General features: G+C 38.3%; 1 long non-coding RNA gene across 6 annotated transcripts; it reads right to left on the bottom strand.

Annotated features, from left to right (window-relative positions):
• Window positions 1–53,003: 53,003 nt before the first annotated feature.
• On the bottom strand, window positions 53,004–99,073 carry LOC108349079 (uncharacterized). Of its 6 annotated transcripts, none has more exons than XR_010060864.1 (4): window positions 98,745–98,933; window positions 70,997–71,060; window positions 64,719–65,043; window positions 53,004–54,098 (listed from the first exon to the last, which is right to left on the bottom strand). It is a non-coding gene; the product is annotated as an uncharacterized LOC108349079 (long non-coding RNA). The 6 variants fall into 6 exon arrangements; XR_010060862.1 differs by lacking the exon at window positions 53,004–54,098 and adding an exon at window positions 75,137–75,323 and having other exon boundaries at window positions 64,690–65,043; window positions 98,710–98,933; XR_010060861.1 differs by lacking the exon at window positions 53,004–54,098 and adding an exon at window positions 75,137–75,323 and having other exon boundaries at window positions 64,690–65,043.
• Between the last annotated feature and the right edge of the window lie 45,106 nt (window positions 99,074–144,179).

Raw genomic sequence — 144,179 nt, 5'->3', positions numbered from 1 at the left:
TGATATAGATTCAGGTCGAGGTTGCTGGGTGAGCATTTACTTGAGCAGTCCAAAGAGACACAAAGAGGACTGTCTATTCCACTTCACCTCTGAATTGGGAAGCAGGATTAAGTGGTCCTCATACTCAATAACTACTCTCAACATTCTGTCACTCTCCTTCAGAGGCTCTATGGCTCGTGAAGAGTATTCTGAATATGATTTGGTTTTAAGCTGGTTCTGAGCAAAATGCTGGCCCTGAGTCAAAGTCCATAACAACGTGGTTAACTCCTCGTTTAACATGTGGAGAACTGGTGGTGAGATGTGAACGGAGAAACAGGTAGACCTCTAACAGCAGAAGCAGAGCTTTTAAATGTTTGTTTTGTATGTAATAGTGGACATTCTAGTGCTCAATTCAGAAAGACTCTATGGTAATAAGGTGGTACTCAGCAATGAAACCCTAACTAAAGTGGAGAAGCTATCCTTGACTTGAGCTTTCATATCTTCCTTCCTTTGTGTTGATTGAGATCTGCCCAAAGGTCACTCGAGGGCTTTTTGAGCATTTGGCACATGAGTCATACTACTAGACACACAGGAAAAGGAAATGAGAATGGGGGTTGTGATATTTTCTAGGGTCATTACTGAGAGTTACTCCAGGAAAGTTGGTGTCTCTTGGCATTCCTTGAGCTATTAGCCAAAGAAACAAGTCTTACAGAGCAGTATAAGAAGAATCCCCAATTATGAAATAGGTCTCATGACAATATGGCAAAATAAACTAAAAGTCACTAGTCAAAATCAATTAGAGCTTTGACCATGGGATGGAGAAGGAAAACCACAGGCTTAGATTCAGGAGTAGCTTCATGATTGTTCCAAGCGGTCTCTGTTCCCTCCTTGCTTCTAGTCTTACCCATAATTTACCTCTCATTCTGCCTCTGTCTATATTGCTCTCTCTTTCTATCTCTGTCTCTCTCTGTCTCTGTGTCTCTTTCTCTGTCTGTCTGTCTGTCTGTCTGTCTCTATCTATCTATCTATCTATCTATCTATCTATCTATCTATCATCAATCTCTCCGATGTGTGTGTGTGTGTATGTTTCTTCCACTTTTATTTCTTTTTTTTATTGTACACAATTTGTCTACGTTGTGTGTTGGTGGAGGAGCATTTTGCCAAGGACTCAGAGGCTTCATGTCACAACAACGGCTTGAGCCAGGATGAAACATTCATCATCTGCATAACTTAAAACAAACGTTCCATAAGTGCTTTAGTTTATTTCAATAAGATAAACAAATATGCTTTTGTAAAATTCTATTAAATATGTTTTTGACAACTTTATGATTTATGAAAGACACTCTTAATTTCTCTCTCCTAGTATGCTTCCACCCCTGTCAACCTGCCTTCTCTTCTCTTCTTTCCTGTGTCTCATTTCCCTATGCTTTTCATTTTGTTTCATTTCCCACTGAGTTTAACCAGGGCTGTCTGTGTGGTCAAGGTTTTGAACAACCTACTGGAGCCTGTTGGATTAATCAGTGGACTCACAACTGAAAACAATGTCTTTCCCTCTAGAATCCATCAGTTGTCAATAGTTCAGCAGGGAAGATTAGGTCCCCATGAGCCCCTCCCTGAACTCTACTAATGCTGATCAAGCCCACTCTTGTGCTGGAAGTCATAGTTGGGAGATCATGTTTAAAACAGCTGAGTCATGCTCAAATGACAGCATGCAGCAGACTTTCTCTCCATCCTATAGTTCTTACAGCCTTTCCAGACCATCCTTGGTGACATATAAATGTCCATTTTGGGACTGAGCATTTAACTGCTTTGTATTGTGCATGGAAGTTATATCAATGGATTGATATCAATGTTATATCAATGATTGATAGGCCAGTTCTGGGCTATCAGACTTACCTATTCTTCAAGATTGCTTCTCCTATGCCAAGATCACTGACCTTTTCTTTTCCAATGTGGAAAAAAACTATTTTTGCAAGATTCTAACAGACTTAGAATCACACTGTTGTTCCATCTCAGAACAACACACGTAAGGCACAGGAAACCTAATCAGAAAGGTGGAGAGCACTTGTAACACACAGAGTGACATATAGATGTGAACAGCTGACCCTGAAAGGTGGGTTCATCATTCTCTTCAGACAACTCCCTCATCTTTCCCTTTCCTCTCTTTCAATAGGCAAAGTGTTTTCTAGCTGGTCAATTTCTTTCTTTCTTTCTTCCTTTTTATATAAAACAAGAGTGGATTTTGGCACTTGTGTCTGACAAGCACCAGTTGTCTTATTTGTTGAAATGCTGGTCCCACTTGTGTATGGAAGTGTTCTCTATAATTACAAAGAGCTTTTCTTACTGAAGCATGCCTGGAATATGCTTATGCCATTTAGACCTGGGGTGCATCTAACACATGGGAGCATCTTCTGGCATCTGCTACACTCAGTATTGAGTGAGATATTTTTTCAATCTGCCCTGATGAGATTTTTACCTTGTTCCCTGTGTCCTATGCCTGACACTGATCTCATTCCTTTTGCAGAGGTATTCATGTCCTTCTGTAAATGATTCCAAATTATAGCTGTTGGTTTTCCGACTCCATATTATCTATATCCCTCTCTTCTCAGATAATTATTGTGAATGAATGGTAGCTCACTCGATGTCACTGTCATTGAAAGAAGGCAATAGAACATCCAGCAACAGTTCTCCAATGTTGGATACATTGCACATCTGGAAATTCACTCTTTAGTATTAACCAGAGGGAACTTAACTTCTTTAACACAGAATCCTCTTGGTACAATAAGTTATAACTATCAAAAGTATTCAGATTTTTTTCAGCAGGCTTTCACCACAGGACTGTAACTCTGGGCTATAGTGGGGTTAAAGGCTTTTTCTGGTACTGAGTATTAAGGGACTCCCTGGGCTAAGCATTTAAAGGTATAATTTGACTTGAATTTGGGTCCTCATTTAACAGCATAATTGTTTAAGCCAAGAGAACATGTTAGGATTATTCTTCTAGCATTGTAGAATACATAGCAGGATATGAAAAATTCTCACATCACTGTAGCCCATGGTGACCAGCGACATATATAACCTTTGGATATAAAGCTACACCTTAAGAGGCTTTAAGTAGGTTGGGGATTTAGCTCAGTGGTAGAGCGCTTGCATAGCAAGCGCAAGGCCCTGGGTTCGGTCCCCAGCTCCGAAAAAAAAGAAAAAAAAGGAGGCTTTAAGTAAATGGAACACTATGGAAATAACTATTGATCAGTTAATTTTATAGTGGTAAATATATTACAAATAAAACCACACAATCCCATTTTCCTAAACATATTATTTTGACTCAGTTTGTAAATGTAGCACGTGAAATCATTTACAAAAATCATCCCATTTGTTCTTCTCGGTTGCTAGAACAAGCAAATACTTGATATAATAACTTGAATAGACCCATTTCCCAAAATGCCATAGTTCTGTGTGTTTCTCAAATACTTTGATGATTTTTGCTAAATAATTGTTGTAGCAAAGTATCACAAATCTTCCCTTTTGTTTAGGTAAATCTGGATTGTAGATGTATAATTTTAAAACTGAGATACTCATTCATATCTGAAGTGTTTCCCTGACTGCCTACAGTGAGACTATATATTCAAAATTGTCTAGCCTTCAAAATTCACATAGAACTTATAGGTAAGCACAGTATGCTAGAGAGAAAGAGAGAAGTGGGGGGGAGAGAGAGAGACACACACACAGAGAGAGAGAGAGAGAGAGAGAGAGAGAGAGAGAGAGAGAGAGTTACTTTTTGATTTTTGATGTGGTCAGGGAGCACCAGAAAGGATCATAAACATAAAGACAGGAATGATGATCCACTCCCAGACACTGGAAAAATACCTGATAATCTCCTATAAACTGAAAGAAACTACACAGTGTTAATATCTCTCTCCACCTGTCTGTCTGTCTATCTATCTATCTATCTATCTATCTATCTATCTATCTATCTATCTATTACCTACCTAAATAACTACCTATTTATACTTTTTATTTTTCTCTCTTGTCTATATAATTATTTATCTATGCATCTATCAATTTACACTCTATCCATCTATCTGTTGCTCAGTCTCCCAGCCTCCCCAACTCAGAGAATATACTTTTTATTTTAATCTAAAAATATCGCTTACAGTTCATTACAATATCCAGACAGAAGTAAAACAGGAGGCACTAAGCATTTCGTAGGTTTGTACTCATAACTTTCTTATAGGTGTTTTATTTTACATCCATTAAGAGCTTTAAAGGGGATATTTAACCAGAGGCCTCTCAAGGCAATTTACCTTTAGTTACCTTTCAAGGCTATTCAATAAATACTCTAAATGCTTTGCAGAGACATACCATACCTGATTGCCATATAACTATTTCCTCTCACCAAACAGACACTTCCAAACAGCCCACATTTTTCCATAGTGCAATGATATATTTAAGGTCCTGTCAAGCTGAAACATTTATCCTAACAAAGTTTTTTCTTTCATTTCATTCTATGTCAACGAAATTACTTAATAAAAAACAAGAAAATTTTAGCATTCTACTCAATGTACAACTATAGTTTCAATTTAGAGTATTATGTTTTCTTTAGACTCTGATCATTCTTTCCTGTCATTTGAAAATATATAAACATCCCAGTTCCAGAAGATTTCTTGAACCCACTATATTTAGCCATTACTGAAGTCCACCATTGACTAGGGGCAACTCCTTGTGATTCATGAAGTGATTGATTCCGAACAAGGACTATTAGAGTTTCTTGCCACAAGGCGAAAAGAATGGAGCCTCTGGATGCTACTGCTCCCCTCACGAGAATCCCTATTTCATTAAAGAATCTATCATCATCTTTCAACCCATTCTTCAACTTTCAGGGAATCTCCAACATTAAAACTTGATAATTTGGAGGCTTAGCTCAATAGGTAGGAACACTTGCTGTAGAAGAATGTGTATCTAAGTTTGGATACTCAGAATCCACGTGAAATGCAGATGTAGGTGCACATAGGCATAATCATAGCCCTGAGTGAGAGAATGGAGGATCTCTGGAGCTTTCCTGCCACCAGATTATCCCCAACAAAACATGAGACCTTTAGGTTCAGTGTCTCAAAGAAAAATAAAATACAGAATAATATAATGACAATCTGATGTTTTCTTCTGGTCTTCTCATGTGCAAATACAGTATATATATTCACACACATCCATAAACATATGCACATGCCCAAAACTGCACACACACATACACACACACACACACACACACACACACACACACACACACACACACACACACACAAAGGCAAATTCATATTGGTATTTGATATTACAAATACTGGTCCTCCCTTCCACTATCCCAGCCTATGTTCTGACACATTATCAGTCAGCTTTTCCTGATTACATGGCTTACACGTCACTGTACATTAGTGCACAGGACAAACATATGTAGTAATGCAGAATTCCATGAAACTGCCCATTGTCAACATTAACAGCAGACCTGTGCCATTGATGCATCTTGTCCAATGAATGCCCATTCTCACACATGCACAGAACCTATCCTGAGCTCTACACAACTGTGCACACTTCAGCTGGGATGCAGGAGTCAAAGACAAAAACGTAAATGACTGACAAAAAGACATCAACATGTTAGATACTAGTCGCTTTGATTTTTCTAAAGGGCAGGCTCTATTAAAGACTGTCCACAGCTGGACCTAACACAAAGGGTTGTTATGAAGGCTTTTAAAAGGATAAATCTTATGAAATAACAAGCTTCAACATCAAATAAGGTATTCTATGTGGGGCACGTTCCACGGCTTCACTGCTGAAAGAAAAACAAGCTAAGGAAGGAAACAAAAATGTATTAAAAGGAAAAACAAACCAAAGATAAGCCCCTATTATTTTTATGGCACCATTTCCTACAAATTTAGAATGCTACTTTGCAAACTTTAATGTTTACACAAATCAGTTGGACATTTATCATACATCTGGGGAAAGCCAGAGACTTGGGAGAATGCATATTGTTGGCTTAAGAACTGACCACGGGAAGTAAATTTTATAGAAGTATGAAGGTCTGAAATAGTACATTAATTTTTTCAATTAATTATGGCAATACCTCTCTGCTCTGAGGCCTTGGCTGGTTCAATGAACTCAGTGACATTCTTTCTTATAAGCCTAGATGAGCAATACTGAAAAGTGATGCCTTGGGCCATATACTGTGGTAGATTCTCAAATATATTACGCTCTTTTCATGAGAGGTTGTTAAAGTACAAAATCTCCCTGACCAAGCTCTCTGGTTGATCGAATCATTTACAATGACTTATGCCTTAAGGTGAATGGCTGACGAGGTAAGGGAGCACATACGGGATTTATACAGGCCATAAGCCATCAGAGGTGCTAGCGATAAATACAAGAAAAGGAATCGTACTGCACTGCTACAAAATAGCCATTTCAGCACCTTGAACTTTCTGTTCTTTGAAGAACTGCCCCCAACAAAACATTGCCTATTGGTACATAAAGGGAAACAATGCTATAACTAATTTTGACTTAAAAAATTCCTTACAAAAATTTTCCAAGGATTTCCAGATGGCCAAATGATTCGTTGGGATTCTGCGGATTTCTCTATTTAAAGGTGATAACAGCCTTTTATCAAGAACCATGCTGAACAGCAACTGTTAGGTGAATTTGAAGTGTTCAAATGACTGTTGACCAATGCTTCACAAATTATAGTTCTATACTACTCAGAGCACTCTGTGTCATGTCAGGTGTACTTTATTTTTCAGAGATTCGTTAGCAAACCAAAAAACAGAAATAATGATACCAGTGTAGAACTGGAAATTAATGCCCAATGTAAACAGAGTATTTTGATACAGCCAATTGCAGAGACTATGCAGAAAATCAGAAGGGTTTGTGTTTCCATAAGACAAACACTTTTAAAATTGCATACAAATTAGATGCTATGACAGTTGTGCAATGTGTAACATTTTTATTCAGTAAGGACTAACGGATATATAATTCTAGTTCAAGAAGAATATAACTAAATGGAATGAAGAATGTCATAAGATGGTGATGCAACACATTTCTTTTAGTTTGCTATCTGTTGTGATAAACATCATGACCAAAAGTCAATTGAAGTTGAAATGGTTTATTTGGCATACAGGTTCATCATATAAGGACACTGAAATAGAGGCTCTAGAAGAAACCTGGAGGCAGGAACTGAAGCAGAGAATGTAGAACACTGCTTATTGGCTGGTTTTATCTAGCTCGCTCAGATAGTTTTATCATATACTTAGGTTCACTTGCTTAGGGTTCTCACATTCGACAGTGAGGTAGGCTCTCCTACATCAATCAACATTTGAGGAAACTCCCCACAGTCATTCCTACAGGCTGGTCTGCTGAAGACAATTCCTCAACTGAGATTCCTTCCTCCCAGATGACTCTAGGTTGTATCGAGTTGACAAAAAATAATGGGATCACATTATTCATGTGTTTGTAGTGATTTTGTTATAAATAAAAAGGCTGAATTGTCAATTATATAAATATATGGTTTATAGAATTCAATATCAAATACAGTATTTGATAATGATAATAAATGACAGTGTTACCCCATGGCAAGTTTATCCATCTCCTGTTTACTGTGTCTTCTTTGTATCATTTTATTTCATATGCTTGCTACATTCAACATGACCAGAGTAGCAACAGGCCATAGGATATTTACTTCATGTAGCCCAATAGTGTTTTATGACTCATTTCACAAAAATATATCCTCATTATTAAATGATGCATGATAATAAATCTACTATGCTGACTATTGTCTCTTATTATCTTAGGAATCGCTTTGTAATTATAGAAGTTTTACTTTGCACAATTATTGAAAACATTTTGAAATGAGACATCTGAATAGATAGAAACTGAACTTCAAATGAGAAGTAATTTGGTAGGAAAAAGAAGAAAGAAAAATGGGAAAAGCTAGTAATGAACAAAGACAGATGGCAGATCCAGATCTTCAAATGTAGTTCTACTTAAATTCTGCTAGACAAACTTTGATGAGTCTTTTCATGTTCAGTGAATAAAATAAATCCCATGAGTTAGTAACTAAGTGCAATATCTTAATATGCTTCTCCACATTAACTAAGAAACCCAAATATACTGTGTATCAATGGGTCTTCACTGCCCTTCCCAATGGGTCTATACTGCCAACTTTTCTTTGATAGGACCTAGGAAATTTATATAATTGATATTGACATCATGCAAATTGCAGGAACATACAGGCCAATGAAACATTGCCATGGAAAATTTAAAAGTGTTTTTAACCAAGAACCAAAATTGGACGAGCATTTAATGTTGGTATTGTTTAACCTACTTGAAGTCTAAACCTCTCAAGACCCATAGAACACAAAATGAAGGCGATAACAGCAGTTTTCTGGTTAGCACAACTAAGATTTAGAATTTTCCCCTCAGAATCAGTAGGTAGTAAGTACATAAAAAAATAAAAGCAAGAAAGCATGTACACATCAATATCAAATAGTCTACATACCTGACTGTATACATATACCCTTATTTTAAAGAAGGAAGTTTGCTTAGATCAGTCAGCTGACTCAACTGATAATTTCTCAAAATATACTAACATACAAACACATACACATGCACATGTACATATATGCAAGTGCATGTGCATATGTGAGCACACACATACACACACCAGAATACATACTCTACAAATAAATGTAAGAATGAGTTCATAATCCCACTTAACATGATGTAAGTATTCCATAAAGAACCAGAACTCACAGGTCTCTTTTCAAAAATTGTAGCAAAATGCTTGAATAATCTTTATTCTTCTCTTCAATATCTCATAAACGAAGTCCAGCCTGCTATCCAAAATGAACACCATTTGGATATTACAAATAAAGCTAACATATTATACATTACACAAGGAATGAAAGTAAGGTATCCAATCTATCTTTGTACACACACGAACATTTCTAACAAAATGAGGGAGATATTTATAAGATGCTACTTTAACTATATGGCTACCGTTCATAGTTGGAATTTATAACTTCCTCAGCTATACAGACTGTATTCCCTTTGCATCCATAACTTTACACTCATTGTGGAGTGACACAGGCACAGTCATTGTCTCAGAAAACTTCTACCTCTTTACTATTTTACTGTCAATGGTCCGTGAAAATATAGAACAAAAATAGCAATCTAACATTGTAAGGTCTTTTTTTCATCCATTGAAATCCTAAAGAGTTCTCTGTAGGTCATCCTGTGAGTGGATGTGAGAGAGAACAGGGAGAAGGTTAAATGTGAATAATTTTGCCATATTAAAAATGTAAAGTGTCAACTCATTCCTTGACTTTTTAATCCATTTCCCAGCACAGCTTTTTTTCTTTCTTTCTGAGTTAATCTTCTTTGCTTCAGAGTTAATAACCATGTCCATTTAGCATCAAATCTCCAAGAACACATTATATGGGTCATCTTTGTATGCTTTGAAGAACTCAACCTTCCTGAACTGTGAGTCAATTTTGATTTCTCAATATCTATGCAAAACAGTTGCTAAATACTAATAATGTAGAAAATGAAACATGCTCAATCATTTGGAATTCTTTATGAGAGAGAGAATGAATGGAAATTTAAATCTATACAACTATTTCAGTCTCATATATCTGATCCCCTTATAATTAACAAAACTATTTTCCAGCTAAGAGAATAATCATTAGTAGCATATAATTTAATAATGCAAAGATAGTGTTTCCAAATACACTTTCTTGACCTTTAAGTAAAACAATTCACTCTAGACATAGTGAGTGTGTGGAAACAAAGGGCAATGGTATAAGGGATCTGTAGTTCCTTGTTTAGGGCACAGAACACATTGTCAGAATTTTCTAAAAATACAAATAAACACATAAAATCAGTGATTTGCTATGTGCCTGAAGTTGTGTCACAGGATGAAAAGCACCAAAATACCATGGTATACTGAGTTGATGTCACTCTATTAAGGAGAGGGTGTATAACTTATCCCTTCCTACTGAGGTTTTCTTATGAGGAAACCAAGAATTCCTGCAGCAGGGCCATCAAACTTATCTTTTGGAGTTACTCCCTCTCTGGCACAGTTCAGAGTAGTTACCGTCTCTCATTTCTGACTCATCAAGGGGCCATCCTGACCTTTTCTATTATTGTCACTGTATCAACTTTCATTATATGCATTAAATTATTGTATAGTAGAAGATGTTTTATTAATGAGTGTGCAAATTATTATGGAAAAAAAGTCCCGCTTGATAATGCCATCATAGTAAATTGAGGGGAAAAATTATCTCAGACTCTAAGGCTAACATAAGTAAAAAGGCAGTGTTTCATGTCTCCTTGTCAGAGAGTACCCTCAGCTGTAATTACCATCATGGCTGGTAATCACCAGAAATTGACACTGGGAACATGGTGGTTTAACAAAGCTCTCACCCATTGCTGTGACATTGACCTTTGGAATGCATGTTCTCTTTGCAGATGGACTTGAGCTCTCTTCTTGTAAAGACTGCTGGCTTTGCTTTGCTTTGCTTTGCTTTGCTTCAGTTGAAGTCATCGGTGTTGCATTCGTTATTACAGCTTCAATGCTTCAGATGATGAAAATTGAATATCATTTTAATATTCTAACAAGTAAAATGGAAACTCTATAATTTAAAAGCCTAGATGAAGACAAATACATGATGTGGTAAGTTTTTTAGCTAAAAGATTCTGCTCAAGGCAAAATTCAAATCTTAAATAAAAATGCCATTCAGCATTCAAATGGCTGTTAGTTGAAAAGAGAAAAATACTGGTGAAAATCATGTTATTTCATATAAACATATGTACATATTATACATATTAGAGACAGATACCTAATATTTATTAGATATTATTTTACCCTATATCCACTATCTTAATCTTAGAATGTTAAAGAAAAAGATCACATAACCATTTTCCCCTTTGTTTTGATATTCAAAGAAAAGCCTATACTTTAAATTTCTATACAGTGATAATTGAATACTTTATATTAATATAAAGGCAAGAAGTGGACTTAAAAAATGGAACACGGAGATTTAAATTAGTATTTTCTTTATAATGATCAAACCAATGTTGAAAATGCTTATCCACTCATACAGTCAAAGCCATCACCTGCAATTATGTCCTTTTTCCATTGTAAGCCAAGCACCAAACACAAAAAGACTAAAATGAGAATACAAATAATATTTAAATTTCTAAATGTAATAGTACATTGACCTGACCCTTTGGCTAGTTGTTCTCTACTGTTTTAAAATAGGGTCACAGTAATGAAAAGACTTTGATTTTAAAATTAGCCAGACTTTGCACTTGCCAACTATTTAAATGTTGATGTTATTTTTAAAAATAACTCTCTCTGAAATTCTATGCTGAATAAAAATATTAGCATTAGCAAATAACACACAAGAGATATATAATTGAAACCAAATAGGCTCAATTATGTCTTCTTATTGAACCCCAAGCCTTAAATTCTCTTCAAATAATATAGCCCAGGAGTAAGCATGAAGTAATGCTGGAAGTCTGTCAGATTGTAATCAGCTTAAGGTAATTGTCAACTCAGTAACAAACAAAGCTGATGTCCATGGGACACGAAAAGCCTAAGAGAGATGAGGATAACAAAGACATGCAGGAAAATGAGAAGATCTTCTAAAGTGACTGCTGGTACCAAAAACCACGAATAGCTTCATGCATGATTAAAGCAGAGTGTCTGTGAACAGGAATGGCCAACTCGGGAGTTGCTGGACAATTAAAGCCGAGGAGCAGAACTATTGACTCTTGGTTCTGCCCTGAGGACAGAACCAATATTCCTGAAAGCAGCTTCAAAAGAGAAAATCCTGCCACTACATATGAATAATTTGGACAAAATGGAAGAAAACAAAGTGGAGGAAAGAGAGGAGATAGGAAGGAGAAGGATGAGAGAGGTTCTCAGGTTGCTTAATATTAACAAACGTAAGGATCACTGCTAGACTTACATCAGCTTCATGGCCTGCTCAATCAGATGTTTTCTCCCCTTTTTATTCTTTTATTTCTCGTCCTCCTCCTCATCCTCCTCCTTCTTCCCCTTTCTCCCTCCCTCTCTCCCTCTTTTCCTCCCTCTCTTTCTAGTTCTAGTCCCTCATCTAGGACTATGACAATCCAGTTTTACATTAATATTTACAAACAAGAGAAAAAAACTTTAAGTGCAGAGAAAATACATCCCGTTTAGGGACTGGATAAATCTTGTTGCTGTATAGGTAGTGGGACATGTTATTTGATAAGCAGAAATATAACCATTTAACTAAGTTTACTTAAATGATGAACCAAAACAACAACAAAAAAAAAAACAGAGCAAAAAAAGACAAAAAACCACATACACACACAAAGATATTGGGATCATATTTCGCAAATTCCACTTTTCTGTGTATCAAGAAAAGGCATAACTCACCAATAGCAAAAGAATCACTATATTTGTTTTATTTTTGAGCAACATGGGAACATTAATTGGGGAAGAATCCAAGAGACATATCAGAGACATAATTCTTTGGTGTTTTATGGTACATAGACATGTGAAACTTTTAGGTTATACACTGAAAATTTGTATACTTCACAGTGCATATGCTAACATAAATGAAAATGTTACAGGATTTAGTTTGTTAGGAAAAAAAGAATCGTGAGCCCGAATGTCAAGAGCATTCACTGGTTACTGTTAAGTACATTTGTCTTCTGACTGACATGACTTCTAGTGTAGTCAAAACATTTTCAAGACAGTATGTGTTCTATGGCTTTTATAATGCCTTCTATAGACAAAGAATAGCTCTTTACACAACTTTACTTTAATGACTTGATCCAGTTAGGTAAAATTAGTTATTGGAAAGATTTATACAGTAAATTAACATATAGCACACTTGATGTGTTAGTATACCTCAGAGTGTAAAACATAGGTAAATGGAGGTTTTGTTTGTTTGTGTTTGCATCTGAACGCTCTTCCAGATTTTGCAAGCTTTATTCCTGTTCTAAAAGTGAGATGCAGTCAGTCACTGATTGGTTGGGAAAGTTCAACTGTCAGGAACAAAATCTGTATTTGTCGATTTAAAAATGATTATTCAGCAGAGGAATGGATACAGAAAATGTGGTACATCTACACAATGGAATATTACTCAGCTATCAAAAACAACGACTTTATGAAATTCGTAGGCAAATGGTTGGAACTGGAAAATATCATCCTGAGTGAGCTAACCCAATCACAGAAAGACATACATGGTATGCACTCATTGATAAGTGGCTATTAGCCCAAATGCTTGAATTACCCTAGATGCCTAGAACAAATGAAACTCAAGACCGATGATCAAAATGTGAATGCTTCACTCCTTCTTTAAAAGGGGAACAAGAATACCCTTGGCAGGGAAGAGAGAGGCAAAGATTAAAACAGAGACTGAAGGAACACCCATTCAGAGCCTGCCCCACATGTGGCCCATACATATACAGCCACCCAATTAGACAAGATGGATGAAGCAAAGAAGTGCAGACCGACAGGAGCCGGATGTAGATCGCTCCTGAGAGACACAGCCAGAATACAGCAAATACAGAGGCGAATGCCAGCAGAAAACCACTGAACTGAGAATAGGTCCCCCGTTGAAGGAATCAGAAAAAACTGGAAGAGCTTGAAGGGGCTCGAGACCCCTTATGAACAACAATGCCAAGCAACCAGAGCTTCCAGGGACTAAGCCACTACCTAAAGACTATACATGGACTGACCCTGGACTCTGACCTCATAGGTAGCAATGAATATCCTAGTAAGAGCACCAGTGGAAGGGGAAGCCCTGGGTCCTGCTAAGACTGAACCCCCAGTGAACTAGACTGGGGGGGGAGGGCGGCAATGGGGGGAGGGTTGGGAGGGGAACACCCATAAGGAAGGGGAGGGGGGGAGGAGGATGTTTGCCCGGAAACCGGGAAAGGGAATAACACTCGAAATGTATATAAGAAATACTCAAGTTAATAAAAAAAATGATTATTCAGTGGCCGTACTCTGAACATTACAGAAAAGCTAATGTCACTTTCTGTGAAGAAGAATGATTCTATTACAGTTAAGTAAGCAATATAATGCAACGCGTATTGATAAACCATCGTCTGTGTGAGAATGTATGCAGTACTTCATTTATGGCACGCAATCAATAATCTTCAGTTTTGGAAATGCTTACACTACAAGAGATTAAAATAGCTGCTGGTTTGTTATGCTGGCTTGTTTGTTTGTTTGTTTGTTTGCTGCAGAATAGACATCTCAGCGGACACACCTACCGTAGGCAAGGGTGTGTGAACTGTAGAAGTAATAAAGACATAAACTATATCAGACAAGACATTACACCCAGAAAATCCCAACAATGCTGCTGCCTCAATAAGATTTGAGCAGTGACAGCATCAGTTGACACCCCAATAGGAATGAGGGAAATCCCACAAGTCCCTGCTCCTAGATGAAGAGCTACAGGCAATTAATGACTGCTAAGAAATGGAGATGAATCTTCCCCAGAGATGAGTCTGCTAATTGCTTCTCCAATACTAAGTGGTCAGTGTTAAGCACACATGCATGTGTGCAATACTAAATGGACTCAGTGGACCACATATGTGCATGTGGGTGTATGTGTGTATGTGTGGGTACGTGTACGTGTATGTGCATGTATATGTGTCTGTACATGTACATGTTTGTGTGTGTGTGTGTGTGTGTGTGTGTGTGTAACAGTAATAATTAAAGAAGAGAGGGTTTAGAAATCCATGTCCACAGTCTCCACGTGATGTTCTATAAAATCTGAGCACTGTCATGTACCACAATGATTTGGAATTAGTAGGCACCTTCAGAGAAAACAGATAATCAAATTCCCTTTGCTAATAGTAACATAAAACAGTAAGTGCCAGATATAGTTTCTCCCGTAATTTTGAGTTTTAAGAGGTCATTAGGTGAAATTTCCTAAACAGAAAAACCAATTAATGTAATGTAGAATTCTTAAAGTCACTTGTTTTTTAGCAATATATTTCTCCCTACTCCTCTTTAAGTCAATGAACTCTATTTAATCTGATGTCATAAAGGGATATAAGTGCTAGATTCTCCTGTAACACCTTATTTTCAAATTAATGCTAGCACTAAGAAGTCCTGTTTAATAACAATTTGATCCATGGCATAGCAAGTACCCGTGGCTGACACCACTAACAGTTCAGATGTCCCATGTTCCTGTGAATTTATGTTTACTAAACGGGTGCACATAAATTGCCATTTTATTTCAACACAATATGCGATAATTCAGTAATGTATAAAAAAATAACAAATAGATAAATGAAAATTACTCAGGATGATTCAACAAATAATAATTGGAGAAGTTCAACAGGAAAAGTAGATCTTTTTAGAGCAAATAAACGAAGTGCTCTCTTGCATCCCTCAAAGTTTATTCAACTCTCCTTACTGGTTCTGTAAAGTTAAGTCACACAGACAAATGATAAAGGAAACATGCCTCCCACACTGTGCACCTTTGAGCTTTTTCCTCAGTTTCTCCGTGTCTCTACAATTTGTTTACGCTTGGCCAGCGTGAATGAGATGCAAAATCCTGGTCCCACTTTTTTTGTTTTACAAATTCATTCTAGCGTGGATGTTTATTGAAATGCAAAGCAAAAGTACATATGTTAAAGGTCACAGGAGAACTGGAGGAATAATTTTTCAAAAAAGACTCAGTGTTCTATTGCTCTAGATGGTCCTCCAAGATATCAAAGCAAGGGCTTCATTCACACTTCACTACTTCTACCTCATATAATTATTTTGTTGTTACTTCATAGTTGTAATTTTGCTAATGTTTAAATCATAATGTAAATGTCTGTACTTTCACATGGTATTATGTACTTTCACATGGTATTAAGTGATGCCTGTGAAAAGGTCATTCACCCTCAAAGGGGTCACGACTCATAGGCTGAAAACCTCTGCTCCATGCAGTCTTTATTTACCCTTCAGTTTTAACTATTCGATATTGCTTGCTGATCCTTTAACAAATGGATAGAATCATTTAAGGAGACTCATGAACAGGGCTGGTGGTCTGTTGCTATAGCATTTCAAAAGGGTGTTCTAAATCCCTTCTACTCTCTTGCAAATCCCCTATTCCCTAAATTCATCTGACAAGGTAAAGCATTCAAAAGTCACCTCTCTATTGTGTAAAGTATATTCCTATAAAGTACTAGGCTTGACAGAAACTGCATGGCAACTTAAGGGTCTTACATAAAATATGGGGTTCAAAAAAGCAATAAAATGACAATGAATAGAATTTTAAAATAGTTATGAAACTTTCTAGAATACTTCTATTTCCAAACAAAATTAAATTTTCTATTAAAATCTGCTTCGTCTAGTAAGTCTTGCTGTTTTTTAATCTTGTCCATCATGAAATGATGCAGAGTTTTCTGCTGAGACAATATTTTTTCTGAATGTTTTATGCTATGCAGACTCAGTGCCAGCTCCAGAATTTCTGTATGAAAAGAGTTTATGAGTAGCTATGTAGATGAAAAATGGGAGCTCAACTCAAAGCAGGACTTACTATAGAAAGAACATATTTCCAAGTTTAGTTGGGAATAAATGGATATTGGAAGATCAAAGTTTACCAGCAACCTCCAAGTAATTTCTGTGACATCACTGTAATAAATGTCATGCCTATTTATGTAGTTTACAAACAAACTTGGATATATATATATATACATATATATATATATATATGTGTGTGTGTATTATACTGTTTGCATATATATATTATATATAATTGTATAGTACTATGTTTATAACACTTTGTTATATTGTGATTATTTGCCAATTCTGTCATAAGTATTATTTAAACATTTTTCTGTGACCTGACTTGGACTTCTCTGGCTCTAAGCAGACCTCCTCACCAATAACACTCTATCAATATTTGCATTACTCTATTTATACTTGCTAGTGAGACTTTCATCCTCATCAGCCTCATATCCAGCCACCTATATTGAGGGCTTTCCATATGCTCCCTCTCCAGAGTATCACAGCAACAGCGAATATCTAACCCAGAGTGTCGCTGCTACATAATGTCTCTACCCTCCACATGCACAGATTCACATGTTGAAGCCCCAAATCCTAATGTAATGATACGAAGAGTTGGTACCTTGAGATGATTAAGTTTAAGTGAGGTCATGAATCTATAACTCCCAAGAATACACTAGTATTCCCATAAAAAAGAGGCCACAGAAGATATAGTGAGAGGATTCCTGTCTTAAAGAACATTGCCTCCACTAGAAACGGAATCTTCTGGCACCCTGATCATGGAGTCCTTAAATGTATAAAATTGAGAAATACGTACCTAATATGTAAGTTGGTTTTTTACAATATTTTGTTGCATTATTATGAAGTAAGACATTCTTAGTATACTTTTGTTTGTATTTTTCCCCTTAGGGGAGTCTCTGAGCCCCCTCTAGCTATTCTGAGCCTAAATCAAAGACTGTGAGTCATCTGAGCTTGAAAGCTGAGGAAATTTCACACAAGTGATAGCATTCTGGTTCCAGTCTGGAGCAGGCAAAACTCAGCTCTGGGGTTCACACTCTGTCTGAGATGGAGGTGCTACTAAGCCTGCGATGTGCTTAAGAACCAGCCCATATTCTAAGTCCATATTCTAAGAATATTGAACTGAGAATGGGGCCCCCACTGAAGGAATTAAAGAAAGGATTGAAAGAGTTGAAGCGGTTTGCAACCTCGTAAGAATAAAAATACCAACCAACCAGAGCTCCCAGGGACTAAACCACCATCCAAAGGCTACACATGGATAGACCCATGGCTCCAACTACATATGTAGTAGAGGATGGCCTTGTTGAGTGCCAGAGGGAGGAGAAGTCCTTGGTCCTGCCAAAGCTGGATCCCCACCCCCACCCCCAGTGTAGGGGAATGTCAGAGCAGTAAGGCAGGAAGGAATGGGTGTTTGGGTGGGGGAAAGGGGATAACATTTGAAATGTAAACTAAAAAATATCCAATAAAAACATTTAAAAAACCCAATAAAAAGAATACAATGTTATTCTTAATCACATTTTCTGAGCACTCATAAGAGTTATGTACTGTTCTAATTCCTTTGATCATCTTAACAACCCACTGTTTATTCCATTACAGTTCATGTTTCACAAATGAAAATAATGACCAACTGGATAAAAAAGAGATTCTTCAATGCAATAAAGCTGTATTATATTTCCTTCTATGGTTTTAATCTGTACCAGAGTGATAACTGTATCGTGAACACGTGCCATTTTCTGCCAAGAATTTACATTGCCATGGGACTCCTCTGCCTCCTTATGTTTGTCAACTTTCTGTTCATGCAGTGAAGACCTAAAGTAACTAGGTCCATAAAGACAACTGTCAACTTGGTTTACAGTTTGAGACATTCATGATCCAAGTAGCATAGTGTAGGTATGGACTATAGAAGAGAGTACATGTCTCAGCAAAATGTCTTCAAGTTCAGCAGGAGCAGAGAGGTAAAAAGGGCTGTCTAGGATCCTTAAACAGACTTTTGTGATCTACTTCCAATGACTTAAGGACGTCCTTCTAGGCAATCCTCCTATAGGGCCACACAGTAACATTCAGTAGTGTTACTCTTGGAACCAAACCCCTTCATAAGGACTTTGGGGGACACTCACGCAAACCATAGCAACACCTATAACAAGTACTTGGAAACTCCCTTCAGGACATTGCTCCTTGCCCTAGTAATGCCTTATCCCTTAACTCTCAAAACAAATGTTAGTTCTCTATCCCCAGGAGATGACTTTCAAGATTAGTCTAAGCACTTCTATAAATACTCCTATTCATATTATACTACCCAAAATAAGCACTTCTCATATTATGCTATGATCATTTATTTATAAGGCTGCATGCACTTTGAGGTCAGAAGCCATATTGCTTGATGTGTTTATGACTAAGTAGTCTCCTTCGAAATATCAAACTTCATCACAGGGTCTGGTACTATAATGTGGTCATAGAGTGACTATTTTAAAGATGTGACCTACTAGTTAAATGAACACCATCTGTGACCGTCTGTTCAGAAGTGAATGCAACAGTGTCCTATTCGATATAACTAAAAGTCGAGATAGCAACTCCAATCTTTTATAATGACAAGGAGGCATTGATATAAGCATGTATTTCCATATGTAGAGAGAGATGGATCTAAATGCCACCAGGTTTTATTGGTGTCATATAATGTGGAAAACAAAACATTAAAAGCTCTTACCGTATTTTCTTTATTTGTAAATGTTCTTAGAAAACCAGAAGGGCCTTTCTTTCTAAGCTATGACCTTGTATGCTCATTCTCATTGGAGAAGCTACCAGCCATGACCATAAGCGGCTGTGGAATATTTTATGAGCATTTCTATAGGCTCGGGAGTTTCTGTGTTGTTTATATTTGGTTACTCACTTTAATACCGTTTATATTTTCTCCAGTGTTTTTTTCCTACAATTGGGTCTCAGAACCTTCACGTTCACATCTGTGTTGTCTGCTGGGTTCCCTGTTTCTCTCCATCTTGTGTCACACAGAGCTATTCCTTTCATGTTTGCTGCAATGTGATTGTGTTCCCATAAAGTAAAGGTCAGAAACAGGCATTTTTTTTCTTCTTCTAGCCAACATGGCTGCTCTGCCTGATTATAATTCTTCACAGTATTATGGCCTGATTAGCTTATAAATACAGTTCCTTCCAGTCTTGTGCCTAATTGAATTAGAATCTGGAGGGAGGATCAACTTCACAAGCTCCTGATTTTAAAATATGCAGATGGCCTTTATGAAAAGACACTCTGCTCCCCGCTAAAGTTAATACACAGTAGGCATGCTTGGTCTGTTTTGGAATTAAGCTCCAACATCGGTGTATCTGCTGGGAAGAGGCTAAAATCCTGTTAAGAAAATAGTCTTAAACTCAACTGGAAAAACAAAAACAAAAACAGAATAATACTGTATAAATAGCCCTCACTCATTGACTCAAACATTCATTCAATAAACATGATTGACCATTTCTTCTGTCTAGAATTCTAGTCTGTAAGATGGCCAACAAAACTAGGCCTTTTCCCAACTTCTTCATAGTTGAGCTAAAGTGTCTGTCAGCAAAACTATTAACTATGATGTGTGTTGTGATCCTCGAGAAAGAGAATTCTGAGCATAGCATATTTTATAACATAAAACTCATTCAATTCCTGTCGGCCTGCAACCTCATAGGTAGCAATGAATAGCCTAGTAAGAGCACCAGTGGAAGGGGAAGCCCTGGGTCCTGCCAAGACTGAACCCCCAGTGAACGGGATTGTTGGGGGGAGGGCAGTAATGGGGGGAGGATGGGGAGAGGAACACCCATATAGAAGGGGAGGGGAAGGGGCTAGGGGGATGTTGGCCAGGAAACCAGAAAAGGGAATAACAATCGAAATGTAAATAAGAAATACTCAAGTTAATAAAGATAAAAAAAAAGAAAAGAAAAAAAGAAAATTGCTCCTGCAATTCTGAGGGAAAATGTGGCAATAAATTATCTATACACTGAAAAAAAACTCATTCGAATTTTTTTAAGGAAAGAAAGGTTTCAGAGATGGAGGAAGAAGCTGAGGGGACATGTCGCCATTTGAACTTGGGAGGACAGCCCCTTTGGCTAATGATAATGGTGTGGAAACACCTTATCTACTGCAAATCCTGCCAAAGCTGTAGTTAGGGTTTGCTGCAAAACCACGGGAATCATCTGAGAATCCTTGAAAGAAACTTCAACATTAAGATGATTGCCATCTATCTCCTCTCAGCCTTCCAACAACCTTTGCGACCTTTAAGCACAAATAGTATTTCTTAGTGGCCTCTGAGACTATGAGCTTCAGACCTAATCAAAGTTCATCTGCATCTCTTTCTTGCTAATTTCCTCCTAACCTCTAGCCATTCTCTTTGATTTTGTAGTCGTTCCTTAAAAGGGACAAATAAAGTATAATTTCACTAGGGGGGCCCATAATAATGTGCTAGTGAAATTCTCCATAAGTGTCCATTAGTAAGATATTTGAAAACTTTTCTGGTAGACAAATGATCATATGGGGTGAACATGCTGGTTGACTGACTAGGTCCCTCTGAGGAAGAAAAGACTTGTTCTCCCAGATGCTAGAATTTTGAAAGTTCATTGTAAATTATCAAACTTCTTTGAGGACTTCTTTAGTAGAAGAAGAGCGCCTCACTCCCTTATGCCTCCTTACAGGATATGTTCACTTGTATGTTCAACATCGCTGTGCAAACATAAAACCCACTCCTCATTTCTCCTAAAGAGAGAGGTCTATCCTAACAAACCACAGCTTCCTATATGGTCAGGTAATACAATTATAAGGATTAGCTGAATCTCAACTTTCCCCTAATTCTTTCTCTTCTTTTTGCAACCCAATAAAAATCCCTAATAAAAAGTAGTTGATCTCTTTCAAAACACAATTATAAACCACAAATTGACTTATCAAAAATATGCCTTTTGTGCTGAAACATTTTTATGAATAAACAGTATAGAAATTACATTATTCAGTATAGAAATAGTCATGTATAGGACTCAGCATTTCAGGTAATCATTAGTGATGGCATTAAAAAATAAGAGTGTATAAGTTAGGTTTATTTGGAGTCCTGAACATGGGGGATGGGAGAAGAGTATCTAAGTCCAGTTTCTCAACAGAAACAGAAGTGATAGAATGAATAAATGTATTAAAAGGAGATTTGTTAGACTGCTTTACAGGATGTGGATCTGAGTAGTCACCAATGGCTATCTCACAAGGAGAGTTTAAGAATCCAGTCATTGCTAAGTCTGTAAGGCTGGATGTCGCAGCAATCCTAGGCCTGATTCTAAAGACCTGGAGGATTCCTGGAGAGCTTCTAGTCTTCAGTGTATTTTGGGACCCTGACAAGTTGATTCTAATATCAGTAGAGGAATTCCAAAGCATCAGATAGATGACCTTACCAGCAAGAGTGAAAGCAAGCAGACAAAGAGCAGAACTTCCTACGCCAAGGTCCTCTCATCTGGGTTGCCACCAGGTAATGCCACACAGACTGTGGATAGATCTTCCTTCTCCAAATTATCTGATCAAAGAAAAACCATCACAAAAGTGTCCTTTGCCCCCTGCACCTCCCAAAAAAGCCCTCCCAAAAATGCATCCTAGATACAGTTGACAACCAAGATTAGCTATCACAAAGGGTTTTAAGAAGCATTGTTTGGAAATATTTATGATAATCATAAATCTTAAGAGATACAAAAGTGTCTCAACATACATAAGTCTTGAATATTCTTCATCAGAAGACTGAAATACAAAATGTATATCATCACCTCAATATGTTGAAAGCATTTGATAAATTTCAACATGCTTCTATGATTAAAAACAAATAGCAAATAAAAGGATTATTTCTCTGCACAAAAGGCATACACATCAAATCTGCTTGATGCCATTTTCAAAAGTGAACATGGGAAGTTTTTCTTCAACATTTAGAAACAAGGCATCAGGAAGCTCTCTCTTAACAATATTCAAGACTGTATCAGAAGTGCTAGCCAGTACAATTAACCAAGAGAAAGAAAAGTCATACAAATCTTCATTTCCCCTATGTTTTCAGATAGCATAACTTTATACCTTTAAGTACAAAATTAAAGAAACTATTTCACTCATAAGAGCTCCAAAAATAAAATAATCTGTTCAGCCATTATGAAAAAAATGCCAAGACTCCTCACAAAGCTAAAATTAGCAGTTCTATTCTCTACAGGCCATACTACTATGTACTTCATACCTAAAAGGTAAAAATGAGGTTGATAATAGTTAGAGATCCTACATTGCCCTGTTCACTGAAGCACTGTACACTATAGCCAAGATAAAGAATTGGTCTAAACACTTACTAGTATAAAACAGAACAAGTGACCAAACACAAAACAAAACCTATTTCTCATCAAAGGATAGATGCCCTACCACTTGGGATGGCATGAAGGGCACTGGAGGCTATCATGTTAAGTGAAAGAAGTAAAGCCCAGAAAATATAACTATCCATGATCTCATTTATTGCTATAAGTTATATATGTTTTATTCACAGAAGTAGAAAGGATGGACAGAGGAGGGAGTTGAAAAACTACTGATCAAGGAACACAAAATTTCATTTAATTTAATTTCAAAATTTCATGGTGTAAATATGCATAATTCATCTCATCTATCATTTGATGATGACAACTAAAACCATTGTACTTTGAAAATCACTGATGACACACCATAAGTTATCACAGAGCAGGTAAGCATGCAAAGTAATTAGCATGCTAATTAGCTGAACCAAACAATTCCACAGTGCATTCAGATTCTGATACATCATGTTTTATACCCTAAGTTTGTATATACTTTTTCAGTAAAAACTAAAACACATTCTAAATTGGAGTTCTCATGGCCTTCTGAAGCAACTTTGCAAGGTGCATATAGTCACAGAGACTGAACCAGCAAGCACGGGGCCTGCATGGGTCTACACCAGGTCCTCGGCTTGTATAACTATTAGCTTAATATTATTATAGGACTCCTGGCTATGAGAATAAGTGGATCTCTGACTCTATTGCCTGCTCCTAGAGCTCTTTTTCTCCTATTGGGTTACAACGTCCAACTTCTGTATGAAATTTTTGCTTCATTAAATTATATTTTATTTTGACTATTAAAAATGCCTATTCTTTCTAAATGAGGAATAAAAAGGGAGTGGATCTAGAGGAGAAAAAATGGTTGAGGGAGAAACAGAGGGAGGGGAAACTACAGTTAAGGTAAGAAAAGGAACTATTTTTAATAGAAAAGGAAATTAAAACATATTAAATTCAAAAAACAAGACTCATGTTTAAAGTAATTTAAGGACATATTGAAGAGTTGAGATATATCTGTTCACATCAGTCACTTTAACATAGCATAGGTTTGAATACACATGTCATTGGAGACAGAGTGGATTTTAATCCATTCTCCATATTGCATCCAACCAAGTTCGTCCCGAGGTACAGCTCTTCAGGTGTAAAGAATATACATATACATTTCAGCAGACATAAAGACTTATCAGTACTAACAACAAAATGAAACCAAGGAGGTCTGAACTCAATAACTTTTTCTCCTTATGATGGGAATCAAAAGTACTCTGTTTGTGAGTTACATCCTTGGCTTCTTGATATTTACAGTAAAATCAGACCAACCAAAACTTTAAATTAAAAATCAGAATAACTGCATTTTAAATGTAAAAAAATAAAAGTGGCAACAAAGAAATTCAACTTAAGAAAACAAAAAGTTGATACTTTGAAAATTCCAAAGGAGACATTGGAAGAAGCAAGCTCTTACCTGAAGGGGAGCTGGTTTTAAACACTGACAATGACTTATGAATTGTATATGCCTTATATTTCATATAGGGGTGCAAAACTTTATACATGAAGCAAAAGAAAATCTTTATTAAATGCAATAAAATATCATACAAACAAATACAAAACAAGATCATTTTTTCCTGTGCTAAAATCTATATAATGTAAAGCTGTACTCCTAAAATAAACACACAGAATGGTGTTATGTTTCATTAAACCATGTATTCCAGAGTTATATGGTTAGCTATAATTTCATTGAAAAGTAGCAGTTTAATAGTGGTACATTGTAAGACCATTCTGGAGGTAAAAAAAATAACACTGTAAGATAGAGGAAATTTAATTAAAGCAACGATTAGATGTGACTCTCAGCATTAACTCTGTGCCATAAGGCAGTTGTGGAGTCCTAAGGTTGGAAGTACCAGGAGAAAGACAAACAGGTTGGCCCACTCCAGTTAACAGAGAAGTGCTTTGATTGGCCAAAGCTTGTCTGTAGCTGCTGGAAGGCCACAGGTCATTTACCAAGACAGGAGTAGAGATTTCTGTACTCAAATGTGGAGGACAGAAATATTATTTCCTCACTGGGACCAAACTGAGTTCTAGTCTGTCCTTGTAGAAGTTATGTATATTACTTCTTATATGCCTTCAAGGACAGATACTTGACCCCAAGAACTACCTACTTTTTGAAACTGACTTCTGCCCGCCACCACCACAACCACTCTCAGCTACTAAAGAATTCACATGATCAGATTAACCCCCCACTCCCCCACTCCTGACAACTTTCAAGACCACTGGACATAAATCTTCTTAGTCTCTTCTGTTCTATAAGACAGCATAAAAACAGGTTAATAGCAATAAAGGCGAGAATCACCATAGGTCCAGCCAACCAGCATTTTTCAGTTTTTTCAATGTAGAAGATTGGATCTTGGATTCTATATGTACTGGACAGGTGGTCTAGCATCCCACATCCAGAAATGCATCTCAATTAAATCTTCTGGAAAGGTATTTTGGCATACAGGCATTGGTCACAGTGATGGGTTTTATAGAAACCATTTCTTTCAATTCTATCGTATACTTCGTTCAAGTGTATTGTGTACTTCGACCATGTTCACATTGTCAATCCTCTGCTTTCTTCGTCCTTTCCCTTCTCACTGCCTGTTCATTCCCTTCAATCCCAAGCCACCCCTCTGCTCTCATGTTCTGTGCACAAATCATTTTTCTTTGTATTTGCATACAATCTAGGATCCATTTTAAATTAAGTTCTGATTAGACAACACTTGCAACAAGAACACTTTGACCAAGGACTCTTCAGTGTTAGTAGTTTGGTGAATAAATTTTTGTTTGTTACTTTCCTTGCTGGTATAGGCCTAGATAAGCTGATGAAGGGGCACTTAATAGGTGTGTTTATTGGTCTAATTTCTCTAGAATGCTTCGTTGGTGTATACTAGTTCCCAACATTAGTATATAATCTTCAGTGAGTAACAGTCCTACTAGCATTACTTTCTAGCATGCACTCTTAATCCCAGGATCAGATCCCAGGAATTACAGATAGCCTGGTCAGTATTACATGTGGCCTTTCAAACTTGTAAAATGTAAAGGTGCTAATTATCCCCCAGGATGTCATGTTACTCAATCATTAGACTCACAAGTACAAAAAGTACCACCAAGTTCATAAATTCCTTTACAAACCAAGAATTACAGTTCATAGGTTGGAGCCAATTAAGAGTAATTTAAGATGCACTTTTTACAATTAATATTTCTCAGGGAAGAAAACAGCAATTGATTCTCCAAAACCAAATGGTCAGCATTGAAAACATATATTCAAGTAACATTGTACGGACTGAGCTGGCTATATCTACATACATATATGAATGTAAGAACAATTAATAAAAATAATAGGCCATGAATTTGAAAGAGAGTAAGAAAGCATATTTGGGAAGTTTTAGAAGGAATACAGGTAGTAGAGAAAAGATGTAATTCTATTATAATATCAAAACCAAAAGAAAAATAGTAATATATCTAGGAATAAACAAAACAAAGGATGGGAAATATTTTTCTGATGAAAACTGTGAATCTCTGTGGAGCAGCAGGCAGTGGAAGGTACCCTGATTCCTGGTCAAGATAGGTGAAATCCCCAGGAGACCCTAAAAGGGATGGCAGGTACATTCCCAGTCTCCCAGGATGTCATGGCCTCCCATAGCTGCACCTCACAAAGACCTTGTAGAGCGGTTTGAGACAGAGCAGTCTTGTAGGGCAATGCCTCAAGCCCTTGCTTCACAGGTGAGGACATGACCACAGGCCACATAGGCTCAAGACAGATCAGTCTTGGAAACAAGACCACGCCCCTAAATATGTAGATGAGGTCCTCTCAAGCTCTCAGGCCAAACCAATTGGAATTACCTGATGTCAGACACCAACCCATCCAAAAAACGTATTTAAGTGTCGTGTTCAGAATTAAAGGTGTGTAGGAATTATTCCATCATCTGAGAGCTTCAGTATTAAGAGCCGTGACACCGCTGCTTGGAGAAGAGATCTGTTCTTCCTAAAATTGCCACCAGAAGCTCTCCTGCACCCCTCACGCGGCTAGTCAGTCTCTTGCTGGCTCAGCCCTACCTGAGCAACGGAAGTGATAGGCAGCAGCAGAAAGGAGAAAGGCTGGCAGCTGGGGGTGGCAAAATCTGTCCCCATCCCAACCGCGTTCTCTCCCCCTCACCCGAACCTATGTACCTAGCCGAGCAAGTGATCACTGTGAAGAGTACCAGGTGCCAGAGCCCTACGAATCTCTGAAGAAAGAGCTTGAGGTAGACACTAGAAGGTGGAAGGGCCACCTGTGCTCCCAGATTAATTGAATCAATATTGACATCATGAGACCCTGAAAGTATAAGAAGAACACTGAGAACAGCAGTGGCGAGCTCTCAGCATTACATTTCAGCAACCAAACAAAAGGAAACAAGAAGGAACACATCATGACTTTCCCTGTGTCAAGTATGGATGCTACCTAAAAAGAGCGACACACAGCATTCATCAGCATAGTCCTCACCATCTTTGTTCCCTTGAGATCACAGCTCTGCCAGCCACGGAGGAACGATTCCTTTCACTGACAGTTGTAGCCCTGGGGAGGGGCAGTCAGAACTCTTAGTAGCACATATCCGAAATAGAACCTAACAAATACTTAAAATGGAGAGCTATTTATTTAGCTGGGACATTTGGAGGGGGATGGCATATTTTGTGCTAAAATCCAAACACATTGATTTGGATCTCCATGATCAGTTACCTTATTGGTTCCTTCAGTGAATACCTTACTTGGGGTAAAGCTCTCCAGGAGTTCTGTCCTATCTGACATCTGTCCCCTCACATTTTCAGCAAAAATCTAACTTCCTGAGGTTCCAGGTGGCTGTTGCTGAAGAAATTAGTCCTCAGCCAAGCCTTCTCTATCTTATACTATGCAGCTCTAACATCCTAGGTCACTCACTAGACCAAGAGCATGGTCTATCTATTGTCTGCTTTAATGTGTCGTTCATGCCTTATGCTGCACAAGTCAGTGTTAATCCCCCTGCAGCTAGCATGCTTAGAGGTGACCAATGAACATTGATCTGATGTACAATCGAGATAGGGGATATAAAGTTTCAAAGGTATTTCTTATGTTCACATAAAGATCGGAGCATAAGCAATTCTTGCCCTGTGAGCACACAGTACATAGTCAGAAATACGATTATAATATCCTTTAAAAGAGCACAAGCAGATTAGCAAAAACTTGCCACAAAATAAAGTACAATTTATTGACTGTCCATTACATGCTTTATGTGTTGTCTTTTAATATATTTTATTTATGGGGAGTTCCACGCAGGTAAGCAATGCAGTTTGGTTATACTCACTCCATTTTTATAACTCCTCTCAGATGTCACCAGGTCCCCATCCCAACATAATGTCCTCTTATTATTTTTATGTACATTGAATCTAATTAGGGCTGCTTATATGTTCATCGGTGAGGTTCATCCGCTGAAGAACAGCCAATTTCCAGGGGAGAACAACTCTAAATCACCTGACATTCCCACCATTCACAGCTATTTGTTGCCAAGGGAACCTAATCTAAGGGTATAGTTTGCTGTGGTCCCCTTGTTCCGAGTTAGGATATTGACTGGTTTGATAATGTCCAGGTGCTGTTCAGGCAGCCATATGCACTGGGTTAGTTACATGTTAATTTTCTGCCAAAAGTATCATAAATTTTCTTTATTAATCCTATTTAATATGTGAAATTATGTCTTATGCTTAGCAAGATTCATGTATTGAGTATTGTCAAGAGCTACTCAACAGCTCAGCCGTGTTTTACATTCAGGTCAATCTAAACATAAAAGCCGCTCTGACCCACTGTACATTTCACTCTGCTTTTCTCGAGATATTGCATAGAATAGGGCACCAGCAAGCGACAAGTCCCCCGGATGCTGAGCTCCCTCTGTGGTAGCTGGTGACTGTTCTGCTAGCCTGTCCACCTCAGCAGCCAGCATGCTACCAACCTAAAGCCCTGATCTCTTGTTGTAGTTACAGACATGTGTATTGCAAATTCCTGATGAACTATTTGTAAAATAAATAAGAGATTGAAAGACAGAGAAAGACAGGAGAGAGACAGTCAGAGACAGGTAGAGACAAAGACAAAGAGAGACTAGACAGAGATGGAAATAAACAAAGATAGACAGAGACACAGTCAGACAGAGAAACAGACAGACAGACAGGCAGGCAGAGACTACTTTCGTTCTGCTGGAATAATACTGACATTTAAAATATGCAAGGTTTTGCTGCAACACCATATCTCAAAGATTCTCCACCTAAGGATGGCAGGTTGAGAGAAAGTAAGAATTTTTTGCTGCAGAGGTATTTTGAGTCTGATCAATTACTTTCGATGTTCTTAGACTCTAACTACCAGAAATATCATTTAACCAAACTTTCCTCTGAGTGATTGCATTTTTTCCAGTCTGAGATTAAACCTGTCAGAGATCCTAGAACTGCAACAGATATCCTAATGAAAGAATTCTTAGCATTGTTTTATATTTGCAGTACATGTGGCTGATATTTGGAGGAGGGCCTAGAAACCCTACAATTATAATCAAGTTTATAAATTCTCTTCTCACTTAATTATAAATCCTGATTACATTTTCCCTGCCAGACTCCTGCCTAACGTTCCCATTTTATAATGAGTTCCATAAAAGCTATCCAGTGAACATGATTTCATGCAATGTTTCCCCAGGTGCCAATGTACTCTGGTTTGAGAAGATTACTCTGAGTCCATGCATCTGGAATTAAATTTCCTGAATCCTGTCCTTCTCTGGAGTGCTACACGAAGCCTACAAACCAGGTCGCACAGGTAGAAAAGGAATCAGAGTAGGTAATAACAAGGATGAATGACCATCCCCATTTCACAATACTTGCAAAGCTTAAATGATTCTCATAAACCTACGCAGAGTATGTATGGCAGAATCCAGACCTGGGTAATAAAGGCAAAAAGATCTAGAGCCACACAATTAACCTCCTGCCAGGATAACTTCATTAGAATTAGAAATGAATGTAGATAACCTACTGGACATGACAAGTATTGTATATAATGGGGGAATTTCCGTCATTTTATAAGGATCTCTCATCGAAGTGAGAAAGTCAGATAGCAACATTAAATTCTAATAATAAATTCTGTTAGTGTTCTGTGAAAATACATATAAAGAGCAGGTGAAGTATCATGTTTTTAACACTCAAATTAAAGGGAAACATAATTATGTACATATATCATTTTATACTTTATTTTAAAGCCTTATTTTTCAAATGTCTTTCTCAAGTAACCACTTCATTCAGTTTAGATTTCTATGAGTCCATTTCACAGTCTATCAAGAATAATGGGCAAGGAAGATAATCACCGGATATAAAATTATGAACTTCTGGCGGCACTTTTACAGAGTGGTGATTATTCTTCATTATAAACCTGGTTGGATTTGGAATGGCCTAGGAGACACACTTCTGTGTTTGAGACCGTTTCCAGAGAGGTTTAACTGAGAATCAAGAGCCATATTTGACGTGAGCAGCACCATGCCATATATTGGAGTCCCAGACTAAATAAAGGGGTACAATAATATCCAGCTGAGCAGCTGCATTCTCCTCTCTACTCCATGTGGAAAGATGTGACCACCTGTCTCACACTCCGACCACCTTTTTTCTACCATGCATTTAAACAGGACTTCCTCTCGTAAGTTGCTTTTGTAAAGTATTTCCGTACAGCAATGAGACAAACAAGGGACACATACAGAATATTTCTCTTTAGCAATTTTGTGTCGGTACAAATAAGGGGTTTAATTGCATTCCACAAAAGATGAAAATATGACAAGTTATTTTCACACATTAACGAGGAACCTCAGAAAGGAGGATAAACCAGAGCAAATGGAAATTGGAAATGAGCTATTCTTGTCTCGGGGCAAGTCAGCTGATTTTAATAATTAACAGACAGAGGTGAAGTGCATCTTGGAAACCATTTTCTAAAGTAATTACAAGTCTCCAATCTTACTTGTTTTTCTTTCCGCAGGCATACTAACCTTCTGTTGCTTGAGACACCAAGACTGGTATTCTCTGCTGCACCTATTCTAAACAGGGAGGAGTCTCGAATAGAGAAAAGATAAGTCACTTTATGAAGAAATTTTGAAAACAATGATGATTTAATATTTTATAGTTAATTAATTAATTTTCATCAAAACACAACCCCCTCCAGATTCCCCCTCTCTGAGGCCCTTCTCCATCCCCTTTTCCTCTGAGAAGGTGAGGCCCTGCCTGGGTATCCCCCACACCCTCACACTACTACAATTCTCTGCCAGATTCAACACATCCTCTCCCACTGAGGCAACCCTGTTGGGGAACTGATTCGGCAGTCAGGCTACAGCTTCAAGAGCAGCCACTAGCACAGTTGTTGGAGGAACCACATGGAGACGGAGCTGGACATCTGCTGCGTATGGCCAAGACCTCATTCCAGCCTATCTGCGATCGTTAGTTGGTCTCTCAGTTTATGACTTCTCCTAGAGGTCCAATTCAGTTGACTCTCTTGGTCATCCTGTAGAGTCTCTATCCTCTTTTTCTTCTTTTTGTTCTTAATGAAAAATGGGATGGCAACCCCATCCCTCCATTTGATGACCTTTCTACTGGAGGTGGGCTCTACAAGTTCCCTCTTTCCATTGGAGGGCATTTCAATCAATCATTTCAAACAATCCCTTTGAGTCTTGAAAGTCTCTCACCTGCTGGTTCTCTGGTACATTCTAGAGGGTCTTCCCCCTCAGCTTCCTCCAGCTTTTTCCTAATTCAACCACAGGGGTCAGCATCTTCTCTTCATTGATTGTGTGTATGTATCTGCATCTCACTCTTATAGCTGCTTGTTGGGCCTTTTGAAGGGCAGTCATGATAGGCCCCTTTGTGTGAGTGTTCATAATCTCAGTAATGGTGTCTGGTCTTGGGGCCTCCCCTTGAGCTGGGTCCCACTTTGGGCCTGTCGCTAGACTTTCTTTTCCTCAGGCTCTTCTCCATTTCCATCCCTCCATTTCTTTCAGATAGGAAGAATTATGGGTCAGAGTTTTGACTATGGGATAGCAACCCCATCCCTCACTTGATGCCATGTCTTTCTGTTGGAAATGGGCTCAAAAAGTTTCCTCTCCCCACTGGAGGGCATTTCATCCATTGTGTAAGTGAGCCAAATTTTCTGTATCCATTCTTCTTCAGTTGAGGGACAGCTTGGTTGTTTCTGGCTATTATGAATAAACCTGCTATGAATAGAATCGAATATGTGTCGTTGTGGTATGGTGGAGGAATTTAATATTTTATATGAAACTTTGTTTTTTTAAATTTATGTTACGTTTGCTTTATAGGGGTATAGCAGTGAATATGCGCTGATGGTGGTAAAAATTCAAATTAAGTGATATTCTTAGATATGAAATTATAAACCCAATTCTGAGAAATGCTTCCAATAGAACAGTCAAATTAACAGAAGCTTCATCTAAAAATATATACTGCCATTTTTGGCTTCAAGGAGGCCTGTGTTATCATCCAAGTTCATGCATATGAAACATTAACAAATATATAACTTTCTGCAAGTACCAGCTTATAGTTTACATGTTTTTAAGAAGAATGAAGAGTTGAATTGGTTACAATATAAAATGGGGCGAAACCAATTTTTGTGCATCCTGATGTTTATTGTTAATTCATTGTTAGAAGACTTCATTGTAATCTGTACCACTAGGTATGTGGTGGATTGAAACCAAGGACTAAAATTGCCTTATATCTTCTCCATTGGTTCTGGTAAAAGAAAAAACGATAACACATTGTCAATCTTTATGCTGCTACCTTCATTGACTGTGGGATAGCAACCCCATAACTCACTTGATGCCCTGTTTTTCTGCTGGAGGTGGGCTCAACAAGTTCTCTCTCTGCACTGTAGGGCATTTCATCTAGGTTCCCACGCTTTGAGTCTCACTTCTCAGGTCTCCGTTACATTATGGAGGGTCCTTCCAACCTCCTTCCTCCTGATGTTGCCTATTTCCATTCTTTCTGCTAGCCCTCAGGACTTCAGTCTTTTGCCCCATCCATTACCAGATTTTATTGCCTTCTCACCCTACTCTTATCCCCTTTCCCTCTCCTGTCCCTCTCTGCCTCATCCTTTGTGGTTGCTTTCTTTTCTGTCCCAAGATGAACTGAGGCATACTCTCTTGGGGCCTTCAGCTTTTTGAACATTTTGGGTTCTGTGGACTGCATCTTGGGTAGTCTGTACTATTTTTTTTGGCTAATATCCACTTATTAGTGAGAATATACCATGCATGCCCTTTTGGGTCTGAGTTACCTCCCTCGAGATGATATTTTCTAGTTCCATTCATTTGCCAGGAAAACTCAGGATGTCCTTGTTCTTAATAGCTGAGTAGTATTCCATTGTGTCTATGAACCATATTTTCTGTATCCATTCTTCTGTGGTGGGACATCTGGGTTGTTTCCAGATTCTGGCTGTCACAAATAAGGCTGCTATGAACTCAGTGGAACATGTACCCCTATGGCATGGTAGGGCATCTTTTGGGTATATTCTCAAGAGTGGTATTTCTGAGTCTTTTCCTAATTTTATGAGGAACCTCCAGACTGATTTCCAGAGTGGTTGTACCAGTTTGCAGTCCTGCCAGCAGTGAAGGAGTGTTTCTCCCTCTCCACATCTTTGCCCACATATGTTGTCACCTGGGGTTTTGATCTTAGCTGTTCTGACTGGTATAAGGTGGAATCTCAGGTTCATTTCTATTTGCATTTCTCTGAGCACTAAGGACTTTGAACACTTCTTTAGGTGCTTCTCAACCATTCGAGATTCCTCTGTTGTGAATTCTTGGTTTAGTATTTTACCCCAATTTTTTGATTGGGTTGTTTTTTGTGTGTTTTTTTTGTGGGTTTTTTGAGGTTGTTAGCTTCTTGGGTTGTTTATTTATTTTGGATATTAGCCCTCTATAAAATGTGTGGTTAGTGAAGACTTTTTTCCCAATCTGTAGGTTGACAATTTGTCTTATTGACTTTGCACTTTGCCTTATAGAAGCTTTCCAGTTTCATGAGATCCCAATTGTCAATTCTTGATCTTAGAGCATGATCCAAGATTTTTATCTAAAATTGAAATTAACTCATTCTGTTGATTTTTGTTTTCCTAGATTTTGAAAACTATTAAAAAGTCCAAATAAATACTTCATTGTCAATCATAGGAGACATTGCCACATCCATGATTTACATAGGATCTTGCTTGCACTGTAAAACATAAATGTCTTTTTTCCTTCACAATGTAAAAATTAAGGTGATTTGTCCTTGAGTGTTGTCTGGAGTCAATTCCAAGTGTCATATTTGTTTCTTTTGTGATTTGTTCCAGCACAACTTTGTATTTTTCTGTTTTCTTACTTGTCAATATTGACATTAAGGCATAACTTGTAAGTTCTGTAATATAATGTTACCCATAGCATGCTTAACACCATGCTAACAAATAATAATAGCTTTATCAAGGGACTTGAAGATTGGAAATGGCTCAGTGCATTAAAGGCCTTTCTTCCATTTCAACTCAGTACTTGAGAAAGTCATATGGTTGCCCTGTAAATGGGAGAAGAAAGATGCTTAGTGAACAGGAAGGACCACTGTTAAAAAGATGTTGACAGGGACTCAAGCATAACACCCACCATCACAGCTCTTCCAAAAGGCATATGTTAAGTTTCCAATGCCAATTTTACTTCACAATATAGCAGTTGCCAATCTATCTCGCCAGCCAGGCTTGAGATAAGAAGAGAAATTGAACATAGGTCTTCAGGAATTTAATTACATTTTCTTTCAACCAGCTGCAGTTAGTCTTGTCAGCCATGTTGGTGTGGAGTAATTGCCTGATATCTTGTCTGTCCTCACAATATTATTTTTTTCATAATGAATGCTTCAGAAATATGTTGTTCCCTTCAGTACAAATGTTCCTCGTTTAATGTTATAAAGGTACCACTGAAAAGGTGTGGGTGAATCAGATTTTTATAAATTGAATCTCATTCCTATTAACTTTATCTTACCTTCTGTTTCCCAGTAGCTCTGTACAATTTATCTTTAAATTAGTCTCAGTTTTCCAACGAAGAGTGACATGTCAAGGGGTATTTCCCAATAGACTGGAGGAAGAACAGACCTTCCATCACCAGGGTGTGTGCTGTTTCCTCATGTTGATGTGTTATCAGAGTTCATCCACAGGAAAGATTTTCTTTTAAAAGAAAAATAAAAGGTAAAATGAAATAAAAGAGAAGAACAGTGGAGACATGGCTTATGGAACGAAGGGATTTACCTCCATTTACTTATTTGAGTAAAAGTGGTTTTGCTGTAAAGTAGGCTACCAACTATAGGAGAGCCTCTCATTAGACATATGGTCTACTCAATAAAATAACAATCCCATTTTATTGAATCTATTAAAAAATTCACAGTGCAATAAAGAAGTTTTTAAAAGATGTCCTAAAGGAAATTCCAGCACAGTATGTGATGGTCAGGTGTGTGGTTCTGGGTTAATTATGGTTAGCAACCCTAAAAGAAAACACAAATATTGCTACAACTGAAAAATACATTTTTCATTTCTCTCTTGGTTTGTTCCTTCAGAATGCTATGCTACAGCCTGATGGCCTGGAGAAGAGACATTGCAGCATGAAAGTGTCTTCTTTATGTGTTGTTCTGCATGGTTTCTTCTTGTAGCCCCTTTATTTCAGTGTTTTTCTCACTGAAGTGTAGGAATCGCTGGCTCATACACTGTCAGAGTAGAGAGCTACCTCAACTTTCTGCTACTGTTCTTTTGCCTGTTTTAAGCCAGAAAAGATAAAATATCTGAGGAATAGGATGACTGTATTGGGGAAGGAACATAAATGACTTCATGAGAATAGTAAAAGCTAAGACAACACTGGATTCACCCAGAAATTATGGCAAGAAAAGATTTGTTATGGTGGCCACAGTGCTGTCCAGTGCTGTGCATATCTACCTTTATGCGTCACAGTCCTCTGTGTGGGTAAACATCCATTGACCGATGCATTATTTTGCCATGGAACAAATTGGCATTTATATCTGTTAAAAGTTATAAATCTGTTTGAAAAAGTAATGCTCTGTCCACATCAACACAGTTCTAGAAGTTGGTGTAGGTATCAATAGAGAGTTTAAAACATTAAGAAATTAGGAAAGACCAGAAATTAATTGACCAAAAGGTAAATTGCTTATTTAAGAACAGACAATGGAAAATAAATTAGAAAAGTAAATACAAGAAGTATAGTGGATTTTTAATGGATTTTTATTTACATTTCAAATGTTTTCCCCTTTCCCGTCTATAAACCCAGTATCCTATCCTCCATCCCCTCCTTCTATGAGGGTGTTTCCCCTTCCCAACCATCCACCCCTTCCTGCCTCTATGCGCTAATATTCCACTACACTGGTGGTCCACCCTTGGCAGGAAGAAGGGCTTCTCTTCTCATTGGTGCCCAGCAATGCCATTCTCTGCTACTTATGCAGCTGGAGCCATGGGTCTAACAATGTGTACATTTCAGGAAGCAGTTTAGTCCCTGGGAGCTCTGGTTGGTTGGTATTGTTGTTCTTATGGAATTGCAAACCCCTTCAGCTCCTTCAGTCCTTTCTCTAACAACTCCAATGTGAACCCCATTCTCTGTTCAATGGTTGGCTGCTAGCATTCGCCTCTGTTATTTTCATGCGCTGGCAGAGCCTCTCAGGAGGCAGCTTTATCAGGCTCCTATCAGCATGCACTTCTTGGCATCAGCAATATTGTCACAGTTTGGTGGCTGTATGCATATGTGCTATATGTCCAGGTGGGAAAGGCACTGAATGGTCATTCCTTCAGACTCTACTCCAAACTTTGTCTCCATATCTCCTCCTTTGAATATTTTTGTTCCCCCATTGAAGAAGATTGAAACATTTACACTTCGGTTGTCCTTCTACTGGAGATTCATGTGGTCTGTGGATTGTATCTTGGGTAATTCGAGATTTGGGGCTTAAATTCACTTATCAGTGACTGCATACCATGTGTGTTTTTGTGACTGGGCTACCTTACCCAGGATGGTATTTTGTAGTTCCATCCATTTGCCTATGAATTTCATGAAGTCATTGTTTTTGATAGTTAAGCAGTACCCCATTGTGTAAATATACCACATTTTCTGTATTCATTCCTCTGTTGAAGGCATCTGGGTACTTTCAAGCTTCTAGCTATTATAAGGCTGCTATGAACATAGTGGAATATGTCCTTGTTATCTGTTGGAACATCTCTTGGGTATATGACAAGAAGTGGTATAGCTGGATCCTCAAGTGGCATTATGACCATTTTTCTGAGGAACCTCCATACTGATTTCCAGAGTGGCTGTGCCAGTTTGCAATCCTACTAACAATGGAAGAGTGTTCCTCTTTCTCCACATCCTTGCCAGCATCTGTTGTCACCTGAGTTTTTGATCATAGCCACTCTGACTGGTGTGAGGTGGAATTTCAGGATTGTTTTGATTTGCATTTCTCTGATGACTAAGGATGTTGAATATTGCTTTAGGTACTTCTCAGTCATTTGGTATTCCTCAGCTGAGAATTCTCTGTTTAGCCATGTACCCCATTTTTAATAGGGTTATTCTACTCCCTGGAGTCTAACTTCTTAAGTTCTTTGTATATATAAACATTAGCCATCTGTCAGATGTAGAATTGGTAAAGATTTTTTCCCAATCTGTTGGTTGCTGTTTTGTCCTAATGACAGTGTCCTTTGCCTTCCAGAAGCTTTGCAATTTTATGAGGTCTCATTTGTTGATTCTTGATAACAGAGCATAAGCCATTGGTGTTTTGTTCAGGAAATTTTCCCTAGTACCCATGTGATCAAGACTCATCTCCACATTTTCTTCTATTAGTGTATCTGCTTTTATGTGGAGGTCCTTGATCTACTTGGACTTGAGCTTTTTACATGGTGATAAGAATGGATCAATTTGCACTCTTCCCATGCTGATCTCCAGTTGGGCCAGCACCATTTCTTAAAAATGCTACCTTTTTTTCCCACTACATGGTTTTAGCTCCTTTGTCAAAGATCAAAAGACCATAGGTGTGTGGGTTCATTTCTGAGACTTTAATTCTATTCCACTCATTTACCTGCCTGTCCCTGTACCAATACCATATAGTTTTTTATCACTATTGCTCTGCAATACAGCTGGAGGACAGGAATGGTGATTCCCCCAGAATTTCTTGTTGTTGAGGATAGTTTTTGCTATCCTGGGTGTTTTGTTATTCCAAATGAATTTGTAAACTGCTCTTTCTATCCCTATGAAGAATTGAATTGCAATTTTGATGGGGATTGCATTGAATCTGTAGATTGCTTTGGGCCAAATGGTCATTCTTATATTAATCCTGCCAATCAAAGAACATGGAAGATCTTCCCATCTTCTGAGATCATCTTCAATTTCTTTCTTAAGATATTTGAAGTTCTTGTCATACAGACCTTTCACTTGCTTGGTTAAGAGTCACACTAAGGTATTTTATGTTATTTGTGACTACTGTGAAAGGACGTCATTTCCCTAATTTTTTTCTCAGCCTGTTTATCCTTTGAGTAGAGGAAGGTTACTGATTTGTTTCAGTTAATTTTGTATCAAGCCACTTTGCTGAAGTTGTTTATCAGGCTTAGTAGTTTTCTGGTAGAAATTATGGGGTCACATAAGTATATTACCATAACATCTGTAAATAGTGATATTTTGACTTCTTCCTTTCCAATTTGTTTCCCTTGACCTCCATTTGTTGTATGATTGCTCTAGCTAGGAATTGAGTACTATATGGAATAAGTAGGAACAATATGGAATGCCCTGTCTAGTCACTGATATTAGTGGGATTGCTTCAAGTATCCCTCGCTTAGTTTGATGCTGGCTATTGGTTTGCTGTACATAAATTTTATTATGTTTAGATATGGACCTTGAGTTCCAGATCTTTCCAAGACTTTTAACATGAAGGGGTGTAGAATTTGTCTAATGTATCTCATCATCTAATGGGATAATCATATGGTTTTTTTTCCTTAATTTTGTTTATATAGAGGATTACATTGATGGATTTTCATATATTGAAGCATCACTGCATCCCAGGGATGAAGCGTACTTGATCATGATGGATGATTATATGATGTGTTCTTGGATTTGCTTTGAGGGAATTTTATTGATTATTTTTGCATCAATATTCCTAAGGGACCTTGGTCTGAAGTTCTTTTTCTTTGTTTGGTCTATGTGTGGTTTAGGTATAAGCGTAATTGTGTCTTTATATAAAGAACTGGTTCGAGTTCCTTCTGTTTCTATTTTGTGGAATATTTTGGGCAGTATTGGAATTAGTCTTTTATGAAGATCTGATAGAATTCCATACTAAATCCATCTGGTCCTGGGCATTTTTGGTTAAGAGACTTTTAGTAACTGCTTCTATTACTTTAGGAGTTGTGGGACTGTTCAGATGGTTTTTGATTTAACTTAAGTACCAGATATGTGTCTAGAAAACTGTCTCTTTCATCCAGACTTTCCAATTTTGTTGCATTTGTCATAGGATCTGATAGTATTTTGAATTTCCTCAGATTCTGCTGTTGTTCCCTTTTCATTTCTGATTTTGTTAATTTGGATGCTCTCCCTCTGTGCCCTCTGGTTAGTCTGGCTAAGGGTTTATCTATCTTGACTTTATCAAGAACCAGCTCCTGGTTTTGTTGATTCTCTGTATAGTTCTTTTTGTTTCTACTTGGTTGATTTCAACTCTGCATTTGGTTATTTCCTGCCATCTACTCCTCTTGGGTGTATTCGGTTCTTTTTGTTCTAGAGCTTTTATGTTTAGCTGCTAATGTATGTTCTCGCCAGTTTCTATTTGGAGACACTCAGAACTATGAGTTTTCCTCTTACCACTGCTTTCATTGTGTCCCATAAGTTTCAGTATGTTTTGCCTTCATTTTCATTAAATTCTAAAAAGTCTTTAATTTCTTTCTTATTTCTTCCTTGACCAAGTTATCATTGAGTAGAGTGTTGTTCAACTTCCATGTATATATGGGCTTTCTGTCATTTTTGTTGTTATTGAAAATCAGCCTTAATCTGTGGTGATCTGATAGGATTCATGGGATTATTTCAGTCTTCTTGTATCTATTGAGGCCTGTTTTATTACAGATTAAATGTTCAACTCTGGTGAAGGTACCATGACGTGCTGAGAAGAAGGTGTAGTTCCTTTGTTTTAGGATGAAATGTTCTACAGATATCTGTTAAATCAATTTAGTTCACAACTTCTGTTAGTTTCTCTATGTCTCTGTTTAGTTTCTGTTTCCATGATCTGTCCATTGCTGAGAGTGGGATGTTGCAGTCTCCTAGTATTATTGAGTAAGGTACAATGTGTGCTTTGAGCTTTAGTTAGGTTTCTTTTCTGAATATAGATGCCCTTGTATTTGGAGCAGAGATATTCAGGAAAGAGAGTTCATCTTGGTGGATTTTTCTTTGATGAACATAAAGTGTCCTTCCTTATCTTTTTTGATAACTTTGGTTGAACGTCGATTATATTCCATATTTGAATTTCTACTCTAGTTTGTTTCTTGGAACCATTTGCTTAGAAATTTGTTTTCCAGCCTTTTATTCTGAGGTAGTGTCTGTCTTTGTCACTGAGGTATGTTTCCTCTATGCAGCCAAATGCTGGGTCCTCTTTATGTATCCACGCAGTGAGTCTATATCTTTTTATTGGGGGAATTGAGTCCATTGATATTAAGAGGATATTGAGGAATAGTGATTGTTGTTTCTGATTATTTTTGTTGTTAGACGTGGAATTATATTGGAGTGGTTCTCTTCTTTTGGTTTTGTTGAAAGAAGATTACTTTCTTATTTTTCCTAGGGTGTAGTTTCCCTGGTTGTGTTGGAATTTTCCATCTATTATCTTCTGTAGGGCTGGATTTGGGGAAAGACATTGTGTAAATTTGGTTTTATCATGGAATATCTTGGTTTCTCCATCTATGTTAATTGAGAGTTTTGATGGATATAGTAGCCTGGGCTGGCATTTGTGTTCTTAGTGTCTGTATGACATCTGCCCAGCATCTTCTGACTTTCAGAGTCTTTGGTGAGAAGTCTGGCGTAATTCTGGTGTAATTCTGCCTTTAAATGTTACTTGACCTTTTTCCCTTATTGCTTTTAATATTCTTTCTTTGTTTTGTGAATTTGGTGTTTTGACTATTATGTGACGGGTGGAATTTGTTTTCTGGTCCAAGCTATTTGGAGTTCTGTAGGCTTCTTTTATGTTATGGGCACCTCTTTCTTTAGTTTTGGGAAGTTTTCTTCTATAATTTTGTTGAAGACATTCCCTTAAGTTGGGAATCTTCATTCTCTTCTATACTTATTATTCTTAGGTTTGATCTTCTCATTGTGTCCTGGATTTCCTTTTATTTTTTGGGTAAGGAGTTTTATGAGTTTACATTTTCTTTGATGGTTGTGTCAATGTTTTTTATGGTATCTTCTGCCCCTGAGATTTTGTCTTCTATCTCTTGTATTCTGTTGGTGATGCTTGTGTCTATGACTCCTGATCTCTTTTCTAGTATTTCTTTCTCCAGGGTTGTCTCCCTTTGTGTTTCCTTTATCATTTCTATTTCCATTTTTAGATCCTGGATGATTTTGTTTAATTCCTTCACCTGTTAGGTTGTGTTTTCCTGTAATTCTTTAAGGGATTCATGTGGTTCCTCTTTAAGATCTTATACTTGTTTACCGGTGTTGTCCTGTATTTCTTTAAGGGAGTTATTTTTGTCCTGCTTAAAGTCCTCTATCATCATCATGAGATGTAACTTTCAATCGAAATCTTGCTTTTCTGGTGTGTTGGGATATTCAGTATTTGCTTTGGTGAGAGAACTGGGCTCTGATGATGTCAAATAGTCTTGGTTTCTTTTGCTTAGGTTCCTGCACTTCCCTCCTGCCATCAGGTTGTCTCTGGTGTTAGCTGGTCTAGCTCTCTGTGACAGTGGTTGACCTTCCTGTAGTCCTGTGTGTCAGCACTCCTGAAGACAGGCTTTCTCCCAGCAGGATCTAGGTACAGAGAACTGTGGGACAGGGTCATCTCTGTTAGCAGGCAGAAACCGATATGGTCCTGACACAGAGTGCTCCTGGGTTCCTGTGTCTTGAGGGCTCTAGGGGGGGTCCCTTGGAGCAGATGTCTTGCTTTTACCTCTGCTCTCAGGTGTGACATTGTTCCTCGTGACTAGCCTCCAGCTCTGGGCATAGACAGAGACTACAATGATTCTCTCCCTGATTTCTCCTGGGTTCCTGAGTCCGGAGAGCTCCAGGTTGGTCCCTTAGAGCAAAAGTGTTGGTATTACCTCTGCTCTCAGGTTTGTCAGCATTCCTGGCAACTGGCTTTCAGGTCTACGCATAGATAGAAACCAGAAGGATCCTTTCCCTGACTGTTCTTAGGTTCCTCTGACCAGAGGGCTCTAGGCGTGTTCCTCTTGGGACAGAAATATAAGTAGAAGTAGTAGTGGCCTCCCGTCAGCTCTCAGGATTGTCGGCACTTCTGAGAGTTCAGCTCTTTCTCCCATAGGATTTGTGTACAGAGAGATGTGGGACCTGGTTAACTCTGGGAGCAGGCAGAAACCAAAAGCAAGATATAGTGTCAAAAAATAAAAACTTCGAGCTATCCATTTAAGCTAAAATGTTTTCCAAAACTCAGCTAATGCCTAGAGAGATCTTGGATTAGTAAATAAATTAGTATTCAAAATACATAAAACGATATATTATACTGGAACACAAGCACACAGCATGAGTATATATGAAACACACAGAAAAAGTCTTACAAAAAAAAAGGAGAGGAAAGTAACAAGGGTGCAGATGAAATCCACTGACCTAATCAGAAAGGACTTCCCTCTAAGCACATGAAGGAGCTCTATAATTTCTTTGTAAAATATTTTTAACAGAAAGGAAATTACATAACTTCCCCTTTGCTTTACCTCCTTCAGGCCCTCCTAAATACCCTCCCTCTAACCCTTTCCATGTCTCGCGACTTTCAAGTTAATACCCTCTTTCTTTCATATATATATGCGCAACCTAGGTCCATTTTCTGTTTTTTGCATTTGTATGGTTTAGCTGGCCACAGCAATGATAATATTAATAGACATTGATGGAAAGGGGAAAATTTTCGTGGCCCCACCCCTACACAAAGAACAACAGGCAACTAACAGGCAGGGGGAGAAAAATCCTCGGATGAGCCCCTGATTCATCGTCCAATAATTTCTTTTAGTTGCTAGAGAAATAAGGTTCATACACATGTGTAAATAAAATATTACAAAGAAGTTTCAGTGCCATACATGAGAGTCGGGTTATTCATTTTTTTGTCTTTTAAAAACTCTTATATCGATCATTCACTTGTAACCTGTTCCGATGATTTAATCTGTGAAATAATCATCTGAGTTACATTTTTAATTTGTTTACATAGTTTCATTTATTATTTGAGTTTGTAATATAATAGCAATATGTCTCCTTTCCATTTTGTTTTTCCAAACCCTCCAAACTCTCCCCTCTACCCTTTACAGCTCTCCTTCAAATTTTTTCCTTTTTTCATTCCTTTCCCTTTTTTATCAGTTGTTATCTCATAAATAATTGTATTTCTATGTGTATATACATCCTTAAATATAACCTAATGGGCCCATAAAATGTTATTTCTGTGTATGTTTTCACTGGCTGTCACTGGATCACTGTAGCTCTTTGTGTAGAGCCTCATTGGTTTTTCTCTGCCTTATGTTCACTGTTTTCCTTGTTACATTTGAGCAAAACAAAAAGATTCAGACTCATAATATTGCATGCAGTGTCTTGTTAATTTGAAACTCAAGCTTTGATTTGTGAGGTTTAACTTTTACTAGGTCTGTAACATTAGATCATGCATCGTAATGGTGAAAGTTCCTGTTCATTATAGAATGTCATCACAGCCTGTGGAAACTGAGTTTTTCCCTTTTAGTTGCAAATGTTTTCTCCTCAATCTCATATGTGCATGAAGAAGCATTTCACCTTCCTCCAATAATGACGTATGAAGATCACTTAAAATACCAACCTGGAAGATTGACAAGTGAATCCAGACTCTAATAACAACCTTCATAAAGCAAGAACTACGGTTTTCTAATGTTCCTGCACCACTAAAGTTTATTTCAGAGTTTTAAATCTTGGAATAATTTTCTTGTTGGTGTACATCATACCTCAGTACACAATAATACTCAGTACCACCAACATTCAAATTATAATGTACTGGACAGAATATTTAATTTAGTACATTTTGACACATCAATAAACAGGATTTACTTCATCTCTTGCAAATTCTCACAGCAAGACTTTCTTAATAAGGATGCATGAATTATTTCTAGAGAAGTTCTTTAGGTAACTGCTGAAGTATTCTTTTTCTTATTAATTCATTCCATTTCTTAATAGAAATATGGTAAATTTTACATAAGCACATAGTACCCTACAAAACTCAAACTTCAAAATATGCTTATTGAAAGTGAAGGCTAATTATACTGAAGCATTTCAAAGCTAATTTTATTTATCAGTAATACAAAAAAAAGAAAATAAGATTTCTTCCTTCATATTAACGTCATTTTAGTATGACTATATAATGAAATAATTATTATATTTGTGATATTTGTTAGCATTTCAAGAAATAATAGTCAATAATCATCAGTATTATATTAGTTGGCTTAGCCTTTTATTTGACAGATCATGATTGTCTTCAGTGAGTTTTATAGAAAACTCATACTTCAGATTCACATTTTACAGATTAGACTTACAAGTGAGCCTCCTCATATAATGAAATGATCTGTGCTCTTCTAATGCTCTAAACAGTAAGGCCATGCTAAAAGAGCCTACTTATGTGATTACCACATTGCTGAGTGTTCTCAAGCAGTGAGTATCAGTGAATACTTATTCTGAATGGCAGTGATATTAGGAAGTACTCTGGACCCTTTAATAAATGAGACCTAGAAAGGAGTTTTTGTAGCTATTAAAATAAGGCCACAAAATAAATTCTGATACTCACATTTCTGAGTCAAGTTGTGGAAATCTGTGCCCTGACATACCCATCACTGCTACTCACCGTCCTGCATTGCCCTCACAGAGATTACAGACAAAATGCCATTGAACCCATATATCAACAGTTAGATGTGTTTGATCTCATTTTTGAGTAGTCTCTCATATTTCATTATAGTGACAAAAAGCTGAGTAATACAGACAGATATAATAATATTTACATGTGACATTAAAATGTTTGACTTTCAGCTTTTAATCTATGTTTTACCTTTTAAATATGGATGCCAAGAATTGCATGCTGACTGGAGCCTGATCCAGTTGTCTCCTGAAAGGCTTTGCCAGAGCCTGACAAATACTGTCAGATGCTTTCAACCAACCATTGGTATGGAAACAAGGCACCCAATGAAGGTTTTAGGAAAAGGACTGAAGGAGCTGAAAGGGTTTTCAACCCCATAGAAAGAACAAAAATATCAACCGGACAGACTCCCCAGAACTCGCAGAGACTAAATCACCAACCAAAGAAAACCATGTAGGAACCCATGGTGGCAGCCACATATGTAGCAGAGGAAGACCTCTCAATGAGAGGAGAGGCCCTTGGCTCTGTGAAGGCTCAATGCCCGAGTGTAGGGGAATGCCAAGGCATGGAGGGAGTGGGTGGGTGGGTGGGGGAACACTCTCATAGAGGAAGCGTGAGGGGGGAAAGGGATAGGGGGATACCAAAGGGGAAATCAGGAAATGGATAACATCTGAAATGTAAGTAAAGAAAATATGCAATGAAAAAAGAAACAAAAAATGAAACAAAATTAGAGGTAAAATTAATTCTTTTTTTTAAACAAAATCAGTTCATTTATATTTATTTTATTTTGACACTTCAGATTTTATTCCCCTCCCAGTCCACCCTCCAACTATTTCTCCCTGCACCCCAGTTTCCATAAGGATGTCCCTACCCCACCAGACCTCTAAAAAGGCCATGTTTTCATTAGCTCAGTTGACTCAGCATTTAGCATGTAGTAGTTTATCACTGTTCTCTCTAAATTTTGTTACAGATATAACACAGTATAAGATTAATACTGCCACAGACAGGCACTTCAGTGGCTATGTTTTTAAGTTCTTTAGAATTAGATTCATCACAATTATCATTTAGTGAAATACTTAGAAACCTTGTTGAAATGTGTATGTGTGTGTGTGTCTGTGTGTGTGTGTGTGTGTGTGTGTGTGTTGCTAAATAAATTGTAGAGTACAAATTACAGATAGTAGCAAAATGGCTCAGAAGGAAAAGGTACTTGCCACCAAAACTAATAATCTGGGTTTGATCCCTCAAACATACATGAAGAGAAACGATCCCTGATTCCTGCAAGTTGTATTTGAAGGGCTCTAGTGAGCTGGAGCATGGCTCACTAGACATGTCTTTCCTCTTCTTTACTAAAAACCATTGGGTGACGTTCCTAAAGCTAGTCCCCAAGGTCCATTCCCTTATTTTGCTACTGACTCATGCCCAAGACTAAACACCAAGGTACAGCAATCAAAATTCTTTATTTGGTTAATATGGTGAATCAGGATTTATCAAATTACTCCGCCCTTTTCTCCTAAAAATCTACTCCTGCAAAACACACATGCTTGCCGCTTGCTATTGCTGCTTTCTGTCTGCCTTTGCAGCTGCCCCCATTGCTTACTCCTCTGAGGTAATAAAACTCCTTTGTTCTGAGGTTTTGGTGTCTGGGTGTGTCCTGTACCAAACTCAAAGATGGCTGTCTTCCCTTACAAACCTCTGACCTACACACACACACACACACACACACACACACACACACACACACACACAGAGAGAGAGAGAGAGAGAGAGAGAGAGAGAGAGAGAGAGAGAGAGAGAGAGAGAGAGAGAGAGAGAAAGGGTGGTGGGGGAGAGAGAGACTAAATAAATACTATTAATAAATACAATTAAAATATTCTTAAACAATACAGATTTTACTTTTCTTATTTGACTAAATACACTCCGTTATAGCTTTTATATCCACTGGGTTACTTGCAACTACAAGAGTGTACCAAGACAACATTCATGCACATCTGCAAATGTCATCATGACTCTGTGTTCTGACCTGAGTCAATAGCTTCTGAAAAACAGAAGATGACCTGGACTCTCTGCCTTTAGGGAAAATGCTGATTCTGCCAGTTACAGGAGCTAATACAAGAAATCACAGGACTCAGAAACAGCATGAGGAGCCTCAGAGTTCTCTGCCCAATGAACACTGGCTGTTACTAGCAGCAGGGAACAATGTGCCAGCTGACAGAGAAGTGGCAGAATATCCACTAGGCACTTAGGTAGTGTCTGTTGGTCACCTCTCCTAAGAAATTATGATTATTCCATTGTAAATTAGCAAGCTCAGTCAACAAGAAGTTGCTTGTGGATAGGCAGCAAAGAAAATTTCGTCTATACCTGACTACATTTGAGAAACCATTTTGCAAGACATATGCACTTTCTGCATGTCTTAGATGAAAGAAGCCTCATAGACAACTAAGGAATAAGTGATGTGGAACGGAGAGTTTCAGCATTTTCATGTAGTGGGGCAGTAAAATGAATAATTGACAAGAGTAAAAGAAACAAACTCGGGGTTGGGGATTTAGCTCAGTAGTAGAGCGCTTGCCTAGGAAGCACAAGGCCCTGGGTTTGGTCCCCAGCTCCGAAAAAAAAAGAACCAAATAAAAAGAAAAAAAGAAAAAAGAAAAAAGAAACAAACTCTGTTATTGCCATAAACTTACCACAAATAGTGCATAAGTTATTTAAATCGTATACCTGTATCATTTCCTCTCACCATTCTCTAGAGTCTAGACAATGTTGAGTCTTCTTTGTGTTTGCAGAACATGACAGATTACCTTCTAATCACCCATCTTTTATGAATACACACTGAAAGGATAGATAGTTGGAGAAATTCATGAAGGTTAAATGGCTTTGTGGATGGATGGGTGGATTTAAACTGAATTATAATGCAGTGAATAAAGTCAGGTTCTTAACCAAGATCTAGAGATGGTTTGAGAGATAAATTTTTCTCCATACTTTCGGCTACCCAATCTACCAATCTCTGATTAACTTGACCCTCAGAAAAAGTGAAGTGCATTTAACCTTAATGATTTACTATGGGAGCTAAATCTATCTTTATAAATTAAAGTTCCTTCAGAAGCATAAAATGATATATAACAATTAGGAATGCTGTTATGGTTTTCTAGTTTTTTTTTTTTCATTTCAAACTTATAGGGCTCATTTTGGCTTTCAGGAGTCAGATGGGACTATATAAAAATTGCTCCACATACCATGTTCTTTCTAATTGTAGAAGACAAGGAAGGGAAGATCTACAGCTAATCCATCTGAGCAAGTTGTTTATCAAAAGCCAAACTCCCAATCAAGTTTATAAAATAAACTTACTGAGTCATATTTACTCAGTACAATAATCATAAATAATGTCAAAAGATTTGAGTTTTTCTAACATATAAAATCTGTTATACTATATCTCTGACAAACACTAAGCTTGATTAAAGATCACTGTGAACAGGAACCACACAGTCAGATGTTCTTTGCATTTGAGCAGTTGTAGATCTCTCTTCTGGACCCAGACTACTGCATATCAAAGCTTTTTTTGATGAGAGGTAATATCTGTATTTATTTGTGGATGTGGGGATAAATATGGGGGAAGGAGAGGGGCGGGGAATGTGAGCAAGGTAAGTTGTATTAAATGCTCAAAAAGTCAATTAGAGTATATTTTGAAACACCATTTTGCTTAGCAGTTATTCATGCATGGAAATGATATGCTCAATATTTGAAAGCGTAAATTGCATTTTTCCAATTATTTTCCTAATGTTTACTTATTTACTGACTTAATGATGGTTATGTTAGGCTCTGGTCTAGAGGTATAGCAGAATATCATGAGGAATAATTTCATTGACTTTTTTTTTGCCATTCATGTTTGGTTTCATCCTAGGTCTCTGGGCTATGCAATGTCAGGCATAGGTTTCCTCTTCTGGCATGAGTCTCCAGCTGAACTAGTCATTGTTTGTCCACTTCCACAATTTCTCAGTAACCTTCACACCAGCAAATATTTTAGGCAGGACAAATTGTACCTCAAAGATTTTGTGATTGGGTTGGTGTCTTAATCCCTATACTGGAAGTGTTACATGGTGTCAGGAGTTGACTGGTTCAGGCTCCATATACCCCAAATTTTCTCAACTCTTGACTCATCGAAATGTAAGAATTTATATTTCCTTTTCCTGGCTGCCATCAAAGGAAATTCTCACCAAACTTCCGGAAGACATTGCTTAGTACCTTCTGTGTGGTATTTATTGAGTTTGTTTTATTGGAAACTCTTAAAGAGCTTCAGAACAAGAAAACATCCTCGCAAGATCTATTTATATTATTCCACTCTGTGAAGACTACAGCTGCACCGGCACTCCTGACACAAAAGGGGGCTTCTGACACACGAGCTTTCACTTTGCCCTCACACTGTCTCTTTCCATTTACTCTGTCATGATTTCACCAAATGTTGAGCTCCATAAGGTGGCCAGGCCAGTGTCTCATTTTCTTTTACATTTTTTTATTTTAACTGAAACAAAAATTATATTTTATATATCAATGAAGATTGATGTAATATTCAATACACATATGCTTCTGTCTCTTTTGTATCTTTCTTTTCTGCTTTCTGAAGCTGGCCAAATAACTAAGCTCTCAAAATATTCCCCTCCCTTTTAAACTTGCTTCCCACCCCAGACCAAAAATTGCCTGCCTTGACCTCCCCTGATAATTACAGCCTCTTGGGCAGTGTGTCCAGGTGAGTCCTGCAACATCCTACATCTGATTTCCCAGAGACTTTTGCTGAGTTTCCTGATGTCTTCTGCAAGATGCTGACCCCAAATCTGTGCCAGCATTGAAATTTGGTTAAGTATCTGAAGTAGCTACTATAGGTCGCATAATTTATGGCCCCTTAGAATGGTAAAGTTAACACTTTCTATTCAAGGCTTTTATTTCTCTGGGAAGCTTTGAGATAAAATAAGAAATTAATATGTTCTTAAAATTTGAAATTTAGATACTTATAAGGAGGTCCCTAAATCAATTAGTCACAATGCAGTTGATTAGAAAAGATCTAAAAGCCTAAAAAGACTTTATTTGTATTGTTAAGAAAAATTAATTTTCCAGTGTTCTACCTGCCTGTCTCTGTACCAATAGCATATAGTTTTTAGCAATATTACTCTGTAATATAGCTTGAGGTTAGGCATGGTGATTAACCCCAGAAGTTCTTTTATTATTGAGGACAGCTATCGCTATCCTGGGTTTTTTATTATTCCAAGTGAATTTGCAAATTACTCTTTCTATCTCTATAAAGAATTAAGTAGGAATTTTGATGGAGATTGCATTGACACTGTAGATCACTTTTGGCAAGATGGCCATTTTAACTATATTAATCCTGCCAATCCATGAGCATGGGAGATCTTTCCATCTTCTGAGATCTTCTTCACCTTCTTTCTTTCTTCAGAAGTTCTTATCATACAGATCTTTCACTTCTTTGTTTAGAGAAGAGGTATTTTATATATTTGTAATTATTGTGAAGGGTATTGTTTCCCTAATTTCTTTCTCAGCCTGTTTTTCCTTTGAGTAGAGGAAGGCTACTGATCTGTTTGAGTTAATTTTATATCCAATCACTTTGCTGAAGTTATTTATCAGCTGTAGAAGTTCTCTGGTGGAATTTTGAGGTCATTTAAGTATACTATCATGTCATCTGTAAATAGTGATATTTTGACTTTTTCATTTCCAATTTGCATATCTTTGATCTCCCTTTGTTTTGTAATTGCTTGGACTAGGATTCTAGTACTATGTTGAATAGGTAGGGAGAAAATGGGTAGCCTTGTCTAGTCCCTGATTTTAGTGGGATTGCTTGAAGTTTCTTTCCATTTAGTTTGATGTTGGCTATGAGTTTGCAGTATACTGTTTTTACTATATTTAGGTATGAGCCATGTATTCTTAATATTTCCAAGACTTTTACTATGAAGGGGTGCTGAATTGTGTCAAATGCTTTCTCAGCATCTAATGAGATGATTATGTGGGATTTTTTTTAGTTTCTTTATATAGTGAATTAATTGAAGACACAGTAATGAACCTACACACCTATGGTCATTTGATCTTTGACAAAGGAGCTAAAGTCATCCATTTAAAAAAAAAGAGACAGCATTTTCAACAAATGGTGTTGGTTCAACTGGAAGTTAACATGTAGAAGAATGCAAATCAATCTATTCTTACATCCTGTACAAAGCTCAAGTCCAAGTGGATCAAGGACCTCCACATCAAACCAGATACACTCAAACTAATAGAAGAGAAAGTGGGGAGGAACTTCGAACACATGGGCACAGGGGAAGTTTTCCTGAACAGAACACCAATGATTTGTGTTTTAAGATCAAGAATCAACAAATGGGATCTCATAAAATTGAAAAGTTTCTATAAGGCAAAGGACACTTTCATTAGGACAAAACAGCAACCAACAGATTGGGAAAATATCTTTATCAACCCTACATCTGATAGAGGGCTAATATCCAATATATACAAGAACTCAAGAAGTTAGACTCCAGAGAGCCAAATAACCCCACAAAAAATACGGTACATGGCTAAAAAAAAAGGAATTCTCAGTTGAGGAATATTGAATGGCTGAGAAGTACCTAAAGAAATGTTCAACATCCTTAGTCAACAGGGAAATGCAAATCAAAACAAACCTGAGATTCCACTTCACACCAGCCAGAATGGCTAAGATCAAAAACTCAGGTGACAGCAGATATTGGCAAGGATGGGGAGAAAGAGAATCATTCCTCTATTGTTAGTAAGATTATAAGCTGGTACAACCACTCTGAAAATCAGTCTAGAGGTTCCTCAAAATATTGGACATAGTACTACGTGAAGATCCAGTTATACCACTGCTGGGCATATACTCAAATGATGTTCCAACATAAAACAAGGATACATGCTCCATTATGTATTATAAATAAGCCGCCTTATTTATAATAGCCAAATGCTGGAAAGAGACCAGATGCCCTTCAAGAAAGGAATGGATACAGAGAATGTGTTACATGTACACAATGGGGTACTACTTAGCTATAAAAAACAATGCCTTCATGAAATTCATAGACAAATAGATGAAACTAGAAAATACTATCCTGAGTGAGGTAACCCAATCACAAAAAAACACACATGGTATGTGCTCACTGATAAATGGATATTAGCCCAAAGATCAAATTACCCAAGATACAATCCACAGACCACATGAAGCTCAAGAAGGAGGACCAATGTGTGGATGCTTCTGTCCTTCTTAAAAGGGGGAACAAAATATATTCATAGGAGGAGATATGGGGACAAAGTTAGGAGCAGAGGCTGAAGGAATGGCCATTCAGAGTCTGCCCCATCTGGGGATCTAGCCCATATAAATAACAGCCAACAAATCTAGACAATATTGCAGAGTGCCAAGAAATGTTTTCTGACAGGAGCCTGATATAGCTTTCTCCTGAGAAGTTCTGCCAGAGCCTGACAAACAGAGGCGGATGCTTGCAGCCAACCATTTGAACTGAGTAACGGGTCCCCAATTGGGGTCCCCAATGGAGGAGTCTGAGAAAGGACTAAAGGAGCTGAAGGGGTTTGCAATTCCATAGGAAGAACAACAATATCAACCAACCAGACATTCCAGAACTCCCATGGACTAAACTACTATCCCAAGAGCACAAAGGGATGGACCTATGGCTCCAGCCACATATGTAGCAGAGAATAGCCTTATCTGTTGGACATCAATGAGAGGAGAGGCTCTTAGTCCTGTAAAAGCTTTATGCCCCTGTATGGGGAATGTCAGGGCGGGGAGGTGGGCAGGCGTGTGTGGGTAGGGGAGCACCTCATAGAAGCAAGGGGAGATAGCAGGTTTCTGGAGGAGAAACCGGGAAATGGGATAACATTTGAAATGTAAATAAAAATATCCAATAAAAGAAAAAAGTAAAAAAAAAGAAAAAATAATTGTATAGGGATCACTCTAATTCCATTATCATTTTGTTTAGAAAACATTGAAAAGAAAATTTTATTCTAAAGGTTTGTTTTAAATCCTAATAAATATAGCCCTAGAATAGATTGTAAGTATGCCAACTTTATTTCTTAGATAAAACCGTGCATAAATATCAGAGCTAGAAATGTAATGTTGGAGAAAATAGGGCTTCTTCCAAGTAGAAGAATTGCACGGATTTTGTATGAGAGTGATGTGAGGAGTAGAATGGCTCAATGAAAGGGATGGCTGTTGTTCTAGGTCATCAGAGAGGAAGCAGAATTGCCTGCAGTACAAAGAAATACTAAGGAGCGTTAGTAATGCATCATCTGAGGCTCGCCATGGGCCAGTTTAGACAGGATTAGGGAATGCAAAAATGCACACCGCCTCACTAGAGAAAAGAGCAGTAGTTCACACTGGGACGTGTTGGTTTTCAGTGATGGCTGCTTGGTGACCTTCATCCTGACATCTAAGTTAGGGAGCACTGGGGCATTTGGAGTGGGGAAGGTCCAGCTCCAGATAAATAAAGTAAGGAGTTAGAACAGTTCAGAAAGGAGGAAGCATGACATTCCAATTTCAAATACAATGTGAAGCCTCAGCAGATTGTTGTCAAGTGAGTAAGAGACTAGAGAGGTGCAATCTCTCAGCAGGGCTGACACAAAGCCTGACATAGAGGCTTCCTTTGCTAATGAAGCTGATGCTCTCAATGCAAAGTTCCATGGCCTCTTCCTCTCTGCTCCTGGGATTAAACGTGGTTTTGCTCATACAGAGTGAATGTTCTGTTGTTGTTGTTGTTGTTGTTGTTGTTGTTGTTGTTGTTGCTGTTGTTGTTGCTGTTGTTGTTGCTGTTGCTGCTGCTGCTGCTGCTGCTGCTGCTGCTGCTGCTGCTGCTGCTGTTGCTGCTGCTGCTGAATTTGGGAAGAACCAATAGATAGTAGATAAATGCTTGCTGTAGAGTGCTCAGTGTTCTGAGGGAGAAGCCAGCTTTTGTTGACCACTCGAAAGAGAGAGGTGGGAAAAGGAAAGGGAGACTACACAACTAAGTCTCCCTCCTTTGTAAGGCTGAAGTGAGTAAAAACTTAAGATGCAAAAACACTTAGCCATCAGGGGAAAAATTCCCAAGACAGAATGTTGTTTGAAATCATAAATAGCTTTGTGGTATGAAGAAAATGTGCAGCATCTGGAAAATCAAAAAAAGAAACTTAAACAAGAAAGGAAGCCTTGAGAAGTGTTTTCCTATATATTGTGCACTAAGCCCTGGGTATAAAGTATTTTATTAAGATTTATATGGCAGTATACAAAAGAAAGAATCAAAGAAATAGTTACTATTCTTACTAAAATCAATGTCAATAAATGTAACAACACTTTGCAGTCTTAAAGGTCCTGTGTCGACCAAGTTTTAAAATAACCTTTATTTTAGGACTCTTGTACCATATTGTGGTAGTCTGAAATAGAGTGGCAGCCTGCACACTCTCCAGAAGAACTACCCTCATTTCCCTGGCAAGGCATCACAGTGGGTAAGGGTCCTGATTTACACCAATCTTGCCAGCCTGAGCTTAAAGCTAGAAACCCACAGGCTGAAAGGAGAAAACTAAGCCCTACCAGTTCTCCTCTGACCTCCACCCATGCAAGCAAAGAAGCTCATACCCACACATGCACACTTGGTTAATTAATGTAAAAAACATATACAAAAATATCTACTTATTTCAAATACAACATCTGATTCTTAGACATGTCTTTCTTTGGGCATTCTATTACTTCAAATACAATTCATATTTCCAAATTATTTCAGGGAATTTCCTTAGAGAGTATTCTTATTTTATAGCCCTAAATATTATGTTCAGTAAAAGTTGATACTATATACTAAAAAATAGCAATTAATCATGACAACATTAAACTGAATATTTTGGATGTGAAAGTGACTGAACCATGCCCTAAAATGGCTGTGGGGAAGTCAACCGTTAGAAAAGCTACTCACAGTTCAACCAATATACTGCCTGACAACTTGACTATATTCACTTCTTATAGAGTTATCAAAGTAACAAAAAACATTATTTTGTCACTATACAAAACCACTTCTGAGTTCATTAATTTTCAGAACATGCCATGGTCTAAGACTCCTTTAACGTAATTTTAAGTGAAGAATGGCTGGGAAGCAGGTACCTTCAGAGAACACTCTTCAGCCTGCCTCTGCCAGACAATGTCATGGGACAGAACAACAGAGATGATGTACAGTAGAAAGAAATGCTAGAATAAGAAAGAAAGATGGAAATCTTCCACTGCTAACAGGACAAGACAGGCATCAACAAAAAGTCACCATAGAATACTTACAAGACTTCAAAGAACTGTACAGAAATATGTGATGTAACAGGTGAAAAATTAATAAATACCTGACTGGGGTATGAAGATGGCGTAAAAAAGCATTTAATAAAACACGTCAAGCAAACTCCATTTCAGGAGCTTCTGAGATAAAACAATCTTATTAACTTACAATCTCCAAATGATTAATGAAAGCTTGCAGGCTGCGCATTAATGGGTCTGACTGCATACTGACCTTGCTTTATCTTTTTTTTAGGGATTTGGCAGTTTTAAGGAGGAAGAATAGATTTATTCAAGAAACTCTCTTTTTCCTTCCAAATTTGTTCACATTTAAGGAAATGCAGATATATGGGCTTTTCCCTGAACACATATTACGGTTATCACTCACATATAATTGTCCATAAAACTCCCTGAAAAGTCTATTAATCTCTCCAGTATCCATGAACTTAATACCATGATTGTCCCTAACAGTAGCTAGAGTGGAGGAACTGCTTGCCTGTTTTCTTGCTAATAACCCATTGGTTTTATGACGGAATTGAATAAAGCCAGTTCTTTCCACCATAAAAATGAGGGTGACCCAGATGGATTCGATAATTGCCTTCACAGCCTATTGATCTTCTATTTGAGGTCTTTTACATCCGAGGATTTTCCCTCTCTACTAATAGGGCGTCACTCCCTTGACCTCAGTATGCGTTCCTTTTTGTCAAGAAGAGATTTTGCTGGAACATAAGGAGTTAAGAAGAAAATAAAATACGGGATTGTAGTAAAACATGCTTGAGTTCAAAGGTTGTTTCAGTTCTCATCACCGTGTTGCATTTTCTATTATAAAGCACAGGGCACAGGGCTGACAGACTTGCGCAGTATTTGCTTCTCCAGGTATGTGTAAGTGGTGCCCCCTACCTTGAACAGCCCGCTGTCCGTGATGTACAAATACAATAAACAAAACCAGAAATATATTTTGAGAAACAAAAATTTGGTAAAAAGGAAAGACACTTATGCAGAAAATATTTTCCTTTTTTTTTTTTCAGAAAATATTTTGATGCCAGAGGACAGAGGTATGTATAGAGGGCAGAGACAAGAAAAATTGTTTCAAAGCCTTAGGGAAAAGAGTAGAAAGATATACATACACAGAATGCAATGCTCAGATAGAAGTTTGTTCCAAACAAAATTCTTTCCTGTCAAACTGGAGGCAGTAATTACATTAATTCAAGGGAAAAGACACTTTGTTCCCTAAAACTACATCGACATTGACCAAGATAATTGTAATTAAGGCAAGTTTTCAAGTGCGGTAATTTTTTGAAAAGAATTAGAAGGCCAAAGCAGAAGGACAACAGAAAAGGGGACAGGTATTTATCATTTCTAACCTAGTTATAAAAGAGTAATTATGATTTAGAGTTACATAAATCATTCTAGATAAGTCATGTAATACACAGGATTCTTCTAACCATTGCAGAAGTCTTTTGCAGGACCCTGATTTCCCCTGAGGTGTTCTGTTTACATTCTATTCTAGCCTCCATAACCTGTGGACTTAGATTCCCTGCCATCATTTTCCCACTGATCTAACGTCTTGGTCCCAGCCCTAGCCTTATCCTCCCCCAACATTTATCCACTATTGGAGCCTACATTGCTCTTCTCTAAGCCTATTCATACAACGCAACAACGTAAATCAGAGGGATAGATACCCAGACCAAGACACTGCTCTCCACAACATCTGTACATCAGAGTAAGAAAGTGCAGTGTTTCAATGCGGTGTAAATAATGATGAAACTCACCGCTGAACTCTGTTGATGACTCCAGCATATTTTGACTCCGATTTGAGGAATTTCCTGTTTCGTTATACTTGATTTGGATTCAGTGTCTGCGTGGTCCAGATCTGTTCCTCATTGAAATGACTTTTATTGGGTTTTTACTGCAACCATTGTTGGCCTTCAGCCCATATCACTTTATTCTTTTCACCTTTTAAGAAAATGTTCTTAGTAGCTCCCTGATTCTAAATATTCAACCCCATGAGGACTTCATTTAACAAAAAGTTTAATTTGCATGGGTGGGAAAGCAGAGAGAAGCTGAAAGGAGTTGGGGAAGGAAAGCTATAATTATAATATACTCTATGATATTTATTTTAAATTGTAAAATGTCTATGTACAAACAAAATATTGAGTTAACTAAAATAAGAAACAGAAGCTTAACATATAAGTTCCTTTGTGGCAAGCTGCATTGATCTGACTGACATGTAGTTTTTTTGTTTGTTTGTTTTGTTTTTTTTTTTTTTTTGTTCTTTTTTTTCGGAGCTGGGGACCGAACCCAGGGCCTTGCGCTTCCTAGGTAACCGCTCTACCACTGAGCTAAATCCCCAGCCCCGTAGTTTTTTTTAAAAGAAAAATTATATGAGCTTTTAGGATCAGAGGAGTTTCATACAAACATTCATAAAAGCATGTTCAGCTGTACCTGAAATTTGAAATTTAGAAGTTTTCTTCTGGTTAGTTTTAATGTCATGGAATCTTAAATCACTTGAGAAAGAAGTCTCAATTAAGGTATCAAGCAGATCAGATTGGCTTGTGGGCATGTCTAGGGGGGCTGCCATGATTGTTAATTGAGGACTTCACTGTAAGGAGCAGCATTCTCTGGTCAGAGAGTTCTGAGCATTACATAACTGGAGGAAGCTGACTGAGAAGAAACCCAGTGGTATGCACACATGCACTTATTTATCTCTGCTCTTGACTGTCATGTGACATGGAGTCCTGCTTCATGTTCCACCACTATGACTCTCCCACTCTGATGACCTGTTGCCTAGAATTGAAAGCTGAGTAAACCCATTTCACCCTTCAGTTTATTTTGGTAAGAATATTTGTCACAGCAACCGAAGTGTAATCAGGACATTCTCTTTCAAAAAAAAGTATCCCTGATTACTTAAGAAAATAATGTTCTACTCTCATTGTCAGAATGTCGTGTATACAGAAAGGGGTGGGTGGTTAGGTTGGGAAACACCCTCATAGAAGAAGGCAGGGAGGGTGGGAAAGGGAATAACATTTGAAATGTAAATAAAAAAAATCCAACTAAAAAATAAAAAGAAAAAGAATGTCATGTATATAGTACATATCTATTATTTTTATATCCATCTTATTCAGTCTGAATTGTTATAAAGTAAGATTCAGCAGGAAGCTACACAGAAATGTGTGCATCCTCCACATTTACAGGTGATGCTTTTCTTATTTAAAGTCATGAATGCCTGGCTCTTGACATTAGGAAGAATGATTTTGAGATGACAAGATTATGATAATTTAGAGTAGAAATTGCTTACCTTATAGTAGAAACAATAATGTCCTCTATAATATTCTAGTTTTATACTGTTGGGCAAATTCCTTGCTCTCATGATGCCATCAAGTTGATTCTAGAGTCGGGACTCCAGCTGAGGAGATCTTTCATCCAGCATATCTGGCTTCCATTTTACACACAAAAGGAAGAAAAAAGCATGTATGTAGGCAACAAGGCTGACCTGTGCCTTCTGACCTTATTCTGGAGCTCTCTGAAAAGAGCAATGCAGATGAAAACTGCAGCTGCGTCCCTGGAGGAGGATCTGAAATATGACGCAAGACTAGCATCTTTTGGTCACTTTGGTGTTCTTGTGGTGAAGTGTGACACAAATGGTCACTGATCTCTGAAATTCTAGGGAGCAACATACCTGACAGAAACTGCTCATGTCTCCATATTTATTTTAATAATGAACATATTTCAGCAGTCTCATTGACAGAGGATGCCCCTGAATTGAGCTGAGCAACAAAAGGAAGACTGTCCAACATATATGGTAATTGTAGAAAAGAGAGTTGAAAAACACTAGACCATACGCTCAAGAATGTCAAACTTCATGAGTTGGGAAAGTATCGGAAGGTTTGGCATATGTGAGTTAAAGCAGAAAAATTTAGAAAGTGTAACTTTTCCCATACCATCTGGTAACATTTATGTGGTCCATAGAATGCTTAGTATATGAAAGACCTTTAACCAAAAGTATTTTTGTAAATTGTTCTCTTTCAACAAAAAGTCATCAAGATGCTAATGTATTCTGAGCACTGTTCTAGACATTTAAGGTAAGTCAAGCAATAGAAAACAAAGACTCTTGCCCTTGTGACATATCTATTGGTGCTAGAGATAGAAGAGCATGTTTCATCTTAAAGCATAAGAATGAGTATTTTCATAACTAAGCAAATATTAAACTGTATATCAGCTCCTTGACAGTGAGGTCTGCCTCCTTTTATTTAATGATTCCTTAGCCTTAGCAATCTACAAACATTTGAAATGTGATAAGAACTCAAAATATGCATGACCATGAAGAATTTTCATGTTTGTCAGATACTGGTAGCAAGAAATATGCTGCTTATATTGTTACAGATAAAGAAAGGAGGAAAAAAGGATTGAAGAATGTCTAATTAATGTCAAGAAGGAAGCTTTAATCTAAAAAAAAAATCAATCCATAGCAAACCTTCCCTTTTATACTTGGTCCTTGGGGCCTCCCAGGGAAATTCCTTTGCTGCTGGTAAACAATTTATCTCCTCTTACAACACTCTCCTACAACCAATGAACATGCTGATGTTGCTGAATTACCGGGTAGCAAGTAGAATTCAGAAAGCATCCCTTTAAAGAAACTGGGAGACTTTATACTGAAGCCTGAGTCAGTTCTTGGCCTTTGCAACACAGGGTACTAAAGGGATCATCTTGAAGGTGGTCTAGGATCTGATCAGTAAGAAACCTTTAACCTAATCCAAAGGACTCCAAGTCAAGATCATTGATGTAGTGTGTCAGTAGACTAACAATATTAGAAATTGATACAATATTTCTGGGATGGACCATGAAGATTACAGATATGGAGTCAAATAATGATAAAGTGACAATGTCTTACTCTGTTGTGTTAGAATATAAACCATAAAGCCTGTAGACATGACCTTCAAATGTGAGTGATCCTAGCATCTCCACATGTCTGTTGAATACTTAGGGAAAAAAATTGGAAAACAAAGTGAAACTATTCCTCCCATACAACAACAACAAACATACAACAGAGTTCGAGAACAGGATTGGATACATTAATGAATGGCATCATGTGCGCTGTCTTAGCCTACTCAATACTAGAAAGATGTGTACAGATCCACAAAACATAGTCTGCAATGGAACTTGAGAAAGGAGCCATTGGGGTGTCAACATAGCTTTCAATGTATACAGTGAAGCTGACATGATCATGATTGACTTGCTCAGGAAGCTTCACTTATAACTTTGGTAAACCTGGCACAAGTTCTCAGTAACCATGGGAATCTCTTGCTCATGATTCATTAATTGTGGATATACCATCTCAACAAATGACTATAGATAGTAACCGGTGTTGGCAGTCTCAGCAAGTGGATTCAAAGCAGCATCTTAGAAAACAAAATCAGAGTCAGGAGTATGAACAAGGTGGTGACGAGGAAAGTGCACACTACCTGAAGCCAAGAGTCATTTGGGATACTTTGCTTTGAAAAAAAAGACATGATTGTTCAGTGTTTCCTCAATGAGTAGAGCTGAAAGGAAACCCAAGACCAAGAGCACATAATCACTTCTACTCTGAACAACACTGGGGGATGCTACAACTTGGATGTATTTAGGAGGATGATATATGAGCTTCTCAGTCATCATAGTCCAGGAGAGTTATTGATATTCTTCAACAGCAAAGCAGCTTAATTTTATGTTTTTAAAAAATAATGAAATCTATTATTCTAAAATAAAAAAGTATGCACTACTTTAATAAAACTATCTTTACTGTGTCCAGTTTTCTGAGGAAATGCCGGACTGATTTCCAGAGTGGTTGTGCCAGATTGCAATGCGAACAACAATGGAGGAGTGTTCTTCTTTCTCCACTTGCCAGCATCTGTTGTCACCGGAGTTTTTGATCATAACCATTCTGAATGGTATGAGGTGGAATCTCAGAATCTCAGGGATGTTTTAATTTGCATTTTCCTGATAACTAAGAATGTTGAACATTTCTTTAGGTGCTTCTTGGCCATTTGATATTCCTCAGTTGAGAATTCTTTGTTTGGCTCTGCACCACATTTTTAATAGGATTATTTGATTCTCTGCAGTCTAACTTCTTGAGTTCCATGTATATTTTGGATACTATCCCTCTGTCAGATGTAGGATTGGTAAAGAGCTCTTCCCAATCTGTTGGTTGCCATTTGTCCTAATGACAGTGTACTTTCCCTTATAGAAGCTTTGCTATTTTATGAGGTTTCATTTGCCAATTTTTAATCTTAGAGCATAAGCCATTGGTGTTCTGTTCAGGAAAATTTCCCCTTTACCCATATATTCAAGGCTCTTCCTTACTTTCATTTCTATTAGTCTCAATATATCTGGTTTTATGTGGAGGTCTTTGATCCACTTGGAGGATCCATCTATACCGTTTCTGGGCATACACTCAAAAGATGCTCTAACATAATGGACACATGCTCCATTATGTTCATAGCAGCCTTATTTATAATAGCCAGAAGCTGAAAAGAACCCAGATGTCCTTCAACAGAACAATGGGTACAGAATATGTGGTACATTTACACAGTGGAGTAATGCTCAGCTATTAAAAACAACATCTTCTTAGGTAAATGGACAGAATGAGAAAATATCATCCTGAGTGAGGTAACCCAGTCACAAAAGAACACACATGGTATGCACTCACTGATAAGTAGATATTAACCCCAAAGATTGGAATATCTTAAGAAAAGTTCACAGATCATATGAAGCTCAAGAAGAAGTAAGAACAAAACGTGGATGTTTCATTCCTTTGTAGAAGGGAGAACAAAATACTCACAGTAGAAAATACAGGGACAATGAGTAGAGCAGGGACTGAAGAAAGGGTTATTCAGAGACTGCCCACTAGGGGATCCATCCCATATGCAGTCACCAAACCCAGTCACTATTGCTGATGCCAGAAGTGCTTGCTGACAGGAGCCAGCTATGGGTATCCCCTGAGAGGTTCTGCCAGAGCCCTACTGATACAGATGAGGATGCTTGTAGCTAGCCATTGAACTGAACAAAGGACTACAATGGAGGAGTTAGAGAAAAGACTGAAGGAGCTGCAGGGGTTTGCAACACCATAGGAAGAACAATACTATCAATCAACCAGGCCCTACCAGAGCTCCCAGGGACTAAACCACCAACTAATGAGTATATATAGAGGGACCCATGACTCCAGCCACATAAGTAGTAGCGGATGGCATTGTCCAGCATCAATAGAAGGAAAAGCCCATGGTCCTGTGAAGGCTCATTTCCCCAATGTAGGTGAATGCCAGGGAGTTAAGGTAGAAGTGGGAGCATTCTCATAAAAGCAGTGGGAGGAGGTATGGGAGGGAGGAAGAGGATAACATTTGAAACATAAATACATAAAATATCCAAGAAAAATAAACTTAAAGACATATATATATATTGTAGTCACTTAAAAAGGCTAATCTTGGCAAGAGAAGTAAATAGTTATAAGCATAGTTAAAGAATAAAAAGCTAATGTTTTATAAAATAAATCCATATATTTTATAACTTGTTTCATACGCAATACTGTCCAATGAAAATACAAAACTCCATTTACTACTTCACACCACCAAATAATGGAAGCTATTTTTATTCACTGTCAAAATTTGCTAAATTTCATTATGATACATGGTCTATAAAACATAGTGACTTCCTCACTGTGCATTTGTTCATTAAACACACGATGTGAATATCTGATCTTAATTAATTAAATAATAATTCAACGAGAGTTATCAGAACACAAAACAGATTACTCAGGCTTTCTAATTGGAATCTGGATGGCTCTGAAGACCGAAGGGGGGCTTCTGCTCACAGTGTCCTGTCTCATTATCTCATTCTACACACAACTTCATTAACAAAAGGTTGAAACCAATATTGGGTGGGGTATCTTATTTCAAGAACTATTTGGCCAAGGATTTTGAAAAATAAAATGCAAGTGTACCAGAATATAAGAGTTAGAATACAAGATTTCTAAATAATATCCTTATTAATTTCTAATTTTGTGGCTTATTTTGATGGCAAAGGCATTTAAATTTATATCTTTTTCAAAAAGAACCTTCAGGAAACAAAAAAAGATTTAACTACCTATTTTGATAAAAAAAATCCCTGAAGAAACCAGAAATGGAAATTGAGCAAAATGTACTAGGAATGTCAAAAAACATAATTCATTTAGATTGTCTTTAGAGAGTATTAATAATACTGTGTAACCCCAGACCAAGAGCATATTTTACCACTTTGCAATGTTAATGCTACATTAATGGTGACATAAAAATTTTAACCAATTATCAAGGAATAGGGATGCAATCAAATTAACTGTGAAAATTTCACAACAGTGATAAATCCAAGATAGTTTCTAATGTTGATTTTATTATTTATCCTACACTTTTAAGTAAACAGTGAAAGTTTGCTATTCTGAAAAAAAGTCATTAATATTAACATTGTTTTGGAGAATCAGTTGAAAGAATAGATAGTAGGTAATAAGTAGATAGATAGAGATAGATAGATAGATAGATAGATAGATAGATAGATAGATAGATAGATAGATAGATATTCAGTGGAAGCTTCCAAACATCCATACAACCCTATTTTTGTAGGAACTGACAGCCCCAAAGTGAGAAGCAACATGTAAACAGAGAAACTGAGTATTAATCCAGGTGATTAAAAGGGATATCAAACACCAAGTAAAGTTCTGAAAGGAAGGATCCATAACAAACAACTATGAGAACTAGGAAAGTGATTGTGTTAAGTCATATAGTGTGAAGGATATCTCAAAATCTGGAAACGATTTCCGTAATCCAAGTTAAGAAATGTTTCTGGACATTCATGCACATTGGAAGAGAGGGTCAAATGAGAAAAGATATGTTAACAGGTTCTGAGTATTCTTTGTAAAGTTTGTAATGTTTCTGCAAAACCATCCAGTGCTTAAGAATTCTCATCAAAAAATGTAACTTTACAATATGAAGGAATTATACATATCACAGTCTAGCTTTCCATGGGCTGGCTGCTGAGTGCTTGCTACTGCTCTTCCAGAGGATCCCTGGCACCTACATGGATCTCAGAACTGTGCACAGCTCCAGCGCCCTGCAATCGAACGCTCTCCTCTGGCCTTCCCTGGTACCTCACGCACAGGAAGCTCAAAGGCATATAAGTAGGCACAACAATCATACACATGAAATAAAGTAATTTTTTAAGTTAGCAGCTCCCTTTTAATTTTATGTATGAGATGCAAAAGAAACTCAGATCACAGTCTCAACATACCAAAAATCAACAATAAAAAGTGAAATCCATATTATTACACATCTCCTTTTTATTCAATCTAGCTAAGAGTATATACACAACAATTCTTACCTCCTCTTAAAAATTTTAGTTGTGACCTGGTTGTAGTTACTATTGCTATGATATAGAACCATGACCACAGCTGCTTGGGAAGGAAAGAGTTTATTTGGCTTACATTTGCACAGCGCTGTTCGTCATCAAAGGAAGTCAGAGCAGGAACTCAAGAAAGTCAGGAATCTGAAGTCGGGAGCTGATTCAGAGGCCACAGAGAGGTGATGCTTATTGATTTTCTCCGCCATGGCTTTGCTTAACTCCACAAGCCCAGGGATGGTACCACCCACAGTGAATTGGGCCCTCTCCCATCAATCATTAAGAACACAAACTACGTGCTCGCTTGTAGTCCAGTCTCATGGAAGCATTTTCTTAACTGACGTTCTCCCCTCTTGCATGACTTTAGCTTCTGTCACGTTGACATAAAGCTATCCAACAGAAATTATCACCTAAGAAAATGCAGATAGATAAAATCAAGTCATCCCATCTACCATAAAAACTTTAATCACATGTCATCTTATAACACTGTATTGATTTTGTCTCTGTTATTGAAAAAATATTTCATTTTTCAGAAAATTCATTTTTCAAAGAAAAACTGTATTACCATAAGGAAGACCATTTATAATATGTAAATATGTCATTAAAATATTTTCTCACTCAGTTGTTTTGAAATGAACATGAAAGACTTGGCCTACAATGTTCCAAGCCTGGCTAATGCATTTCTTTGATCTCTGATGACGAAGCAAGTCTTAGAAATCAAGTTTGTAACATTTATTACACAATTCAGATTATGCTGCTCATACAATTGATAACACTTCAGATTAATCTAAACAAAATTTATAGTCATCATACTGACCTATGGTGACAACTGTTAAGAGATTTGGATACCATATCAAATCTCATGCCCACTAAAATATCTCAGATGTTAAAAGGATGTACTCAAAATATCATCCAGCAGATACCTGAGTGAATATATTTATTATGGTTTCTTCATGTATATAGCTAATGCTAATTTAAGTCACCCCCATTCCTAGCTGATCATATTTTTAACATTCAACTTCCTTAAAATACAACAATTTTATGCCTTATTCTCTATTACACAAAATGTTCTCTTACCCAAAATATTAAGGAAAACAATCTAAAATTATACATCTACTCTTTGTAGGCTGTGAATCTCTCCTGACAGCTGCATTAGACACTACTTGACGTATTTTGCACATGAATTTAATACTGGTGTATATGCATGTTTAAACTTTTATATATCACATACAGAATACACTGGGACATTTTAGAACACATAACCTTAATCTCATCCCAATACATATTCTGCATATATATCTTTTCTCTCCATCTTTACTGTTTGGCTCTCCAATATTCTAGTATTATAATCCCAAACTTGAACTTGCTATTTGATCCTTTTTTCATGACATGTTTCCACTCTGTCTTACCACAGTATAAGGAGCCAGCTAGAACTTTCCATGTACTTTCCTCCTACAGACCAAATGGCTCTTACACTATTGCTCTGCAATGTATCCATAGATTCCCCAAAGGTGAGCGAAACTCTCATTCTTACCCCTTTCAGAGCAGCAAAAACAAACCAAAATAAACTGAGCGCAGACAAGAATAGACAAAAGGAAGAGTAGTGAACATTGGATAAGTCGATACTGTAGCAGAGACTGAAGGGCCAAGCTCAATGAAGAGGCTAAACTGAGTGCTCTGTTATGAGTTTATGTTCCAGGAAGAATATTAGGTCACCTGGCTGCTTTGAGTACCACTCTAGATACTCAATGAAGGAAGGAATCTATGATGGCCTCAGCAGTTCCCAGTGCTTAAAGTCATGTAAACATGGTCTTGTTACTATTAGTGAACAGGCTGTGGAAACAACAACCACCAGTGCAACTCTGGGAAATGAACGATACAACACTGATATTCTAAGTGTCATGTTTCAGATGGAAAGGGGACTCATGATATGATTCCCTTTGACGGAGCAATGAGGGACAGGGAAAGTGATGTGTAGTAAAAAAAAGTCTATATGGTGAAATGGTGAAATGTCTTCCGTGAAAAGAATCTCACAATAACTTTCTTTTCTCCTTGCACACACACACATACACGCACACACACACACACACACACACACTAGTACTAAGGGTTAAACACAGGACCTCATACACACACCACTGTGCTTCAACCCACTCTACAATTTGTATTTTAAGAAAACAATATATACTGTTACCATATGTGTTGCACTATCCATGTTTATTCCTCCTGTGTCCTGCCTTCTTTCTTACCTCTCACTGACCTCTTTCCTGGCTTTCAAAACGTATATAAACACACATATATGCATGCATATTTATAAACCTTATTCTACATTCTGCAATCGAAAGGAAATGAATAAATAGGAACAAAACATAAGCCAAGTATGGTCATGCACATATTTAATCTCATCCCTCCTGGGATGGGGCATGGATGCAAGAGAATCTCCTAGTTTAAGACCAGCCTGGTCTCTAAGAAGACCTTACCTCATTACCTCAGAAAAAAAAGAAAAAAGAAGAAAGAAAAAAAAATGAAAAGTCAAAGTAGAATGATATATGTGGCTGAAAAGTCACAATTAACCTTTGTTTGCAAGCTAAGAAATTAAAAAGAAAACAGATATAACAGTAACGTGCTGTGTTGTGCAACTTGGATTCCTGTTCTTAAACTCCAGCATTCACACACCAGCTGCATGGAGTACTGAATTCTACACTGTCAACGAATTTTTATCTGGTTATCTGAGACTGAAAAAAAATTACTGCCAAGGACACACTCCCTTCCCCGAGCAGATCTTATCTGATTTCATTCTCCTGGTGTCAGAATAAAAACTAACCATGCTCTCCTCAGTTTGAGTCATCTCTGAGGTCATCCCTCTGGAGTTGCCATAGAACTGACTGAAGTCTTTGTTGTAACTGCACACAAGCTCACCTACATTCCCTGCCTAGATTTCATTTTTTTCATTCCTCTGACAGATAAAATTTTGAGAGCACCCCTGAAGAATAAATAGCCTGCAGACGAATATGTCTCCAGGCAGGCTCCTTGGGGTGGCTGTGCTGGGTGACATAAAAACTAGTTTCCATGGTTCAGATTTCAATCTACATTTCCTGAGTTCATCTTTGCAGTCTGGCTTCTGACCTGATGAAAATTACCAGTTGCCTCCCATTGGGTACAGCAGTACACTAACAACAAAGATGGTTTCTCTGTGACTCTTAGTGACTTCCAGGTGAAAATATCCAGAGTGTGATGGATGCACCATAGAAAGAGCACAGTCCTGTGAAGTATAACATTCCATCCTGCTATGAAACGGAGGGCCATTGACACCTTTTGATTTGTGGACCTTCTTTTTGCCACTTCAGACAGGATTTGGAGTATGGCAGCATCTTAGGTCAGAGTTCCTTTGCCAGATCATTCGCTCTGTCTGATCAAGTTCACTTCCATTTCTGGGCTCATGACCAGTTCCATCCAGCAACTAGAAAATCTTTGTCCCCATGATTAACTCTAGCCATTTATCCCGTAACACCCAAACTAACAATGTTTCTTTACAAGGCATTTTCTTCACGACAATTGCTCAGTGCTATGTCTGACTCATCAGATATGCTAGAGCCATCCTGCATAAATGTAGTTAACTGGGAATTTTCAAGCCTTTATAAATCAGTTTACATTACAGTAGCTTGAAATAAGGCATGGTAGGAGTATTTACACCGCGGAATAAACCCTATAACTCAATTCTACCACGAGCTGGTGGCTGATACTTTTGTCAACATGACACCAAATTTCTCCTGTTCTACAACTTGGCTCCCTGCTCATTTATCAGTGGATGTGAATGCTAACCTACATGATGGGGTACATATTTTCCTAACTGCAATCTTGCAAATACATTAAGAGTATAATTCTTTGTAACTCAAACATTTTTCTCAGTGCCCTTCCCAAAGTAAGAATTTGAAATCTTTCCAGTCATCTGCTCAGGGGTCTCTAGATGTTTTGTGTAGATGAAAGAATGATGATGATTATCAATCTTATTTTTTAAATACATATATATATATATATATATATATATATATATATCACATACTCACAAGTTTCAAACCATAGTTCTAGTGACTCAATGTCGGCTGTGATCTGAAAATATTCAATGTAAGCTTTCAAATATGCAACTCATACATTTTAAATTGCTCCCAATTTCAGGCAGGAGATGAAATTCTCTCCATTCACCGTGTCCCTTCTGTATTTGAAACATCTCTGTTCAGCATATTTATATTGTCTGTGCTATTCACCCATCAGTCCTCTCTGGTATCAGAGCAAATGACACCATCTCACAGCCTTCAAATATCTGTTATTCTACCTAGAGATGACTTCAAAGAGCAAGACTGGTGGTGCTGGCAATTTACTTATGCCAATAGAAACACATAAAGCACTTCCTTGCAATGAAGAGTTGAAAAGAGAAAGAAAAGTTCGGAAAGAGACAGAAAGAAAAGAAGAAACATTTACTCAACTCTTGTTTTAAGAGTTCTACTTTATTTTTAGTTTATATCTATGATATAGACATCATGGATAAGTGCACATAGGAAAATGGTAGTGTACATAGAAGGTTTGGTGCTATAGTTCGCTCCAAAATAAATGAAGGTTCTTAGTGTTAGGTCCTCTGCAGGCAGAGAGGATTGCTCTTCTTCGGGCTGGGGAATGCTCTTTATTCAATCACAGCATTTCCTGTATTTTTATGTCAGTCATCCCATTGTTACCTTTTCTCAATTACAGTATAAAAAGCACTCTGACACATAGATCCTATTACCTTAAATCAATAAACTACTTTTGTATATTATATCTGATTCACATAATTTAGGCTTTTTTAAAAAAAACTTGCAAAATTTATAAAATGTATGACTCAAGGATTTTTTTCTTTCTAGATAATAATTCTTGTCATTAAATGTCACCTATTATAATCTGAGCTTCTCTATTGTTGACACTTGGAAATAAAATTTTAATATGGCTAATGCTATTCTTTACCCTATCATTTAAAAAAATAATATTGGAAGGATAGCTGTTTCAGTTATTAGAACCCTCCAAGGGAGGAATAGAAAATAAAGAGATTGCTTTGCCATTCTTTCTGCTGACATCTACACTGTGGCGGCAACTGCTGCTGCTCAGACAGGATATGCCCTGCCTATCACTTTGGATTTGTGAACCCTGTCAAGGAAGATGCTTTTGTGCCGCAGGCTCCAGGGCCATGTCCTGTCAGCACTCTCTCACAATGCTGGGTCAGCAGCATAGCTGAAGCTCCCCTTCCTTATGTCTTAAGATCAGCATGCTCAACCTGCTTACAGGAGAGCTCAGGCGTGACTGTGGGCAGCACTGAGCTGGCATATATAACAGGAGGGTGACACTCACTGCCTGCTTGTCAGGCAAGCTGCCTGGTTCTTATCCTCTACCATTCACACTTAATATCCTAAACCAGTGCAAATGAACTTATATCAGGAATTACAGGACCTGCCAGATCATGGATGATAAAACGTATGCATATCTTAATGTGCCAAGCTCTATTCTCACACAGTCAAAAATCCCCTGTTGTAGGAAGATATTGCTCTACAAGTCTTTACTGCTGTACTTCCCTGGCATCATTGAGAAATGCTCCTCATTCGGGGTTAGAATATGAATAATATGATATTACACATCAAAATTACCACAGATGCTGCTAGATCAACTAGTTAGAAGGACACTATAACTCACATCCTCAGTTCAGGATAGAATTATTATTTTTACTGAGAGTTAAGAGGGCATGGTTAGAGGTTGAAAATTGAGGGAAAAAACACAAGCTCTATTAAGAAATTAGAACATCTGGCATTTTTGTTAATCTCTGTACCTACATTCATTGTGACAGTCAATATCATGTTTGACACAATAAGTCTTCTCTGTTTTAGAATATTCTTTGATGCATAGTTGGGTTTAAAAAAATAACTTCTTCAACTAGGAGTAGAAGTAAGATATTTAATGAAATATTGATGGTAGAAATATAAGAAATATCAGAGAAAGTGAATTATGCAACTCACTAGGGAATTTACTGGTCAAAACCTTTACCTAAAATAGGCAAACCTTGAACTTCCAACTTCAATTTGCACATGTAAATAGCTTAGAAGATACCACTCCTCACAGCAAGGAAAGCTAAAAAAGCTGAAAGTGAATGACTCTTCTTGGAACCGTCAGAAACTTAGGATGATATATGCCAATATTAAGTCATGAAGAAATGAGTGCAGCCAGAATGTTACATTTGCATTCAGATTATATAGCAGCCAAGTAGCTGTCACATGTGTGTTTAATATTTATGTTGATAATTTGTTGGAAGAAGTCCTGGTCATCAGTCCTAGGAAAATCTCCTACCTTTTCACAGGTTTTGCATCCCAAATTCCCAAGATGTTCTCATTCTTTTTAAAGATCCAAGAAACTGTAGCAAGGGTGGGAGAAATAATAGAGAAAAGGTGGTCTGTATAACAAAAGCACACTCAATAGGGGAGAAGAATTTGGCAATATTTATGCTAGCCATGGAAATGGCACTCTTCCTACACTGGGTTTCTCTGGTCTTCCTGGCTCATTTAAGAAGTAAAACATGCATTTTACAATAGCAGGAGTGGACAGTGACACTGCACTGCTAGAGATGCGGTCCTAGAGTCATCAGGTCTACTGAGACAGGAGCATCATCCAGACATGGCCTAGTTCTCTCCTCTCCTACTGGCCACACCTGGGTACCACATGAAGTGTTTAGATTAAAAGACTACAAGAGTCAGACACTCTGAGATGGGATATTTATGTAAGGCCAAACTCAGGGGGAAAAAAAATAAAAACCAATAACAACCAGAGGTAAGTGGAACTTTGTGCAACTATGGCAGATATTATGAACAGCCCTGGTCTAATACCAGATCTATATAAACACCAGCACTTATTATTAAGACTTCCTATGCATATTATAGCATAGCCAATATAAGTCAAACATAACTTCCTTATACATATAACATAGCCAGTTTTCTGTGAAAATTTACAAAATATTACAAAAACAAAACAATTAAATCTGAAGAGAGCAAGCAATCCCCAAAACCAAGACATTGTGATTATGGGGCCAGGAATTTAAAGTAACTGTGGTCAATTTTTACAATTATGGTAGAGAAGTAGAAAATCTGTAAAAAGCAAATGGGCAATCTGAACTGAAAAATGGAAACTTTCTGAAAATGGTAAACAAATAAGTAGATAGATAGACAGATAGATAGATAGATAGATAGATAGATAGATAGATAGATAGATAGAGATGTAGATAGATAGATGATAGATAGATGTAATTAACAACACTGGAACATAAATTAAAAAAGAAATACAATTAGTGAGCTCAAAGTACGTCCAGTAGAGGTAAGGACTAGCCAACTTGAGAAACCAACATAAGTCCTTAGCTAAAATGCTCAAAAAAAGAAGTAAGGAAAAACCCAGCATCTAACAAAACAGTAATTCAAGACTAGGGGAAGAAAATGAGAAATTAAAAAGAAAATGGTAATGCTAAGAAGACTTCTAAAATGAATAAAAGTACATAACCATACATCCAGAAAGCATAAAGAAAAGCACAGAAAATGAATATCAACTGCTAGGGACATCATTCTTGGAGGGAGAGAACACAAGACAAAATCAGTGTCTTAGAAGAAGCTAGAAAAGGACCCTCACCCACAGAAAAACAGGTAGAGGGCCAATGATAGAGAAGATACAGAGGTTTCTGAAGAATCCCAGCAGGAAGGAGAAAGAGGGATGATACAGTTCCAGTGAAAAAAATTAAACAAGCTAGAGTTAAAGACATCACTCAACCATGACACAAAAATCAGGAAGAATTTGATAAACACAAACTGAAGATATATATTTTCAGTAGAGCAGCTAAAAAATTACTCTAAGGTATTGAGGCAGAAAGTAATACAGAACCCAAATGGGTATTATGAGGAAAGGGAAGTAAAAATTCATTGATTTTTATCTATTGTTAATTGATATAAAATATTTTTCCACTTTTAAAATAAAATAATGCATTCATAATGATAGCATGAAATAAGTCCTAGCAATCAGAAGGATGCAAAGGAAGAATAGGGAATACATTTGTGATATAATTTCTAATAAGAAAAAGTGAACAAATGTCTACTCACCAAAGATAATGCAATAGATCTACTAGACAAATACGCATGAGTTTAATTAACCAGGTTTTAATTAACCTGCAAGTTCATTGTCCTTCCTGACTGGGACACAGATGACTAAAAAGTAGCTGCACGACAGAAAAGCTTGTCTACCTTGGGTAACAACTCAGGAAAGATGCATCCTTGGAGCTCCTTACACAACACTCCAGTCACAAAATGAGTAGTAGAGTCTTTTCCCCCAACCAATTGTTATTGCATATGCAACAGGGTAGGGGATCATATGAATTTATTACTTTCAGGAACTTCTTGAGCCTTGTGAGTTTCCTTTATTTCATGAGATTAACTTTTAAGACCCTTTTCTAAGAGGAGATGTTTCAACTCAGAGGAAAGAACTACACAACACCCTATATAACATCTGCACTATTTCATAAGTAGTATGAAAGTTACTTAAAGACAAATTTGATTGCCTAGTAATGTATGTTTGAAACTGTAAGGAGACAAAGTAAAATAAATGGAGGAGTGTGATGGATAGGCCAAATAAAGGAAAGAAAGTGTAATCATAAAATGGTAAATTAAAATCAAAGTAGAAAACAGCAAGTAGTAGTCTGGCTGGTCACCTTAAAATAATGATTGTCAATAAAAGGGAAGCAGAGTCAGAATGGCTGAAAAATACATATTGTTCACATCATGGATATACAGATTAAAAGTGACGATGTAGAAAACATCTATCCTCACCCCAACCAAAAGAAAGTGTAGGGCCCTGTTTTAATTTCAGTATAGAATCAAAAAGGGATAAAGAAGCAATTGGACAATGATAAAGGAATAAAATCTACATAAAATTAAATCATGTTAAATGTATATGTCTCTAAGCATAATTTATAATAAACATGAGGCAAAAATGATAAAATCCAATAAGAGAGATAGACTGCTGTACTCTGGTAGTTGGAAGATATAGTATTGGATTTTAGTAATTGATATAGCCAACAGATGGAAATTCCAAAAGGATAGTGATACCAATTGACAGCACTAACAGTCAATTTGATCTAATTGACATTTATAGACTGCCCCATCAACAACCAAAGAGTACACATTTTACAAAACTCACAGAGAAATTTCATGACCTTGCTTCATTGACCTCAAGAGAACCTTGACAAATATAACAGAATAAAGACATGTAAAGTGTGGGTTCTGACCAAGTAACGTACAAATCATTAACAAAATTTAAAGAGGAATCTGCAAATGACAAAAAATTAGAAGACAAAAATCTCAAATTTTCAATGGATCAAAGTCTCCAGAGAATCAACATATTTGAATTAAATACAAATGAAAATAGAATTTCTCAAAAGCAGTGGTGGTTTGAAGGAGAAATTTATAGCATTAAATACATAATTGGAAAAGAATAAAGACCTAAAATGGATAGTCACAAAATCACAGCAAACTTTGAGACATGGAGATTACTGAAAATCTTTAAAACATTGAATAAATTCTACAATAGGATATAAAACATTTTAAAGTGAACTACACTATAAATATATGAAAAGAACTCATGGGAAAGGGAATGGGAAGTATTCTGAAATTGCAATTTGTTGTGGTGGGAGCTAAAAGAGTTTCACAGAACACTGCACTGATGTAGAAAAGTTAGATCTGGTCAACAAAAATACCATCAATTCTGGTACTAATTCAAATGCATTCTGAAGTTAAACAATGGAATCCCTGAGTAACAGGAAAGCCAGATTTCTCCTGGTTGGGGTGGGAATCTGTAGAGGTAGCTAGTGTGTGATACTTCAGGATGAATTCAGTTCATCATAACATCTTATTGCAAATATAGGCAAAAGCATATAGAAATATGCAAGATAGGTAATATTCAAAAATAAATTTATAACAACTTATGTGTGTTAATGTATGCTAATGTAACCAAGGAGCCAACTATGGAATGTCAGTGGCCAAGCAATAAAATAGAAAATGCACTGTTGCTTACAGCTAAAGTATACCGCGAACATCCATACATCTAAACAGACAGTAATAAATGAACAACCAGATTAATTAAGGGGGTTTTCCATAAATGATCTTTTTAAATATCATTGTCAAGTATTTGAAACTTGCACAGACTATAGATGCTCAGCCCTCAAAAACAAAAGATATAACACTAAGCATGGGACAACAAATAATGAAAACAGCCTCATCTTTATATAAGGCTCATGATGGTTAATGCTAGTTGTCAGTTTAGCTCCCTGTAGGAGACAAAGCTCTGGGCAAGGCTTTGAAGGGTCAGGAGCACCCATTTTAGCTATAGCAAGAACCATTTCAAAGTCTGGGACCCAGAACTAAATATAAGACAGCAAGTAAACTGAGAAGTAGTACTCACCCTTCTCTGTTGACTAGAAACATAACGATGAACTGTCTCTCTCAACTAGAGCCAAAATCAGTGTTGTCCCACTTCAGTCTCTCATGCTGGGTATTCAAACACAACAATGAGAGAAGTCACTAAACCATGAGGTGGGGAATCAATAAAGGTGAATCCTGTCGATATAGGTGTCGATATAGGTGGGGATCTATGTGATAAAATGCAACAAAAATGGAATTTTATCTCTGTGCTATTTGCTCAAAAATTTACATTAGTCTAATCACGAGAAATCTATAAAATGTGTAAGTTAAACCATCTCAAAGTCCAAGACTATACAACAGAAAGAAAAGTACGCTGCTGGCCAAAGCAAAAACTGCACCGAAAAAATATGCAAAGAAGAATACTCAAAAGTATCTCAATGAGAGAAAAACTAAACTGGTACAACTTAAGCAAAGCAGGTGGGAGCGTTTGAGCACCGACGCTCAGTTAGTGGCAGTTCTAGATGACACTGGGAGGAAGGTGACTGGCAGGATATGTCCAGCACAGCGGAGCGGGTTTATGGCTGTTTTTCTCTTTTACTAGGCCTTCTGTGTTTGCTACTGCAGTGACTCACAGTTAGGCCCTATCCCTGCCTTCATGAGAGACTGGAGGATAGAGCTGTTACCTTCTTCTGGGCTTAGATGATATCTTAATCCTCAAAAAAGACATGCCTCAATTTCAAAACTGGATGAAGATTGAAGAACACTGAAAATGTTTCAAAGGGTAGGGGAGTAATTTAGAATGTCAATTTTTAAAAGTAAACTTTCTATGAAAATAGAAATCAAAAAGTTGTCTAAAGTGTAGGTAAGCTGAGAGAATATTAAGCCATCTACATGATGTCCAAGTCAAGAGGAGGCTAAAGAGATATGGCAACTGAATTAAATGGAGTACCTCAAGACAGACCTCGGGAAAGAAAAACAGGTAAACCCTTTTTAAAAATTCAAATAAAGTACCAACTCTAGCAATAATGCATCAACCTTTGGTTCAATAATTATGACAAATGTACTATAGAGACCCGAGATATTAATAACAGAAGAAGTGACTGAGATTTATGGAGTCTCAGCATCTTTCTGGTTTTCAGTAACTCTAAAACCATTTTAAAATGAAAAGTTTATTAGAAAGTAATAACTCTACCCTGTTCTGAGCCTTTGGAACTAATTTTCTTCTTGTTTGAAAAAAGGCATTTATTTTATGGCAGCAGTCACTACTACAGAGGTAAAAATAATAATCATAGTAGTTTCTCATGTGGCAGGTTTTGGGATCATTCTCTTATACGGAGAAACTCTGGGGAAAACTGTTATTCCAAGAAGGAAGACCCATGTGAGTCTCAGGGACAGTTTAAAGCCATCATTAAGAATATAATAAAATTAAGCCGCATCCTACAAAGAGTCCAAGTAAACTTGATAGATGTCGGGGTGAAGCATTAGCATCGGAGTTATTAACACATTGAATCCATCTTCATTTTTCTCATGCCCAGCCATCGAGGCAGCCACGTCAAGACTGACATGCATGCTGATGCTAGAGATTTTAGCAAAATTCAAATGCAGAGAAGGTGGAGTGTGATATCAGAAACTGCAGAGAAAACTGACCAGAGAAATTAGAGAGGTGCTGATACCTTGTGACATACCAGGGTTGGACAGTTCAGGAAAAAGAACTATGAAAAAACAGGCATGCAGTAATAACCAGGTCTATCTGCTGATTAGCTAATAGATATTTAGAGTAAATGTCTTTGAACTGGGATACATTAGTCTGAGTTCAAGTCGGCAGGCTTGCTTCTGAGCTCCAGACTCAGCAATTTACTAACCACCAGAAAAAAAAATGACCAGAGACAGATTGGCTATGTCAGCTAAATCGTTTATAGCATTTCCTTTCCTTTAAAAAATAGTTTTTTAAGAAATGGTAGACACATGAGCTGTATTTTTAACATTTAAAATGAATTTAATTTTTATGTGTGTATGTATGCTGCATTTATTTTATGTGTGGACTTTCACACATGAATGTGTTGAGGACAGAAACTATCACTAGGACTTTTTCCTTAATAATTACTCTTATTGTAGTTTTTGAGACAGTCTCTTACTGAACCTGGGGCTCCCGGCTTTGACTAGATTGTATGCTCAGTGAGCCCTTATATCCCCCTGTCTCCATCTCCTAGCAGTAGGGTTAAATATGCACATTACCATGGCTTTTATGTGGGTTCTGGGATCTGCATTCAGACCCTCCTAATTTTGCAGCAAATACTTTCCAGCCCTGCAATATATTTTTAAAATATTATATCACAGTATTGTCTTGGAGGCGTGTAGCTGAGATAAGAAATCTGACATGCTAAAGTAAAGAAAGGTTAATTAATATTAAGGTAAAATGTTAGTGAATTAAATTTTGTTAGAATGCTGCCATATGCTTTGATATAATAAACATTAAAATGGACATAGATAGAATACAATGTTGGGAAGTGGTAAACATTTCTGTGATTATGCCATAAAATACCAGTACTCTTTGTTCATGATTTTATTATACCACTAACACTACGCTTTGTGAATTTTGTAGACTTTTTAGTTCAGTATTAGTGTATTCTACAAAACTCTAAATGGATTATTAATTTTGAAAACAGAGCTGCTCACAAATAATGGCTATACAAAGTAAACAATCAAAATATATCTTGTGAATACCAACTGTTAAAGTAGAACACTGAGTTAATTATGTCTACTTAATATTTCTTGTTATCTCCTTGACGTAATTCTGCCTGTTTACATTTGTGTTCATGTATATCTGCATGTGTTTATACCTGGAAAAACGGTTGAATATTGTGTACATGTGAACTTACATATGCACATGACTACATACAGAAGCTCTAGGTGAGCTTTGGTGGTTGTCCCTTGGACGTTGTCTGTGTTATATTTCCCAAAAAAAGGATTTCTTTTGGTCTGAAACTAGTCACTTATACTAGGCTGGCTAACTAGTAAGACTTAGGACTTTCCATTTACCTGGCTCCCCAGAGCTGGGCTCTAAAGCCTGTGGAGCTACACTTGCTGTTTCCTGGGGATACTGAAGATCAAATTCAGGTCTCGATGCTTTCAAAATAAATTTTACCAACTGAACCATCCCCTCATAACTAATTCATTTGTTTGTGTTACCTATTACTGTTCAATTCCATGAGACATTCATATAAATGTCTCTATATTGATTAGTTTATACACTTATAACATATAATTATATTTATACTTATAATAAAGTATAAATACTATATTAGTAAAAGTATAGTACCAAAAATAATTTACTAATTCTATAATTTTTATTTTTTTATTAACATTTCAAATGTTATTCCCTTCCCCGGATTCCCATCCATAAACCCCCTATATAATCCCCCTCCCCCTTCTTCTATGAGAGTGTTCCCCCCAACCACCCACGCCTTCCCACCTCCCCGCCCGGACATTCCCCTATACTGGGGTATCCAGCCTTGGCAGGATCAAGGGCTTCTCCTCCCATTGCTGCCCAACATGGTCATCCACTGCTATATATACAGTTGGAGCCATGGGTCTGTCCTTGTGTACTCTTTGGATGGTGGTTTAGTCCCTGGGAGCTCCGGTTGGTTAGTATTGTTGTTCTCATGGGGTTGCAAGCACCTTCAGCTCCTTAAACCTTTTCTCTAACTTGTTCGATGAGAACCCCATTCTCAGTTCAATGGTTGGCTGCTAGCATTCACCTCTGTATTTGCCATGCTCTGGCAGAGCCTCTTAGGAAACAGTTATATCAGGCTCCTGTCAGTATGCACTTCTTGGCATCACCAATACTGTCTGGGTTTGGTGGCTGTATGTGTATGGACTGAATCCATAGGTGGGACAAGCACTGAATGGCCGTTCCTTCAGACTCTGCTCCAAACTTTGTCTCCATATCTCCTCATATGAATATTTTTGTTCCACCTCTCAAGGACTGAAGCATTCCCACTTTGGTTGTCCTTCTTGAGCTTCATATGGTCTATGGATTCTATCTTGGGTAACTTGAGTTTTGGGGCTAATATCCATTTATTAGTGAGTGCATATCATGTGTGGGACTTTTTTGCAATTGGGTTACCTCACTCAGGATGATATTTTGAGTTCTTTGTATATATTGGATAATAGCCCACTATCAAATGTAGGATTGGGAAAGATCTTTTCCAAATCTGTTGGTGGCCATTTCATACTAATGACAGTGTTCTTTGCCTTACAGAAGCTTGGCAATTTTATGATGTCCTGTTTCTTGATTCCTAATCTTAGAGTATAAGCCATTGTTATTCTGTTCAGAAAAATTTCCCCAGTGCCCATGTGTTCGAGTTTCTTCCCCACTTTCTCTTTTATTAGTTTGAGTGGATAGTGATTGCCCTAGGAGCTCTTTTATCGTTGACGATAGTTTTCCCTATCCTGGGTATTTTGTTATTCCAAATGAATTTTCAAATTGCTCTTTCTAATTCTATGAAGAATTGAGTTGGAATTTTGATGGGGATTGCATTGAATCTTTAGCTTGCTTTTGGCAAAATAGTCATTTTTACAATATTAATCCAGGCAATCTATGAGCATGGGAGATCTTTCCATCTTCTGAGATCTTTAATTTCTTTCTTTGGAATTTGAAGTTCTTGTCATACAAATATTTTACTTGCTTAGTTAGAGTCACACTGAGGTATTTTATGTAATGTGTGACTACTTGTCAAGTGTTCTTCCATATGTTTTTTGCTAACTTTTGGTTAAAAGTTGATTTTATTCAGTATTAGAATGGCTACTCCAGCTTGTTTCTTCAGACCATTTGCTTGAAAATTTGTTTTCCAGTCTTTGAATCTGAGGTAACCAGTCAGTTATTCTGTATCTTTTTATTGGGGAATTGAGTTCATTGTTAAGAGATATTAAGGAATAGTGATTGTTGTTTCCTATTATTTTTGTTGTTAGAGGTAGAATTATGTTTCTGTGGCTCACTTCTTTTGGGTTTCTTTCAAGAAGATTACCTTCTTGCTTTTTCTAGGGTATAGTTTTCCTCCTTATGTTGGAGTTTTCCATCCATTTTTCTTTGTAGGGCTAGAATTGTGAAAAGATATTGTATAAATTTGGTTTTGTCATGGAATATCTTGGTTTCTCCACCTATGTTAATTGAGAGTTTTGCTGGATACAGTAGCCTGGGATGGGCATTTGTGTTCTCTTAGGGTCTGTAAGACATTTTCCCGGGATCTTCTGGCTTTCATAATCTCTGGTGAGAAGTCTGGTGTAGTTCTGATAGGTCTGCCTTTATATGTTACTTGACCATTTTCCCTTATTGCTTTTAATATTCTTCCTTATTTTGTATATTTAGTGTTTTGACTATTATGTGACAGGAGGAGTTTCTTTTCTGGTCCAATCTATTTCAAGTTCGGTAGGCTCCTTGTATGTTTTTGGGCATCTTCGTTTTTTAGGTTAAGGAAGTTTTCTTCTATAATTTTGTTGAAGATATATACTAGCCCTTTAATTTGGTAATCTTAGCTCTCTTCTATACCTATTATCCTTAGGTTTGGTCTTCTCATTGTGTCCTATATCTCCTGGATGTTTTGGGTTAGGAGTTTTTTGAATTTTACAGTTTCTTTGATGGTTATATCAATGTTTTCTATGGGAACCAGAAGAATGAATTTTTTTTTATTAACTTGAGTATTTCTTATATACATTTCGAGTGTTATTCCCTTTCCCGGTATCCGGGCAAACATCCCCCTCCCCCCTCCCCTTCCTTATGGGTGTTCCCCTCCCAACCCTCCCCCCAATGCCGCCCTCCCCCCACCAGTCTAGTTCACTGGGGGTTCAGTCTTGCAGGACCCAGGGCTTCCCCTTCCACTGGTGCTCTTACTAGGATATTCATTGCTACCTATGAGGTCAGAGTCCAGGGTCAGTCCATGTATAGTCTTTAGGTAGTGGCTTAGTCCCTGGAAGCTCTGGTTGCTTGGCATTGTTGTACATATGGGGTCTCGAGCCCCTTCAAGCTCTTCAGTTCTTTCTCTGATTCCTTCAACGGGGGTTCTATTCTCAGTTCAGTGGTATGCTGCTGGTAGTCGCCTCTGTATTTGCTGTATTCTGGCTGTGTCTCTCAGGAGCGATCTACATCCGGCTCCTGTCGGTCTGCACTTCTTTGCTTCATCCATCTTGTCTAATTGGGTGGCTGTATATGTATGGGCCACATGTGGGGCAGAATCTGAATGGGTGTTCCTTCAGTCTCTGTTTTAATCTTTGCCTCTCTCTTCCCTGCCAAGGGTATTCTTGTTCCCCTTTTAAAGAAGGAGTGGAGCGTTCACGTTTTGATCATCCATCTTGAGTTTCATTTGTTCTAGGCATTTCGGGTAATTCAAGCATTTGGGCTAATAGCCACTTATCAATAAGTGCATACCATGTATGTCTTTCTGTGATTGGGTTAGCTCACTCAGGATGATGTTTTCCAGTTCCAACCATTTGCCCACGAATTTCATAAAGTCGTTGTTTTTGATAGCTGAGTAATATTCCATTGTGTAGATGTACCACATTTTCTGTATCCATTCTTCTGTTGAAGGGCATCTGGGTTCTTTCCAGTTTCTGGCTATTATAAATAAGTCTGCTATGAACATAGTGGAGCACGTGTCTTTTTTATATGTTGGCACATCTTGTCGGTATATGCCCAAGAGAGGTATAGCTGGATCCTCAGGAAGTTCAATGTCCAATTTTCTGAGGAACCTCCAGACTGATTTCCAGAATGGTTTTACCAGTCTGCAATCCCACCAACAATGGAGGAGTGTTCCTCTTTCTCCACATCCTCGCCAGCATTTGTTGTTTTTGACCTTAGCCATTCTCACTGGTGTGAGGTGAAATCTCAGGGTTGTTTTGATTTGCATTTCCCTTATGACTAAAGATGTTGAACATTTCTTTAGGTGTTTCTCAGCCATTCGGCATTCCTCAGCTGTGAATTATTTGTTTAGCTCTGAGCCCCATTTTTTAATAGGGTTATTTGTTTCCCTGCGGTCTAACTTCTTGAGTTCTTTGTATATTTTGGATATAAGGCCTCTATCTGTTGTAGGATTGGTAAAGATCTTTTCCCAATCTGTTGGTTGCCGTTTTGTCCTAACCACAGTGTCCTTTGCCTTACAGAAGCTTTGCAGTTTTATGAGATCCCATTTGTCGATTCTTGATCTTAGAGCGTAAGCCATTGGTGATTTGTTCAGGAAATTTTTTCCAGAGCCCATGTGTTCCAGATGCCTCCCTAGTTTTTCTTCTATTAGTTTGAGTGTGTCTGGTTTGATGTGGAGGTCCTTGATCCACTTGGACTTAAGCTTTGTACAGGGTGATAAGCATGGATCGATCTGCATTCTTCTACATGTTGCCCTCCAGTTGAACCAGCACCATTTGCTGAAAATGCTATCTTTTTTCCATTGGATGGTTTTGGCTCCTTTGTCAAAAATCAAGTGACCATAGGTGTGTGGGTTCATTTCTGGGTCTTCAAATCTATTCCATTGGTCTATCTGTCTGTCTCTGTACCAATACCATGCAGTTTTTATCACTATTGCTCTGTAATACTGCTTGAGTTCAGGGATAGTGATTCCCGCTGAAGTCCTTTTATTGTTGAGGATAGCTTTAGCTATCCTGGGTTTTTTGTTATTCCAGATGAATTTGCAAATTGTTCTGTCTAACTCTTTGAAGAATTGGATTGGTATTTTGATGGGGATTGCATTGAACCTGTAGATCGCTTTTGGTAAAATGGCCATTTTTACTATATTAATCCTGCCAATCCATGAGCATGGGAGATCTTTCCATCTTCTGAGGTCTTCTTCAATTTCCTTCTTCAGTGTCTCGAAGTTCTTATTGTACAGATCTTTTACTTGCTTGATTAAAGTCACACCGAGGTACTTTATATTATTTGGGTCTATTATGAAGGGTGTCGTTTCCCTAATTACTTTCTCGGCTTGTTTCTCTTTTGTATAGAGGAAGGCAACTGATTTATTTGAGTTAATTTTATACCCAGCCACTTTGCTGACGTTGTTTATCAGCTTTAGTAGTTCTCTGGTGGAACTTTTGGGATCACTTAAATATACTATCATATCATCTGCAAATAGTGATATTTTGACTTCTTCTTTTCCGATCTGTATCCCCTTGACCTGCTTTTGTTGTCTGATTGCTCTGGCTAGAACTTCAAGAACTATATTGAATAAGTAGGGAGAGAGTGGGCAGCCTTGTCTAGTCCCTGATTTTAGTGGGATTGCTTCAAGTTTCTCTCCATTTAGTTTAATGTTAGCAACTGGTTTGCTGTATATGGCTTTTACTATGTTTAGGTATGGGCCTTGAATTCCTATTCTTTCCAGGACTTTTATCATGAAGGGGTGTTGAATTTTGTCAAATGCTTTCTCAGCATCTAATGAAATGATCATGTGGTTTTGTTCTTTCAGTTTGTTTATATAATGGATCACGTTGATGGTTTTCCGTATATTAAACCACCCCTGCATGCCTGGGATGAAGCCTACTTGGTCATGGTGGATGATTGTTTTGATGTGCTCTTGGATTCGGTTTGCCAGAATTTTGTTGAGTATTTTTGCGTCGATATTCATAAGGGAAATTGGTCTGAAGTTCTCTTTCTTTGTTGGGTCTTTGTGTGGTTTAGGTATAAGAGTAATTGTGGCTTCGTAGAAGGAATTCGGTAGTGATCCATCTGTTTCAATTTTGTGGAATAGTTTGGATAATATTGGTATGAGGTCTTCTATGAAGGTTTGATAGAATTCTGCAGTAAACCCGTCTGGACCTGGGCTCTTTTTGGTTGGGAGACCTTTCATGACTGCTTCTATTTCCTTAGGAGTTATGGGGTTGTTTAACTGGTTTATCTGTTCCTGATTAAACTTCGGTACCTGGTATCTGTCTAGGAAATTGTCCATTTCCTGAAGATTTTCAAGTTTTGTTGAATATAGGTTTTTATAATAAGATCTGATGATTTTTTGAATTTCCTCTGAATCTGTAGTTATGTCTCCCTTTTCATTTCTGATTTCGTTAATTTGGACGCACTCTCTGTGTCCTCTCGTTAGTCTGGCTAAGGGTTTATCTATCTTGTTGATTTTCTCAAAGAACCAACTTTTGGTTCTGTTGATTCTTTCTATGGTCCTTTTTGTTTCTACTTGGTTGATTTCTGCTCTGAGTTTGATTATTTTCTGCCTTCTACTCCTCCTGGGTGTATTTGCTTCTTTTTGTTCTAGAGCTTTTAGGTGTGCTGTCAAGCTGCTGACATATGCTCTTTCCTGTTTCTTTCTGCAGGCACTCAGCGCTATGAGTTTTCCTCTTAGCACAGCTGTCATTGTGTCCCATAAGTTTGGGTATGTTGTACCTTCATTTTCATTAAATTCTAAAAAGTTTTTAATTTCTTTCTTTATTTCTTCCTTGACCAGGTTATCATTGAGTAGAGCATTGTTCAATTTCCAAGTATATGTGGGCATTCTTCCTTGATTGTTATTGAAGAACAGTTTTAGGCCGTGGTGGTCTGATAGCACGCATGGGATTATTTCTATCTTTCTGTACCTGTTGAGGCCCGTTTTTTGACCAATTATATGGTCAATTTTGGAGAAAGTACCATGAGGAGCTGAGAAGAAGTTATATCCTTTTGCTTTAGGATAGAATGTTCTATAAATATCCGTTAAGTCCATTTGGCTCATGACTTCTCTTAGTCTGTCGACATCTCTGTTTAATTTCTGTTTCCATGATCTGTCCATTGATGAGAGTGGGGTGTTGAAATCTCCCACTATTATTGTGTGAGGTGCAATGTGTGTTTTGAGCTTTAGTAAGGTTTCTTTTACATATGTAGGTGCCCTTCTATTTGGGGCATAGATATTTAGGATTGAGAGTTCATCTTGGTGGATTTTTCCTTTGATGAATATGAAGTGTCCTTCCTTATCTTTTTTGATGACTTTTAGTTGAAAATTGATTTTATTTGATATTTGAATGGCTACTCCAGCTTGCTTCTTCTGACCATTTGCTTGGAAAATTGTTTTCCAGCCTTTCACTCTGAGGTAATGTCGGTCTTTGTCTCTGAGGTGTGTTTCCTATAGGCAGCAGAATGCAGGGTCCTCGTTGCGTATCCAGTTTGTTAATCTATGTCTTTTTATTGGGGAGTTGAGGCCATTGATGTTGAGAGATATTAAGGAATAGTGATTATTGCTTCCCGTTATATTCATATTTGGATGTGAAGTTATGTTTGTGTGCTTTAATTCTCTTTGTTTTGTTGCCAAGACGATTAGTTTCTTGCTTCTTCTAGGGTATAGCTTGCCTCCTTATGTTGGGCTTTACCATTTATTATCCTTTGTAGTGCTGGATTTGTAGAAAGATATTGTGTAAATTTGGTTTTGTCATGGAATATCTTGGTTTCTCCATCAATGTTAATTGAGAGTTTTGCAGGATACAGTAACCTGGGCTGGCATTTGTGTTCTCTTAGGGTCTGTATGACATCAGTCCAGGATCTTCTGGCCTTCATAGTTTCTGGCGAGAAGTCTGGTGTGATTCTGATATGTCTCCCTTTATATGTTACTTGACCTTTTTCCCTTACTGCTTTTAATATTTTTTTCTTTATTTTGTGCGTTTGGTGTTTTGACAATTATGTGACGGGAGGTGTTTCTTTTCTGGTCCAATCTATTTGGAGTTCTGTAGGCTTCTTGTATGTCTATGGGTATCTCTTTTTTTAGGTTAGGGAAGTTTTCTTCTATGATTTTGTTGAAGATATTTACTGGTCCTTAGAGCTGGGTGTCTTCACTCTCTTCTATACCTATTATCCTTAGGTTTGATCTTCTCATTGAGTCCTGGATTTCCTGTATGTTTTGGACCAGTAGCTTTTTCCGCTTTACATTATCTTTGACAGTTGAGTCAATGATTTCTATGGAATCTTCTGCTCCTGAGATTCTCTCTTCCATCTCTTGTATTCTGTTGGTGAGGCTTGTATCTACAGCTCCTTGTCTCTTCTTTTGGTTTTCTATATCCAGGGTTGTTTCCATGTGTTCTTTCTTGATTGCTTCTATTTCCATTTTTAGTTCCTTCAACTGTTTGATTGTGTTTTCCTGGAATTCTTTCAGGGATTTTTGCAATTCCTCTCTGTAGGCTTCTACTTGTTTATTAATGTTTTCCTGTGTTTCCCTAAGGGAGTTCTTCATGTCTTTCTTGAAGTCCTCCAGCATCATGATCAAATATGATTTTGAAACTAGATCTTGCTTTTCTGGTGTGTTTGGATATTCCATGTTTGTTTTGGTGGGAGAATTGGGCTCCGATGATGCCATGTAGTCTTGGTTTCTGTTGCTTGGGTTCCTGCGCTTGCCTCTCGCCATCAGATTATCTCTAGTGTTACTTTGTTCTGCTATTTCTGACAGTGGCTAGACTGTCCTATAAGCCTGTGTGTCAGGAGTGCTGTAGACCTGTTTTCCTCTCTTTCAGTCAGTTATGGGGACAGAGTGTTCTGCTTTCGGGCGTGTAGTTTTTCCTCTCTACAGGTCTTCAGCTGTTCCTGTGGGCCTGTGTCTTGAGTTCACCAGGCAGCTTTCTTGCAGCAGAAAGGTTGGTCTTACCTGTGGTCCTGAGGCTCAAGTTCGCTCGCGGGGTGCTGCCCACGGGCTCTCTGCGGCGGCAGCCACCAGGAAGACCTGTGCCGCCCCTTCCGGGAGCTTCAGTGCACCAGGGTTCCAGATGGCCTTTGGTGTTTTCCTCTGGCGTCTGAGATGTGTATGCAGAGTGCAGTCTCTTCTGGTTTCCCAGGCGTGTCTGCCTCTCTGAGGGTTTAGCTCTCCCTCCCACGGGATTTGGGTGGAGAGAACTGTTTATCTGGTCTGTTTCCTTCAGGTTCCGGCGGTGTCTCAGGCAGGTGTCCTGCTGCTCCTGGGCCCTCCCCCACGGGAGCCCAGAGGCCTTATACAGTTTCCTCTTGGGCCAGGGATGTGGGCAGGGATGGGCAGTGTCGGTGGTCTCTTCTGCTCTGCAGCCTTAGGAGTGCCCACCTGACCAGGCGGTGAGGTCTCTCAAGAATGAATTTTTAAATTATACTTGATCTATATCTTTTCATCAATTTCATATTCCACCAAATACTTATAAATTTTCCTAATGTGTAAGAGGCAAACAGTTCCATGTTTTCTAAGACAGTCTCTTGATTATTGAATATCAAATTATTATTGAATACCAAAGTCCAGGATAAGATAACCTGGACTTGAATAGAATATATTTTCTCTGAATCAGTAATTAATTAATAATAGAATTAATAACTAATATTAGAATTGCTAATACATCAATAAGGGTATTAGAAGTTTACAGAACTTCTTTTTATTCCCCCACCGAGAGGCACACATTTTATAAGATTTAATGCTTCCTTGACTGATTATAATCTTTACTAAAGTTTTGTAAGAATAAAAGAAAATTAAGCTAATAAAAATCTGTCTAAATAGAACTTAATTAATATGTAGATGTCATTGACTAATCTATTTTTAAGGTTATTTTTTAGGGCAAGTAGGTGGGAGTAAGTGGTTCAGTGAGTGAAAGAGCACCCTTATAGAAGCGGGAGGACTGGGGGTGGGGGTGGGATAACGGGTTTCTGGAGGGGAAATAAGGAAATGGGATAACATCTAAAATGTAAATAAAAACATCCAATAAAATTAAATAAATAAATAAATAAATAAATAAATAACTGCAAAAAAGAGAATGTACTTTTAAGAAACCAAACATTATTGTTTGTAACTAAAGATTTGAACTTTCTCATAGATCATTATTTTGAACTATGCTATGATATTCCTTGTTGGAAACACCGTATGTCAGAGGAGCGTTAATTTCTACCAGTGATCATGATCTCTTTGCAGTTTGCTGAAATGTGTAAGTGGCTTCCTTACTTTTGCCACTTACACAAAGTGCAACTGAGTCTCTTCTTCTAGAACCATGTTGAGAAACCAACCTTGGAAGACAGTTTCTTGATTTCTGAAGAGCAAATGTCTCCCTCCAGAATTAAGATAGCCTGGAATTGAATGGAATGTAGTTTCTCAGAATCTGTAGCCATTTCCAGTTTCAATCTCTACTATCTATATACGAGTAGCAGAAAAGGACATAAATAGTGTTGAACTACGGGAGAAAAGAGAGCCATATACCACGGTCAGTTCTCTAGCACGTAGTAAGGCAACAGTTTAGATAGAAGACCTGAATCCTTAGATGAGTATGGAGAATGTTATTACCAAATACAAAACATCTGCTTTTCTTACTGATCTCTGATAAAAGGGCAGTCTTCTTAGCACTCCCACTCACATGGAGGTAAGATGGCTACCTAAGTGTCTGTACCTCCTACATGAGGTCATGGGCAGGGAAGGCATACTGTTAGTGAAAATAAGTCTTATGGTTGGAACAGGACATGAGGGGCATGTTTTGTCTACCTTCAGTATGAGCCCCAGATGGCAGCACACACACCTAGGCTAAAGAAAGGAAGAGGAGAGGGGGAGGAGGGTGAAGAGAAGGCTGGGCAGGAGAAAGGAAGAATGGAGAGAAGAACAGTGAAGAAAACATGACAAGAGAAGAAAAGAAGGAAAGAGTAAAGAGGGAATGAGAGGAGATAGGGGAGGGAACAGAGACAGGGAGGGGAGTTGGATTAACATTTAGGTATGTGAATAGAGGTACAAATGACCTCTGTAGATCATAAGCCCCATGGCCTGTCAAAGGCCTTCCACAGCAGAATTCAGGGTTACTTTGATTGAAGAGCAAAAGAGAAATAAATTCTAAATACAAAGACAAACACAAACAAATTCTAAATATAAATAGAAACTGGCTGGTTTTGTGTCATCTTAACACAAGTCGAGTCAACAGAAAGGAAGGAGGCTCAATTGAGGAAATTGCTCCGTGAGATACAGCTGTAAGAGATCTCAGTTAGTGATAAACCACTGTAGTGCCATTGTAGATAGGACCATCCCTGGACTGGTGGTCCTGGATTCTATAAGAAAGCAAGTTTTACAAGCTATGAGAAGCAAGCCAGTAAGCATACCTCCCCCTCCCTACCACCACCACCACCATGGCCTCTGATATAAGCTCATACCTCTTTTCCTCAAACAGGATCCTTCCCTGTTTGAGTTCCTTCCTGATTTCCTTTGATAATGAACAGCAATGTGGAACTATAAGCCAAATAAACTCTTTCCTCTCTAAGTTGTCTTGATCATGGTGTTTTATCATAGCAATAGAAAACTTTACTAAGACATGACATTTTCAAGTAATATGAGAAGCCTAGATAGAATTAATTTTAGACATAGAAACAAAACTTTTACAATTCACAGATTGTGGAGAGCCTTTGCTGCTGCTTCAAGGACATTGGCAAGAATATTTACAATGGTCTAGGTGGACAAGGGAGTAGACTCAGATAAAAACATTTACACTGGCCTCAAGATAAATACAGCCAAGGAATGTATTGTATTCCTTTTATCTTGGTCATGCTGATAAAGCCCTAGACACAGTGACCAACATGGGATTTTGTTTATTGTCTGATTTGACTACTTCGTCTATGCTTTGTTTATTCCTTGACTTTGTCCTTGAACTAGAACTGACCCTATTCTTTGCATGTGCCTAGAATGGTATAAAAACAGACTGAGAAAAATACAACCGCTTCAGCTTCAGCACTGGCTGGAGTCATGGTATAGTGTTGTCTAGCTGTCTTTTCTTTCCTTAATCCTTACTACCTCCCTCGAAAACTGTTGACTATATGAGCTGACTAAGTCAGCAGATGAGCATACATTATGAAAACTGTCACAGGGTACTTACATGATAATACCTATTCTTATTTGGTAAAAGAAAGCTTTCTTAACTATTTCAAAGTTGTTTCTCTATATAGAGTGTTTACTCTTTGCTCCAAACAGCTTGGCAAGAGAACTGAGGAAGAATGTGCTAACTTGTACTCCTAAGTATAATATAGGACCAATGAGGGATTTCTCAAGTATTAGTATATTAATGATTGGGGAAACACAGACCTAGAACCTTGATCTTTGACACTCAGTTTCTTTGCAAAATTGTCACCTATGCTTGAAAGCTTTGAAAAAAGTTACTCTGTTAAATTGTAAAAATATATTGGGACATATGTCACCCTTTGAGGTAAATTTTGCTTTAGCCACCTCTAAGGGGTTGAGAGACATGCTCTAGACACAGCTGTTCTGGGGAAGCCTGTATCTGTTTAATCACTACCCAACTAGGCATTTAGATCAACTTGTTCATAGACAGGCCCAAGAGCAGATACAATATTTTACCCCTGAGGGTTTTCAAGGACAAAGGAGAACACAAAGGAATTAAACAACAAATCCACAATGAATTATTCATTTTCAAAATATATTGTGTCTATTAATAGAAAATTAGCAAAAGTTATATTATGATAATACTAAGCATCTTATCTCTACAAATCACTCCTAAAACATCAAGCTTAAATATCTGGTAGAATATTGAAATTGTTATTTCAACAATTCTGAAACTGGGCTATTTTTCTAACATATAATATGTCAATGAATTTACACACATAGTTTACAATGAGAAATGGAGTTACAGTATTGAGGTGTTTTTTTTTCTGGTGTTATGTATTGTAATGCAAAATATTATTCCTCAAGCCCTGGTTGCCCCCAGGAATAAGAGAATCTGCACATAATCAAGTAGTGATATGTGACCTTGCTGCTTAACTTAAAACTATTGGTTGAATAAAGATGCGGATAGCCTGTAGTTGGAAAAAGAAAGGTATGTGGAGTTTCCATTCCTAGACTTGGGGTCTGAAGTAGGACTGTAAGGATGAGAAAGAAGAAGAAAATGGAAAGAGAAAAAATGACATGGGGTAGATGAGTCATGAAAACTGACCATGAAGGCTGGTCAATTGGAGTTATAAGCAGCCCAGATGAAACATGGCAAGTTATAACTTAGAGTTATGATAAGCAAGTATATCCTAATAGGGTAGAGGGTAGATATCTGCCCAGCTCTAGTGCTTTAAAGACATTATAAATATAAAAGTAGCATGTCTTATCTGGTAACAGAATGATCTAAGGCGGGATAAAGCCTTGTATCTGAGATTAAATAGCTACTACAATACTACATTCTACTATGCCCCAAAGAATAACTGTCCTTCTTCCCAAGCAAATTAATAACAAAAAATTCTTTGTTGTGTAAATGTACCACATTTTCTGTATCCATTCCTCTGGTGAGGGATATCTGGGTTCTTTACAGCTTCTGGCTATTATAAATAAGGCTGCTCTGAACATAGTGGAGCATGTGTCCTTGTTATATGCTGGAGCATCTTTTGGGTATATAACTAGGAGTGGTATAGCTGGGTCCTCAGGAAGTACTATGTCCAATTTTCTGAGAAATGCCAGGCTGATTTGCAGAGTCTTTGTACCAGTCTGCAATCTCACCAACAATGGAGGAGTGTTCCTCTTTCTCCTCATCCTCGCCAGCATCTGATGCCACCTGAGTTTTTCATCTTAGTCATTCTGACTGGTGTAAAGTGGAATCTCAGTGTTGTTTTGATTTGCATTTCCCTGATGACTAAGGATGCTGAAAATTTCTTTAGGTACTTCTCAGCCATTCGGCATTCCTCAGTTGAGAATTCTTTGTTTAGCTGTGTACCCCAATTTTAATAGGGTTATTTGATTTTCTGGAGTCTAACTTCTTGAGTTCTTTGTATATATTGGATATTAGTCCTCTATGTGATGTAGGATTGGTAAAGATCTTTTCCCAATCTATTGGTTGCTATTTTAAACAATGCTATAATAAAATTCATAGAAATGGATGGAACTAGAAAATTTATCCTGAGTGTGGCTATCCAATCCAAAAAAAAAAAGGCTGGCGCTGGAGGGCAGCACACCACGGAGCCAGCACTCCGGAGCTGCCCCTCTGGTAAGCATGGCCCTGACTATTTCATGGACCAGACAAGGGAAACTGGGAACCTCAGCCACACGAGCTCCGAATCTGCAGTTGAGGACCAACCTTAGGAGTCGTGGGTGAAGACATCAGAAGAGTGAGCTTCAACTTTAAAACTCACTGCTCCCAAACCCCTTGGGAGAGAGAGCTCACCGCCGAGACAGGAGGACACTCATGAGACTGTAGAGCGGAAGAGACCACCAACACTGCGCACCCCTGCCCACATCCCTGGCACAAGAGGAAATTGATTACGGCCTCTGGGTTCCCTTGGATAAGGGCACAGGAGCAGCAAATCCGCTGCTTCTGAGACATCGCCAGAACCTGAAGGGACCGACCAGATAAACAGTTCTCTGCACCCAAATCCCGTGGGAGAAAGAGCTAAACCTTCAGAGAGGCAGACACGCCTGGGAAACCAGAAGAGTCTACACACTGCCCACATCTCTGACTCCAGAGGAAAACACCAAATGCCATCTGGAACCCTGGTGCACGGAAGCTCCCAGAAAGGGCAGCGCAGATCTTCCTGGTTGCTGCCCCCTCGGAGAGCTCGTACGCAACAGCCCACGAGCAAACTTGAGCCTCCAGACCACAGGTAAGGCAAACCTTCCACCTCCAAGCAACCTGCCTGGTGAACTCAAGACACAGTCTCACAGGAACAGCTGAAGACCTGTAGAGAGGAAAAACTACACGCCCGAAAGCAAAGCACTCTGTCCCCATAACTGGCTGAAAGAAAACAGGAAAACAGGTCTACAGCACTCCTGACACACAGGCTTATAGGACAGTCTAGCCACTGTCAGAAATAGCAGAACAAAGTAACACTAGAGATAATATGATGGCGAGAGGCAAGCGCAGGAACTCAAGTAACAGAAACCAAGACTACATGGCAACATCGGAGCCCAATTCTCCCACCAAAGCAAACACGGAATATCCAAACACACCAGAAAAGCAAGATCTAGTTTCAAAATCATATTTGATCATGATGCTGGAGGACTTCAAGAAAGACATGAAGAACTCCCTTAGAGAAATGCAGGAAAACATAAATAAACAAATAGAAGCCTATAGAGAGGAATCACAAAAATCCCTGGAAGAATTCCAGGAAAACACAATCAAACAATTGAAGGAATTAAAAATGGAAATAGAAGAAATTAAGAAAGAACACATGGAAACAACCCTGGATATAGAAAACCAAAGGAAGAGACAAGGAACCGTAGATATAAGCATCACCAACAGAATACAAGAGATGGAAGAGAGAATCTCAGGAGCAGAAGATTCCATAGAAATCACCGACTCAACAGTCAAAGATAATGCAAATCGGAAAAAGCTACTGGTCCAAAACATACAGGAAATCCAGGACTCAATGAGAAGATCAAACCTAAGGATAATAGGTATAGAGGAGAGTGAAGACTCCCAGCTCAAAGGACCAGTAAATATCTTCAACAAAGTCATAGAAGAAAACTTCCATAACCTAAAAAAAGAGATACCCATAGACATACAAGAAGCCTACAGAACTCCAAATAGATTGGACCAGAAAAGAAACACCTCCCGACACATAATAGTCAAAACACCAAACGCACAAAATAAAGAAAGAATATTAAAAGCAATAAGGGAAAAAGGTCAAGTAACATTTAAAGGCAGACCTATCAGAATCACACCAGACTTTTCGCCAGAGACTGTGAAAGCCAGAAGATCCTAGACAGATGTCATACAAACCCTAAGAGAACACAAATGCCAGCCCAGGTTACGGTATCCTGCAAAACTCTCAATTAACATAGATGGAGAAACCAAGATATTCCATGACAAAACCAAATTTACACAATATCTTTCTACAAATCCAGCACTACAAAGGATAATAAATGGTAAAGCCCAAAATAAGGAGGCAAGCTACACCCTAGAAGAAGCAAGAAACTAATCGTCTTGGCAACAAAACAAAGAGAATTAAAGCACACAAAAATAACCTCACATCCAAATATGAATATAACAGGAAGCAATAATCACTATTCCTTAATATCTCTCAACATCAATGGCCTCAACTCCCCAATAAAAAGACATAGATTAACAAACTGGATACGCAATGAGAACCCTCCATTCTGCTGCCTACAGGAAACACACCTCAGAGACAAAGACAGCACTACCTCAGAGTGAAAGGCTGGAAATCAATTTTCCAAGCAAATGATCGGAAGAAGCAAGCTGGAGTAGCCATTCTAATATCAAATAAAATCAATTTTCAACTAAAAGTCATCAAAAAAGATAAGGAAGGACACTTCATATTCATCAAAGGAAAAATCCACAAAGATGAACTCTCAATCCTAAATATCTATGCCCCAAATACAAGGGCACCTACATACGTAAAAGAAACCTTACTAAAGCTCAAAACACACATTGCACCTCACATAATAATAGTAGGAGATTTCAACACCCACTCTCATCAATGGACAGATCATGGAAACAGAAATTAAACAGAGACGTAGACAGATTAAGAGAAGTCATGAACTAAATGGACTTAACGGATATTTATAGAACATTCTATCCTAAAGCAAAAGGATATACCTTCTCCTCAGCTCCTCATGGTACTTTCTCCAAAATTGACCATATAATTAGTCAAAAAACGGGCCTCAACAGTTACAGAAGGATAGAAAAAATCCCATGTGTGCTATAAGACCACCACGGCCTAAAGCTGGTCTTCAATAACAATAAGGGAAGAACGCCCACATATACGTGGAAGTTGAACAATGCTCTACTCAATGATAACGTGGTCAAGGAAGAAATAAAGGAAGAAATTAAAGACTTCTTAGAATTTAATGAAAATGAAGGTACAACATACCCAAACTTATGGGACACAATGAAAGCTGTGCTAAAAGGAAAACTCATAGCTCTGAGTGCTTGCAGAAAGAAACAGGAGAGAGCATATGTCAGCAGCTTGACAGCACACCTAAAATCTCTAGAACAAAAAGAACCAAATATACCCAGGAGGAGTAGAACACAGGAAATAAACTCTGAGCTGAAATCAGCCAAGTAGAAACAAAAAGGACTATAGAAAGAATCAACAGAACCAAAAGTTGGTTCTTTGAGAAATTCAAAAAGATAGATAAACCCTTAGCCAGACTAATGAGAGGACCCAGAGAGTGTTTCCAAATTAACAAAATCAGAAATGAAAAGGGAGACATAACTACAGATTTCAGAGGAAATTCAAAAAATCATCAGATCATACTATAAAAGCCTATATTCAACCAAACTTGAAAATCTGCAGGAAATGGACAATTTCCTAGACAGATACCAGGTACCGAAGTTAAATCAGGAACAGATAAACCAGTTAAACAACCCCATAACTCCTAAGGAAATAGAAGCAGTCATTAAAGGTCTCCCAATCAAAAAGAGCCCAGGTCCAGACGGGTTTAGTGCAGTCTTCTATCAGACCTTCATAGAAGACCTCATACCAATACTATCCAAACTATTCCACAAAATTGAAACAGATGGAGCACTACCGAATTCCTTCTATGAAGCCACAATTACTCTTATACCTAAACCACACAAAGACCCAACAAAGAAAGAGAACTTCAGACCAATTTCCCTTATGAATATCGACGCAAAAATACTCAATACAATTCTGGCAAACCGAATCCAAGAGCACATCAAAATAATCATCCACCATGATCAAGTAGGCTTCATCCCAGGCATACAGGGATGGATTAATATATGGAAAACCATCAACGTGATCCATTATATAAACAAACTGAAAGAACAAAACCACATGATCATTTCATTAGATGCTGAGAAAGCATTTGACAAAATTCAACACCCCTTCATGATAAAAGTCCTGGAAAGAAGTGGAATTCAAGGCCCATAACTGAACTAGTAAGAGCCATATACAGCAAACCAGTTGCTAACATTAAACTAAATGGAGAGAAACTTGAAGCAATCCCACTAAAATCAGGGACTGCCCACTCTCTCCCTAATTATTCAACATAGTTCTTGAAGTTCTAGCCAGAGCAATCAGACAACAAAAGGAAATCAAGGGGATACAGATCAGTAAAGAAGAAGTCAAAATATCACTATTTGCAGATGATATGATAGTATATTTAAGTGATCCCAAAAGTTCCACCAGAGAACTACTAAAGCTGATAAACAACTTCAGCAAAGTGGCTGGGTATAAAATAACTCAAATAAATCAGTAGGCTTCCTCTACACAAAAGAGAAACAAGCCGAGAAAGAAATTAGGGAAACGACACCCTTCATAATAGACCCAAATAATATAAAGTACCTCGGTGTGAATTTAACCAAGCAAGTAAAAGATCTGTACAATAAGAACTTCAAGACTCTAAAGAAAGAAATTGAAGAAGACCTCAGAAGATGGAAAGATCTCCCATGCTCATGGATTGGCAGGATTAATATAGTAAAAATGGCCATTTTACCAAAAGCGATCAACAGATTCAATGCAATCCCCATCAAAATACCAATCCAATTTTTCAAAGAGTTAGACAGAACAATATGCAAATTCATCTGGAATAACAAAAAACCCAGGATAGCTAAAACTATTCTCAACAATAAAAGGACTTCAGGGGGAATCACTATCCCTGAACTCAAGCAATATTACAGAGCTATAGTGATAAAAACTGCAGGGTATTGGTACAGAGACAGACAGATAGACCAATGGAATAGAATTGAAGACCCAGAAATGAACCCACACACCTATGGGCACTTGATTTTTGACAAAGGAGCCAAAAACATTCAATGGAAAAAAGATAGCATTTTCAGCAAATGGTGCTGGTTCAAGTGGAGGTCAACATGTAGAAGAATGCAAATCTATCCATGCTTATCACCCTGTACAAAGCTTAAGTCCAAGTGGATCAAGGACCTCCACATCAAACCAGATACACTCAAACTAATGGAAGAAAAACTAGGGAAGCATCTGGAACACATGGGCACTGGAAAAAATTTCCTGAACAAAACACCAATGGCTTATACTCTAAGATCAAGAATTGACAAATGGGATCTCATAAAACTGCAAAGCTTCTGTAAGGCAAAGAACACTGTGGTTAGGACAAAACGGTAACCAACAGATTGGGAAAAGATCTCTACCAATCCTACAACAGATAGAGGCTTATATCCAAAATATACAAAGAACTCAAGAAGTTAGACCGCCGTGAGACAAATAACCCTATTAAAAAATGGGGTTCAGAGCTAAACAAAGAATTCACAGCTGAGAAATGCCGAATGGCTGAGAAACACCTAAAGAAATGTTCCACATCTTTAATCATAAGGGAAATGCAAATCAAAACAACCCTGAGATTTCACCTCACACCATTTAGAATGGCTAAGGTCAAAAACAACAAATGCTGGCGAGGATGTGGAGAAAGAGGAACATTCCTCCATTGTTGGTGGGATTGCAGACTGGTAAAACCATTCTGGAAATCAGTCTGGAGGTTCCTCAGAAAATTGGACATTGAACTGCCTGAGGATCCAGCTATACCTCTCTTGGGCATATACCGACAAGATGTGCCAACATATAAAAAAGACACGTGCTCCACTATGTTCATAGCAGACATATTTATAATAGCCAGAAACTAGAAAGAACCCAGATGCCCTTCAACAGAAGAATGGATACAGAAAATGTGGTACATCTACACAATGGAATATTACTCAGCTATCAAAAACAATGCCTTTATGAAATTCATAGATAAATGGTTGGAACTGGAAAATATCATCCTGAGTGAGGTAACCCAATCACAGAAAAACACACATGGTATGCACTCATTGATAAGTGGCTATTAGCCCAAATGCTTGAATTACCCTAAATGCCTAGAACACATGAAACTCAAGACAGATGATCAAAATGTGAATGCTTCACTCCTTCTTTAAAAGTGGAAGAAGAATACCCTTGGCAGGGAATAGAGAGGCAAAGATTAAAACAGAGACAGAAGGAGGTTGGGGATTTAGCTCAGTGGTAGAGCGCTTGCCTAGGAAGTGCAAGGCCCTGGGTTCGGTCCCCAGCTCTGAAAATAAAGAATCAAAAAACAAAAAAACAAACAAACAAACAAACAAAAAACAGAGACAGAAGGAACACCCATTCAGAGCCTGCCCCACATGTGGCCCATACATATACAGCCACCCAGTTAGACAAGATGGATGAAGCAAAGAAGTGCAGACCAACAGGAGCCGGATGTAGATCGTTCCTGAGAGACACAGCCAGAATACAGCAAATACAGAGGTGAATGCCAGCAGCAAACCACTGAACTGAGAATAGGACCCCCGTTGAAGGAATCAGAGAAAGAACTGGAAGAGCTTGAAGGGGCTCGAGACCCCATATGTACAACAATGCCAAGCAACCAGAGCTTCCAGGGACTAAGTCACTACCTAAAGACTATACATGGACTGACCCTGGACTCTGATCTCATAGGTAGCAATGAATATCCTAGTAAGATCACCAGTGGAAGCGGAAGCCCTGGGTCCTGCTAAGACTGAACCCCCAGTGAACGTGATTGTTGGGGGGAGGGCGGCAATGGGGGTAGGATGGGGAGGGGAACACCCATAAGGAAGGGGAAAGGAAGGGATTAGGGGGATGTTTGCCCGGAAACCTAGAAAGGGAATAACATTCGAAATGTAAATAAGAAATATTCAAGTTAATAATAAAAAAAACATAAAACAACAACAAAAAAACAAAAAATCAAAACAAAAAAAAAACCCATGGTATGCACTCACTGATAAGTGGATATTAACCCAAAAGATTGGATTACCCAAAATACAATCCGCAGACCACATGAAGCTCAAAAAGGATGACCAAAGTGAAGATGCTTCCATCCTTAGAAGTGTGAGGAGCTGTCCGAGGAGCTGTCCTCACAAACTCCATTACAAGATGGCACCAGCATCCGGCAGAATGCACCTAGTAAAAAGGGCAATACGCAGGCGCCTGGTAACGTCCCTACTCAAAGGGACACGTACGTTTTGGTACGTCATCTGGCATAATTGGCAGCGACCAGTCAGAGAGTGACACGTCCTAGGCGAGGATAGTTTCCTATATAAGGGACGGTTATTCCTCACTCTCCGTCTCCACATTGTAAGCTTATGCTCTCCCTCTCAAGATGCATTAAAGCTTTTCTGTAGTAGGATCCTGTGTGTGCCGCGTCGTTCCTGCTGGCGAGACAAAGCGCGGGACATAGAAGGAGGAAGAAAATTATCATAGGAAGGAAAATAGAGACAAAGTTTGGGGCAGAGACTGACGGAAAGGCCATCCAGAACCTGCTCCACCTAGGGATCCAACACATACACATACAAACAACAAACCCAGACAATATTGCTGATGTCAAGAAATACATGGTGACAGGAACCTGATATAACTGATTCCTGAGAGTCTCTGCCAGAGCATGACGAATACAGAGGCGGATGCTCACAGTTAACCATTGAACTGAGAATGGGGTCCACATTAGAGCAGTTAGAGAAAGGGTTTAAGTAACTGAAGGGGTTTTCAACCCCATAAGAACAACAATACCAACCAACCAGAGCCCCCAGATACTAAACCACCACCCAAACAGTACACATGGACAGAACCATGACTCCAGTTGCTTATGTAGCACAGAATGGGTTTGTTGAGCACCAATGGGAGGAAAAGCCCTTGATCCTGCCAAGACTGGACCTCCCATTGTAGGGGAACTTCAGTGTGGGGAGGCAGGAAGGGGGAGTGGTTGGGAGGGGAACACCCTCATGAAAGAAGGGGGACATGAGGGATGAGATAAGGGGGTTATAGAGAAGAAATCAGGAAAGGGGATAAGATTTGCAAAGTAAATAAATAAAGAAAATACAATTTAATTTTTTTTTTGTTTCAGAGAGATGGTTATTGTGTAGACAAGTGTAGGTGCCTGAAAAGGCCAATGCAGAGCATCGGGTCTTCTAGAACTGGATTTATAGGCAGTGAGAAACTCCCTTATAAAGGTGCTGGGATCTACTCAACCTCTAAGCTCTCTCTCCAATCTTAAAGATGGATTCATCTTATAAAGAAACAATTCAAACATCAAGAAGTTAATTTAAGCAATCATAAAATCCCAGTCAGATGATACTGATTAAAGTTTCTGCTTATGGCAAAGCAGCTCCAAAATACTCAATTTTTTTTCATGACAATTAAATACTTCTGGGAGAAATGGAAACCAGAGAATCCAAGAAGACTCAGTTCATGGGGATATTAGCAAATTTCAGTCAATTTTCTTTTCTCTGGATGTCTTCAAGATATTGTTCATGTTTGACTCAAGAACTCACCAGAACTTACATTTCCTAGGAAGGCCAAGTTCTCCTTTCAGTGCATGTTATGTATGTTAACACATTTCTTTATATTGTAGTCAATTATTTTAGCTTTGAAGACTTGTCTGCACATGCTCTGCTTTATGCAGCAATAATTTTCTAATTAGACGCACAAAAGGCTCTCATGGCTTTCTTATTTCTAACACCTGAGAGGCTCACTCTAAAAATAGATTAAAAATTGTAGCTAGCCCATACAAAAGGCACAGAATATGGGTATTTTAGTTATAAGCCATTGGCCTAGATTGGGCAGGTCTTACAGCTACTATATGTAAACCCCAGCTATATGCCCCTTGTTGTTTGCTGTTTGCCCTAGTCATGTGTTCATGGTCTATCTCCTCTCATGGTGACCTCCTCCTCTCTCTGTATCCTTTTTTTTTTCTTTCTTCTGCAACCCTCAGTAAAGCAACTGCAAATGAGCCTACATCTATTTATTGCCCAATCACAAAGTTTAGCTTTTATTGAGCCATTAAGTTAGGAGCAGGGTTATATGGCATCATTTGATGTACAGGAGGATCTCCTCATCAGGTGGCAACAAGTTCTTCAGGTCCAGTATTTAGCATTTGAATACGTAACAGTACCAGACCAACCCCCTACAATTCACTGAAATACTCGCTTCTGCAAACACCATTAAAGTAAGTGCTACTAAGAGTTCTAGGTCACAGCAGGCATATCATGTACATACAGGATAAAGAGGATGACAACAACAACAAAAAGTACTAAGAGCTTTGTGATGGCAGAAACAACTGTAAGCATACCTTGTTATTAATAAATATACTCTGTTGTTAATAACTTACAAAAGCTTATCAACAATATGCTTTTGGAGAAAGATATTTTGGAAAATGTTCGATTTAGAATAATTCAAAACAATTTAGGAATATACATGACCAAAGATGATAAAGATCTCTATAACCAAATTGCAAAAAATGTTGAAAAAGGAAATTAATGAAGGTAAGAGGTGACAGAGAGCCGCTTTTGGCATGTTCCTTGATTGGCACAATTAGTATGATAAAAATGGCTGTATTATCAAAATTAATCTGCAGAACTAATGCAATGTCTGTCAAGATTCTGAGGCCATATTTTACATTTTTTAAAAAAAAATCAGGAGTTCATATGGAACCAGAAAATATTGCCAGCAGCCAAAGGAATTCTAAGGAGTAAATACAATGCCAGTAGTACTACAATATCTGACCTCAAATACTGTACAATGCTATACTGATAAAGACAGCCTGGTACTGGCATGAAAATAGACAGAAAGATCAAGGGAAGGAAACTAAAGACCAAGACAAAGAAGGCAGAATCATATATTGGAGAAAAAAGGATAGCCTATTCAATGTCAGTGTCTTTAAAACTGGATATCTACCGGCAGAAGACTAGAATTAGATTCATATCTGTCACTTTGTACAAAGATCAATTCAATATGGATCAAAAGCATAAGACACAAAATACTTAAACTTAAAAATAAACTGCAGGGAATAATGCTTCAAAATATTGGAGTGGGCAAGAACTTTCTTAACAGAACACCAAGAGCACAGAACTGGCCCCAAATATCAAAAGGTGGAACCATACAAAAATAAAAATTTCCACACAGCAAGGGGAACTCTTAGCACAGAAAGCAGACATCCCACAGAATGGAAGAAAGTCTTTACCAACTGCACTTCAGACAAGGAGGTAATATCCAAGACTTATGAAAAGTTGCTGCAATTACATACCAAAGAATAAAATGTAAATCGACAAATGGACTAAAGGATAAAGTAGAGAGGTTTTTTTTTAAAGCAACACAAATGACCAACAACTATTCTTAAGAAGTGTTCAATATTCCTAGCTGTCAAGGAAATGCAAATTAAAATTACTTTGAGATAATACCTCACCCCAGTCAGAATGAATAACATCAAGAAACCTGATAACAAGTGCTAGAAAGGATGTGGAGAAAGAGGAAACCATACTGCCTACTGATGGAGATATAAAATAATATAGTCATCATGGAAGTCAATTTGGAGTTACCTCAAAACGATTAAAATTAGAGCTATGACGTTACTGAGCTGTTTCACTCATGGGAACAGAGAATCACATATCATACCACCAAGATATTTTCATCCCATCTTTATTGCTGTCTTAAACATAAAACCAAGGAAGTGGAACCAGCTTGGCTGCCCAACAGGTGATTAAACAATAAGAATCTGAGACATATATAAAATGGTACACCGTTTGTTTTGATAAAAAAAAAAAGAAAGCACAAATTTTACCGGAATATAAATGGACCTAGAATATATAACATTTAGTGAGGTCACACAATCTCAAAAGGAAAAAACTTCATCTTCTTTATAAATCCCTAAATATATATTCTATATATTTACAAATAATACATATGTGTGTGTGTGTGTGTGTGTGTGTGTGTTTGTGTATGTGTGTATGTGTAAAAGAGTAGATGTGAGTACAGTATTAGATGATGAATAAGGATGAACTCACTCATAGACACATGAGTCACGAAAGAATATAAAACTGACTGGTTTTCTAGTCTTAAGTCTGCCACTGATTTTCAGTTTTTGTGGGGTGAATACGTACATAAAAATGCTAAGGAAAGTGTAAAATCCAATGTAAGGTTCTACAACTTCAAAATGGCTATTCTAACTGTATAAAAGAATTACTTGGGACGTGTGGACTTGGAACCTGGTTTATCTCACTATGTAATGTCTTTGTATTTTTGCCTTTAAAAGTTCTTCACAGTAAAGTTTTAATTGAAACTTGACAAGATCTATAGGCATGCATTCTATCATTTAGGAGAAATAACAGCTATAAATCTAAAAATTGCTTCAGAACTTCAAGCTGATCCTAACCTCACATGGTAGGTAGTAGAAGAGACAGTACAGTTAAAGACCTATCCAGAAAAGACATTGTAGCCAGGAAAACAGAAAATCATGATCTAGAACAGTGAGCTTGAGTTTTTCTAGTAGGAAAATGTGATGATCATGTTGCACTTCCCAGGAGCACCTAGGCAAAGGGGGTGTTAGGGAATCTCAGTAAAAAGAATGGGAGGATTTTCTTTTCTCTTTTTTCTTTTGTTGGATTTTTTAATTTACATTTTAAGTTATCCCCTTTCCTAGTTTCTCCTCCAGAAACACCCCCCATACTCCGTCCCCTTCCCCCTGCTTCTATAAGGGTGTTCCCCAACCGACCCAATCCCTCTGGCCTCTACGCCCTGACATTCCCCTACACTGGGGCATCAAGCCTTCACAGGACCAAGGGTTTCTCCTCCCATTGGTGCCCAACAAGGCCATCCTCTGCTACATATGCAACTGGAGCCATGAGTCTGTTCATGTTTACTCTTTGGATGGTGGTTTAGTCCCTGGGAGCTCTGGGGGATCTAGTTGGTTGATATTGTTGTTTTTGTTGCAAGCCCCTTCAGCTCCTTCAGTCCTTTCTCTAATTCCTCCATTGGGAACCCAGTTCTCAGCTCAATGGTTGCCTGTGAGCATCTGCCTCTTGTAATTCTCAAGCTCTGACAGAACATCTCAGGAGACAGCTATATCAGACTCCTGTCAGCATTAACTTCTTGGCATCCTCAGTAGTGTCTGAGTTTGGTGTCCAGGACCAGAGACAATGAAAATACATCAAATTGAAATGGGGTTTGTTCTGGGTCATAAGCTAAGGTAACCAAAACAATTAAACTCAGTTCCATGGCCATTGTGCATCTAATTAGAACTCCAGACACTACAGTCTGATGATTCAATCATTTAACAGTGCCCCCCAAAGAACCCAGGTTCCTCTCTTAGCCTATTGGCTTGTCAATGCCAGGACTCCAGGTAAAACCTTTGGTTATGATCGGTCTTCAAGGCCTTATCATCGTTCAAAACAGAAAAGATCATTAGAGAGAATTAAAAATGAGCCTGACATTCTCCAAGAGAACCCAACAAATGCCTAACTTTGTACCACCCCCCCAAAAAAGTCACATTTGGGAATAAGAATCCCATTCCAGAATATTTCCTAAGGGATTAAATCCAAACAAAGGTCCATGCTTGAGATCTGGACTTAAAGTTGTCTGTGAAATGCAATGGATATACTTGCATTGCTCTCCAACTTCTAGCTCTACAAAAATTGTTTTGATTCCTGCTCTCTTTATTAGGGTTCTTTAAGAACCAGCTACTGTGATCAGAGCTCAGCCCAAAGACAGTGATGTTCATCCATGTGTGTTTAAAGTTAAACAGCAGATAAAAAAATAAAATAAATTATCTAAGCTGGGTCTTGAAATTGGAAAAATCAAAAGAAACATTTGAAAATACTCATATGTTCTGAAAATTAGTGATAAAGGCATTTTAAAAAGTGATGAATATGCTCCAATATTTTCTCACAGCTTACTATGTACGCTGTACCATCCTTTCTACCCTTGCTGTTCATACGCAGAAGGTGCCCATTACCAAGCGTTTCTGTGAATAAAGAGGAGCAAAAATTACAACTTTCAAGCTTTATTTAATCTTGAACAGCTGAACAGTTTCCCCAACTGTTCTTTTTTTTAATATTCTAATTGAATAAAATCTAGGAAAAAGTTAAATTCTCAAATCTATAAAGAATAGTGGTAGAAATTGCTCTTTTTTCCCCTACTTTTCAGAAACTGTAAGACACCTGATAGTTAAAATTCTCTCAATGAAGAGCAACAAAAAGCACTTCCACAAAAAAATCAGTAAAGCATACTGATTTCTTAATGCCTGTCAGAGATACCATTAATATGTGAACATATTACCATTCAATGAAGTTTCAACTGCCAGCTATGGAGATGACCAAGATAAATCGCCAGCATCATCTTGGTCTTTAAAAGGAAACTGTTCCTACTGTCATGAAAAAAATCCCTCCTCTCATGTGATAGAGTTTACCCTGTAAATTAAATCTCTCAAGTAATGGAAGAAATAACCCATGACACTGGTGAGAGAAATTAAATTAGAGTCACTAATAGCGGGTCAACCCAGTCTGAGCAAAGGTAATGGAAGTGACCATATGAATGATAAGCAGGTCTTCTCTGTGCTGTGACAAGTGCCTGCCAGGTAGGGTAACGAGCTTTCATCTAGGTGGTGAGCGATTCTCAGTCCAGACACTAACATGTTTATAATGCAGTTCGACCCCCATCTCTGTCTGCCCATGTCAGCCTTGTTGAGGAGGATGTTCTAATTCCCCAGTGAAGACCATTAGGAAGAGTTAAAGATGAGGCTGGCTGTTTTGAGGGTAAATCAATTTCTCATTGCCTAGAAACCTTTCCGGCCAGCGCAGATGACCTTTAGAAACAATAAGCATCACAGAACTATCCTTAAATACTTTATTTTCTAAAGTGTTCAAGGAAAAAAAAGCGCTACAGTTCAACAACCAGAAAAGCTCAAACAAAAGGAGTTATTCTAGCCTTGCTGTTCAGGCTCCAGGAGCACCCGATTGCTAATGACCAGATAACCTGCAATGTGAGGCAGTTTAAGTGATGTGTTCCTCTTTTCGTATTCAGATCTGATTCACTTTCTGGCATTCAAGAAGAACCACTGAACTTAAGATATAAACATAATAAACAACCCAAAAGCATAGCTGTTGAATGCTGTGGAGAACAGGAAAGAATCTTGGCGAGAAGGAAGAGCTTGGCCGTGACACCAGAAAATCACTGCTGTCTGATGGATGCAAATTAATCTATTAATATATTTATAAAATATACTTTAATTTATTATTTCTATTTAGTATCAATATATGTATGCTGTAGTCTCAGGTTATAAATAACTGGGACATACTAAATGCTACTTTTTAAATATGAAAATGCCTGCCTTGCCTAAACTACCATTTCATTTCAGATATTATTGAAAACATACAAAAAGCTGTTGTATGTCTGAGCTAATAATAGTGTATGTATTCCATGAACTTTTGCTAAATTTAATGTCCTTAGAGCCACAGTTTTGCAAAGAGAAATTATCAGCTCACCATTCAAAGTACTTTGGATAGCAAATGTGCACTGTTGATTATAATAGCCATTTTTTTAAAATAATTTCCTCAAAGCATAAGAAGCTAAGAGCTGGGAGTGTTGTCAGTTGGTAGTAATGCCTATCATGCACGGACCCTTAGTTCTATCCTCAACACCACATAAACCTAAATATATTATTAGTGCATGCCTGTTATCCCAACACAGAGAAAATAAGACAGTTGAGAAGTTCAAAGTCACACTTGGATACACAATAAGCTTTTCAAGGTTAGTCTGAGAAATGTGACCTTTCAACCTTGCCTCAGGAGAAGAAGGAAGGAAGGAAGGGAGGAAGGAAGGAAGGAAAAAAGGAAAGAAGGAAAGAAGGAAAGAAGGAAGGGAGGGATAGGAAGCAAGGAAGGGTTTAGGAAGGAAGGAGGAAGGAGGAAGGAAGGAAATTAAAAAGCAGCATGGGGAAAAGTCATCAGTTTATTTTATGCTGATAAAGTAAAGTCTATTTGTTACTATAGGATGAAAAATGGCATTACCCTTAATTTTATTATCAATACCTCAGTATTTGCATAGTGAACCAAGAAAGGCATAAGCTTTGGAATCTGATAAGGTCCCTCGCAGGTATATGGAGTCTAGTCAAAACCTGAAGCACTTGAGTGAATAAGGAAATGAATTAGAAAAGCTAAAAACATGTTTAACAGAGAGAAGGCTCACAGGATAGCATTTTAGAAAACATATGGTCTATAAAGTCTTCTTATTCAGTGAAGCAGGCCAGGTGAGCTTCAGGGTATAATGAATCTGTGGCTAAAGCATATATTAGCCATTGAGTTCTGGCCTCAACTACTTACTAACTCATCATGTGACAGGGCTTCTCTGAGATTGATTTTCATCAACAAATAGATACATTCCTCGAAATCCACTTAGATTTTTACAAAGGTCATATTGAGTGTGATGAAAACCTCATTAAAGTACTCATGGCTGGTATTATTAGCAATAAAGAGAAGAGTTTTAAATGCAAGTCATAAAAAATATGAATGGGTGTATGTTTAGTTCCAAACCTGCACACAGTAATTAAAAGCTGCCCAAATCCAACCTTATTTCTTATTTCTTATGCTTTAACCAAAGGGAAAAAAGGGATTCTTGTTTACATAAGGATAACATTATCTCTTTGAATTACTTTTCTATTTTTGTCAAAATTGAAAACTGGGAATAGTAATTTATAACTAATCATTTTATTTGTTTACATTTCAAATTTGTCCCCCTTCCCCATCTCCCCTCCACAAACTCCCCACCTCTCTCCCTCCCCTTTGCCACTAGAAGGGTGCTTGCCCACCCATACACTCCTGCCTCACTCCTCTAACATCCACTTACATTGGGGCATCCAGCCTCCACAGAACCAAGCACATCCGTTCCCACTGATGACAGATGAGGCAGTCCTCTGTTACATATGTATCTGGAGCCATGGACCAGTCCATGTATACTCTTTAGTTGGTGGTTTAGTCCCTGGGGGCTCTGAAGTGTCCAGTTAATTGATACTGTTGTTTTTCCTATGAGGTTGCAATCTCCTTCAGTTCCTTCAGCCCTTCCCCTAACTCTTCCTTTGGGTCCCCAGGTTCAGTCCAGTGGTTGTTAACCCAGAGAGTAGAGATCTTACACATCACAGTATTTTTTTTAGAATAGCATGTCTCACTTTTGATGTAGGAAAAAAATCTCTAAGTCTGAAGTCTGAGGCCAAACCACGTGAGACACAAAACTGACATGAGACTATTAAGTGAATTTTTGCTTACTTATTTACTATTTATATTTGAAATACTATAGTCTATTCATATGGTACCATGTAGCACACAAGACCTAGCATATGTGTGTGTGTGCGTGCGCGTGTGTGTGTGCATGTGTGTGTGTAATTAAGATAAAGTCTGTCACCATATAACATTGTAGATAGCAACTTCTTACTACATGAAGAAACAAATCTAACTTTATGCCATTTTTTTGTTGGCTAATTATTTAATATTTTTCTCTCATGCAACTGAAATATATGTCTTAATATTCTGATAAACAAATTTAATATTCATATTTCTACTTGTGATCTCAATTACAAATCATAATTTACTGAAGGAGAACAATGGAGAGGAAAGAAGGCATGAATGGACATAGAAATAAACAAAGAGTGATTATTGTACAATTATTATCTCACATGATTATTAGAAGTCTCAGTATAATGTTTACAAAATAGAACCCCTGGAAAGCCAGTAATATGATTACATATAAAACCCAGAGAACTACATGTGCCAAGGACATAAATTTAATTCCCTTAACAAATGTTAAATCTGAAGCACAGATACCCAAGATGAAAAAGTAGATGTCTCATCTCCAGGAACAAAAGAACTTTTCCCTGCACCCACCTTCTTATTCTATTTGAGTCATCAATGGATTGATAATATTCATCTCTACTGGTGTCCATAAACCAAACCTTAATCTAATGTATACAGTACTGCTATCTTCTGCAAATACCATAATAGACACACCCAAAACGGATGTCTTACCAGCCATTTGGGCATGTTACAATCCATTTAAAGCACTGCCAAACAGTAACTATGGTAAGCTGGCTCTTATCCCAAATATAGGGGTGGGGGGCAGTAAGAGATCTGAGTTCAGGGCTGTGACATATTTTGAGAAAACAAAACACAAAGAGAAATAATAAATGTTCCATGAAAATCAGTGATGTAATTAAAAGGGCATCATTAGCCACCTGTTGGTGTCAACAAAGTTATCTCTGAGGAGGCAGACACTGTCTGTGGCCTGCAGTAGCCAAAAGTGAGGAGGTGAAAAGTGAGGAGAGGAGGAGGGAAAAAGAAGAAAGTAATAGAAGGAGAAAAGAAAAATCAGGATGAAGAAAACCTCATGACAAGCTTAGACAGAGAGCAACTGACATGTCTAGGGTGGCTGAAATGGGAGGTTGTTGAGACACAACTGGTTCCAGTCCCCATAGGGCCATTGTAGGGCTCTGGTTCCAGGGATGTTGGGGGGCGGCAGCTCTTCACTGCAATCTCAGGCCTGGCTAGGTGTGTGGGTTGAGGGTGGGGACTCAGGCAGAGAGGGGGAACTGCTTCTGCTGTCTCAGCTGCCTCAGCTGTGGGTCATGTTCCGATCATTCATTCTGCTGCTGTCACTTCATTTACTCAGGTTGGGCTGAGCCAGCAGGAGACTGATCAGTCAACAAGGGGTGCAGGGGAGCTTCTGACAGTGATTTAGGGAGAGCAGATCTCTTCCCCAAGCGGCAGTGTTACAGCTCTTACCACAGAAGCTCTCAGATGATGGAAAAAGTCCTGCACACCTTTAATCCTGAACATGGTTCTTAAACACAGTTTTTGGATGGGTCAGTGTCTGACAGCAGGTACTTCCTATTGGTGTGGCTTGATTGCTTGGGAAGACCTCATCTACATATTTGGGGGCGTGGCCCTACTGTCTTGAGCCTCTGACCTATGGTCACATCTTCACCTGTGGAGGAGAGCTTGGGGCATTGCTCTAAGTGATTGGTCTGTCTCAAACCACTCTGGGGGAGGGAGGTGTGGATGGCTGCAGCAAGTGAGGCCATGATCTGAGAGGCTGGGAATGTGCCTGCTGTCCCTATTAGGGTTTCTGGGGATTCGACCTATCTTGACCAGGAATAAGCACATCTTTCACAGCTCGCCACCCCACAGGCCATGACAGGCATAAGTGGAGTTTATGTTTCTTCTAAGTATAGGTGGTTAATATACATGACCTGGCATCTGTTTCAAAGGGTCACTCTGCTGGTCCTGTAGTAGAAATACTACCACGAGACAGAAACACAGCCAGAAAATATTGCAAGTTGTGACGATGAGTTGTCAAGCAAAGTGGCAGAAGTACAAGGGAAAAATTACTGACAGAGAGAATCCCCTTTAATTGCTAAAAATCTGAATGAGGGGAGTAAGAGGCATCAAAAATAGAAAAATTCTTCTCCTTGAGAAAGTCTTCAGCACCTCTGCTATAATTTGGCAGTTTTTCCTCATCATACCAAATGCTTGAAACAACTACTTGCAAGAAAAGAGAATTATTTAGTTCACAGCTCTGCAAGTTCAAAGTCTAAATAAGATAATGTGGGCTCTGTGATGAAAGCTGCCTCTTGGCTCTGTCACCTCATGGTCTGACAACCATGGGAGGGGTGTGTTTAGAGAAATCACTCACATATGAGTTATAAGCAAAGATCACTACATGGTCTCAGTTTGCTCCTTTTATATAAAAACCCTCTTTTTCTAGAACTACCAAAGTTTGCCCAAAGACTGCATTCAGGCCTTTACAGGTCTGCAGCAGGTCTAATTTAGTGCTTTTATGGGATTCCTGCATATACAAAATGGTTCTGATTCTTGTGTCTTCTCTTGGGGTCTTTTCCTTCTGTTTGTTTTGTCCAATTCCAGTCTTATTTTTTATTTTACCTTATATATTTTAGTTTATTATTCCTTAAGAGCCTGTTTATTTTCTAATGAGATAGAAAGGTGGTGGATCCAGATGGGAAGGAGAAGAAGTGAGAATAGAGGGAGTAGAAACCATAATGAGGATATGCAATAAAAATAGTAAAACTGTATATACTGTTGCCAGAGTACGGTGTACAATATAAAGACCTAACATCATCATATAGAAGTGTCACGTAAAAAGTAGAGGCATGGACGGAACTTGAAGGAAACAGATCGGATAAACAGTTCTCTGCACCCAAATCCCGTGGGAGGGAGAGCTAAACCTTCAGAGTGGCAGACATGCCTGGGAAACCAGAAGAGACTGCACTCTGCACACACATCTCAGACGCCAGAGGAAAACACCAAACGCCATCTGGAACCCTGGTGCACTGAAGCTCCTGGAAACAGCGGAGCAGATCTTCCTGGTTGCTGCCGCTGAGAGAGCTCATGGGCAGCACCCTGCGAGCGAACTTGAGCCTCGGGACCACAGGTAAGACCAACTTTTCTGCTGCAAGTGACCTGCCTGGTGAACTCAAGACAAAGGTCCACAGGAACAGCTGAAGACCTGTAGAGAGGAAAAACTACATGCCAGAAAGCAGAACACTCTGTCCCCATAACTGGCTGAAAGAAAACAGAAAAACAGGTCTACAGCACTCCTGACACACAGGCTTATAGGACAGTCTAGCCACTGTCAGAAATAGCAGAACAAAGTAACACTAGAGATAATCTGATGGCGAGAAGCAAGCACAGGAACCCAAGCAACAGAAACCAAGACTACATGGCACCAACGGAGCCCAATTCTCCCATCAAAACAAACATGGAATATCCAAACACACCAGAAAAGCAAGATCTAGTTTCAAAATCATATCTGGAGGACTTCAAGAAAGACGTGAAGAACTCCCTTAGAGAACAAGTAGAAGCCTACAGAGAGGAATTGCAAAAATGCCTGAAAGAATTCCAGGAAAACATAATTAAACAAGTAGAATCCCATAGAGAGGAGTCACAACAATCCCTGAAAGAATTCCAGGAAATCATAAATAAACAAGTAGAAGCCCATAGAGAGGAGTCACAAAAATCCCTGAAAGAATTCCAGGAAAACACAATCAAACAGTTGAAGGAAATAAAATTGGAAATAGAAGCAATCAAGAAAGAACACATGGAAACAACCCTGGATATAGAAAACCAAAAGAAGAGACAAGGAGCTGTAGACACAAGCTTCACCAACAGAATACAAGAGATGGAAGAGAGAATCTCAGTAGCAGAAGATTCCATAGAAATCATCGACTCAACTGTCAAAGATAATGTAAAACAGAAAAAGCTATTGGCCCAAAACATACAGGAAATCCAGGACTCAATGAGAAGATCAAACCTAAGAATAATAGGTATAGAAGAGAGTGAAGACTCCCAGCTCAAAGGACCAGTAAATATCTTCAACAAAATAATAGAAGAAAACTTCCCTAACCTAAAGAAAGAGATACCCATAGGCATACAAGAAGCCTACAGAACTCCAAATAGATTGGACCAGAAAAGAAACACCTCCCGACACATAATAGTCAAAACACCAAACGCACAAAATAAAGAAAGAATATTAAAAGCAGTAAGGGAAAAAGGTCAAGTAACATATAAAGGCAGACCTATCAGAATCACACCAGACTTTTCGCCAGAAACTATGGAGGCCAAAAGATCCTGGACAGATGTCATACAGACCCTAAGAGAACACAAATGCCAGCCCAGGTTACTGTATCCTGCAAAACTCTCAATTAACATAGATGGAGAAACCAAGATATTCCATGACAAAACCAAATTTACACAATATCTTTCTACAAATCCAGCATTACAAAGGATAATAAATGGTAAAGCCCAACATAAGGAGGCAAGCTATACCCTAGAAGAAGCAAGAAACTAATCGTCTTGGCAACAAAACAAAGAGAAGAAAAGCACACAAACATGACCTCACATCCAAATATGAATATAACAGGAAACAATAATCACTATTCCTTAATATCTCTCAACATCAATGGCCTCAACTCCCCAATAAAAAGACAGAGATTAACAAACTGGATATGCAACGAGGACCCTGCATTCTGCTGCCTACAGGAAACACACCTCAGAGACAAAGACAGACACTATCTCAGAGTGAAAGGCTGGAAAACAAGTTTCCAAGCAAATGGTCGGAAGAAGCAAGCTGGAGTAGCCATTCTGATATCAAATAAAATCAATTTTCAACTAAAAATCATCAAAAAAAGATAAGGAAGGACACTTCATATTCATCAAAGGAAAAATCCACAAAGATGAACTCTCAATCCTAAATATCTATGCCCCAAATACAAGGGCACCTACATACGTAAAAGAAACCTTACTAAAGCTCAAAACACACATTGCACCTCACACAATAATATTAGGAGATTTCAACACCCCACTCTCATCAATGGACAGATCATGGAAACAGAAATTAAACAGAGACGTAGACAGACTAAGAGAAGTCATGAGCCAAATGGACTTAACAGATATTTATAGAACATTCTATCTTAAAGCAAAAGGATATACCTTCTTCTCAGCTCCTCATGGTACTTTCTCCAAAATTGACCATATAATTGGTCAAAAAACGGTCCTCAACAGGTAAAGAAAGATAGAAATAATCCCATGCCTGCTATCGGGCCACCACGTCCTAAAACTGGTCTTCAATAACAATAAGGGAAGAATGCCCACATATACGTGGAAATTGAACAATGCTCTATTCAATGATAATCTGGTCAAGGAAGAAATAAAGAAAGAAATTAAAAACTTTTTAGAATTTAATGAAAATGAAGGTACAACATACCCAAACTTATGGGACACAATGAAAGCTGTGCTAAGAGGAAAACTCATAGGGCTGAGTGCCTGCAGAAAGAAACAGGAAAGAGCATATGTCAGCAGCTTGACAGCACACCTAAAAGCTCTAGAACAAAAAGAAGCAAATACACCCAGGAGGAGTAGAAGGCAGGAAATAATCAAACTCAGAGCTGAAATCAACCAAGTAGAAACAAAAAGGACCATAGAAAGAATCAACAGAACCAAAAGTTGGTTCTTTGAGAAAATCAACAAGATAGATAAGCCCTTAGCCAGACTAATGAGAGGACACAGAGAGTGTGTCCAAATTAACAAAATCAGAAATGAAAAGGGAGACATAACTACAGATTCAGAGGAAATTCAAAAAATCATCAGATCATACTATAAAAGCCTATATTCAACAAAACTTGAAAATCTGCAGGAAATGGACAATTTCCTAGACAGATACCAGGTACCGAAGTTAAATCAGGAACAGATAAACCAATTAAACAACCCCATAACTCCTAAGGAAATAGAAGCAGTCATGAAAGGTCTCCCAACCAAAAAGATCCCAGGTCCAGACAGGATTTAGTGGAGAATTCTATCAGACCTTCATAGAAGACCTCATACCAATACTATCCAAACTATTCCACAAAATTGAAACAGATGGAGCACTACCGAATTCCTTCTATGAAGCCACAATTACTCTTATACCTAAACCACACAAAGACCCAACAAAGAAAGAGAACTTCAGACCAATTTCCCTTATGAATATTGACGCAAAAATACTCAATACAATTGTGGCAAACCGAATCCAAGAGCACATCAAAACAATCATCCACCATGATCAAGTAGGCTTCATCCCAGGCATGCAGGGATGGTTTAATATACGGAAAACCATCAACGTGATCCATTATATAAACAAACTGAAAGAACAAAACCACATGATCATTTCATTAGATGCTGAGAAAGCATTTGACAAAATTCAACACCCCTTCATGATAAAAGTCCTGGAAAGAATAGGAATTCAAGGCCCATACCTAAACATAGTAAAAGCCATATACAGCAAACCAGTTGCTAACATTAAACTAAATGGAGAGAAACTTGAAGCAATCCCACTAAAATCAGGGACTAGACAAGGCTGCCCACTCTCTCCCTACTTATTCAACATAGTTCTTGAAGTTCTAGCCAGAGCAATCAGAAAACAAAAGGAAATCAAGGGGATACAGATCAGTAAAGAAGAAGTTAAAATATCACTATTTGCAGATGATATGATAGTATATTTAAGTGATCCCAAAAGTTCCACCAGAGAACTACTAAAGCTGATAAACAACTTCAGCAAAGTGGCTGGGTATAAAATTAACTCAAATAAATCAGTAGCCTTCCCCTACACAAAAGAGAAACAAGCCGAGAAAGAAATTAGGGAAACGACACCCTTCATAATAGACCCAAATAATATAAAGTACCTCGGTGTGACTTTAACCAAGCAAGTAAAAGATCTGTACAATAAGAACTTCAAGACTCTGAAGAAAGAAATTGAAGAAGACCTCAGAAGATGGAAAGATCTCCCATGCTCATGGATTGGCAGGATTAATACAGTAAAAATGGCCATTTTACCAAAAGCGATCTACAGATTCAATGCAATCCCCATCAAAATACCAATCCAATTCTTCAACGAGTTAGACAGAACAATTTGCAAATTCATCGGGAATAACAAAAAACCCAGGATAGCTAAAACTATCCTCAACAATAAAAGGACTTCAGGGGGAATCACTATCCCTGAACTAAAGCACTATTACAGAGCATTAGTGATAAAAACTGCATGGTATTGGTACAGAGACAGACAGACCAATGGAATAGAATTGAAGACCCAGAAATGAACCCATACACCTATGGTCACTTGATTTTTGACAAAGGAGCCAAAACCATCCAATGGAAAAAAGATAGCATTTTCAGCAAATGGTGCTGGTTCAACTGGAGGTCAACATATAGAAGAATGCAGATCGATCCATGCTTATCACCCTGTACAAAGCTTAAGTCCAAGTGGATCAAGGACCTCCACATCAAACCAGACACACTCAAACTAATGGAAGAAAAACTAGGGAAGCATCTCGAACACATGGGCACTGGAAAAAATTTCCTGAACAAAACACCAATGGCTTATGCTCTAAGATCAAGAATGGACAAATGGGATCTCACAAAACTGGAAAGCTTCTGTAAGGCAAAGGACACTGTGGTTAGGACAAAACGGCAACCAACAGATTGGGAAAAGATCTTTACCAATCCTACAACAGATAGAGGCCTTATATCCAAAATATACAAAGAACTCAAGAAGTTAGACCGCAGGGAGACAAATAACCCTATTAAAAAATGGGGTTCAGAGCTAAACAAACAATTCACAGCTGAGAAATGCCGAATGGCTGAGAAACACCTAAAGAAATGTTCAACATCTTTAGTCATAAGGGAAATGCAAATCAAAACAACCCTGAGATTTCACCTCACACCAGTGAGAATGGCTAAGATCAAAAACTCAGGTGACAGCAGATGCTGGCGAGGATGCGGAGAAAGAGGAACACTCCTCCATTGCTGGTGGGATTGCAAACTGGTACAACCATTCTGGAAATCAGTCTGGAGGTTCCTCAGAAAATTGGACATTGAACTGCCTGAGGATCCAGCTATACCTCTCTTGGGCATATACCCAAAAGATGCCCCAACATATAAAAAAGACACGTGTTCCACTATGTTCATCGCAGCCTTATTTATAATAGCCAGAAGCTGGAAAGAACCCAGATGCCCTTCAACAGAGGAATGGATACAGAAAATGTGGTACATCTACACAATGGAATATTACTCAGCTATCAAAAACAACGACTTTATGAAATTCATAGATAAATGGTTGGAACTGGAAAATATCATCCTGAGTGAGCTAACCCAATTACAGAAAGACATACATGGTATGCACTCATTGATAAGTGGCTATTAGCCCAAATGCTTGAATTACCCTAGATGCCTAGAACAAATGAAACTCAAGACGGCTGATGTGAATGGTTCACTCCTTCTTTAAAAGGGGAACAAGAATACCCTTGGCAGGGAATAGAGAGGCAAAGATTAAAACAGAGACCGAAGGAACACCCATTCAGAGCCTGCCCCACATGTGGCCCATTCATATACAGCCATCCAATTAGACAAGATGGATGAAGCAAAGAAGTGCAGGCCGACAGGAGCCGGATGTAGATCGCTCCTGAGGGACACAGCCAGAATACAGCAAATACAGAGGCGAATGCCAGCAGCAAACGACTGAACTGAGAATAGGACCCCCGCTGAAGGAATCATAGAAAGAACTGGAAGAGCTTGAAGGGGCTCGAGACCCCATATGTACAACAATGCCAAGCAACCAGAGCTTCCAGGGACTAAGCCACTACCTAAAGACTATACATGGACTGACCCTGGACTCTGACCTCATAGGTAGCAATGAATATCCTAGTAAGAGCACGAGTGGAAGGGGAAGCCCTGGGTCCCTCTAAGACTGAACCCCCAGTGAACTAGACCTTTGGGGGGAGGGCGGCAATGGGGGGAGGGTTGGGAGGGGAACACCCATAAGGAAGGGGAGGAGGGGAAGGGGATGTTTGCCCGGAAACCGGGAAAGGGAATAACACTCGAAATGTATATAAGAAATACTCAAGTTAATAAAAAAAAAAGAATCATTTAAAAAAAGTAGAGGCATTTATAGTAGAAAGAAGAATTAAATAGATGTACCCAATATGACAAATATTCAACATAGATTTACCCCTTTAAGAAAAATGAAACAAATTTTCATTTTGTGCTCTAACATGAGAGAGGGAGCTGATCATTTGTGTTCAAATGGAAGTTCAAATGTAAACCATGCTACAAAGAGCTGACATATGAAAGTGTTCAAATCATTCAGAGCTCTTATTCTGGCCAACCCCAAAACTAACATGGATGGATGAATGGATGGATGGGTGGGTGGCGGATGGATGGATGGATGGATGGTGGATGGATGGATGGATGGATGGATGGGTGGGTGGTGGATGGATGGTGGATGAATGGATGGTGGATAGATGGATGGATGGTGGATGAATGGACGGTGGATAGATAGATGGATGGTGGATGGATGGATGGATGGATGGATGGATGGATGGATGGACGGTGGGTGGATTGGATGGATGGTGGATGGATGGATGGGTAGGTGGATGGGTAGATTGATGGATAGGTGGGTGGGTGGGTAGTTCAGTAGATGAATGGATGGATGAACAGTCTTGAGATCTCTGAATCCTTGGAGCCTCAGTGAAAGAGTACTCAGAAATGCTTATGCATGCATAATATTAAGATTAAAATATTATGGGATTTTTGTTTTTATTTTCTTCAGTCTCAAAATAACAAGTCTTAATATATGGGGCTCAGCTAAAATAAAAATGGCAAAGCTGAAAGCCAGGGACTGTACACTCCCATTGTCTTAGTACAATGTCCAAAATGCCTTTCTTCACCAAAGCTGCAGTTGTCTCTGTAAATAGCAGTATTAGAGTTTCTTTGGATTCACGTTCATTTTCAGGGCTTTGATTGGATGTTATTCTAGAGAAGTGAAGCACATTAATGTTTATAATGGAAGATAAAAACCTTTGCTTCATGGAGCAAGGGGGCATTAGTGCCATGGCTGAGGATACACAGGCTTTAACCAGACTGTCTGAGTTAAAATCTCAATTATACAACTGCTTGCCGCATATTTGGGCAAATTAACTGAACTCACTGAACTTCAGTCTCTTCTCTGAGGGGAGAATGAGAAAATTATCACTGATTTGTGGTGAGGTGCAACTGCATTGATAGTTATAACACTTTTTGGATGGGTCCTGGCACAAAATAAAAGCTCAGTAATATTGGATGTCACTAAAATTATCAGTCTCACTACAACTGAGGAGGCCTCAAGGAAAGAAGTTATTTACTCCATTTATTGTATTAAATGTTTAAATAAATAAATACATACAGTTTGACAAAGTTCAGTTACTCTCAGAGTGGAGAGCTATCAGTATTCATCAAATGTAAATTAATTTTGAACTCAAGCCTATTTTACCTATTGTAGACAAATTGACTCCTTGGTCCCCACTGTGCTCTTTTTCCATGCTGTGTCAAATTCATTCAAATTAAGACTCAGGCTCAGTCTATTTTGTTATTTTAAACTTTTAACCTTTTACTTTACTTGTCAATGTGTGGCATGTGGTGTATGGTATGCACATGTGTACATGTTTGTGTGTGTTCACAAGTCTGTGCAGATTCACATGCATTTGCACATGTAAGTGTATTGTACAAAGGAATGTAGAATGTTTCCTTCATCATTTTCCAAGCTGGCTAGCAGCCTCCAGAGATTCTCCTTCTTTGCATGTCCAGTGCCAGGCTCACAGGCACATGTCACCATGTGCTGGGGACCCTAGCTCAGGTATGAGTGCTTGTATGGCAAGTGTTGTAATGACAGAGCCATCTTCCCAAATCCCTTCCTGTTTTAAATTTATTTTCCAAGTTTTTATTACCCAATGCTGAATCTTATCCTAAGCCTGAATTAACACCACTGTCCTTCTGGAAATTTTAAGTAACCCAATTACAAAGATCCTACAGTGAAAATATATTAATTATCATGAATAAAGCGCAGAAAGTCAGTTCCTGGATATAAGTAAGGTGTTATTTTTTTTATGAGCATGGGAATGCAAAAGAAATATTTGTGCTAAATAAGTAAGTGTGTTTATATGCCAAATATGATCATGTGCATTTCCAGAAACCGAAGGCATTCTAAAATCCCACCATCTCAAGAGCAGTGACTGCATGCCAAAGGCTTCTAATCGGTATGACTACCACCTAAGAGGAAGCCCTTCCCGAGAATTCGCTTCTCTCCTGAGTCTTTTAGTTCATTTACATTACTGCAAATTGAATTAGTTGCCCAATAGTGGGACTATAAAACTATACTGAGTAAATAAATGGATATCTGAATATGAACGACTTCATAAGTCAAAGTGCTTGGGTATATGTGATCATGCATGAGAAGGTGCTGTCGTGGTTTCTACCAAGGGAATGACGTGGTCAGAGGATCAACACAAAAAGAGAACTGTGACTCCTCCATTTCTATCCATCTGCATTCACAGATGTGACTTTGTGCTAGTAGGTTTTTAACTTTGAATCACCCCAGAGCTCCAGCTGCCATTGTCACCGTTCCTCATTACTATTTCCAGACAGTCTCTAGTAACGTATTCATTCAGGCAACATTGATTTCTTTATTTTCTCCTCATTTCATAAACCTCACACCATGCTAATATATCACTAACATAAGAAGCACTAAACAGAAACCTTTCATTGTGATCATCGACATTATTGCCAAAATAGGGATATTTACTGAGAGCTTCTGTCAAAGTGGAAGTAGAATAAAATAGAAAGAGAAAACCCTTTTTAAGTTTACGAAAACTTAGACCGTTCAGCTAAAATCCAGAACCAAAATCCTCTAATTCATTTGCTAAATTAAAATGGTTATTTTCAGGCCAATTTACAGTGATTGGAGTGAATTTGTATGCTGAGTTTTGTTTTTGTCTTGTTTTGTTTTGTTTTCCTTAATTTATTTATTTATTTGCTTTACATCCTGATTGTCGAAGCCCTCCTGATTTCCCCCTCACAAAGCAGCTCCCCTTCTCCATGGTATCAATAGACCCTGGCACATTAAGTCATTGTAGGACTAGGTGCAACCTCTTTTACTTAGGACAAACAATGTGGTTTAGTTAGGAAACAGGACTCATAGGCAGGTATCAGGGATAGCCAGAGATGCAGTTGTTGAGGGACCGAGTTTCACTACTGCTACATATGTGTGGGAGGTCTAGGTCCAGCCTATGTACACTCTTTGGTTGGTGGTTCAGTCGCTGAGAGCCTCAAAGGGTCCAGGTTAGTGACACCGTCGTTGGTCTTCTGGGTGGGAAAGAGGATGAGGAGAGGAATGGGAGGGGGGAATCAGGTGTAAGGAAAGCAGAGGAGAGAAAACAGAAATCAAGGAGGGCAGGGGTTTGTATCTCTAGAACATGACAGAAACCTGGGATTGGCAAGGTTCCCTAGCAGTGGGGAATATGGAATCTGAAGTAGCCACTTCCTGTAGCCAGGCAGGACTCCCAGTGGAAGGATAAGGACACAAACCCACCCACAAAAGCTTGGACCCAAAATGTGTCCTGCCTATAAAATGTTCAGGGACAAAGATGGAGCAGAGACAGAATAATTTCCAACCAATGACTGGCCCAACTTGAGATCCGTCTCATGGACCAGAACCAATCCCTGACACTTTTAATGATAGTCTGTTACGCTTGCAAACTGGAGCCTCGCATAACTGTCCTCTGAGAGGCTCCAAAGCCAAACATTAGAAGGAGTAAGGGAATCTTGTGGAAGAATAAGGAGAAGGATTGAGGAACCACAAACGGGACAGGGACACCACAGGAAAACCAACTGTGTCAACTAACCTGTATGCCTGTTTTTATATCTGCTCAATTTAGAATAAGAAATGAGTTCAGAGTAGTTAATCAAGCCAAGGACAATGACTGGGACTCTTGATGCCCCCTCAATTTTGCCCTTCAGCTATGTCACCAGGTCTCTGAGCTTTAGAATGTGAATATTTACCCACTTATAGTGGAATGCCACCAGGGCTGACTTAGAATAGAGACAGAAGCAGGGTTGGCACTGTATCATTCTTACCTCCTTATGGATTGACCGTACACAATAAAAGGAATAAAGGCAGCTCCCAGCAGAACAGACAAGTGTCTGTTTGAAGCATAAGAATCAAAGGGCATTATCTGGTTATTTGGCATATTATTATTAGCTTCCTTTAGGGCCAATGTTTAGATTTTAGGAAAATATACTTAGACAATTTCAACAATTTTACCCAGTCATCAGTTGCTAGCTAGTTCACACATTAGTGTATTGCACTCAATAAAAAAAGCTTTTAAAATATTTCTTTTATATATAACTGTACAACAGTTCCCAATGTTTGCAAAACACCTCTTCAACATGACAGCAGTTTGTGACTTTCTCATCTACGCCCTTCATGGGCATTCTCACAAACCATCTGGGGCTCTGTTAATATGGAAGTCATGTTCGCAGAGGTAGTGATAATACTTGCTGAGTGTGAGAGCATTTCCCCTCAGGGAATTGGGAAAGAGGGGGAAAGGGAGAGGGAAGAAGGGAGAAAAAAGACACACACACACACACAAACACACACAAACACACGGGGGGAGGGAGGGAGGGAGACAGACAGACAGAAGAGAGAGAGAGAGAGAGAGAGAGAGAGAGAGAGAGAAGACTTACAGAGAACTGGGAGAGAAAAAGATAGAGGCAAAGAGGGAGAAGACAGGGAGGCAGACAGACAGACAAACACAATGACAGAAAAATGGAGACAAAAAGAAAGAGACAGAGAGAAAATGAGAGGCAGACAGATACAGACAGAGAGACAAAAATAGAAAGAGACAAAGAGAAATAAATAAAGACAGGGAGATTTTAGAGAGCAAAATCTACACTCTTTTGTTCAATCAGAATCAAATTTTAGAAGCGTGTTTTAAAACACCTATGTTGGTTTTGAGAAAGTCACCCTGGAACTGTCACAATTAATCTCCAGAAGCAATCTGTTAGAGCCACTGGTCACTGAATCTTTAAGCATGACATTCTGATCCTAGAGGATCCTGGTTTCCATGCTCCTTAAGTCTGTTTCCATTGAGCCCTGCACTTGGTGCCATTTACAATCACTATTGGGGTCAGTCAAACCATTACTTACACTAATATCAAATATACTGGGACTTAATCCAATCTTCAAAATGCACAGTTTCCTAAAAGAACCTCTTAATGTGTCATCAGAAGACTAATTGTCTATAAAAGAATAATTCTGCAGTTCCTGGGCACAGGGCAAGTTTAATCTGAAATAACAAAGAAATTTAGCTTCCAAGCATAAAAGGCTGAATATCTTTTGAGGAGGAAAAATAAAAAGCACAATTTTGGAACGATTTGACCCACTGCCTTATTAGAGTTGGAATCTAGTGGAGAAACACAAAATGCATCCTAATAAAATATAGGCTTAATTTTCTACTTTCATTTCACAAAAAGAATACAAACAGCTGTTGTCTTCCTACATCTGCAAGCGCTAAGTAGGCACATCAGAATTTTCATCTCATGTTGGGGATTGCGCAATATTTTCTGTAACCAGTAACAGAAATAAGGAATCTTAGATTTCTGACTGCAAAATGACAAGTCAAAAGCCACTTGCCTTTCTCATGCAGTCATGTGAATGGCAGAGGGTTTAGGACTGGGTTGGGGGCATCTAGTTGAAAGCCTTTGGATGGAGCACAGATTACACTCGTCCGAGACCCCTAATTACATTTGCTCAATTACACAGCTGCTGTTGCATTTGTGATGAATTGGTTTTGGTGGAGGGAGGAATATTTATACAAACTCGAAAATAGACATAATATTCAATTACTACCTGTCAACTCAGGTGAATCCATCGAAAGCCTTGCAAAGCAGCAAAGGCCTTTTCCTCTCCAGAAGGTCTTCCGGCTATGTCTAGAGGCCATGTGTGATGTGCAGTTTTTCATCATTTTTTGCTTTGCAGGCCTATGTTTTCCTTCTGTTGTAAATAGTGTTTAATGTTTTCCTATCCAACAATCATCACACGGAGAATTTGGGATGGGGAAATGCAGAAAATAAAGAGCAACCTGCCATCCCCTATGCACTGTTATTCTGGGTCTTTATTTCTCTTGGAGACTATGTATATCTTTTTGATATTCTTGGTTTCCTAATAACAGTGAATGATGTTTCATCTTGTCTTTAATGTTACTTAAGCAATTTGAATACTCTACTGTTAGGGGTACTGGCATGTTGTGTGCTGTGCCGTTTCCCAAACACAGCAAAGTGACACAGTTCTAGAGGGTACCTTTTCAATTTGAAATCGTCCTTCTTACTTATGAATGTGAGGCTTTTAATAATTATTAGTAGATTTCCATGCATAATGAATCATTTTCCATTGCACGTGTAGATTTGGTAACACTGGACAGTATCATTTCCTAAGCATCTCACAACAGAATAGGTAAACAGGTAAATTTTTGAACTACTGTTTTCAAATTGGACCTTCTGATACTGCCCATTTTTCCATTCTTTTTAAATTCAAAGAATGTTATTGAATAAACACACAACAATTACTTAAAAGACTATGAAAATCTATGCACCTCACACATGGCCTCTAGGTAGCTGGAAAGAACCTTTGCTGCTTTGAAAGTATCATAAAACTTCTAAGGTTAACCAGTCGACTATTTTATTTAAATATCTGGGAATTAAATGATATGCTACTCATATTGGTTTTGTTTTCATTTTAAGTTTAATCAGTCACATAACCCGGAATTCCAGTTCATAAGTTCTAAGTTCAGGTGACTGTCTGTAAGGATGCCTCTTGCTCAGAATTTCTTTGTCCCACTGTTGCAATGAAGCAAGCTCCAACCAGCTCATTGTGATGATCTTCATAAGCTGTGTCAAATAGCCATTATTCCAACCTTCAGTCTGTTTGGCATAACTGTGAGCGTGGGTGTGTGTGTATCTGTCTCTGTGTCTGTCTCTGAGTGTGCCTATGATGTTTACATATGAGCAAACATGCCACAGCATGAGTATGGGAATCAGAGGACAATTCTGTGGACTCAGTTCTCTCCTTCTACCTTCAAAGATTAAACGGTAAGTATCTTTAATCACTGAACCCTCCCACTAGCCCCATGATTCTTAACATACTAGGTTTCTTGACTCTACATCACTTTCCTTTTATTGTTTCTTGGCCAATGTCCCAGAAACTAAACGCCATCTGATTTCAATATATAAGCAAGATGTAGTCCTCGTTTCCATCCTGCCAACAATCCACTCTAATCAATATGGATAACTTAAGCAGGCTGTATGCACAGGTTCTTTATTGCCTCAGAACTGAGCCTCTTTTCTCCTTAACACTTAGTGGTTATTTACATGCTAATATGGCAGATTTCAGCATCATTAGCAATTGTCATGACACATAGATGTAAAGTTTAAGCAACCAAAGTTGTCACAACACTGGTTGTGTCATCTTCAGAAGTATTCTTCAAAAGCACCCACCAACACTGCAGTTCTGCAAAGCATCTTAGAGTTCCCATTAGCAGAGGCAAGAGAACTAAGTCCAGCACTTAAGCTCTTGAAGGGAAGAGTATCATATCCTCATATAGCTTCTATTGGGGCAGTAGTAGAAAAGAAGTTGGCACAAATACATAGTTTGAGAAATAAAATAAACTTTGCCAGTCTTCAGCATTTAAATCTTGTCAGTAAGTTGCTGCTTCCTCTTTATGCCAAAAGTAAAATATATAAACTGTGACCTCAAATTCATTGACCACTCAGCACCAGCCCTTTTCACTTTGCATGAACCTCCTCGCTGAATGCATCCGCACCCTAGTCAGTTTAGCGCATAGGACACCTCAGGTTTAAGATCCTTTGAAATTTTGCTCAAGCTCCTTGCCTTTCTCTCATTCTCTATACCTTAAAAAGACTTTGAACTGTGAAAGCCCAACCACATTCTTCACATCTGAAACTGAATAGATGCACAACTCTGGTTAAAAAAATAAAATCAAACAAGTGGCTTTTCATTTTACTTTATTTTTGGTGTGTGTGTGTGTGTGTGTGTGTGTGTGTGTGTGTGTATGTGTGTGTGTTTATAGCCTCTTTATTAGAAGAGGCCAGTCATAAATAATTAAAGAGGCTAGTCATCTGTAATCATTTAAATGTAAAACAATATAATTTTTCATACAGCATGCAAGCAATTTAATGAAATTCCTCTCATTAGTAAAGGCTGGAAGCTCAAAGGCATGAGTCACCTGCTTTTACAGGTCTTGTAACCACTCTACTAAAAACACAAACTGCAAGGCCATATTAGAAAGAAAAAGAAAGAAAAGGCTTTTCATCTTGAATCCATGTGTATAAGCCTCTCTAGTCTGACAGCCGTACGATTTCATGACAGGACATGACACGTTCCTTATCCTTCTGTCCCACAGCATTGCATACCTCATGTGCTTTTGTAAATATACAAAAAACCATCCTTTTAGCCCAAGATAAAGTGATAATTTCACTCCATCCTTTACTGTGAAAATGAAAATTGTCCAATAACAACCTGCTTCCATTTAGGTTCCATTATTAGTGGGAAAAGTAGTTTTTCAAATATAACCCCCTCACATCTTTGCAAAAGCCATGTTTTTAAAAGTCTGCTTTTCCTCCTACTGAAAGCTGTCTCCTTTAGCCTGATCAAATGTTTCTGTCAGTGGACAAAAACATGGCTGTATGTTTAAAAAACTGAACAAAAGCGAAAAAAGCCTTTTAGTTGCACAGTATCCTACATAACCTCCCCAGTATTCAGCATTTTTTTTTGTTTTTGTTTTTGCTATGTAAACATTTCTGGAGAGCATTCCTTAGAGATACTCTCCTGCTTCTTTCCTAAGTCATTCCAATCTCCCTTTGCCCTCTAAATAACAATGTCATTGCCAGATCCAATCATCTTTGGCCTTGTCTGTCTACTTGGTCATAGACTGAAATTTGTATATCATTGGGATCACTAGAACGCTTCAGTGGGGTCAGTAGAATTAAAGTCTACTTTTTTAAAGAATAATTAAAGTGATATTAACAAATTTTGAATACTTTATAATGAAATGTAGCACTATTTGATCAACATATATTATTCAGTAAATTATATTTGCAAGTGACTAATATATAAATTAGAAAATCATACCTGAGTAAAATATCCATACAGAATATAAAGAAACCCAATCAAGTTTAGCCAGGATATTACAAAATCATTGACACAATTACAGAGTTCACATTGCAATAAATTGTTGAAAAATTGCCACTTACAAACTTTGATGTAGTATGAAACACTTTCCATAGGTATTTCAAGAAAAAACTCATTTGGAGTTAAGGGATAGACCCTAGTTAAAAATGTTTGCTGGGCAAAAGGAAGGACCTAAGTCCTAAGTTCAATTCTCTAGAATCTACAGAAAAAGTTGGATCCATAATTCTAATTTCTGTATATCAGTATACTAGAGATGGGAAAGAGGCCAGCAACAGATCACCAGAAACTTGCAGGCCAGCTAGCCTGGCTTATGCAAATACACTGTGCTTCAAACAAGTCAGGAAGTGAGGATTAATACCTGAGGTTGCCTTATGACCTCCTTATGGTGTGTCCACATTCATACACACCCATGTGTGTGTGTGTGTGCACATGTGCACAAACTCAGAAATGTATGCATACACTAATGCAGACTCTCATTTAAGAAAGAAAATAGAACATAAAGGAACCTTGTTCTTCCAAGTACACTTCTGCAAGGCCCAGTTTTCTTTCTGTGTGTCAATCCAAACAGAGAACACAGACTGAATGCAGAAACAGACATGAGATTATAGCTGTCTTCTATTAAGTCACACACTTAAGGGTGTTGCAAAATATAAAACGATGTCACTGTTCTCCATATTTTCCTCTTGAAAACTAATGTTTCATAAAAGCACATTTATGTTCATTTATTTTCTGCTACCTTTAAGCTATTAAACACATATTTTAAACATTTCTCTAGTCTAATCCCTAATGTGGTAAACATTGGCAGCTATACCCATGTAGATAAAACCTTCTTAGTGATCTCCATTGCTTCTAGGAATATCATGCTTCTTCAGCCCAAGATGTTAGAAAGCTTACATGATATTCTCTTCCAATTAAATAATTGTTTTTGCTTTTACAGCATTGCACTCTATTTTTGTGATAACTCCATCTTCTGGTTCTTTCCCTTTCTTTTGCTGCTGTACCCCTCTTACTTATCCATTCCCTACATTGTAGACTGACTGCTAGCTCTCAGTTACTTTCTCAGTCTTTCTCTACTTTGTCCTATCCGACCTGGCTGTTATATGCTAGCCTTAAATGTTTCCTCTCACATGCTTGTGTTCAGTGAAGAAGTCTCTCATCTCTCCTCTAAACTGGAACATTTTTCTACAATCAAACACTGTGAGTACTGTGAGTGAGGAGAAGAAAGTCTTGAATATTATTAGCTACCCATTTTCTGAGCCCTTTTACAGTTTGTTTAATCTCAGGAAAAAAATATTTTCAGAGTAAGAGTCCAAAGCTCAGGAGTAAAGGGAAACTTTCTTTGTCACCAGAGTCTAATGAATTTTTTTTTCAATGCTTCTTGACAATACAACCCCAAGAATACTTATCTTTGTTGTTGTTTGCATGAAAACCATTAAATTGGTGTGCATGGAAAGGGAGCAAAAATTCAATACAAGGACACCAGAGAGCACATATCTATGATCAGTTTCCTCTGATGCTAAATTCAGAACAGCAAAAGGAACTAGAAAATCTGATAGAGAACCATGTAGCTTTTAAAGTCAAACTGCACTTGTGCTCTGAAATAGCCATCAATATCCATGTAAGAGATAGGACGTTACTGTTTGCAATTTGGCAGAAAACTGGCAGATAGAAGCAACCCACAAGCCTTTGCCAGTCACCTTAAGAAATAGCTGTTTGCCCAGTCCAGATTCTCTGCTGGCTGCTGACAAGAGCACCATTACTGTCTTCCATATTCAGCTGTATCTGCAGATAGACCAGGGCCTTTCTGGACCAGCTATAAATTCACTGTAAAGGTTTAATGGAAGGACCCTGGTGCTGACAGCTGTATCTGTGAGGCAGACACCATCACTGAGTAGATGGAGATCTGTGCCTCATGGTTGAGTTGAATCCTTTTATATCTTATCCATCAGTTTCCTTGAACTACCTTCTGTGTATCCAGGGAAAACTTGCTAGAAACTTACCAGAAATAAGGTCCAATTTTACATTTTCCTGATATGATAATGATATTACTTTTCTGAATCACTCTAATAACAAGAATATCATTCTGAAGTTTGTAAAATTCTTACCAAGAGGCATGCCTGGATATACACATATAGCTTCAGAAAGTCTCACTTATTTTACCTCCTCTGAGATGAACAAGAAAAGAATATTTTATAAATGTTCTGATCTCACAAAGGCCTGTCTTAAAATCACACAGGAAGTGAGAGCAAATGTCTCCAAAATCTTTACTCTTAAATGTATAAATTAGGTCTGATTCTTTCTCCCAGCCCCATGCTCCCAGAAATAACACACAGAGTCAAAATAATTTACAAATATAGCTAAACTCATGTCTGACTATTTCATAACTTAAATTAACCTATTTATTCTAACCTGCATTCTGTCACGTGGCCTGTTACCTATACACAGGTACCATGCTTCTGTCTCTTCACATCTTCCCAGGCAAATCTCCAGCACCTGACTCTATCCTAGAACTGTTTCCTCCTCCTGATGTCCCACCTCCTATTTCCTGCCTAAGCCATAGGCCTCAGCTGTGGGCCATCAAATTTATTTTTGACTAGTGCCACATCCAAACAGACAAAAGGTATTTTCTCTACACCTAAAGACAATCTTTCCACATTCAGTTGTAGATGTTTGAAGAATTCTCTCAAGCCTTTACTAGTATTAATAAGTTGTAATAGTCACTAACACGAGCATTTACACGGTACTCAACGTTTGGCATCGTCTTTCTACAACGGCTCATTTGTAGGGTTATTGGTCTTACATTGGAAAGGTTATTGGCTAAGCCTCCTGGCCTTTAGGTACCTCATTATAATGGAGATCTGTCTTGGGCCTATGTGACCTGTGATTATATCCTCTACCTGTGGAGAGGAGGGCTGAGGCTAGTGATGGGGGCCTGGTTTCCCAGGAGTCAGGCTAAATGCCTACCATCCCTTAGGATCACTGGGGTTTCTAGCCTTTGCTCAACAGGGAACCAGGGTGGCTTTCATGGTTCCACATTCATTCAGCAGCCAAGAAACAGTTCAACATGATGTCTTTTCTTCTGCAGGGTTTGGGTGTAAAGACAGAGCCTAAAGGAAAGTGTGGGCTAAAAGAAACTTTGAAGTTTTAATGTTTGTTGAAACACCTCTATGATATACTTGAGGGCATGAAAATGTTGATTTCATAGTGCATGGAAATCTTGAAGCTGTGATTTTAATCACCAAAATTGGATTATGGAACACATGGTCTCTCAAGAGCAAAACTGAATATTTTCTGTGCAAAAGCAGAATAAAAACAGGCTCCTGCACATGTTAGACTTGTACTAATGGCAGAGAAGAGGAAAAGAAACATGTAACATACATAAGCAAACAAACAAAAAGCACAGGTATAGGATGATGTCACACAGGTGAAGGCAGGTACAAGATAGAACGAGGCCTGTGATTGGACGAGAAGAAAGGATGGGCAGGAGAAAAGTTTTAGAGAGGAGGAGAATGGAACTGAAAGGGAGAAGTGGCCAGGAGAACATGGAGTCAGATGTTAAGATTCCTCTCTGCACCTTTACAGGTTGTTATGAATATTCTTAAGGGATGGATGCGTACAGGCCTTTGTATGTCTAGATGAGCAAACTTTATCTTACCAATTGGATCAGAGGTTATTGTGTTGTGTGTTCTTTCATGTGGCGATTGAAGTTCAAAAGAGTATGTGGTGGCTGGAGACATGTGTATGGTGGCAACCTGCCTTAGGAACTAGATAGGTAGAGAGATTATTGCCAGGCTCAGAGCGAAGCCATCGGCAGTGGGATATGAGATAGAGCAGAGACAGTGAGGGGCTTTGCTGACTGAGATGAGACATCTACAAGATATCTTGGGGCACTATGGTGCTGGAACTAGTGTGGAGTAAAGGAAACCTTATATATGTATTATATAAGGGAAATGGGATTTGACAAGAGTGAACATCGGCCAAGAGTATTGAGCATGAGAGCTGGGATCTATGGAAAAATTAAATTCTAGTGAAACCAAGTTCACATAGACACAGTTTGGAAGACCTTCATGCATGTTTATTTTAGTCTCGCTGAACCTCACTTACTCTTCTGCAAGAAAACAAGTCCAAAGACACCCAGTTATAAAACTACTTTAGTAATTCAGTATGTATTAACTCTACAATTAGTTTACTTGGTGTAGTATTTCCATGGTCACAGATTATGAAAATTTTATCACCTAACAATTATGTGAGCTGTCTGGCAGGCCATGTGTGTTGGTCTTAACACACATGGATCCTGGATACTTTGTAGAAATATGCTAAATAAAAAAATATGTAAAACTTCAGACAAGTAAAATCCTCAGCAATACAGAAGAAAAATTAATCATCATTGTGGTTATTTTAGGAGATGTTAGAGACAATTTCAGATAAAAAACAACAGGTTAAAGGCTATTAATTAACATAGTTAGTGGGCCTTACAAATGTTTACAGAATTTTAAAAGATGCACCAATATAAAAAACAGGAAAGATTTATATATAAGCATCCACAAACAGAAAAAAGTTAGGGAAGAGCCTCAAAACTTGGAAAGTTGTGTCTTGGACCCAGAAAGATCCTTTTGTTGTGTGCAGGTAAATGGACAGGCACCAAGGACAATCACTGAAATAAGCAATCACTTTACTTGATAGGGGATGGCTTGAGAATGTGAATTTAGAACGACTAAAACTCAAACTTCTTTACCAAGCAAATGATACTCACAGTTTTTGCCATCATAGAAAACAGTTTCAAGAACCTAGACAAATAACTCAGACAGTAGTTTGCTGTTCAGCTGTGAAAACCTAAATTCAGTCACCAAGAATCACATTTAAAATAAAGCCAGGCATACTGGGGCAAACTTGCCATCTCCATATCGGAGAGGTTCAGACAGGAGAATCTCTGGCTCTGTGGGCTCTCTCCTCAGTCATCCTAGTCAGTCAGGGAATTCCAGATGATTTGAGAGACTGTCTAGAAAGAATTTAAAAATTAAAATTTAAAATTAAATACTAATGCACAAACTTGCTGAAGAAGGCCACCCAAGGCTGATATCTGCTCTCCATGTAACTCTGGTACAAATGTGGGTACACTCACTAATACACACACACACACACACACACACACACACACACACACACACACACACAATTTAAAATCAAAACTTCTAGGTACTGTGAGGTATTTGGCCCCAAGTGCAGTCTGGTTTTCATAAGTAAACAAAACACAGATACTGCTTCTGTAGTTTCCAAAAGAAATCTCTATTGCTCTGTCTCTGTCATTGCCTCCCTGTCTGTCTCTGTTTGTCTCTATAATGGTGTCTGTCCTTGTCTCTCTCTCCCTCTTCCTCTCCCTCTCCCTCTCCCCCTCCCCTCCCCATCCCCTTCCCCCTCTCTTTCTCTCACTGTGCATGTGTGTATTTCTGTGTGACAGCATGTGTGTATGTGCATACATGTGTGTTATATGGTCATCATTGAATACTTGCACGTGTATACTATATTTTTATATAATATCATAGCCGTTCAATATATTAAGTCACATTCTCATTGCATTGCAAATGTGGGAAAATGCTGGTCTCTGTTTCATTTAGTTAGTCACATAGCCAATAAACAAGAATGCTGGATGTTTCTAGCTCAACACTTACCAACTGTGCCAGAATTTGTCCCTGTGAATATGTATGTTTCCCTTCCTTGATCACCGTGTGCTCACTGGCTTCCATTTGTCTATTGGTAATAGTCTAGTTTAAATTCTGAACTCTCTCTGCCCAGCAGAAAGTACCCTGTAGGCAGTCTGACAGACATGGCTGCTCCATGGCTTCATCTTGGCAGACCTCCAGCAGAAAGGAAGTCCAGACTATCAGCCTCTTACTTGCCCAGAATCATTGATTCCCTGTGGTCTTCCCCACAATACACTCCCTGAGTGGACCTATAGTAGTCATCACATGACACTTCTGTTTATTCTTTACAGGCAGCTTCTGGATCCTTAGATGGAGTCTAGCAATGGGTTGCTCTTTATTTTCTTCATTTTCTATTTGTTTGGTGTAAAGCTTTAGGAATAAGAGTCCACTATGTTTCCCAAGCTGGCCAGGCACACCTGAGCTCACAATCTCCCTGCGTCAGTGTCTCTGATATCAGAGACAATCCGCACATTCCCCCACACCCTGCAGATTTAAGCAGGACGCTCTTGACTATATCCCTGCCCTGACTATTGACCATTGCTCACACAATTATGGGAGTAGGTCAATTTTTCTGCCTTTATTTCTCAGTATTTAAAGTTACACTGTCCAGTACAGAAACAACAACATTGTGATTGGGTTACCTCACTAAGGATGATATTTTCTAGTCCCATCCATTTGCCTAAAAATTTCATGAAGTCATTGTTTTTAATAGCTGAGTAGTAGTCCATTGTGTAAGTGTATCACATTTTCTGTATCCATTCCTCTGTTGAAGGGCATCTAGGTTCTTACCAGTTTCTGGCTATTATAAAGAAGGCTGCTATGAACATAGTAGAGCATGTGTCCTTGTTACATGTTGGAACATCTTTTAGGTATATGCCCAGGAGTAGTATTCTGTCCAATTTTTTGAGGAACCACCAGCTTACAATCCCTCCTCACCAGCGTCTGCTGTCGCCTGATTTTTTGATCTTAGCCATTCTGACTGGTGTGAGGTGGAATCTCAGGGTTGTTTTGATTTGCATTTCCCTGATGACTAAGGATATTGAACATTTCTTTAGGTGCTACTCAGCCATTCTATATTCCTCGGCTGAGAATTCTGTTTAGCTCTGTACCCCATTTTTAATAGTGTTATTTTATTCTCTAGTGTCTAACTTCTTGAGTTTTTTGTATATATTGAAAACTAGCCCTCTATCAGATGTAGGATTGATGAAGATCTTTTCTCAATCTATGGGTTGGCATTTTGTCCTAATGACTATGTCCTTGGCCTTACAGAAGCTTTGCAATTTTATGAGGTCCCATTTGTAAATTTTTGATCTTAGAATATAAGCCATTGGTGTTCTGGAGATTTTCCCCAGTGCCCATATGTCTTCCCCACTTTCTCTTCTATTAGTTTCAGTGTATCTGGTTTTATGTGGAGGTCCTTGATCCGCTTAGACTTGAGCTTTATAAAAGGTGACAAGAATGGATTGATTTGCATTCTTCTACATGCTTACTACCAGTTGACATGGCATGTACTCACTGATAAGTGGATATTAGTGCAAAAGCTTGGAATACCAAAGATACAACTCACAAATTACATGAACCTCAAGAAGAAGGAAGACCAAAGTGTGGATGCTTCAGTCCTTCTTAGAAGGAAGAACAAAAATACTCACAGGACAAAGCAAGGAGACAAAGTGTGGAGTAGACACTGAAGAAAAGACCATCCAGGGACTGCCCCACCTGGGGATCCATCCCATATATAGACACCAAAACCCAGACTCTATTTTAGATGCCAAGAAATACATGCTGTTAGGAGCCTGATATAGCTGTCTCCTGAGAGGCTCTGCCAGAGCCTGACAAATACAGAGGTGGATGATCTCAGACAACCATTGAACTGAAAATGGGGTCCCCAAAGGAGGAGTTAAGGAAAGGACTGAAGGAGCTAAAGGGGTTTGCAACTCCGTAGGAATAACCACAATATCAACCAGCCAGACACCCCAGAGCTCCCAGGGACTAAACAACCAACAAAATGTACACATGGGGAGACCCATGGCTCCATCCACATAAGTAACAGCGGAGGGCCTTGCTGGGCATCAATGGGAGTAGAAGCCTTTGGTCCTGCAAAGGCATGATGCTGGAGAGTAGGGGAATATCAGGACTTGGAGGACAGAGGAATTGGGTGGATGGAGATGTACCCTTACAGAAGCAGGGGGAGGGAGTGTGGGATAGCGGATTTCTGGACGGGAAACTGGGAAAGGGAATAACATTTGAAATGTAAATAAAAACATCCAATGAAAGACAAAATACATGGAAGTTTACTGGAAAGTGAAGGCTGGGATGATATTCATGGATTTAACATCTAAATTAGTGGTTATCTTAACTACTTTACTGTGGGCCAAATGAATTTTTTTAAAAAAAGAAACAACTATATTATTAAAGCAACATGTGAAGCCAGACAGTCGACAAGTCTCTACTTCAAAACTTAAGTGTGGATCTCATACAACATAATGCAGATATATATATATATATATATATATATATATATATATATATATATATATACCTATATATGCACAGTAACACAATATCATACAAGCATGTTATTCAGAAACAGCAGTGCCATGTTGATTCATGACCTATCCTCACATAAATAGCAAATTACCATTTGAATGTCAAATCTTGAAGCTTCCAAGGCAGGTGATATCAGCTCTCAAACTAGTATGAATGACCCCAGCTTGCACATCAGACTCCTGAGTAAGCCATCTTTCCACAATGCTAGGCTCCAAGAGCCACAAGATTGCTCCTGCCTCACAGAGCATGAAATATTTCACTGATTATCACCCTGTGACAGATTTAACATTTTTAATGCAATTTCTAATCCACAAGATAAATCTTCTATTTCTAAATTCACTCATAGAATCAGAGAATGACCCATGGTGCTCTTAAGAGGTCAGTCAGTCCACCTATGGCCTGCAGGCAAGTCCATACCCTCTCAGACATCTGAAGTTCTTATGCCCTTGGAAGACTTTTCAGTCTAGCATGTTCCCTCCACACCCAGAAATGTTAATAGCTCTCACTGCCTGGAAGTATTTTGCTGCCTTAACTTCAGTCCCACTGTTGTCGCCCTTTCTATAGACTGTAATGAAATGATATGTGACCTTCCACTTGACAGTTTTTAACCATTTCTTCTTGCATTATTTTACAGAGCAGTCATTTTCATGTTTCAATATAATTATTCACCTCCTCCATAGACGGTTAATCCTCTACAGTGATTAAATACACTCCTTTTAACAGAAGGCAAGTTTTATATGAATTACTCTGACAAATAACTTTATATAACACTCCACGGAAAGCTAGTAAAATTTGGCAGTCTAATAAGGGGTTTCCCCTAGAAACCCATGGATCTTGTGGAATTATTGCAGAGTACCCAGGTCCACAGTGAAGCTTGGGCCTCCTCTCCACTCAAAGACTCAATGGTCTTGTGGAATTATTGCAGAGTACCCAGGTCCACAGTGAAGCTTGGGCCTCCTCTCCACTCAAAGACTCAATGGTCTTGTGGAATTATTGCAGAGTACCCAGGTCTACAGTGCAACCTGCAGCTCCTCTCCATTTTGAAAGTCATTCTTCAATCTAGAAGATAGCAGGGGAAGAGAAAGGCAGTGAAGCCCTGTTGTAGTATAGTCTTATAGGAAATTGTACTCTGTTTTCGTACTCAATGGTCTCTTTGGTCAGCCAGGTACACTTCTGTGTCTATCTTTTCTTCATCTTAGTCTTTTCAAGGTTTTCCCTATGTCTGGTTTGTCTGCTGTTTTGTAGTGGAGTTTTCTTCCTAACCTTGGCTCCTGATGCTCTACTTGCCTTACTGCATCAAGCCTGGGATGGTTTGTATGTGCTCATCCCAGAGTAGCACTGTTAGAAGGTATAGTCCTGTTGGAGTAGTGGTGTCACTTTGAGTATGGGCTTTAAGACCCTCATCCTAGCTGCCTACAAGCCAGTATTCTGCTAGCAGCCTTCATATGAAGAGGTAGAACTCAGCTTACTCTGCACCACGCCTACCTAGATGATGCTGTGCTCCCACCTTGATGATAATGGACTGTCCCTCTGAACCTGAAAACCAGCCTCAATTAAATATAAGCAAACCCTTTATAAGAATTGCTTTGGTCATGGTATCTTTCACAGCAGTAAAAGCTTAACTAAGACAAGCCTTAAATATTTTCATAGATAAGCCTGAAGCCTCTAACAAGGTTTAAATCAACACTCCTCCCTTGTCTTTGTGATAGCACCCTTCAATACCCATGCTGGCTATAAAATTTAGGATGCTGATTAAAATTCTTTCTTTAGCATGACACTAGAGTTGCTGTCCAGCAAGTCTTATTTATTTGTTTGTTTTTTTATAATTTATTTTGTTGAAAATAGATTTTTAATACAATATAATCATGGTTTTGGATCCCCCAACTCCTGCAGATTCTCCCCTACTCCCTACCCACCCAGATCCACACCCTTACTTTCTCTCTCTTATTAGAAGACAAGTAACTAAGAATGCAAAACAAAAACAAAATAGTACAAAACAAACAGGAAAAAAAGAGCCAATGAAAAAGCTCACACACACTCTTTCACACAGAGAAATCCTACAAACACACAAAAATTGGAAACTATAACTGTCTTTAGGTTTCATTATTTTGAAGAGACACCATGACCAAGGCACCTCTTATAAATAAAACAGCATTTAATTAGGACTGGCTTACTGGCTGTGAGATTCAGTCCATTATCATCACGGCAGGAAGCATGCCAGTATCCAGGGAAGCATGGCTCTGAGAGAACTAATAGTTCTACATACTGTTCCGAAGGCAAACCGGAACAAATGTGAGCAGATTTCCTGAGCAAGTATCCTGCAGCTCTAGTATCTCTAACATCTTGGGGTGTCCAAGGTGACTTCAACTCCAATGTTTCAACCCAATATCTGGGTTCCTCTAAAGGTCATGAGTCATTTCTCCAGCTCTCCAACTCTAGCCTCCAGTTGACTCCACTCTACTGTTGTTGCTGTTCTTGGTGATCATCCCATCTCCAATTGATTGAAGTCTTCCACTGCAACTGAACTTCATCAATAGTCTCTCATAGGCTCCCTTCTCTGTGACAAGCCTCAACTTCTTTGCATGACCCCTTCAGTCCTAGACCATCAACTGCAACTGAGGCTATTCACCAATAGCCTTCCATGGCCTCTCAAAGTGCCAAGCCTCAGGTTCTGTCCATGACCCTTTCATGTCTTCAAAGCCAGTACCACCCAGATAAGTGGTAAATATCATCACATCCAACTATGGCAAAAGGTACAACCTTAGTTATCTCTGAAACACAGCTTCTTTGTGCTCTCAGAAAACACTTTGTAGAAGATGTCACTGATGCTTGTCTTTTCTTTATCATCTCTAATTTCTTAGCTCTAGTTAACCAGCATCAATTGTCCTACTAGTCCATTCTATTCTTGACTTTAAAGCCAGAGCCACATAGTTGAAACTGCTAATTTCTGCTACTTACTGGAGCTGGAACATGGCCCCCTTGTTCTGTTACATGATTACCAGCTTTCTGTTTTCCAGTTCCTTCACTGCACTGCCTAAATTTGGCTGTCCTAGAACTTGCTCTGTAAACTGACCTTGAACTCAGAGATCTGCATGCCTATGTTTTATGAGTTCTGGTATTGCACATCATAGTAAGAAAATGCCAGACTAAACAAGACCAAAACCAGCTGGACAATCTTCAAACTTTGCATCTTCATGTCTTATATGGTGTATACCACCATTCCTGGACCTAAGCATTTTTCTACTTCTAACTTGCTCTGCACCATGTTATCCTTGAACTCTTCAAGATCTGGATCTAAAGCCTGTATCTTCCAGCCTGAAGTTCTGGATTACAGTTATGATCTACATTTCTAGATTGTATGACCAGGTCCATCATAACAGTCTATTTCTGCAGCCAACTGTGATGTACAAGTAGGAAATGGGTGTAAGATCAGAACATTAAAATAGACTATTTATAAAATACAGCTAAATAAAGTACTTTAAACATCATTGGTAGTTTTTCTCATCTGAAATTATGTCCTCTGGTTAAAACAAGCAAACTGATGTGTGTGGTCATTTCTAGGCTACAGTATTGCTAGAAAGATGTTTCATATTTAGGGCTGACTCTTGTGGATGCTTTGTAATTAATGGTATAATACATATAATATTATGCTTCAATTTTTTCCAAATAACTTAAAGCTATTCCTTGAAAGATGACTGCATCAAAGCAGATAAAAAGGAGAAGTCTATACAGAAAATTCTCTCATTTTCAATATCTACTGTAGCAAACCTCTTCCACCTAGAATTTTGCGGCACATAATTGAAGATTCAGCTTTTTAAAGTGATCTCATCTGTGGTTGATTTGATGCAGTTTATGTGTATTCCATACCAATTGGATGAAAGACATGTTAATCTATCAGAATACATTCTGAACAAATAGGTAGGTAGGTGGATGAATGAATATAGACAGACAGACAGACAGATAGTAGATTTTGTGTGTGTGTGTGTGTGTGTGTGTATTTTTATCAGTGCCTTCTTGAGTTCCAATCTCTGCAACCTTGCTCAAACCACATTGCCCATTGTACCTCTGTGTAAGCTTAGCCTCTACTTTATGGGTGCCTTTCTTCTTTACTTCATAGTCCAGAGCAATGAAGGAGCTCCCTCCCAACACCCAGAGAACATTTGCTTAACATTCTATACATCAGCATAGTATCCTATCGCTTTATGCTACTGAAAGTATTACAAAAAAATTTAAACTATTGAAAAGGAACATTGTTTGAACCCTGGAAGACAACTGTCAAAAACAGTTTCCAGGAGGCACTGAGGCCTTTCTTCTCTGATGGGCAACAGATTGATCTACTTCTAAAGTCTCTGCTGAATTTTTTTCTTTACTAAGAAATAAGTTTAATTGTCTACTGCATTATGAAATAAAGCATTCCCTTCCCCTCACTCCAGATTCCTTCAATTTATTTCTTTACCTCATCCTGCCAAACTCTACTGAATCCCTTCTTGAAGATTTAGGCAATATGTCTACTTTCCCCATTCCATCTAGTCTTCATTTTATATCTCATTCCTTTTTATTCAATGGCATTGTATCACGAATATTCCCAATGTCTCTTGGATGAAAACCACAATGAGTCACGTTCTTCTACTTACCTCTGCTACTATCTTCCCATCACTTCAAATCATTGTACTTATGAGTTTCAGATGACTATTTGATCCTCTTTCTAATTTTCCAAACGTTGGTTTTTGATCCTCATTTGTCCTGGACCATCAGCACATGCCTATACCCTGTCTCATCTGTGCATGCATGAGATCCTCTCTGTTCTGAACCCCAGTCACTCTCATTTTCATGTTATGTGAGTATTTTGAGTTTATCTTGGCTCTACTTCTTTTTTTTTTTTTGGTTCTTTTTTTTCAGAGCTGGGGACCGAACCCAGGGCCTTGCGCTTCCTAGGCAAGCGCTCTACCACTGAGCTAAATCCCCAGCCCTATCTTGGCTCTACTTAACCAACACCAACTCATCCATTCTAACAATTTCAAAGCTAATTGATAAGACCACACCAAAGATATATATATATATATATATATATATATATATATATATATATATATATATTCTTGTTCAGGACACCAAAGACCTGTGTTCTCAGCACAAAGGAGATTAATTTGTCCCAGAGGGACAGAGGGCAGGAAATAAGAGACAAAGGATGATGGGTAGGGGAAGGGAACAAAGAGAGGGAGTAGGGGCATTTGTCCCAGAGGACAAAGGACTGGTTCTAGATTGAGAGAAGACAGATATGGCACATAGGAAAATGGAGGTTTATAAAGGTAGAGAGGAAACTCCAGGTTAGGACGAGGAGTTTAATTTTAATTAAGTATGTTAATTAGGTGAGCCAAAAGGGGCTTTTGATTGTTGGACTTTAAGCTGGACCTTGGAAGTCTGCCCCAGGAGGAGGATGTACTCAAAGAAGAGAATAGACCTTGATGGCTAGATTTAGGAACGTAATCTAACAATTTTTAGAATGGTAGAGGGAGTCGGGAAAAGAACAAGGCCTGACAGTCATGCTCCCCATACTGAGCTGGCTAGAGTCCCTTCAGTTCTTCCTTTTCATATCAACATTCTTACAGGTAACTGCCATTGCTGTTGCCCTAAGCAGATTGTTGCTTATCTTTTTCAAGGTCATCACAATCAGCTATTGAGTCCTCTCTCAAGATTTCCGGTTTTTTCTTTCCATTTTGTTGCCTTAACACATTTATAATAAGTAACATTGCTCACCACCCAACCACCTGAAGATCTTTAATATAACCTTGTTATTTCCCTGCGTATCAATTTCCTGTGGCTTTTTGTTACTACAAAGTGTGTTATCATTTCACCTACATAAGAGACTAGCAAGCAGCTTTTCCACATGTCTGTTCAACCTTAGTTTTCAGTGTCACATAATTTGGCATATGTTCATTTCTAGCTCCCTGCCCTCTGCACTCCTTAGCACCTGTCAGGGAATTCATAGTTTAATTTAAGAGCTTGTTTTATTTATGTCTCTATTGCAGTGATAAAACACTATGACAAAAATAACTTAAAAGACTAAGTATTTAATTGGGCTGATCAGAGGGTTGGCAAAGGCATGGTGATAGAAACAACATGGAGTTTATGTCTTAATCACCAAGCAGGAGACAAAGGGAGGTATACTGGTGATAGTATAAACTTTTGAAACCTTCCCTCCTCCAGAAAGGCCACATCTCTGTTGTGTAACACTTCTTTTCCTGAGATGGAAACATTTCTTCCTACAGGGAAATCACCTTAAGAAGGAAAACAAACAACTGAGATGGGCTCCTTCCTGTCAAAGTAAACAAGTCAAGGTGCTGAGGGTCACTCTCAGATATGTCCAGCTGCAAAGAAAAGTCGAAGAGACCGGGATCACTGCCTGGAAGAAGCAAAAACCAACTGAAATATAAGTATCTGGAAGAGGTTTACCCCAGAGTCACTGAGATGGGACACTGGACAACCCATTGAGCTGTCTGCAGGCTGTGCGGTATGATCCAGGTGTTCAGTTTTTGCTAGCTGTCACACCAGTTCTGGGGTGAAGTTTGGTGATGCAGCTGTCTTTGAGTCATTCCTGCTTGTATAAGTAAACCTCTTGTCATATTCCTGTAAGTAAGCCCAATAAAAGTCATTGCTTCACCAAATTGGATTTTGGTGTCCTCCCTACTATGAGAGGTCAGTAGACATGTGTTTTGTGTCTCCCCAGGAAAAGTGTTGGCACATAACAATATGCAAATCCTTCCCAACAGTTCTACCAACTAGAGACCAATTGTTAAAACATAGGAGCAATAGGGGCCATTCTCATTCAAACCATCAACTTTTAAGTACCCTGTAAAGATGATCTTCAAGTCTTACAAAGTCTTTGAAATTTTATCATAGTCCACTTTTCCCTTTCTCATTGGTTTTCCACGTAATCACTTTAAGAGTTGCGACCTCCTAATAGATAAGGTACTATTAAGGGTTTTATTATTAGAACTTGAATTTTTCTGTGATGTCTGGTAATATTAACCACTTTACAAATACTTATTGAACAAACAGATGAATAATATCATTATTACAAAACAAACTTATTTTTATCCAATTCTCTTTGGCAGAAGGATACATGGAAGCAATTCATCTAAAATATAACCAAGCTATTTAGACTTGTGTCTAGAGCATGACAAGCTGAAACAAAGTCATCTTTTATTCTGCTTAAAAGTTAAGACTGTACCCACCCACAGGAATTCTGTCCATAATGGAGAGTGGGAGTTGAAATGAATTTATAATTCATTCTGTAACAAATTTACTGGGTTTGAAGCATAGATATCTTTTTTTCTGTGGAATCAGCAGTATTTACTACATCAGGATACAGATAAGTCCTTAAATTGACTTCTCAGAAATATTTAACAGTGTAGCTTACTGAGAGAGAGAGAGAGAGAGAGAGAGAGAGAGAGAGAGAGAGAGAGAGAGAGAGATCCTCTACTGTATGCTGGAGACTATTTGGAAACATTCAAGGACAAACACTTTGTTTTTCAGTCATTCGAAAAGTTTACAATTTAGCAGTGTACCTGAAACATATAAGACGGATCATCAAGTCCATACAGAAGATAAATTTAGGTGAAAAAAGTGTAAAAGGAAATGTCTGTCTGTCTGTCTGTCTGTCTGTCTGTCTGTCTTTTATATAAGGATGCCAGAATTTCTGACCTCCAAAACTTCTATCAGATTCACCCTCTTTCACTTTCACATTACTTAGCTTTTTGTCAACTTAATAAATAAATGTTAAACTCTTACATAATTAGCTGTTTGTACTCATTTGAGGGAAATAAAAATGAGCAAGGCTCATGTCAGTCTTCAAAGTAATTCACATAAACTACTAAGGGATGTAAAGTTTGATTAAAGCATGCAAAACAGAGCTTTTTAAACGAGTATTCTAGTGTATTAACCACTATCCTCCAAACAGTGAGTCATGTTCTCAGAAAGAGAATTGAAAATGGCCAGTACTCAGCCTTAGAGACACAATAAGTCAAGCAAACTAAAATATCTAAAACAATACACAAAAAAAAATACTTTATACCTTCAGGCCCTGTATTTACCTGATGCATTTTCTTCTTTGCATAGCCTTTAATAATAAGCCAGCTTCACGGACTATACTTCAAGAAGTGGTAAAATAAAAAAAAGAAAATTATGAGACACAAGATTTTATCAAAGTAGAGAGAAATGCATTTAACTATCTGTAACTCAACCTGATAGAAGCAGAAAACAATGATACAGGAAGCCAAGATACTCTACAGTAGAAAAGCATTTCATAGAATCTCAGTTCTTCTGATGTGATAAGCAAACCAACATCATTCATGTCTAAAGAAGCAAGTCAAGATAAATGCTGCTTCCATACTTTCAAATGTGAATTTATTCTCAGTTTCTAGAAATCCTTTATTACTTTTCAGAAGACTTTGAGCAAGACTCTGATCTAGGAGAATGTCATCAGTAGTCATTTTGTGGCAACACTGTTTTAGCAGGGCACTAGTATTTGGTTTTTCCCCTAGGTCCATGACACATCTAGTTTTAGATTCTTGGCCACCTAAGAAATGTCATGGATGAAACCCATACCATGAGGTGGGACTAAAATCCAATCAGATATTGGTTGGTTCCTCCCACATCTTCATGGCACTATTGTTCTAGTGCATCTTGAAGGCATGTCGCCATTATAAAAGAAAGGTTTTGCAGCTGGGTTTGGTGTTTAGCTTTCTCCTTTGGTAGAATGCAGAATACTGTCTAGTACCACAAACTCTAGTCAGTAAGTAACTGGTTCCTTAGCATAGGGAACCAGTTCAACTTCTCCATGTTCAGGAATTCATGTAGGTGTTATCATCTGCAATAGGTCGCTACCATCCATTTAGGGAAAGGAACCAGTGGCTTTGTAATAGCTTGGGTTGTTTGAGGGTTCCTCTGGTGCCTCTTTGTCCAACAGCTCAACTAGAGTTTACCAATCCCTAGAATTGGAGGCTTCTGTTGATCATAAAAAATGTCCAGTGGGGGCTCTATCTCCTCCATTATTTAATAGCTTTATTTATATCATTTTCACATATGTATTTATTTTGAGAAGCTCCTGGTGTATTAGGTTTCCATATGACCCCTCAGATGGCCCTTAGTTTTAGCTATCTCTTCCCATGTTCTTTCTTTCATCTTCCTCATTTCTCTCCCATACCATTTGATCTTGTGGATGCAGTCCCTGCCTTTAAATAACTATTTTATTTACCCTTCTTATGGTGATTCAATACCCCTCAGGATCTTTCTCATTACCTAGCTTCTGTGGTTATATGGATTATATCCTGCTAATCAATGACTGAATAGGGATGTCCAGTTATAAGAGACTATTTACCATATTCATCTTTTTCAGTCTGTATTATTTCACTTGGGATTTTTTCTATCTCTACCCATGTACCTACGAATTTTATGATTTCAGTTTTTTAACAGTTGAGCCATATTCTGTTATGTAAGTACATCCCATTTTCTTTATCTATTCTTCCATTGATAGCTATCCCAGCTGTTCCCAATTTCTGATATTG

The sequence above is a fragment of the Rattus norvegicus genome, chromosome 20 (genome assembly GCF_036323735.1).
Source record: "Rattus norvegicus strain BN/NHsdMcwi chromosome 20, GRCr8, whole genome shotgun sequence".
NCBI lineage: Eukaryota > Metazoa > Chordata > Mammalia > Rodentia > Muridae > Rattus > Rattus norvegicus.
Note: the sequence above shows the minus strand (reverse complement) of the source record. Positions and strands in the feature narration are given on the sequence as shown.